Raw genomic sequence first — 144,179 nt, 5'->3', positions numbered from 1 at the left:
GACGCCACAGTTCATGCACATCCTTGTCATCTGCCAGGCATTCGAAAACAGTTAAATAACTACTAAAAAGTTTTTCACTTTTACTAGAATAATCACCTCGATCAAAGAAGTACACTCTTCTATTCTCGCGGCCCTTCAGGGGACGAATTTTTTTAATATATATAGTTGCGACTACAGCCTGGTGGTCCCTTAAACCCGGTATGATCGTGACTGAATTCACGAAGATTTGGCGAGCTGCAAAACAAGTCCAAAATACTATTTTTGCGGGTTAGCTCGTTGACGTACTGTAGTAGACCATAAGTATCTACAGTATTCTTCATTTGCATGTTAGCGTGACTACATGTTTTCACTACACAAATATTAATGCTCCAGTGAAGATCTGGTAACTTTAAGTCACCAACGAGCAACATGATCTGAATCTTCCTGACAGCTTCGCTTAATGCCTGCAATGGCGCCATATCCAAGCTTGGTGGACAATAAACCACACCTGTGGTAAACGAAAAATTATCAAGTTAACTAACTTTACGTCACACTGCTTCCATCGCATCATGGCTGATATCAAGGGTGGAAGAACGCAAGCCCGACCGAACAAGCTCAAAAACGCCGCCACCAAGGCTCAGCCTATTTTTGCCATAGGCAATAAAGTTCTCTGGAAAAACTTCACTATCGCTGATGGAAGGATTCAGCCAAGATTCCGTGCCAAATACTATATACGCCTTTACAGACTCTATTATATAAAGGCCGCAAGTTTAGCCACTTTATTGCACACGCTTCGGCAATTCCCAGCTAAAGCAACTAGGTCGAGATAGGGGAGTATCTTATTTTGAGCACTACGTCAAGGCTTCGTGACAGGAACCACTTCTTCCTTTTCTTTGTCCCACCCAAAAGCGCTGCCGTTTATAATAAGCTTGTCAAAGCTTAGCTTTGGTTTGTTTTTGTCTTCCTTTTTAGCTTTCGCGTATTTCCACAGGTGTTTGCGTATGCTACACGTCTCAGGCGAGTAATCCTGAGAAACACTCTAATCGGTCCGTTTAAATTTTTTGGCATTTAGTAGAACGTCTTGTTTTTATTTGTAAGAAGAAAAATGTACAACAATCGGCCGCTTAGTTTTCCCAGTGGATCGACCAATGCGATGCGCCCTTTGCACTGACTTCAGCTGAATTCTCAAGTTGTCCTTACAAATATTATGAAATACTTTTTCCAACTGGTTCCACTTTTCGAGCTTTTCGAGAACCATAGAAAACTGTATTTTGTCTCCCAATTCCACACATAAAATATCTCTAATCGAAACGCCCGAAAACAATGAACCTAACGAAAATTCTATCTTGCATAACACGGCGTATAGTGGCAGGAAGTGTTTAATGAATCTTCACAAGAACCCCATTGGATCGCCACTAGATTATAATGCTGTGGTGTATCACCCTGTCACCCCGAGCGCACTAAAAATGCTAGATCCCGTTCACCATCAAGGTATCCGCCTGGCCACCGGCGCTTTCAGAACAAGCCCTATTGAAAGCTTATACGTAGAATCGAATCACTTCATCTGCAGACATCATACATCAGCTTCTCATATTTCCTCAAAGTGCACTGTAATCATGAACATCCGTGTTCTAAAACAGTTAACGATTTGACGTTTACTACACTTTTCCATAAGCGACCCTCTGTGAGACAGTCCTTTTCAATGCGTGTGAGGGAGCTCACGCGTTGAAATGGTTGTCCCACTCCTCGATCATCGCTTAAGGCTTCCAGCTAAGCTTCTACCAGCCCCCGGAAGGCGAATGTTAGTTTTGGTTTCAAGAAACATGCGCGCTTCAATCGATTGCCAGATATCCTAATTAATTTTTTTATTTCTCTTTTTGTGAATTTTAAATCGACCGAAACGCGGGAAGTGGTTGTCTTCGTGCGTCCGTCGAGCTTACCTCCGCTCACCCTTGCCACTCGCTCAGCGACACCAAAAGTCGGTTCCCGCTTAGTCATTTGCTTCGGTTGTCGTCCCAAGAATGAAGATGGGAAAGTTAAGACAGAGAAGCTGGATCAGGCGTGCAACGAACGGAAGACGCAAGGAACCAGGTCAAGCAAGCATCAGACGAAGACGGCTAAATCGGGGCATCACGTGTGTTTCGCGGCTCTGTGGTGTTCTAACACCGCGAATTTCAGTTCTGCGAAGCTTTTCAGGATTCCTAATGACAACTCGTAAGCTCAAGTATATCACTTTATTTTCTGCGCAGGCATTCATTTTACATGAGTAAACCAGTTCTATGCAAGCCTCAGTGGACTAACATAGGAGCAATGTCGCTCGGCCCATTCGTCATGACGGCAACCCATCTGCGTGCTGTCAGTGAAATACTTGTAATGAAGGCCTTGAGTGCGTGTTTGTTGGGCTATGCATTTTGTGCACTTTTTACTTTGTCGACACATTTGGCCAAGGCTAAAGTAAAGGGAAAGAAGCAGTGATGTTCTATCAAATTTCGAGAACAATGACGGCAAAAGGATGCACGCACGTAATTTCTTGTTGCGTTTTGATGCACCATTACTAACATACCGTACTGCAGAAGGTTGAAGCTCTCTATTTTATCTAAATTTTGGAGCATAGACGGTACCATGCGCTCCGTTACATTGATTTAGGCACATCTTCGGTGTGTGCAAGTTTTTGAGCACCTGTATTATAGACGAGGCGCAATGTTATTTGTTTCACCGCCAAAATGTATTTAATAATACCAGTAGTACGAGTATAGAGTATTTAATGCTAATTAAGTGCGAGCTGGTAGTCCTCCTTTCGATGACGAGTGGAATTAAGTTTTATTTTGTGTGTGTGTGTGTGTGTGTGTGTGTGTGTGTGTGTGTGTGTGTGTGTGTGTGTGTGTGTGTGTGTGTGTGTGTGTGTGTGTGTGTGTGTGTGTGTGTGTGTGTGTGTGTGTGTGTGTGTGTGTGTGTGTGTGTGTGTGTGTGTGTCGGTTCCTTGCGTTGCTGTCGTGTCCAAACAGTGTCCTAATACTCACCTTGCTTTTCTGCATATATGAATATGACGCAAAGTATGACGACAGGCAGATTATATGCGCTTGTAAGGGTTATAGAAATATGCTAGCGCCCTCGATCGGCATGCAGTTCAAATAATGAGAGCAATTATAGGCCACTTCCTGTTCGTGCATACGCATGTAGCCAGCATAAAATTCTGTGGCTCCTTACTTCTTATACTGTCAATGAAATACATGCATTGTGCTCTACCTTCTTTCTGTTAACCACAAAATACGTAGCCGTCAAATATAAGTGATAGTAAAGTTCCGTGTAACCAACCTGTGATGCTTAATTTTACCATGGGTTTGGACCTACTGGAGTCTATGTTCGCGCATTATGTACTAATTTCAGTTGTGAATGAAGATTGTTTGTGTAGATTGATACTTTCGCACTGTGTGAAAATCCGTCTTTTTTCAGTACGGAATGCATCAATAAAAAACAAAAACGTTCAACTTTTACTTGTGTTGAGTTTTAGCTGACTGAGAAATCGACCAGCTTTAGTTGATCCACTTTACAACACGCGAAGAAAATTAACGATTGATGGTGCCAGGAAGGTATTTTCTTTATACTGGCCCCCACTATATTGGTGAACTAGTTAAACTGCAGCCCTAAACTTAACCACAAGTTCGGAATTTCAAAGCGACTACTTTCACGAAATGACTAAATGTCATATATTACCTGGGAATATTGCTAGTGAAGGACGGTTCGCTACATAAACATGTTTCATTATAATTGCTTGTCACTGGCGTGTAGGAGCACTGTCCCAGTGCTTTAAAAAATGAATAGAAGCTTCCAATGTGAACGGGGCAGGAGAAAAGCGCTTCGTGAACACGGCAAGCGGGTTCTGCTCCATGATCTTGCCAACGGACCTGCAAGAGAGCACGAACGCAGCCCGCTTGCATGCGAAGTGGGAAAGGAGGGCGTCGCGGCAAGCTTCCTCCTCCCGGCGGCTCGCTCTCTCTTTCTACTCTCTCACCTCATCAGTGATGTCATGGAGTCATTGTTTTTCAATTATTTCCAGTGCACATCCGGCAACCGCCAGTGTAGGACGCGGCGCTGCCGCCGTGTATCGACATGGGACCAAGTTTCCCAAGGGAAGTGTAGGGAATTTCCGCCCCCTGCTTCTACCACCCTGGGTGTGGCAGCTGATAGAATGTGATACACCTTTCGTAAAAGTTACAAAGTGCGCACGAGAGCTCGAAATTCGAATGCATTTCCATGAACATTTTAAGTACTCTTGCTCTGAATTCAACACCATTGAATTAAAATCGCACGCTGGCATAAATATTACTCGGCTGTTGGTCCCTCTTTCTCTGAATCGGACGTATTGAACCCTCATACAAGTATTTTTACTGCAGAAGCCTAAGCACTACTGTCTGTGGTTATACACATAAAAAATTAAACCCAGAGAAGGCAATAATATGCACACATTCCTGAAGTGTCAGAAAAGCACTGATGTCCTTAAGGAAACACAAACATCCTATTATTATTGAGCTTTACTCATACTTGTGCGATATTTATTCAGCTGGTAGACGTGTGACAATATGCTGGGTTCCTGGCCATAGATGCAGTCAGGGTAATGTGCTAGCATGCAGACTAAATGGCCACATGAATTACATCGCAATCCTACCGCGCTGCAGTTCTTGCCACAGATCTCAATACTTTTTTGGGAAAGAAACCGCGAAGCCACTGGCGACGCTTGTGGGATGCCGAAACGAATAATAAGCTCCACTTGATTAAGTCACAGTTAGGTATTTGGCCCTCCGCTACCAAAACACGACGAAGTGTCAAATTCTGTCGTTTGAGAATAGGACACTCATGGGGTACTCACGGATTCCCTATTCAGTGGTAATGAACCTCCAACTTGTGGTAGATCTAGTGAGAGGCTCACCGTCCTCCACGTCCTCGTGGAGTGTCGGGAAGCCGAAAGAAATAGAAAGAAACAAGTTTCCTATAGCATACCACTATTGTGCCCCTCTCCATCTCGCTGCGTTCCTTGGTGAAGAACCGCTTTTTAACACTAAGGCTGTCCTACATTTCTTGAACAATGTGGTCTTGCATGTTACTAGCTAGCCCAGTAATTTCGTAGCGCATCCTCTCTCCAGAGGATGCCGCTGTGATAGTAGTTTTCTGTAGCACACGCCTCCACGTCTTTCTGTTTCAAGGGCTCTGTAAAGGCAGTAGTGCTTTTCGAAAATGTTCGCTTTTGATAAATTTTAGTACATCATTGTTCTTTCACAATGTATCTTTCGTGTTCATATATAGCATACTTCATTAGTCATTACCATAATTTTATCACATATCGGTTTCACGCATTTTACAGGGACCGCCCTTTAGGTCCATTTAGAGCCCCATCAAATCCATTGCTCGTAATTCATCGCTTCACTTCTACCTCATTAGCACTGACCTGGCGCTCTTTGGTCACACTTGGCCCTTGCACGAAAAAAAAACCTCCTACAACAGCATCATCAAACTGTATTCGCTCAGAGACTATCAGTATTTATCTTTATTAATAAACCAGGTACATTTTTTATACTCATGATGAATGGTCGCAACTATAGGCCCCCGAGATTTCATTTGTAGAGGCAGAGCCAGCACTGTTTAGTGTGCAAATTCAATGCAATGACTCTATGACTCATTCTAATTCTGGCCTTCAGATCAAATTACGTAGCAGTTTTCGTTAAAATGCTAAACTTATGCAAAATGTTAAACTCATGCCTTTCTTGTATACAACGGTTACCATGGGCCCTTTAACATAAAACTATTCCGCTTTGTTTTGATTCCAATCTCTTGACGTCATTTTTACGTAACCACCGACGCAAGTATCGAGCGGTGACCCGCAGCATTGTTTGAAAAGTCTAATGAAACGCGCTTCTCGTTTGTAGGATGTCACTTTCTTTTGCTTTCAAAGTGAAAAGCATGGCCTACATTAGCAGTTGTTTTTTTTTTTATCTAGCTGGCTGACAAGAGGCGAGGAGCACGCTCAAGTGCAGAGAGTTTCGATGGGGCCGAGAAAGCACAGCGAAAGTAGATAACCGGAAGAGGAGGGTGGTGCTGGCGTCTGTGATTGGTCCGCTTCCGCTTACAAGGCTTGAGCTGGCTAGTCGAAAATCGCGGAGGCGTGCAACGGAAGTTCAAAAATGCCGCTAAAACAGATCCTTAACTAAGAGTAGTCGGCAGACTGATGTCGTATGCGTGTCGAAATGTCTCGAAAACATTATATTGCCAACCAATTTTTTTTATTATTATACGCAAATAAACCATACTCCCCAGCAGCTCCGAGCAGTTAGTGCCACAGCGATCGGCGGACAGCCATCTCCTATTCCTTTCTGAACGGGACAGTCTCCGGCTATTCAGTAAATATTTCAGTTTTCATCGACGTATGCGCCTTTAACGCATACGCGTCACTTTGACGGGGTGAGTTTTCGCGGTTTTTTAACGTCGCGTGGCAGACAAATGAAGTGGGCGTAGCTCGAAAACGTTTTACCAATAGCAACTGGTCAAACTATGCCTTTATCGCTAATGTCGAAAAGGGCGTCGAATCAGGAATTATTTGTCTTTTTTTTGGTTTGATCATGCATAATCAATGTTCACATATCATATAGGATGGGGCGTTTACGCGGTTTTCGTGATGTCGTGTGACAGAGAGGCGCCGGGGGGATTGGTTCGATCGAGCGAAGCAACTTTATTAGGAAATACTGCAGAACGATTAGCCTTCCCCTGTAAGAAAGGCGTCACCGTGACGCGGCCATGACGTCTTTTCGGCGTGTGGCGCCTTTACTCCGGCCGTGGCCGCGCTACTGCCTTTGGTCGACCGCGCCTGCCCCTCTTTTGGAGTGGCAGCCTCCCTCCGGTTTCGCTCGGTCGTTGCCTTTCGAGGGTCGCCGAGATCTGCTGGACGGCCTGGGCTTGGACCTCTTGATCGTAGCACCTCATTGCGTCCTCTAGCCGCGGCGGGATCGTTGTCATCGTTGTATCTTCGTGCGGACTTTGGCACAGTCCCAAAGGATGTGAGCTGCGGTGGCTCTTTCATTTCGGCACACACAACATAGGTCACTCACATAAACACTCGGCCACACGTGCCTCATCAGCACCGGGGTGAGTAACGACCCCGTCTGAAGTTGTCGATATAACACTACTTCCTTACGGGTCGAACTCGGATGAGGTGGCGGCATAGTCCTTCTGTCTAGTCTGTACCACTTCACAATTTCGTTGTAGGATGTCATTTTGTCCTTGGTTTCCCACCACCACGACGGGTCTACCGAAGTAGCAGCGGCACGGTTGGTTAGTCCTCGCGCCGCCGCGTTCGCCGTCTCGTTGTGGTTTGCGATGTCGCGATCCGACACATCACTGCCCGTGTGCGCCGGAAACCACTTGATCACGACACACCGATTTTCACTCGCGAGATCTACCGCACGCAACACACGCGTGGCTTCACCACGCACCCTTGCCCTGGCGTAATTTCTCACTGCCGTCCTAGAAACACACAGCACAGTCGTGCACTCGGTGTCGGCGATGGCCAGGGCAATAGCAACCTTCTCGGCTCGATGCGCCCCTCGCGTCCGCACACTCGCTGCATTTCTCGTTGCACCGGTCGATGCCCCGACGACTGCTGCGGCGAATGTCGTTCTGTCATCTGGACACTCTGCCGCGTCCACAAACATGGCACCCCTGTCTTTGGCATGGGGATCGATGAGCGCCTTGGCCATCGCCGCCCGCCGCTCTTTGTGGAACTCAGGGTTCATGTTTCTTGGCACCGGACATACCCGTAACCGTCTATAATTGCGTCCAGTACAGGCACCTCTGTATTTTCGTGTACCCTTTCCTTTTTCTCACAAGGTCTAGGTCATGCAGCACTTGTCTGCCCGTTCTTGTTTCCGATAGCCGCGCGATCCTCTGCGCCTCGGCGATTTCCTGCAGGGTGTTATGCACTCCCAGAGCCAGGAACTTGTCGGTGCTTGTGCAGTCGAGAAGTCCGAGTGCTGACTTGTGCGCTTTGCGTATGAGCGTATGAGCAAATAACGATCCTGTCAGTCAAGCACGAACGAATGGCGGTGAAGACAGTTGCGATAACCGTGAAGAACAAGTTCGCAGCGCTAAGGAAAGAACGCGCCAATAAAGTCAAGGAATCGATCGCGTACAGGTGCGGTCGAATCAAAACGTCAAAGGAAGATGACGCAGACGCCGAAGAGTAAAAAGCATATCGGCCGAGGGGAAACAACGATCATTTACCAGTGGAATTGCAGGAGCATCCGCACCAAGGAAGCCGAGTCACAACTTCACATAGATGGGCTCGACCAGAAACCGGATATCATCGCGTTGCAAGAGACACACGGCGGACCCAGACTCCCGGGTTACGTGACCTGCACGGATCCGACGGAAGGCGGGACGGCGTTACTGCTGCGCACCAACATAGCAGCCACCCAGCACCTCACGGCGCAAAAGGGCTGCGAACATACGCTGGTCGAGGTTCACACAAGGACGATTGGCAGTGCCGGAAACCTGTTTCTGATGAGCGCATACTGCAGGCCATCACAAAGGCAGTACGACTTTGAAACAACAGGGAGCCAGGCGAAGAGGTTGGCGGGGAACAGGCCGCTCCTGGTGCTAGGCGACTTCAACGCCCCTCACACTACATGGGGTTACAAATACCAATCTAAACGAGACAAGGCTCTAGCAAAGGCAATGGAGGACCAAGAAATGGCGCTCCTTAAAGAACCAGGCGTCGTCACCCGAAAGGGAAACAGCGTCAACAGGGACACCACCCCGGACCTGTCGTGGATGGCGGGCTCCCTAGAAGTGGCCTGGCGGAACGAAGGCGTATACCTGTGCTCCGACCACAGCATCATAAGTGTAACGATCAAGGGACCAAGGTTCCAGGCGGCCCTCGGCAAAGCCCGGATCACCGACTGTGACCGAATGCGCAAACATACGGATGAAGAAAACGAGACCTCCGAAAAAAACGCGGAGGAGGGCAGACATCAAACGTACGCAGAATGGGCGCGAGAACAAAAGATCGCACTCGACAGATTTACTCAAGAAGTTGTGACAACAATGCAGACGCCCTTCGTCGACGCCAAGCTAGCACACATGTGGGCGGCGCGGCACTCGCTCACGCGAAGGTGGAAGCGTCAACATCGAAACAAGAAGCTCGTAAAATGCATCGCGCTCCTCAACAAACAGATCGCTGAATACGCAACCAAGCTGTACCGAGAGAACTAGATGAGTACGTTGGACGGGATGCAGGGAAAGCTGTCGGCGCGCAAGACCTGGTGCCTGCTCAGACACCTGATCGACCCGTTGAGCAGCCAGACCGCAACCAACCGCAACCTCACCAAAGTTCTGAACGCTTACGATGGCAACGGCCAAAGGCTCATTGAAGACCTCAAGGCGATCTACCTCAAGACGGAGAGAGGGCGATTTCTGATACCGGAGGATTACGGAGGACCGGAAAATCCGGCATTGGATGAACCGTTAACCATCACGGAGTTATTAACAGCTATAGACGAAAGTAATAAGACGAGTGCACCAAGAACGGACGCCATTACATACAAGCTGCTCAGCAACATGAGTGATGCGGCGGCACGCAGGCTCCTGGGTCACATCAACAGAACCTGGGAAACCTCGAAGTTCGCCGCAGAATGGAAAAAGTCCGAGGTACGGTTCCTACCTACACCCGGCAAACCTCTGACGGTCGAGAACATGCGCCTTATCTCGCTCACGTCCTGTGTGGGCAAGGTCATGCAACGCATGGTTCTCAGAAGACTTCAAGCACACCTGGACGAGACGAATCAGATGCCGGCGACCATGTATGAATTCCGCCAGCACCTGAGCACCCAAGACGTCCTGATCCAATTACAACAACTAGTGATTAAAAGAGCAGCGAGGCACGCGCCCCGTGGTATACTGGCTTTGAACCTCAAGGGGGCCTTCGACAACGTGTTCCAGTCCAGCGTGCTCGAGAACCTGCGCAAGACGGAGTGTGGCCGCAAGACCTGCGGCTATATTAAATATTTCCTAACCAATAGAACGGCAACTATCCGGATAGGAAAGGAACGGTCAGAGCCTGTGGAGCTCGGAGACAGGGATACCCCACAGGGGTCGATCCTGTCGCCTCTGCTTTTCAACCTAGCACTCCTGCCCCTGCCCGAACTACTCAGTCAGATCGAGGGCGTGGACCACGCCTTCTATGCCGACGATATAACGGTGTGGACAAACCACGCGGGGTCCGATGCCTGGGCGGAGGAAGCCCTGCAGGCCGTCCTACGCAAGATAGGATGGCAAATTGAACAGCAACCGACAACGGAGCCGCTTCCCACAACGTGGAGAGACATTATTAAGACCAAGACCCTCCCCCGGAACATGCAGCCGGGGAGGAACGACGAGAGACGCTCTGCGCGGTCCAAGGCTCGATAGCTGGAAGAGGACCCCGAGGTTCTCTACGCGGACGCCTCGCTTCCCAAGCACAGAACTCGGGCAACGGCAGTCGTCACCACCATCGATAAACTGGTCACAGGCGCGTCGATACGGACGACGAATACAGCCGAAGCAGAAGAAGTGGCCGTGGTCCTCGCACTCGCACAACCGGGAGTGAGGACCGTGGTCACAGACTCCCAGACCGCCTAGGCAAGCTACCGCAAGGGGAACATCTCTCTCGCGGCACTAGCGATCCTCACCAAATGCAAATCACCGGGACGGGCCGTTGAGCTCGTGTGGGTCCCGGCTCACTCGCAAGTGGAAGGCAACACACTCGTCGACCACTATGCCCGAGAACTGTCAATCCGGGTGTTGTGACGGAAACTAGCGCCACCACTCATAGACTAGATGTACTCCCAGAGGACGCACCGAACGCTGCGGCCACTTGGGAGACAACGCACAAGAGCATGCCGCCATGTTGGCTGTCTGTATTTTTAGACAATAAACGCTGTTATTCCCATCATGACAACTGGCGACGAGGAATAATCAAGTTTGGAGCCGGGCGGTGAGAGGCGACCAGTCGCGATGGCAAAGTTGGAGCCATTTACAGGGGAAGGACACGAATGGGAGGAGTACGTGGAAGTGTTGAAGCAGCACTTCATCGCCAACAGCATCGCGGTTGACAAGCAGCGTGCGGTGTTTTTGAGTTCGTGTAGAAGATCGACGTACTCGTTGCTGCGACTTTTACTGGCACCTCGACGACCAAGTGATGTTCCGCTCACGGAAAGTCTGCAGTTGCTTACCAATCATTACGCACCGAAGCCGTCAGCGATAGTACAGCGGTATCATTTTCATTGCCGGACACAAAGGGATGGCGAAGCAGTCAAGGACTTCGTTGCGGAGCTGCGTAAGTTGGCGGACCCTTGTGCGATCGGCGAGGAATTAGAAAACAACCTGAGGGACCGAATCGTACATGGTATTCGGGACGAGGCAATGAGAAGGCGCCTGCTAGATGAGTCTGAGCTAACACTGGACCGCGCTGTCAAGATCATTACCAGCATGGAAGCCGCCGTTTCTGGCGCCAAAATAATGACCGGATAGGCGGATGGGGTGGCCATTAACCGAGTGTCGAGGACTGGCGAGGTTGTTGGTGATTGTTATCGCTGCGGCGGACGGCACCACGAGCGGTCGTGCAGGTTCAGGAATCTGCGGTGTTTTTGTTGTCAGAAGAGGGGCCATGCAGCAAAGAAATGCACAAGTAGACAAGAACCGGGAACAAGTCTGCAGGGCACGGAACATAAATATGGACGGCAGGGAGTCGGACTGGCCAGATCTCAACCTAGGCGTGCGGTGATGGTCGTGGACCCCGTAGACGCAGCATCCGACGGCGGAACCGGAGAGACAGACGTTGGCAATTTGTGGTCGCTAGAGGGTGGTTCGACGAATGCCGCTGTTCCACACTCTGACGTTGTGAATGTTCTGGAGCCAAAGGTGCCCCCTATTTGCGCCACGGTACTTGTGGAAGGTCAGTCGCTACGCATGGAAGTTGATACGGGGGCCGTCTACTCGGTGATTGGTGAAGCGGAGTTCACGAGGCTGTTTCCGGGGATGGCGCTGGAAAATTCCGACCTCAAGCTGAGAGGCTACTTCGGCCACCAATCAGCGGTCGTGGGGAAGGCGACAGTGATTGCCAAATTTGGAGGAAAGCACGCTCTACTGCCGTTGTTCGTCGTCAAGGGCGGCTTGCGGGCCTTGCTGGGGAGGAACTGGGCCAAAGCGTTTGGTATGCCGCTCGACAGTCTGCTGAATGTGCACTCAGTCAGTGACGTGAAGGACCTGGTAAACTGATTCCCTGAGGTGTTTTCAGAAGGTCTCGGTAACTTTGCCAGAGTGAAGGCCAAGATAAGAGTGCCAGAGGACGCAACACCACGTTTTTTCAGGCCAAGACCAGTACCATTTGCTCTGCAGGACATGGTGGCGCAGGAACTACAACGGTTGCAGCGAGAAGGTATCCTCAGGCCAGTGCGGACTGCGGAATGGGCAGCACCGTTGGTTCCAGTTCTGAAGAAGGATGGGAAAATCAGATTGTGCGGAGACTTCAAAGTCATGGTAAACCGGGCAGCAGATATCGAGACGTACCCGGTGCCACTGGTCGAAGAAATCTGGGCACAGCTGGCGGGAGGCGTGACGTTCTCGAAGTTGGACCTTCGGACCAGCAAGTGGAGTTGGATGAGGAGTCTAAGAAATTGGTGACTATCAACACACAGCAGGGACTATTTCAGTACAACCGATTGCCATTCGGAGTGGCATCGGTACCTGCAATTTTCCAGCTCGAAATGGAGAGTCTGCTTCGCGGTTGCCGCCAGACTGTCGTGTATTTCGACGATATACTTGTGTCTGGGTTCTCCGAAGAGGACCATCGTAACAATCTGGAGGAAGTGCTGCGACGACTGAGTGGCGCAGGGTTAAGGTTGAAGCTCCAAAAATGCATGTTCGAGGCAACAAGCGTGGAGTACCTGGGATATGTCATTGACAAGCATGGTCTGCACCGAGCACCTGAGAAGGTAGAGACCATCGTACGAGCACCGGTCCCATCGTACACACGGGAGTTGCAGAGTTACCTCGGGCTCCTCAATTTTTACCGAAGATTTCTGCCGAACTTGTCAGCGGTGCTCCACCCATTGCACGTCTTGCTCAAGAAAGGCACGTCATGGCACTGGGGGGCCAAACAGGAAGCAGCATTTGCTCAAAGTAAGCACTTACTGACATCTGCAGAGGTGCTAGTTTATTATGACCCTAAGTTACCCCTATTACTGTGTTGTGATGCATCGCCTTATGGCATTGGAGTTGTGCTGGCACATCGGCTGCAGACCGGAGGGGAGAAGCCTGTAGCGTTTGCATCAAGACGACTAACATCAGCTGAAAAGAACTGCAGTCAGTTAGATAAGTAGGCGCTGGCAGTGGTGGTCGGTGTGCTAAAGTTCCACCAGTTTGTGTGGGGAAGGTCATTTGAAATTTTCACCGACCACAAACCGTTACTGGGACTTTTCGGCCATGAGAGCCGCATACCCCTTCAGAGTTCACCAAGGGTGCTGAGGTGGGCTCTGACACTGAGCGGCTACAACTACCGGTTATGCTACAGGCCAGGAGCGAGCTTGGGAAATGCAGACGCTTTGAGTAGGCTGCCGCTTGCTAGGGCACCGCCGGAGGATTCCAGGATTCAGGATGTGTTCATGTTGGAAGGTGTATACCCAAGTGTCCTCTCAGCAGCTGTGGTGGAGTCGGCAACCGATCAGGACCCAGTGTTAGCTTCCTTGCGTGTGGCGTTGTGGTCTGGAGAACACTTGCCACCAGGCCAAGCGTGGCGGCTTTTGCAAATCGTATGGAGGAATTCTCGGTGATGGAGGGCTGTGAGCTGCAAGGGAGCCGGGTGGTTGTTCCAGTATCACTAAGGGTGGCAGTGTTGGACCTTTTGCATGAGAGCCATCCTGGAGTTGAAAAAATGAAGTTGGTGGCCCGTAGTCATGTGTGGTGGCCAGGCATTGATGAGGACATAGCTACGAAGGTGGGCAGGTGCACGGTCTGGCAGATACATCGGAAAGCTCCCAGGGCAATGCAGCAGGCGCCATGGCCATTCCCAGAGCGAGCGTGGTCTCGTCTACATGTTGATTTTGGTGGGCCGTTTCAAGGTGTGTACTTCTTAGTACTCGTGGATGCATACTCTAAATGGGTGGAAGTGGTCATTGGCATCACCGTCGGCAGAGGCAACCATTGCATGCCTCCGCACCATCTTTGCTAGCCATGGATTACCGGACGTCGTCGTGAGCGACAATGGATCGGCCTTCACAAGTGCAACCTACAAGTCGTTCTTGGCTCGCAATGGGGTGCGTCGTATTTTGATCCCACCATACCATCTCTCATCCAATGGGGCCGCTGAAAGGGTCGTACAAACTGTAAAGGACAAGCTCAAGAAGACACAGCCTGGGGATTTTGAATGTCGAATTGCTAGAATTCTGTTAGCATACAGAAGCACACCCCATGCCCTCACCGGTCGTTCCCGGCTGAACTATTTATGGGTCGACGCCTGAAGACAGCGCTAGATTTGCTGAAACCAGACTTGCGCAGCAAGGTGCAATTCCGACAATTGCAGCAGAAGGTGCACAGTGATTTTGCTGCTAGAAGGGAACCAGTTTCCCAGGTTGGTGACACTGTCTGGGCGAGGAACTTCAGGTCCGGACCCAGGTGGGTGCCTGCAGTCGTCGGAGCAGCCACCAGTTCATCATCAACTGAGGTGCAGCTGGCAGATGGCACAGTGTGGAACCGACATGCAGACCACCTGCGGCGCCGCATCGGAGGCACAGAGGACTGGCCTATATCTGGAAGGGGCGGCGGCGATGAGCAGCAGACCTAAGCGCTCATGCAGCCATTATTGGACGACAAAGAAGCAACTACGCCAGTGCGTTCCGCCACTCTGGGATGTGATGCGCAAACAAGTGTGCTACCTTGGCCGGCAGAACCGAGTGACCAAGCAAGTGCCAGTCCTTCGGGCGCTCCAATTATTCCCCAGACACCGGTGGTTCGGCGGTCGATCAGAGCGCGCCAACCCTTGCAACGGTACTCACCGTAGCTCGAACTTGGAACGGAAGGGGTGTTGTGACGGAAACTAGCGCCACCACTCATAGACCAGATGTACTCCCAGGGGGCGCACCGAACGCAGCGGCCACTTGGAAGCCAACGCACAAGAGCATGCCGTCATGTTGGCTGTCTGTATTTTTAGACAATAAACGCTGTTATTCTCATCATGACACTGGGCCGAGGACGAGCCAGAGCTACCGCACCTCGCGACAAGTTACAAAGAAATCACGCAAATGTACAGAAGCGGCAGATGTAGGCTTCCCCGCCTGCATCCACAACTCAGCTGAATGCAGCAAACGATCGTGCGACGCACGCAAGCGGGGTCGCTAGCGCATCCCGTGCTCTTGCACAAGATGTTCCCAACAGAGCATGACACTTCATGCCCGTCTTGCAGACGTTCAAAAGGCACTCTAGCGCACATCCTTGCAGAGTGCACTAAGCTCAAGAAACCCCCACCATCCCTGCTCCCCCCCTCACCATCCCTAACCCCCCGAGCGATGGGAGACCTTGTTGTCCAGCCCCGACCTACCGACCCAGCTCGCGCTGGCGGCTAGGGGCCAGGAACTGCTGGACGCATATGGGACCTGAGAAGAAGGTTCCACCCCATCTGGTGCCAGCGCGCACCAACCGTTACTAAGGGCTCAGTATAAAATTTGATTCTCTCTCTCTTATTTAGCTCGCACTGCATCCAGTTGGGGATAGCAGCAACGTATGCAATGTGGCTTACAGCGAAGGATTTCACTAGCCGGGTGAGGCTTTCTTCCTTCCTGCCTGCTGTTCTGTGTGACACCCTCTTGATGAGGCGAATGGCCGTGGTGACTTTGGTCGCGAGACGGTTGACCGTCTTGCCGTTGACTTGTTTGCGCTCAATCAGCATCCCCCACTCGGATCTTCCCGACCTCCGGGATCGTGTGGCCGCTCCTCGTCTTGATCTTTATCGTCTCTTGCTCTCTCGCAGGTTCGTTGCCTTTCGTCTTCCTAGCTTCTTTCGGTGGAATCACCAACAGCTCAGACTTGCTTGGGGAGTAGACAAGCCCCGACCCGACCAGCTGCTCCTCGACAACGTCGACCGGCCGCCCCTTGCAATGTACTCTCGACGTGTCCGTCGCTCCATCTTGGGATCCAGGCTGTTATGTCGTCGGCATAGATGGCGTGTCGGACCCGCGCGACTCGCGAGAGCCATTCGGCCACACCTATCATTACAAGGTTGAAAAGTAATGGCGAGGTGACCGAGACATGAGAAAAGCTAGGCAGTGTAGGGGACGGGTCTAAAATGTTTGACCAATCATGGAGGCAGGCACGTACCCAGGATGTTTTTTTTTGGGGGGGGGGGGGCAACCCAAGGTAACTTTTCTATGTAAATGAGGGGGGGGGGGGACCTTTACTAGTACAAATATGAATAACGCCCACCATTCGCCAAAAAAACGCGTAAACGCACAAAAGAGAAATGAAATAAGGTGTATTTTACAGGTACGCCTGTACGATACAACTCTCCTTTACTTGGCAAACAAAGAACCACGTCAAATGGACTCGCGCAGGAAAAAGGCGTAGGAAGAACACTGCCAAGAACAAGTAAAGAAGCCCCCCGAAATTGTAAAATAATGATTACTTTAGTAGAATAGAACTTAAAAACAGCAGTTGGCAACAAAGGCACATGGACCGCGCGGAGTTGTGTTACTCCGCCAGCCAATCACAAACGCAAACAAAATCGTCGTCATGCGGCCTTTTTAACATGGCATCGTACTTGATACCTCCGGAGCGTCTGCTGTTCTTGAAGAGTCTTTTCATCGGCGGTAGCAATGAGGTGTGCAACAGACATGGACAAAATGCATGGAGTCTGCGCATTTCGCATGAAACTTCACTGCCAACTGAAGTGAAATTTCACAACAAATAGTTGTAGCGAAGCAAGCACGTTATTTCAGTTCAATAAAGAATTAGGCATTCGCCATTCCACTATAATAGGCGAGGGAAAATTACGCGCTAATAATTTTATTTTTGTAGTTACCGCCTTATTTGGGTTACAGAAAAAAGTTTGAAGTACGAATTATTTCCAGCCTCCCGGAGGAACAGTGGCTGGCGGTTATAAGGGCGTGGACGGGGCTTCACTGCAGACTTAAGTTGTATCCGACTATACTAGCGTTTTTTTTTTCAATTAGCTATGGAAGAATTATAAGGAAATATATGTTTGTGGAATAATCGGAGTTCTTTTAGGCCCCTCGTTTATGCTCTAACAAGTTAAGTGCCACAACCGACTCGTATTGCTCTTTGGGGAGTTACGTAACGATGCGTGGCCGCCAGTCGCGTACAACCGCGTATGGCGCAGGGATCTGCGATTCTACACGTACTGCGCCCACCGCGGAAGGTTAGAAAAACACCTACATAAGCGCAGCAGAGAAGTGGCTATACGTTAGGCGGCTCGAATGATAACTGTAGCAGCGTCACTCAGAACATACGGAATTGTCCTCCACTTCTGGCGGCGTTTTCTCTACTTCATTTTAAAATAAAAAGATGTTGATGTATGAACATTTTTATTAAAAAAGACGGTTAAATTTGTTCATTTTCGCTTTGCCTTCCTGTTTGGCTGTTGCCTTGGCACTCTTCCTTAGTAGACCGCTTAATTTCTCGAATCCTGGCGGCTCTTGTTTTCATGCAGCTGGAAATTTTGGACGAAAACAGCTGTACAATTAGGGAAAAGCCAGACGAGTTAACGGGTGACAGTCATATTGCCTATGAGTGTAAAATTTATTGCATGGTTTGATGATGGACGCTGTCTCGCATTATCTTATTTTCTACCTTATCTAACCCATATCACGGGTATAAGGTTCCGAGGATCTGTCAGCGTCGCGGCGAGTCGTCACTCGAGGAAATAATGAAACAAAAAGAAAAGTTAAACGCCATTGGCATTTTTTCTGGCCCCAACTAGTTCCATGTGCATACAGACCAGCTGACCACGAACCGAATCCCTTTCCTGGTCACTGGATCAGTCTAAATGAAGAAGGTTGAACTAACGAAGCAACAACAATGCGTGTGACCGTTGAATAAATGGTGACAACTGAATGCATCTCAAGTTATCCGCGCGGGCACCGAATTAATGAGGAAACTGGCCTTCACGTCCCAGGAGTCGCCGATAAGTACCGCCATCCATAAGACGTGAAAAAGGCAGCAAAATGTTGATCGCCGAATAGTTGTCAAGTCTCAACATTGATTTGTCGGAGCTTTAGGAATGTGTGTGAGAAGCAGTGGCGTGGGCGTGGAGGGGGAGGGGGGGACCGGGCCCACCCTTGGGTACATGGCTGCGTGGAGGGCTGATTGCAGAATTGGAATAGAAAAGTTTGGAATAGCTTTACGTTATAGCGCCCCAGAAATCCGTTTACTACGGGTGCCAGAAAAACTACGGCTAAATCGAAATGGCTGATTTGTTATCCAGAGCGTCTAGAGTTCGCTCGTCAATTTTTTTAAATATTATATTTGCACTTAGATGGCTGCTTCATTAAAATCGCTTTCATAGTTTTGTTCGTTCAGCTCCCTGCTCACACGCGTACTATTCTTGTGTTTCGGCGTCTTTTCTTTCCACATGTTTTTTTTTTGTTTTTGCTCTTAAATAATTATACTTCTTAGGCCTGTCCCCGATTCTTTCAGTGGGCACTTGTCATGACTGAGGATCATTATTATTATAAGTTTGTGTCTTCGCATCACATGCCTGAAAAGAAGCTGCCGGGAATCGAGTGAAAGAATGCTCTTCGTAAACGTCACGAAGATGGTGCAGCAGTATGAAAAGCAGGGAACCTGGATAAGAAAAGAGCCAAGAGAAAATGCCATATAGACGCTGTTCTCAGTTAAGCGAATCAAACATTCACTGCAGCGCCTGCCATATTGTTTAGTTTGAATTCTCCAAGTAAACTTATACGTAATGGCTATAACTGAGATAACCTCAATACAGTTATTCGATGAAATAGGAAATGAAAATGAAAGAAAAGATAGCTTTGCCACCTTTGAGAGCCGAACTCGCTTTCACATGGCGCGTTCGGGAGTTTAAAGAAAATAATACCGCCCAGGTAGCACACAAAGTCTTGAAAACGTCGTATTAAGGGATTCAACGTCTGAAACGGAATTTTGACCTAAGTCGACGCATCAAAGACGTTCCAAACAAGATAGCTTAAAAACGAGGGGTGAATACGTTTTGATGACGTTGGAAGCCAGGCAGCTTAAAAACGAGGGGTGAATACGTTTTGAAAACGACTCAAGGCGCCACCGCCACGCCACGGCGCGTCAGCCTCTTTAGTGGCTTCTACAATATTCAACAACCCATCAACGCGATCCAACTTTGCGCAAGGTGGCGATACCGTCGCCAAATCATGTGACCGAGGTGGCCACGTGATTCGTGATGCCGGGCAGCCGGGCGAGCCGGGCATAGTCGCGTCGTCATGGCGTCGTCGCGTCACCGCACTCGCATCGCGCTGTGGTCTGTTTGCGGCTGTTCTGAATGTGCTGCCGCTGCCCTTTGCTATGTAAGTGTTGCAGTGTTTTGCTGTCAAGAAAACGACATTCTGTGATCAGTTTGGGTTGTGCGATATGTTTGTGTGGTTTTAATTTGGAAATCAGTAGTGTTTTCAATTCCTATGTGACCAAGGCGGCCAAGTTATTCGTGAAGCCGGGCATAGTTTCGTTATCGCACTCGCATGGCACTATGGTCTGTTTGCGACTGTTCTGAATGTGCTGCCGCTGCCCTTTGTCATGTAAGTGTTGCAGTGCTTTGCCGTCAAGAAAACGACATTCTGTGATTAGTTTGGGTTGTGCGATCTGTTTGTGTAGTTTAATTTGGAAATCAGTAGTGTTTCCAATTGGAGGGCGCGGAGTGGAGGGCACTAATCAGCTCTTCAAGTTCATTGCCATGTTATGGGAGGCGCCTTTTCACTGACGCTGTAATTAAGGCGTTAAGGGCAGTATAAGGACGAAAGTTAGAGGGACGAAATCGTGCCTGTGTGTCCCTAGCGTCGGGATCGGCCGCTATGCGTGATCCTAACAAGAAAGCATTTTGCAGAATGCGAAGAAAGGCGGCAAAATTTCTGTCTGTGCGCACCTTGCCGATCTCCGCAATAGAGCCGTCATCGTGGTATTTTAGTCTCCCGTTTAGCAAGAGTGTTGCAGACAAGGGAACTGGTTCAAACAGGCTTTCTTTTAATGATTCAGTACTATAGAGTGCGGTATCCCAAAAGGTGAGGTCAAGTGCTCGCCCTATTTTCTTACCTCGCGCTACAGCGCACTGACAGAATTTTGCGTGCACCATACCGTGCTTTTATCGTTTGCGCTTCAGGTTCTCGATTGTGTTTTCGCCCCCTTCACCCACGTGATAGGTATTTCATGGTCTTACCGGGTACCACATGTGTCCATATATTGTGTCCAATATATGAAACGGCCAAATTCGATTTTATATGACGCCTCAAATGGTAGTAATGTGTTGAGTTCCTTGTAGCTTTGTGCTTGTTATCAATTTTACTATTTGGCGAATGGATAAAGCGTGTACGCTGCATAACTCGCTTGTGGATACTGCATACGTGAGTCGAGTATGCCCTTGGTATAAAATAACTTGTATGCTTTAGGTAGTACGATTGTTTGCAGTTTGGGACAAGTGTCGGAATGTACGCTGTGCGCCCTTCGCGCTTTACGGCGGCCTGCCAAGTTCGTGCGGGTGCCATCTGTGCGCATGGAGTACGCGAAGCGCTCTGGCAGTTTATATATATATATATATATATATATATATATATATATATATATATATATATATATATATATATATATATATATATATATATATATATATATGTGTGTGTGTGTGTGTGTGTGTGTGTGTGTGTGTGTGTGTGTGTGTGTGTGTGTGTGTGTGTGTGTGTGTGTGTGTGTGTGTGTTCTGTTCACGCGCTTCGCACAACAGGGCATGTCGCAGTTCTTTGTCCTTGTGCAACACATTTTCCTAGCGTACGTCTGTGCATTATTTGATACCGGTTTCACACGGGGCTCTTTTACCTGCTATCTAGTCCGTTACAAATCGAATTTCTCGGTCGTGATTGGCTCCTCTGCGCAAGCTACGAGAGTGAGCCAGTCGCATCGATAATTTCGATCCGGATCGGGCTTGATCGCGATCGAGAGTGGTCGTGTGACACCGGTTTTACACATGGCTCCCACATAGGGAACACTTTAAGTTCAATGCTACTGAGTGAAGAGCAAGTGCATATATATGCCAGTGGTGGTATGTGGGCAAGTCTTTCTGGTGAAGCCAATACTTGTGCATTCAAAACATTTCAATTACCAGCGTAGTGCATCAATGTGTCTACTTCGACAAAATGGAGCACCAGTGCAGATATCTGAGCATACCTGTCCAGGGCAGCAAGTGTGTCTACATTGAAACCACTACCAGCATGTGCGGCAGTTCTATTTCCAGCAGCGGGACTGCACAGTTATCAGTAGGGTGCTCTCAAGCTGTTTATCTATGAAGCTCTGCCTGGACTGTGTGCCAAATATTTTTGGACGTGAAAGTGGAGGTGAATTGGTAAACATCAGTGGAACTGTGCCTGGACTTTGTGGCAAATGTTTTTGGATGCGAAAGTGTGAGTGAACTAGCAAAGAATTTGCTCTGGGCTACATGTGTTGAACGTTTTTCTCATTCAGAGTGCTTTTTTTTTTACTTTAAGAGAATGGAGATGTGCGCAAATTGTGACATGTCAATGTGCTAATTAATGTGTTTGCTGGTTTGCAAATTATTCGTTGCAACTTTGTTTTTGCCAGAGAGGTACAACTTTGCCTCTTGTAAAGGGCTTTTTAGATAAAACACTTACTATTTATTATGACCATTGCTTCCTTTGTTACACAACCAGTTTATTTCCATGTTTATGTAAGTTTCTAATATGAGGCTTGCATATTCATTTCTCACGTTCTGGAGTGGCAAGATGTAGCAATACTGTCTCATCGTTCGCTGTACTACAGTAGTGTTCACTTGTTACACTTATTACACGTTTAAGTATTCTGCACTAATTTCACTTTATTGCTTTTTTGTTGTATGGTTATTTTTTCTCGCCATTACCTTCTTTGATATCTCCTAAAGGCAATATTTCCAATTTCGCATTGTTCCCATTTTTTTTATTTGTGCCACAGGATTGTTTTATGATGGTATGCGGTGTTATTTCTTTTTGTGCTCTTTTCAAGCTTCTAGCTGATTGGTAACATTCCTTGGAGGCAGTTACCATCCGATTCATACTCTTGCATTTTTCAGTCTAATTCTTCCATTCGCTCCGATGTCACTTCTGCATAACTCTAGTCCATCTAATAGCACGTGCACTTTACTATGATAAATTAGACAATTTAGTACACTCCAGGTTTTTCTGTTCATTTTTGTATGTGTACTTGGAATTTTGTTTATGTGCTAGTGAATGTTCACTTTCGAGTTCATTACGAATCCTTTCTGCGACTTTTGTGATTGTTGATGTACTTTTACTTCTATTTGCATTTCTCACACAGTTTGTTCGAACCTTGCATAAGCATTACATTTGAATAAAGTGTTTTTGCTTTGTCACAATGTTCTCATTTCATGCACTCTTGGCATGAAGGGCTTGGTCTGGCCACCTGCCAAGACGTGGCCATTTGTTCTTTGCAGGGTGTCATTCTCATTGTGGTTGTAAGCATCGTAGCCTACTAAAGGCAGTATTAAGGATTCATTATTCCTAACAGGCTCATTTTCGTGCGACTTGGTAGAGGATGCGCCGGCCATGTGGGCAACAGTGCTTGGCACTGCGCCATGGCTCTTACAGTCAACACCGACGCTTCTACTTATCTGGGGCGCGATTGGAGATCGTTGTTCGAAACGCCCGATCAGTTTCACCTCACGCGATTGGCCTATAGGCCGTGCCAACGGCCTAGGCCAATGAGGTTTGTTTCGCGTGAGGCGAAACTAAACGCGTGTTTTGAACAACGATGTCTGATCGCGCCCGTCACCCGCGAAAATTAGCTTCAGATGATCGTAAACCTTTCAAGACCGCTTCTAGACCAGCTTTTTGATAACGTCGTAAAAACGTTTAGAAATTGGTCACGAATAGTTTTGGCAAAGGGATTACTTGTGTCTTTCCCAATCCTATTTCTAGACCAGCTTTTCGAATACGTCTTGCAGACCTGTTCTAGATCGTCTCAAGAAAGTAATTAAGCCGGACATTAGCAGAGATATACGACGTTTTCCCGCCGAAGTTCTCTCATTCGTGTCTTCTTTAACCCGTTTTTATTGTCTTGGATAAACGCTACGAAAACGTTACGTATCTCTTTTGTGCTACCTGGGCGGTGTCATACCAGTGTCACACGTGCGTACATTTCTGATCGCGATCAGGGCCGATCCGGATCGAGCTTGTTCCGAATCGGGTGTGGCTATACGGTCATTTGCGATCGCGATCCTGCGGGATCCGGATGTGGGCGATCGCGATCCAAGAATCGCGATCAGGCTCCTTGATCGCGATCGCAGCACGCCGCAGGTTGACGTCTGCACAGTATTCTGAAAACGCTAAAAACAAGAACTGAAGCCAGCTCAATAAAAAAAAAGGTTACAAATATTGTACCAGCAATAATAAGCTGTAAAATTGAAATATTGTTCAATTTTAACCATATTTTGCGAATCTAAATTGGTAGCCAATAGATTATGCAGTTTTGAGAGTTGCAGACGATCAGCAGACGATAATAACTTAATCCAGATCGTTGGATCGTGTAGCCGCGACCAGTGTTGATCGCCATCAAGAAATACGATTCGGATCGGCCCCAATCGCTATCAGAAGTGTACGTGACAGCATTATCACACTACCACTTTCGATCGCGATGAAGCCCGATCCGGATCGAAATTCTGGACCTCGATTGGCTCCCTCGCGCAGATAGCGCAAAGGAACCAATCGCGACCGAGAAATTCGATCCGGATTGGTCTTTATCGCGATCAAACGTGCGCTGTGTGACACGCGTATGCACTGTTGGTCAACGTTTTCATGCAGGCATGGGTTTCTATTGTCTCTCACTTGAAATAGCTTACTAAATATATCGAGTCCTCAGACGTTGTAAGTTAAAAGCACACATGAATGGGGGCGAAATGCAAGAACACCCGTGTACTTAGATTTATGTGCACGTTGAAGAACCACAGGTTGTCCATATTTCCGGAGTTACCCACTTTACGGCGTGCCTCATAATCAGATTGTGGTGTTGGCAAGTAAACCGCATAAATTAATTAATTTTTTTAAAGGCACACATGTGCTATATCTATGTATAATCTTTGATAAGATACCCCAAGCGAATATATTGAACTGGTATGCTGAGACGTCTGGCTGGTCTTTGTTTATAGTCTAGGTATTTTACCGCATTCGTGGCCCAGTTACAAATGATGTCGTTCAAAGTGAATTTTGTATTGAGGTAGTACTGGTTGACGTGCAACCACTCAACAAACACAAGTACGTTTTTTTTTTTTTCGCTGGTGGAAACTGAAAGCCAGTTCCACGCAATCTCCAACCAATGCCATTTCGCCAACCTATAGTGTAGTAGACTCTACTCCAACCCTAACATTTAGCTTAGGAACAGCAGCGAAACTAAAACCGAAAGCAAAATAATCCGAAGAATGGCCGTACCGGCAGCCACGCCGCCATACATTCCGGTTCCGGTTTGCCGGTGCGTGCGCCGGGTGTGGTGTGATCGCGTGTGTGCCGCTGTTCTGCGTTTGCCTGTGTGTGTTTTTCTCACGATCGGCACGAAGAGTCCGGCACAACCGATTCCCTGTCTAGACGCGCGGCGGCCCACCGTGCACCGATTGTCATCTGTCAGCACACCAGAGATACAGTGTAGTCACTGATAAATGATCCTGCTTCTACGTTCGTTCTCTTTAGCTTGTTCCAAGTCGAACTCACACATCGTCCTCTCGTCGGTCGTGTCTGCACATCGAAGAAGTCTGGTCATGGCCGCTAAGGTGGGAATTCCGCAAATTCTTGCAAAAGCTCGTTGATCGTCTTCCCGGCGCTTCGCGAGCGAAGCCATGCCGGCACGCGGGTAGGAAAGTCGGCAACCGCGGAACGTAGCGCTGTCGCCTTCCGTGCATTGCGCGAGACACGCATTCGCTTTACTAAAAAGGAAAAAAAAAAAAAAAGAAAAACATGCAAGCAGGTGTTGTGAGCCACGCGACATAGGGCAATCCTTCGACCCGCGGTGATACCGCATGCTAGAGGTCAACCGCTGGCCGTTCGTCAGATTGTGCTTATTCACGCTTACTATGGGTGTCGAGTTACGCCGCAGACCATCGCGCAAAGGTAGTAAAATAAACTTAGCGCAGCATTAAGTTTAATTTCGAGTCGTCTCTGATTGTTGGCGGTTGCTGTATTTTGCTCGTAGAGGTTACACATTCCCGGCTAGGAAGTTGCCTTGCGTAGTCGGGGACGTAGACCGCCCGGAAGCGCGGAGAGGATGACGCCTTTCTTAACGATTCTCACTTAACCGAACGCTGCAGATTCTCTTTTGTCCTTGCAGTGCACTCGTTACCCAGCAAGATGCACATATTGTCGTGCTCACGTAGCCCTTCCAGAATAACGACAAAAAAGGGCCATTTTTATTCTGACGTTTACAGCCGAATGTTGCGGGGTCACGCATCCGGGAGGAGGCGAAAAATACAATAAGGAATGGAAATTCGTAGCGCGTGTCCTTACGGGTCATCGAAGCGTGGAGGAGTGCGGTGCAAAGCGATGCAAGTGGGCCGTATATCCGCGGGTCACGTGTGCACACGGAACTATACTACATTCCTGCGTGTGGCTGTTCGGTAAGCACAGGGTTGAGGTGTTCATCTCGTGCGGTTGAGTAAGCCTTCGCAGTTTAAGGAAAGTTGCGCAGGCGGAATACTCGGGCTATACAAAGCATTATCGGACGTAGCACTCACATAACAGGCAAGCTTATAAGCGTTTTCGTCGCTTCGATGGGTAAAATCCAAGGCTCATGTCCAGTGTTGGGCACTGGCTGGTTGCAAAGCTCAAGTTTTTGTGGGCATTACTTCGTCTTATAGGTGGGGAAAGCCACTTAAATCCACAGCACTGTGCCAGTTCAAGTAGATGCCTTCCTTGCCCATATTGAAAGCAGATGCATGCACGAATTGTTGGCATCTGTGCAGCCTTGCAGAAAACAAGGGAATGGGCTCACAGAGGCATCGGTCAATATGTCCAGAGAGCATCTTCCTTTGGCAAGCATGCTCTGGGTGTAACTGGAATGGGGCTAAGAGTGCGCACCACCTTGAAAGCAGCTGGTCCCTTTATCTCGTGCCAAAAATCTCTGCTGCTCTGGGAGGGCCAGTCATAAAAAGGGCATTGCCCATTGATACGTTCGAGATAAGGCCAGCTTGGGTGACTCCGCAGTAAACTTAGAAGCCGCATAAAATACTGGTAGCTTGACTGGAAAATCTTCAAGCTTTCATCCCTTGCGCTAATATGATAAAAAAGAAAGTACCAAGGTTACATCACTGCTCCTCATGTCAATATGCTACAATATAACATTCTGCCATGGCCATAGCCCTAGTTTTTTACAGCTTGATGCCAGACAACTATACTTACACACTTACTTTGTAAGTGAGGTGCTGATGTGGCCATGTATTGGCACTGGGCACCATGTGGCTGCTGATGTGAGCCATGGGTTTCTTCAAGCTTGTTAAACTTTGTTTGTGTATTCAGCAGAGCAAATCCCTGCTCCCACAATAGATTTCAAGAGCCTCCTTCACCAATAACGATGTAGGAGAAACTAGGTGTGGCTCAGGCATTTTCTGATTCTATTGCATGACGCTTTGAAGTCAATTGGTTATATCATGGTTGCCAGCAAGACGCTGCCAAAACTTGGATAACAGCTTCGTATCGTGATTTACATAACACAAGGTTGAGTATCATGCAGCTTTGTTCAATGTTTGTTTTGCCTGTTCTGACTGTATTTCAGTTTGCTTAGTATTGTACAAAACAGTAATTCTTGTCAAGACATATGAGAATGTTGTGTAGAATTAAAAAAAAACTTCTGTTGCAGGAAGAGATGTAAGAAAATTTGTTTAGTGACTGCTTTCCTATCTGTGTTAATAAGTAAATAATGTTAGATTTATGTTGGGGCCTAAGTCACAGGGTAGCTAGCACCCAGGAGCGTGCTAGCAATCTTGAGCTCATGTTATGTATGACAATTTTGCTAAGTGCCAGTTTAAATATTGCATGTGTATATCTCATGGCTGAAGCGTGGCACATTTCTAGCCTAGGGGTGTTGAAATAGGGAAATTTCCTAATCGAATATGAAAAGCACCTTTAAGAAGTCATACTGAATACTTTTGCATTCCTAACCACAGTCAGAGATAAAGGATGTGTGGAGTCTATTTGGTGAGATAAAGGCCTACTTATATTATTTGACGCTTGCCTATAATGCCATAACGAACTGGTCGTCTTGCCAAGTGAAAAGCCTGCATATTATAAACCGCAGCTTCAGTAATCAGGTGGGCCAGTGACGGTAATGAAACAGTGAAAGAGCACATCAGCAAATGCACATCAAGTTCTGTGTTTGCTGAAGGAGCTAACCATAATTCTACAGCACCGCGCATTGTTTTAATAGGATGCAAACATGGCAAGTCTGTGAAATAATAAAATGTTTTGCCTAAATAGAGACAACAGATACGCAGACTGCTTAAAAAGTGGAGCATTTTTAGCAAATGGCAAGAAATTATTTGCCCCGTCAGATCGATCAGGAACTCGTGCTTGTTCGCAACAAGTGCAAGAATTTCCTGCAACAGAATAATTTGCAACAGCCAGCACTTGCATTGGTCTTTCTCCCCTGAGATTCCCTTCGTAACTGAACAGAAATGAATATATTGGATCATTTTGAATGGGGAACTCTTCACCCGAATACAAAACAAATATTAAAATTACTCATTTGGAGGAATGCTAAATGATGGGGCAAGAAAAGACAACACAAGGGTGGAGGCCTTGTTAGTCCGTGCTCTTTTGTTGTCTTACCTGTACCGTCACTTAGCACTCCTCCAAATAAGTTTTAAAATGTACCAAGCTCAATTTGCAACCCTTCCGCAAACTATTAAAGTGCATTCTGAAAAAAAAATACAGCATGCAACAGGACCATTGAAAAAGAAAACAATAAAGGTGTGGACTATCAACTGCTGGTTTATTCATAGGCAGGACCTTTCTGCCATGTATGTATATAAATCAGTTCTATGAATAAACCTGCAGTTGGGAGCCAGCGCCTGTGCGTTATTATTATTTTTTTTTTCTTGTCTTTCATTGGTCCTGTTGCTGCGCAGTTTTTCTCAGAATTTTGCTCAGCCAATCAGCCCAGCTTCACATTTTTGTATGGCAAAGGCCATTCAATTCGAACTGAGAATTTTCAATATCTGCCAACCTTTATGAATTTCTTATGCAGTTTCAGTACGAGAGCAGTTATTAGCTGTGGGTTAATGGGATTAGGGATCACCATCAGTCCTTGATTTGTTTTCACAAGAATGCAGTACCTCTAGTTCACGGTAATAAGGGAATTAGAATACGCATTAGTATCACATGTGGCAATACGTAGTTTGGAATGATGGTCACTGCAAAATGTAATTTAGCACCACCTATTTTTCATTCAAGGTCAGTGATCACAATACCAAGTGATTATGAACACGTGTTATGTACGTGAGAAATTTTGGGCACGTTTTTACTTACTCTAACCCTGTAGTGATAGCTGTGGTGGCCCAAAGGATCATTCAAACATTAGAGGAACAGTTGCACGTGGTGAAAGTCTGAACTATGTTGAAACATGTGGTAAGAAAATTGCCAGAATGCACTGAAAATAACCGTGCCCTTCCTGTATAGCTGCTACAGCATAGTTGTATTGGTGGCAGAAAGTCCTAAAGGATGGTATGCATGCTTAGCAAGCTGACATTACATTCTTAAAGCAAGCAGTGCAAACTGCTACACAACAGAAAGAAAGGGCGAACACTGTGTCTCTCTGTGTTTTTTCTGTTGTGTAGATTTTTGTACTGATTGCCTCAAGAAAGTGCTAAGCCTGTTAAAGTTGTAGGTGAAGGTTTACTAAGTGTTTTAATGTGACAGCGTTAAAGGCCCCGTGTTGCAGCAAATCCGGCGTCGGTGTTGACGGCAGCAACATTGCCCTTATGAGAAAAAATGATCCCAAACCACTCTTCCCAATCCACGCAGGCCCTCTGCGTGGCTCGTAGGCATTACTGAAGTAATTATATTCTTCAAAGTAAAATACATCAAAAATTCGTAAAGTACGACTTACACACAACCTCTTCACATGAAAGCATTGGATTGTAATATGAATATATGAGAAAATGTTGTTTTCATGTACTACATGTTGTTTACTCATACAGTGGATGCTTCTAATTCAGTTGAATGATTACATTAAAATGAGTGCACTTGGTTTCACACTGAGCCCACCTCTCTTCAAGGGCTCTTAACTTCTTGATTGTGCTAGCAGTCCTCCAATTCCTCGAAATCTTCGTGTGAAAGTAATTTGGATCATTAAAGCCGGCACATTTCATGATAAGGAGAAAAATCAGGAAGTCCTGCTCTGAGTAACCCACGTAATGCCACATTTGTGCGAACTGTTGAATTTGAATGCTTACTTGAGTGTTTCATTTCAAGAGCAAGAAATAGGTGACATTTAAACTGTTCAATATCTAGCACTGAATTAAATTGAATTCTGGTGTCTTACATGCCAAAACCATAATTTCATTATGAGGCACATCGTTGTAAGGGACTCCTGATTAATTTAGACCACCTGGGGTTCTTTAATGTGCACCCAATGCATGGTACACAGGCATTTTTTGCATTTCACCCCCATTGAAATGCGGCCGCTGTGTCCGGGATTTCATCATGCGACCTCGTACTTAGCAGCGCAATACCATAGCAACTAAGCCACCGTGGTGGATATCTAGCGTTAATTAAGGCCCATATTGTTACTTTGATGTATATATACTTTCATACTGTTTGTTTATGTATTTAATGGATCACATAAGAGTTCTGCATGCTATGTCCCTTTTTGCAGTTCATTATCACCTCATGTGGTACACAATTTACCACTAGTTCGAGAGGGTTTGGCCGTATTGCGATCACTTCAGGCACTTCAAAATGTGCATGTATCAATAGCACGTCTGCTGCAGCTGCTAAATGCAAAGCATGCATCTTCATACAGTCACTTTGGGAACAAAATTTGGCTAAAAATATCGTTCTGAGAATTCAAGCATGTAAGTTAATGCTGTCTTCACCCTTTGAATTTCACTTTCAGTAGTGTTAAGACCTTGAAGTAGTACAGTGGGATGTACTGCATAGACTCAGCTGTTTACATCGTGGTGTGTGACAAGGCGCCATTCCCAGTCTACATTGCTGAGAGGTTCATGTTACATGGCTGTTGAGGTACAGCACACTTTGCACAATGACATATAATGCCTCATTTCTCCTTCACAATCCATCACTGTGGCTCTGTAAGTGTGGTGTTTTACTGCTTAACAGTAAGTTGTAGGTTTGACTCCCAGTTGTTGCAGCTGCATTTTGATAGGCACAGAATGCAAAACTGTTGACGCAATGATTTTCATGCTTGCTGACACCAACCTGTTCAAATTTATCCTGAGCCCATCACTACCATATGTCTTGTAGATTTGGGTCACATCAAAGTGGGAAACCACACCAGTTAGGCAATCCCTTTTCTCTAGCAATAAGCTTTCTGTTAGGCTGTCCTAAATTATCTTAGCTAAGTAACATTCTTTTTGCTTTAGGCTTCTTTGTTCAAATGGAAATGTATCCTTTAATCGGTGAGGTATTTATTCGTTAAACTCGGTTTTTTGTAGTGGCATTCCTTATTGTGTCTACACGTGTACCTATGTTACAAATCAACTTGAACGGCCCTGGGAGGCCTTAGCAGTGCAACATTTCGTTATTACCCATATTTCTCTGTGAGAGCTGCCTTTCATTTTTAGCCGAGAAAGCTCTTTGTTTCTTCCCACGCAGCCATTGTTCAGGCCAAAGGAAATATGTGTACGGGCATTCTTTTTGCTTCCTGAATGAATGTGTTTGACACTGACCGCTGGCTCCTGATAGCCTTGCGTTCGTTCAAGGACTGCAGAGACGGTCCACAATGAAGCCATGAATTTGAATGAAGAGCCTAATTCAGGCAGGTTAACACTAGCATAACCTACATAAGAGAAAAACAAAAGCACCTGTGTAGTGTTAGTCAGCTTAGTCGTGCGTGCATAGTTTGATGGGGCTGCAGCCACCTGTGGTTTGGGGGCATAGCATCTCTCAAGCACAGAATTAGAGGGGAAAGGAGGTGAACACGGTTGCAGCTGCTAGTCTGATCGAGGTCGCTAGTCTCCTCTCCCATTTCCTGTCAGGTTGCATGGCTTGTGCACTTTCTTTTGCTTTGTGCGGGTAAAACGGCTGCAGCGGGGGCCCGTGCATCCCATTTTCGAAGCTATCACGATGGAGGTAAGCTGGGGACTGGCTCTGCGAAGCTCTGCTGTGTGCTTTGAGTTTGTTTATTCTTCCCTTTGGCGTCACTAATTTGTGGGTTTTATGCTGGCATCAAGTTCGACACGGTTGCCTCGTTCACGCTGAACCAGTGTTGTGAAATTTCTGTGTACTAGTCTAAGTCTAGTGTAAAACATCGTGTGAAATTTTAAAAGAGTGTTAGGGAGAAGCGTAGAGAAATCGGAATGTGTCAGTATATATGGCAGAGCAAATGCACATAGGCAAGATTTTATTTGAGCTAGAGAAAGAAGTTAGTTGGGCAGGCTCAGCATCACATGAAGCAGATAGCTAGGGTCCGTCGAGAGTTACAGAATGAGTGCCAAGAAAAGGAAAATGGAGTCGAGTGTGGATGGATTAGGTGGTGTGATGAGATTTGGATATGTGCAGGCATAGAATGAAAGTGGCTGGTGCATTAAAGTGGTAAATAAAGATTCCCTACTATTCCTTTGTCCAGCAGTGGACTTGAACTAAGCTGATCATGACGATAATGTCAGAAACATGACTTGCCTTGATTTCACATAGTTACTTTATTTACACAGACTGGGTAGTTACGGTTTAATGACTGAATGCTGCGTTGTTGTATCATCATCATCATCATCAGCCTATTTATGTGCACTGCAGGACAAAGGCCTCTCCTTACGATCTCCAATTGCCCCTATCCTGCACCAAGCGATTCCAACTTGCGCTTGCAAATTTCCTGATTTCATCACGCCACCTAGTTTTCTGCCATCCTCGACTGCGCTTCCCTTCTCTTGGTGCCCATTCTGTTACTCTAATGGCTCACCGGTTGTCCATTCTATGCATTACATTACATTGAATTGAATTGAATTTTTGTTCTCCTTGAACAAATACACAAGGAAGGAGTAGCCACAAAAAGCCACTGAGATTAGTAGCTTGACAAGGTGGCTGCCCCTTTACACAGCAGCAGCAGCAGCAGTAGTTATGAAACAATTTTCATACAAATGACTGCTTTCATACAGATGTACGGACAATGATTGCACAACGGAACATAAGCATTTTGCAAAATACAAAAGAAAGCTTCACATTTATGAGCAAAATATATGAAAATAGATAAATAAATGCATCATAATTCACAGGAACTGATCTCGCATTGTTTTTTTAGACAACTGTGACACATCTACAGATTTGTTGGCAAGATTATTGAGCAGAGCTGAATATTGGCTATCCCCGTTTGCTCTCTGATCCACACTGCTCTCTTCCTGTCACTTAAAGTAATGCCTAACATTTTTCATTCCATCTCTCTTTGCACAGCTCTTAACTTGTTCTCGAGCTTCTTTGTCGTCCTCCAAGTTTCTGCCCCATATCTTAGCACCGGTAGAATGCAGTGATTGTGCACTTCTTTTTTTTTTTCAATGATGGTGGTAAAGATTTTTGTATAGCCACTCAGGAAGGCAAAATGTTTCTGTAACCTGCACTTCTTGTCTATACCCACTGTTTTAAAGGGATATGTCTAAGGATGTGCATGGAAATATGTTAAGGAAGAATCTGCTAAGCTGTTGTCTCTGCTTCAGCAGGGCTCATAAGGATGCATGTTTCCATGTCCCCATATTTAACACTTCCATCATTGCTTTATCCTTGCAGAGGCAAGCGATCCTTCTGGGTGTGTACCAGGACAAGGAGAAGGACAAGGAGGGGGACTTTGTGCTCACTCCTAGCACCAAGCAGTTTGCTGCCAGCACCAAGTTGACCGACCTTCTGGAACTGTGAGTTTCGCACGTGTGCACAAGCTTCACATTGACTGGTTTTAAACTGGTGGATGGGAACTAAACAGGAACGCTACATCTGTTTAGTCTGATCAAGTGTGCTTTAAAACTCCCTTTTCTGTCAGTTGCAGGATAAAAGTTGATTTCTAAATGAGAAAATGAAGGCCAAACTTCTCTTTTTAATATTCTGTGCCAAATTCTCAGTGCTAGTACATCTGTGTGACATCTGTGCTTTCAAAGTATTTTCTCGTATTTGGGCCGTTTTTCTGCAGCAAGTGTTACAATACCCTCTTACTTCAGTGTTTGGCTGCTTTAGAATACACTGTAGTCCATCTTTACCGATAAAAAATAGCTAGGCCTATGCAATCAATCCATGACATCACGGTGAGTTTGAAGGAAGTGTCGCCTCTCACATTTTTTTCATGCGTCTCTTTTGGTTTTCTAAGCCACTTGTCTCAATAAGAGTGGCTTTTTTGTATTGTGAATCCATAATTTACAGATACAGCTCCAGTCACTTTTCCCTTTAGTGCACCTTTAAAGGGACTGGCCACCATCTGGAATGTGTTTTGGGGCTGTGCTGCCAATATAGAGGTCATGTCTCACACTGACCTCTATGCAAGCATCTATCTATCTCTATCTTTTAAATGGGCACCACTGAAGAGAAATCTCAGGTTAGGCATGGTTGGTGAACTGCACTTCTAGAATACTAAAAATGTCAGCATTGCTGCCTGTGGAGTCTAGATAAGCCAGAAAAGAGCACAGAGGTGATAACATGGGCTAGGTTTATTTTTACTTATTTAGCAATACTGCCGACCTCACGAGAGATTGTAGCAGGGATTGCATACATGTAAATTCAAAAGAAATACAATCAAATCAGTTTTGCAATGCAAAACACTGAAGTAATCAATACATAAAGATCAGTAGTAGCAATGCGACAAATCAGGACAAGACTACAAATTACGACAATTGCAATGGTAAGGTGTGCAATGATGCCATCAGGTTATGGAAACGCAAAATCCGGATACAGGTTAAAAAAAAAAGAAAGGCACTTTGCATAAACTGCTCAGCCTGTAGATCCATTTCCACCATAGTTAAGAACATATCTAAAGATGAAGCATTAGTAACACAAGGACTTACTTGGTCCCATTTTCGTATGGTTTGAGGGAAATATGAATATCTGAAACAATTTGAGTTGACAGTGTATTCATTAAATGTTTGAGAGTGCCTCTAGCGTGTTGATCTAGAATGATTGTATGAAATTAGTCGAGACATGTCACTTATTGTCACCATGAAATAATTGAATCAAACACTTTAGTCTTGCTAGTTTTGCCCGACTTTGCAGTGTTAATAACCCAGCTTTCTTTAGTAATTCAGTCAGAGAATTCATTAGCTTGTGTCTGTTACTATAAATGAACCTTATTGCTTTCCTCTGCACCCCTTCCATTCTTGCAATATGTTCCAAACAATACTGGTGTACTCTAGCACTGGTCTAACAAGCATTTTGTAGGCCAGCAGCTTTGCTAAAATACACTAGTGAGAGGTGTGTTGTTAATAATCTGAGTAAAATCAGGTTATTTGTTTCTTTCTAGTTGTGGTAAGCGTTACAGATTTTTGACCATTTACAGTCATCTGCCACTCCTGACACCAAGAAAAGACAGGCTCTGCGGCCATGTTTAGTACAGGGTGATCATCATCAGAATTGATTTCATGGTACAAAATGTCGTCAGCGAACAGATAGATGTTAACATGTAATCTGGAAGGCAAATCGTTTATGCATGTTATAAATAAAACAGGGCCCAGTATACTGCCCTGGGGCACTCCCGATGTAACAGGGGCTAAAGTGGTATCTTCGTTATGAATATGCACGAATTGCGAGTGGTCAGTCAGATAGTTTTCTGTCCATTTAACAATGAGCCTTCTTCTAGCGTACACTGAAGCTTCCTAATTAGCTTTTGTGTGGTACATAATCAAAAGCCTTGGACTTGTCCAATAAAATTACTTCTGTTTGTTTCCTATTATCTTAACCTTGTGCAATGTCGTGTGTTTGTTGTTAGTTTGCTTGGATTTGGGTTCCTATTTTCTTTTTAATCTTACGATGTGTCACTTCAGCCACAGCTTTAGTCACTTCCCTGGTGTAGCCAAAGTGGGCAGTTTATTTAGAAGCAGAAGCTATCTTGCATCAAGTGTGTACACAATTTCTTTACTGCGTATCCGAGCCACAACCCGAAAATTGCTCTTTTTACTGCTTTGGCATGCATGGAAAGAGAGGCCTGTTCCCTTTAGGTTTATACATCCAACACACGTTTGGAAAAACTCACGGCCATGTCCAAGAACCTACTGGCATGTTCCTTCAGAAGCTTATAAGTAATTACTAGGGGGTTCAAACACTTTGCAAAACAGCATGAGAAAAAAGAGATACATACCTTCATGTATCGGTTGTTGTGTTGCCCAGATTCTTGGTGACCTGTTTATAAGTGTGTATTTATCGAGATTTTCCCTAGACTAAATGGGTCGCTTGTGTTATGAACATCTAGGTTTGTTGATGTACCTAAATGGTATGGGCAGAACTTCATACTGTGTAGAACTGATGGCAACGATTTTGATGATGCTGTCTCAAGCACCTTGTCCATTTTTAAATTTTGTTTTCGAGGGCTGGGGATAAGGGGAGTGTGGAAGTAGCAACGAAATCTTCACTTCAAATATGCAAAGTGTCTTGGCTCAGACAATGTTCATGCCACAAGCCATACAATGAGTTGTACATGTCATTAGTAACGCCTTTCCTCTGTGCTTGTCACATTTGTGGTGTCATTTTTGTTGCACTTTTTCTTAGTTCCACCTCTGTCATCCAGCCAAAAATCATGCGCATAAGTGGAAGTTGTGTTTATGTTTTGCATTTTCAAGGACGTTGTGCAGCTTCTCAACTGTTTTCTTTGCAGGACCAAGGGTTCTTTCAAGAAAGGTGAAACAAGGACATTCTATGGCCTTGATGAGGTAAGGAATAATATATTTATTCATTGAAGTCTTCTATCGCTTCAATTCTGGCTGATTGGACTCATGTGGTACATCAAAGCTGACATTCGGACAGATTTCTCATTGTCATGATTTCTCGCTTTCTTTATTGGAAATTACCCATTGTCTTATCCACAGAGAGGTAGAACCTTACTGTTACTAAAACAAGGCATAAAATGCACCACTCAGTGCTAAATTTATTTAATGTTTTTGATTTGCTCTTCTGCATTTTCTGTAGCAGTTAGTAAGTTATTCTGATTCATTATCTCAGAGAGCACTGTAAAACTGTTGCCACACTACCTGGTACAATAACACATCTACAGGTGTTCCGCCTTTGTCACTTTCCCTTCATTGCCTCAGAGAGCTGGGTGCAAGTACAGTGGAGCCTCGATATATCGAACAGCGCAGCGATTGCAAAATATTTTGATATAGCCAGAATTCTATATATAATATTGCGTAAGAAACACATCAAAATCTTGCACAAATCGATCATTGAACGAAGAGCACAATCGGGGACCGTTATTCGGAGTGCGCGTTCAGTTGCGCCGCGCGCCATTGGCCTAGGCTGGGCCGCGTGAAGTTGGCATGGCCTAAGCCAATTGTGTGCGGCTCAACCGAATGTGCACTCAGAACAACGATCCCCGATCGCACCCCATTCGTGGCGCAGTAAGTACTCACTTGAAGCTTCACACAATCTATTTATGTGTTTGGCTGAAAGTACTGCAGCAGTGTAGCCTGCTTTTTATTGGTAGCCGTGTGCTTAACCATGGCATCCTCAGCATAGTTAAACGATCCGCAAGCAATAGGTCGGTGCCTTCTATTGCACCGCAGTAGCGGTGAAGAAAGACCACAGCAGCTACAGTATCAGTTGAAATCGGGAGCGGGGCATCAGCAACGCTTGCGGGATCAACCTTGGCAACGTCTTCAAGTTTTAATGCTACTTCTGCTGCGATCTCCACATTCCATCAAACAAAGCATTTTGAAACACTGTCAATAACAAAGTATGAAGTGGCCTCTATGAGGCATCTATGAGTGAGCCCAGTGAGTGTGCGCTGTCGTGCGTCTTTGCGGTTGCAAGCAGCCATACCTCGCGAGGTACAGCAGGCGCAGAGCGCAGCACTGAAGAGGAGTAAGTGTGGTAAATGCAATGCATCCATACCTGACCTCAACCTCAACCTTGACCTCAACGAGCTGCGGTGCCCTCACCCAGCGGTATCACACAGCCGTTGCAGTATCTACACTACGTAGCGGACCGCAGCTACCTGTAGCTGTACTGCATTTGCACTGCATTTGCTTTGTGCACGACAGGGCTGGAGTGCATGCTCATGCTCACATGCTCCATTCTGGCCGTGCTATATGGTGGTGTGGACTGGCTTTGTCCTTTACCAGCTTTACCAACGGAAAGTAGCCACATACAAATTGTAAATTTCGAAGTGCTATTAAGAGCTCAACGCAAAGCGAAGTCTGCCAAGGCATCTAACCAGGAGCGGCCAGAAATGAGTGCACGCTGGCAAGTGTGCGTGTGTCTTTGTGTGGTTCCAGACTAGCCGAATGTTAAAACTAATTGAAATTAGCAAGACCCAATGGCCACAACACTGATAACATGATGGCCAGTTCAATTCCTACATGGGCGGCTGCGCCTGAATGTGAACAGACGATGGTCAGCTTTTTCTCCAAGTATGTAATTATTGTCAAAATTCGAAAGCAGACTTTCTTTTACTGCAGCCTGTTTAATAAACTGCGTCAATAAATATAGAGAATAACAGTCGTAAAAAGTGCACCGATCCAAACACCCTTCTTGATTGATGTAGCTATTGGCCAATAGCAGCCACGTATGGGAATCTCCTATCTGACGAAATAAAGCACCCAGGAAATAGTGAGGAGCAGGCTCCACTGGAAAAAGAGCATTTGAAAAAAAAAGGTGACTTCGTGCTCCGCTTGCAGCCCCATGCGCCGCGGACAACTGCAAAATTTGGCTGAGATGTTCACAACAGCAAATGTTATCTGCGAACTGTACTTTTTCACCAAGCCCAAGGGGTGATTCAGGACCTCTTTAAATGTTTCAATCACCATTGAAACAAATATTGAATGCTTTACTCTTGTACGCCTACATCAAACAAAATATTGTATATTCATCTATATCAATTAATATATCAGCACCACGTGCATCCTGACAAAACAACACCAAAGCTTATCCCCTTCACCTACTGAAGTCGTATATATGTTACACACATGAATAGTAAAAGCACCTCCACACGAAGCATATTTGGCGCTAAAATAAAAAAATTTTGCCATCAGGAGGCATGGGGGCCTGTATAAAGTTTCATTTCAATATTTGATGTAAGTCATTGTTTTAAAAAAGGTCCAAGGTGTTTACCAACCGGGGAAACAGGAAAGACTGGGAATTCTCAGGAAATTCGAATAGTATGGAAATACTCAGGAAAAACTCAGGGAATTTGTTCTTTTATCAGGGAAAATTAGCTGCAACTTTATTGAAAGTGAACGAAAGTCGCGCTAATGCTGGCTCCAGTAAAGGAAGAATTGCAACAAATCGTATTTGACGCTGTGTCGTCGCCTTGTGGAGTTTCAATAGTACAGTCAATGACTGATTTTCCAGACGCCCGTTTTTCCTGGCATACCCAATAATTTGCACGGTTTCGCAGCACCACCACGTACCCCCATAGAGTCAGTGTATAAGAACATCTGAAACTAAGGATGCCAGAACACTTCGCCGAGCGATATTTCGCACATTTTGCCGTGCGTGCAGACCTGAAACGGCATTAACCAAAGCCACCACTGCCGCCATTTTGATTATCTCGCTACCTCGAACCGGCGCTCTAGTACACAGATCCACTGGCATCCGTAGCCACCACCGTGGTAACGTTACACCCAGCAGCTTCTATGTTCGCTTTAAGCTTCTTGCTCTGCGGTGCCATGTTTTTCATTGAAATAATTCGCCGCTGTCAGGAATGACACCGACTCTGCCTTTCTAATCCTCCAGATTGGCTTCGAAGCTTGGAAAACACAACGCATTGCATAATGTCAGTTTTCGAAAGTCAGCTTCGCCTCAATACAGCAATGTTAGGCGGTGAAGAATACGCAAACTATTGCGGTGAAGCTTAGGAAGCGTGTGAAGGGGCAATTGTCACGGGACACAGTATGTATTGCTTAATTATACGTACATGCATTCCTGTCTCCTGTCGCACTATGAGCACTGATATGCCTAATAAGTTGACTGGCAGGCCTCTGGAGCTTTTTTGGATGTGCCTGTGGCGATTAATATATATTAATGATATTGTACAAGTAATCGCTCACCCCATTCAATCACGATTGTTTGCTGATGATTGTGTTTTATTTAATGAAATTAAATGCCACGAAGATCAAGTCCACTTACATTCTACCCTTCAGAGCATTGATTCCTGATGCCAGCAATGGAACATGGAGCTCAACATTAATAAAACAAGTTCTATGAGAATTACTAAAAAAAAAGAAAAAGCACCCTTTACCGTTTACTTATGATCTTGCATCTCAACCCTTATCCGAAGTCTAGGAATGTAGGTACCTGGGGGTTATCATAACGCATAATCTTTCCTGGAATAAACATATCTTTGCTACATGTGCTTCAGGTTTAAGAAAACTTGGTCTGCTCAAGCATAAATTAAAAATGGCACCTCCGGAAACCAAGCTCTTGGCTTACAACTCTATTATAAGGCCTACACTAGAATATGCGGCAATTGTTTGGGACCTGTACACGAAACGCAACATCGATGCATTAGAAAAAATTCAGCGAAAAGCTGTGTGCTTTATATTTTCTAAATACCGTCCAACTGACTCTCCCTCAAACTTAATGAAAATGACTAATATACAAACACTAAAATTGCAAAGGAAAATTCAAAGGATTAAGTTCCTCTATCACCTTCAGAATAATCAGCTATCTCTTATTAATCCGCAGCAATACATACAACCACTAACAGGGCGACTAACAAGGAACTGGCGTGCCAAGTCATTTACTCCGTATTTTGCCAGGACCAACACCTTTAAATATTCCTTGTCTCCTTGCACAATAACTGAATGGAATAACTTGCCCATATCGCTTCTTATTAACACTGAAAGCATTGAATGCGTTGACAGCTGAATATGCGACAGTTGAAAAATGTTGTTTGCTTCTTTTTAATCTTGTTTTGTTGCAGTGTTTCTGAAATTTTTATTTTTATTTTCCTGCAATCATTGCCATGTAATTAATTCTTGTTATTTCTGTTTTGCTACTCACATACTCTTGTATTTCCTTGCTGTTTTTTTTCCTGTACTTCTGCCCATCCTGCAAGGGCTGTTACAAGGCCTGCAGTATTTTCTAAATAAAATAAATAAATTTGAGCCCTTAAGGGCAGTCAAATGCTATTCACAGCGTGTTTACAGGAGGTATTCAGAGACCTGGATTGGGAAGAATTGGGGATAAAAGTTAATGGAGAATACCTTAGTAACTTGCGATTCGCTGATGATATTGCCTTGCTTAGTAACTCAGGGGACCAATTACAATGCATGCTCACTGATCTGGAGAGGCAAAGCAGAAGAGTAGGTCTAAAAATTAATCTGCAGAAAACTAAAGTAATGTTTAACAGTCTCGGAAGAGAACAGCAATTTACAATAGGCAGCGAGGCACTGGAAGTCGTAAGGGAATACACCTACTTGGGGCAGGTAGTGACGGCGGATCCGGATCATGAGACGGAAATAATCAGAAGAATAAGAATGGGCTGGGGTGCGTTTGGCAGGCATTCTCAGATCATGAACAGCAGGTTGCCATTATCCCTCAAGAGAAAAGTATATAATAGCTGTGTCTTACCAGTACTCACCTACGGAGCAGAAACCTGGAGGCTTACGAAAAGAGTTCTGCTCAAATTGAGGACGACGCAACGAGCTATGGAAAGAAGAATGATAGGTGTAACGTTAAGGGATAAGAAAAGAGCAGATTGGGTGAGGGAACAAACGCCAGGTAATGACATCTTAGTTGAAATCAAGAAAAAGAAATGGGCATGGGCAGGACATGTAATGAGGAGGGAAGATAACCGATGGTCATTAAGGGTTACGGACTGGATCCCAAGGGAAGGGAAGCGTAGCAGGGGACGGCAGAAAGTTAGGTGGGCGGATGAAATTAAGACGTTTGCAGGGACAACATGGCCACAATTAGTACATGACCGGGGTTGTTGGAGAAGTATGGGAGAGGCCTTTGCCCTGCAGTGGGCGTAACCAGGCTGATGATGATGATGATGATGATGATGAAGGGCAGTTGACATGCATTCCTCTTTTTGGACTGCCAGGTTTTTTGGACATTTTCACAGCCCTTAGGGAGTCCAAAATATATGACATCTGTACAATTGACCAAGAGAGTGCTTCAAATGGTCCGTGGGGCGAATGGGTGGTGGAAGGAGGACGAGAACAGAAAGGATCCATGCATTGAGGAATTAACGGGAAAGGAACGCAAAAAACAAAGTGTTGACTGACGCCGAGATGCAGGTGTCCCTCGTCCTAACCAAAATAAACTCTTCAAAGTAGTGCAACCCCACACTGAGGTGTTGTGTACAGGTTGAGAGTATGTCACGACAGTTGAGGTTGACTTTCCAGCTGCTGAGAGAGAATCTTAGTTGTGACGAAGTTCAGGTCTCATACCAATGAGCTTGCTATCAGTTGATAGAAGTAGCTCATATTCGAAAATATTTGCTTCTGTGTGCATCTCCTTTTCATTGGTATTTGAAAATGTTCAACTCAATTTGGAATGGAGTTTGCCATTTTTTTCAAATATACTTTATTCGTTGTGCATTTTACTAACGTCTTGCTTCTGTTTTCTTTTGAATAAAATAAACGTTACACGTTACTATTGAAACTGGATTAAGTAATTTTTTGTTTCAACATGCTTACTAGAGAGTGACAGCATCGCAGTGGCAGTGTCAGTCATCTTGACATATAACAAAGTTCTGTCTCATTCAGAAAATTTTGCAATGGCACTCGGGGGAAACCTGAAAAACTCAGGGAATTTGGAAATGTCAACTTGGTAGACACCCTGGTTCCAAAATATAGCATACCTTTCAGAAGCTACATTATGTTTTGCTTCCATAAATGCGCAGCATACTTTATAAAGTACATCATCATAGCTTTTCAAATAATAAAGCGCAATTTGTAAACCTTTCTGAATCGAGTTGCAGTGTGAAAAGACCACTTCGTGCAAAAAATCAGATCTGGCTGGTAGTTTTCTATTGAGCCTTAATGGTTTGACATGAGTATCCTTGGCTGTAGTCGGACACTACAAGTGACCCGAAGAGCTTGAATCATTTATCCAACTCAGCAGCATAGCTCACGGAGATTTCATTATTTTTCAGTGTATTTCGACGAATAAGGTTTGGTTCCCCCTCCTTGAATTGTCCTTGTATTTTGAGTCAAATATTCTCTACAAACCTTACACTAAGAACATTGCATGTGAACTTGGTAAACATGCTGCTGAACTCGCTGCAATGTGCAATTGACCTTGCAGAAGTACCCGATCGCCTCTGTTGTGCACCTGGGTCCTCGACAAGTTGAGGTTCGGGAGCTCGAGGAGTGCGACGAAGCTGCGGAGAGCGTTCGTAATGCTGTTGCTGGTGAGTGTGCAAGCACACCGGTTCCTGTATTGGTGAAACACTAATGCCACATACCGTATGTACTGCACCGTGCCAGCTGTTGTCTGCATTTCATAAAACATTAGGCATCAGCGAACACTAAAACTACGTGTCAGTGTTAAAGTGTAAATTTCTTTAATTTGAGGTTTTAAAATTTCAACTCTAAAAACAACTTCACAATTTCCCAGAGCATTCCGGGTGGATAATATCTTCTTAGTAAGCACTTATAAACAAATTGCACTTAGGTCGGGCCATAATAGCATGGTTGTGAGTGCCAGTGTGTACGCCGCAGATCGTACAGAGAGCAATGCATTGACGTGGCTCACAGCGTCCGAGATTTGCTTGTGTTGTGTTTTGGATGCCATAGCTGACCATGCTTAGTGCCTGCAGCCGGCGCCCACAAATTAAAAACAAAAGTGTTAAAAAATACAGATATCGGACCTGAGCCAAAAAAATAAAAGAGTCAGTTCCACCAGAAAGGGGGAGCACTTATGGCGATAGCAAAGAGACTACATGAATTAAGGTTCATAGCTTTATTTGTATCACCAGCTCTTAGGCAAACATTAACAGATCTCACTCGTTGACCACAAACTCGCAGTCACAATGCAAGCGAGCACTTTGTTGCGTGTCTCGGAAATTTGACATTATGTGACCACCAACACTAGACGCATGGGAACAAGAAGATGTGCGTGAAAGCACCATCTGTTTCGGCTTGCCACGGAGACATTACTTCCAAGATATATACGGTGTGTGACCCGCACATGGACATGTGCAGAGGAGAAGGCAGATAGGCCCACGTTCCTATAGCCTACGCAAACCAGGAGTTATTTGTTTTTCCATGTGTGTTGAGAGGTTTGGAAACTTTTGGGGGCACTAGCAGCACTCCATGTTGAAGGAGGATTGGACGAGAAGGGGAACAAGAAAGGGAGAATATAGTGCTACCTTGAAACTTAACTAGGGGCCCTAGTTTTGGTCGGATGTCGGCACTACTGGAGTGTTGCACAATTTTGTGCCATAATAAATTACGGGCACTTGCAGAGGCAGTGTTCAAAATGTAAGAGATTAGAGCGCTAGTCAAACTTCGGTTAAAGGTGTGTCTGAATCTGACAGCATGCTTTTGTGGCAGTAAAAATGCCACTCATTGGGAAGGATTGCTCGTAATAATTAGTGCATATGCTGCAGTTGTGTAAATGCAAACCACAGTGGGGAAAAAAAAGTTACACTTGATATTAGTGCAACACAATTTTTAATATAACATGCACCTATGAGCATCTACCATTGTTTGAGACATTGTTAAAACAACCTAGACTTTGGATCGGAAAATTACACAGCCCGAGAAAAGCTCCTGTTACTTCACTGCTAATGCCACTTCAAAATTATGTTGCCAAGTTGACCAAAGCAGAAATTTTGCATCATTTTGTGGAGGAAGTCGTAGGAGCTTGGAGGCTAGCTTCAACGATACCTCAAGTAGAACTCTTATTTTTCCAGGCTTCCCAATCTGCCAAACAGTCAAAGTTAAGTAGTCATTTCAGACGGTGCCTGACGTTGGTAGCGGAAGAATTCCAACGTAAATGTGTAACAGCATGTAAAAAAGCCTTAGATCAAATTGATAGATTTCTATTTCTATAGGCACATTAACGAAAGTGTTAAGCACACTGAATTTTGTCTGACACTTTAGGAAAGTAATATTGTTTGACAGTCTCAATTTAAGTCTGAAGTCCCAATTTAATCAGGTGCATGAAGCCATTGTCAAAGGTAAAAAAAAATTAAACCATTTGTATGCAGCAAATTCATATTTTGCATGCTTGCATTTGTTTGAAAATTTTGCGAGTAAGCCATACAAAACATGGAATATTGTGCGAAGGATGCAACACAATGCTTTGCTGGATGCCTACCAACCAGGAAAAACAGAAATTCTCAGGAATTTTGCATAGTCTGGAAATACTCGGGGTAAACACGGGAATTTGTCCTTACATCTGGGAAAATTAGCTGTAATTTTGTTGGAAGGGAATGCAAGTTGCGCGAATGCTGACTCGAGTAACAGAGGAATCGTAACAAGACGTCTTTGACGCCGTGTCGTCAGTTTGAGGAGTCGCCAGTGTACAGTCAACAACAGATTTTCTGGACACCCGATTTTTGGTACATGCCCGATAATTAGGACGGCTTCGCGGCACCACCACATACTCCATAGAGTCAATGTATAAGAATGCCTGAAATTTCGGATGCAAGAAACCTTCGCCGTCCAATTTTCTGGACTTTTTGCTGTGACTGCAGGTCCGAAACTGCATTAATCAAAACCACCACCACCGCCACCATTTTGATTGTCTCGCCACCTCAAACCGGCGCTCTCGCACACAGATACGCTGGCAGCCGTAGCCGCCATCGTGGCAACACTAGGCCTAGCTGCTTCAGCGTTCACTATTAAGCTTCTTGTCATTTGGTGCCGTATTTTCATTGAAAGAGTTTGCTGCTGCCAGCAATGGCATAGACTCCAACGTGTTGCATAATGCTGGTTCCCGAAAGGTAGCTCCGCCTCAACACAGGAATGTTAAGCGGTGAAGCATACGCGAAGTATTGCTGTGAAGCGTAACCCTTTACTGCACAATTTTTTCTTTTGCTATAAAATTATTCATGTTGTTGCAGGGACCCATAACAATAGCCGTACTAACAAAAAAAAACTTCAGTGGACTTTTACAGTTTGTATTAGCAAAAAAAGGGTATGTTGTTGCATATTTGTAACAACGTGCACATAAAGAAAAAGTTGAGGAAATCCCGATTTGTTGCGTTTCAAACTGTAAGATTTATTTACATGACAATCAGCAAGGAGGAACACATGGTACAATAGAAAGCTATTTCACTTGCTTGCTGAAAAAGGTTGGTTCTATACCTTGAGCAGCAATCAGTAAGTAATGAGAAACGGTGCACTCATTTTGTGGTGTGGTACACAAAAAAGCAATTGCTCTTGTTTGTGGAACAGAGATGCGCTCCACACTTAACACAGTAGATCATGCAGATTCCCGTGCAGCCAAGAAGCTTGCAGCGCTGCCACTTCTTGCTCCAAAGAACCCAGTGACCTACCTGAGGAAAGAAATGAAAATAATGAGCACTGAGACAAAGCTGTATGGATGAGAAATACTATGTGATCTACCCTGACATCCTGAATTGGAGTTGGAGCTGATGGTCCCCTTTTTTCTTCTCCTCAGAGGCTTGTTCTACTAACTCATTGCTAGGCCTTCCTTGCTTTTTCAGTGCCGTCTTCCCAGCTTTGCAGCCAACGGAAGCAGCCTTTCTCTCTACTGATCACATTTGTTCATGACGTTCCTCTTGTAAAGCAACCAAGCATTTATAGCCATCAAGTCAAGGATGTGCAGAAAAACACTAAAATAATATCTCTTTGACCTCAGGTAGGGACGGTAAATGAAGATGAGGGAGTCCAAAAGGTTGATGCCTCCCATGTGCTTGTTGTAGATGTAGTGCAGGGCATGGTATCTCACTCTGCTCTTTTTTTTAACGAGTATACCTTGATGCACTTGTAGCAGACTGTGCCGATGAAGGAGGAGAGCAAGGTCGGTTATCTTGCCACCTTGCACATGACAGTTCAATTCCATCCACAACTGCAACCCTCTCTTCAAAATGTCCTTATCCTTCTTTTTTTCATTTCCTGCTCACTAGGCAGGCTCACTCCAGGGAACCAGTTTATCAGCACAGTATCAATGCAGTGTACAGAGTGTTTTTCTAGGTATGCCTGCAAACTTGGGCAGTTGAGTTGAAATAGTTGTCGAAGTACACTCTGTGGTGTACGCCTCTCAGAACCATTCTACTCAAGCGAGCAACATTTCCACTTGCTCCACAGTCAGGCTCTCCTGAAAGTCGTTGTGCTGAGTTCTCCTGTCCGGTATACACCTCCAATTTTCAGGAGAAGCTGCTTACACCTGAGAGCATGAAAACTTTGTAACCACATTTTTTGGACTTCTTGAGACACTACTGCTTGAAGGAGCTTCTACCTTTAAAGGGTGTGATCTGTTCATCAATAGATAGACGCTCTTCAAGAGGCACAAGCGACAACTGTTCATTGATGGTATCAATGAGAGGCCGCACCTTCGCAAGCCGATCTCTTCCTGGAACGTCCTTTGGGCCGAGAGTACTATTGTCAGTGAAGTGGACATTATGCTTCAGTTTTTCAAAGCGACCCACAGGAAAGCTGTCTGCCACTTGGCTAACCCTGGTCTCTGCACTCCAGTACCACCTCGTGTTCCTCATTTGAGTGATTGACATCCACATGCACGTCCAAATAAACACTTCCATCTCTTCTGCGGTGGTACAAAGGGGCTGACTCACGTCTTTCTGGAGCACGTACAAATTGCTCTGATCTGCAATTAGTAAAATCAGCGAGCCGGGGAAGAGAAACTTCAAGTATTGGAATGGTGTCTCTAGTTGTGAAATGTACTCTGGGCAAAGTGTGTTCTCCGGGCAAAGTTAACTGTCTGCGGATCTCCCATTAGATTTGCCTCATTCCAAATGATCCTTCTCTTAGCTTGTGTAGGGGGCTGGTCAGGTGTTGTGCCATTTGCTGTACCTTCATCCTTATCAGAGCATGCACTCGACTTGCTTGTGCTGTCATTTAGCTTTTCGAGGTCAGGTTGAACATCTGCAGCACAAACGGACAGCGATATACAGGGAATAAAATTAGTGGTAAAACAAAGCGAAATGCAGATGTAGAAAACAGGGTGCCTCTGTATTTTGAAAGCAGGCGTAAACGCTATGTACGGTGTCTTCGCGTTATAGCCAAAAATTCAGAATACCGAAGCACAGACATAAGAGTGGAGCCGTAATGATGCGAGACAGCAGCGTGTGTGTGCACACACCGTGATGAAGAAATTCGGGCATTCCACTATACAATACACTGCCCAGACGATGAATCGAAACAGACTTACACTCGGGGTCATCGTTTATCCCGGAAAGTTCACGGTCTTCGCTATCTGACGGAATTGCTTGGCCATAAAAGCATTTAGGATCCATTTCTAGTTCCATAACAAAAAACAAACCCAGTGAGCACGTTGTTGCAAATACACACCGTAGCAACTTTCTATCGCAAGAAACAAACTATTGCGAGAAAATAATGTTTTTTGGCATCTACATGATTAGGCAGATGTGTTTCACAGCTCAACATTTTTTTCTATGGTTTATACCATTCAGAAAGGCATTTATAACTGGCAAAAGTTACCTGTATAGCTGTGTGCTGGCACGAGCAGCGTCCACCATGTTTGTTTGTTTCGTTGAGCAGAATGAGCACAGAGGGCAGCAAAAGAAGGCGCATTTTTCAAACTATTGTTGCAGAAATGCAACAGTGTGTACGGGAAGAGCCAACTGAACTTAGCTTTTGTTTTTATGGCCGTTTATTGGCACGTCCAGCACGTATCAGTGTGTTGCATATATGCAATGCACTGATAAGCGTGGGAAGGGCCAATTGTCATGGCATACAGTATGTATTCCTTCATTATACACGTGTGCACCTGCCGTCTCCTGTCACCTTCAGAGCTTTTTCAGACGTGCCCGTGGCGATTTAAGCCCTTAAGGGCAGTAAAAGATACGCATTCATTTCTTTCGGACTGCCCGATTTTTCGGACATTCACTGTACAATTGACCAAGAGGATGCTTCAAATATTCCATGGAGCGAACGTGCAGTGGAAGGAGGACGAGAACAGAAAGGACCGACGCATTGAGGAATGAGCGGGGAAAGGAAGTGTGCCGCCACTTCTTTGAAGGAGCTTGAGCTCAAAAAACAAAGTCTTGGACCATGCCGAGACGCAGGTTGCCCTCATCCCAACCAAAATAAACAATTTAAAGCAGTGAAATGCAACTCTGAGGCATTGTGAACGGGCTGAGAGTATGTCAGGACAGTTGAGGTGGACTTTACAGCAGCTGATGAAGAATCTCACTTGCGACAAAGTTTGTGCCTCATACCAATGAGCTTCCTGTCAGGTGATAGAAATGGCTCATATTCAAAAATATTTGCTTCTGTATGTATCTCTTTGTATTTGAGTATGTTCAACTTGGTTTGCAATGGTCTTTGGCACTTCTTCAAAGTTATTTTATTCACTCTGAATTTTACTAACGCCTCCCTTCTGTTTCCTTTTTGAATAAATTAAACACTACTCCTCACTATTGAAAGTGGATTAAGTATTTATTTTTATTTTTAACATGCTTACTAGAAAATGATAGTATCGGGCGACATGGTGTCAGCCCGTTTTGACACAAAACAGAGTTATTTATTTATTTAGTATATATGTATTTCAACATACTGTCAACCCTTTGACAGGGTTATTACAGGAGTGGAATGCAGAAAGAAACAGTAATAATAGTAATTGTCAAGGTAGATATGCTAAACAAGTACAAATAAGAAGGAAAAATATACATACAAAGGAAGTATGAATACGAGTATTGACAAGCATGCCCAATAGAAAAAAAAAACAAATAATTATATGGAGAATACAAATAGATGACATCAGGTTGATGAGTACGTATTAAGTGAGTCATGTAACATCTCAAGGAAATCATAAATTCTTTGCTGTTCGACTACAAGTCGGTCAAGGGTATTCCATTCCCAAATGGATCTAGGGAGGAAAGAATAATAGAATGTATTGTTGTTGCACGCATATTCTTGGAGTGTGAGATCATGTGTATGACGTAGTTGCCTTGTTTGTTTAGTTTCAACGTATCTTGTGTGGTCTATCTTAAAATAGTTGTGCAGTAGCATATATGAGAACTTCAGGCGGTGAATTTTAGCTCAACTTTGGAGGGAGGGCAAACGTGCACTGCGTAGCAATTCTGTCAGGGAATCAAGGCGTCGATAGCGGTTAAAAATAAATCTAATCGCTTTGCGCTGCACATTTTCAAGCATGCTGATACCGCTACTTGTGAAGGGGAACCAGATTATATTGGCGTATTCTAGAATCGGTCGGACAAGTGTGGTGTACGCTAAAAGTTTAGTGTCACGGTCAGCATGCCGGAGCGTCCGCTTAAGAAAAACAATTTTTTCATTGCTTTTGCGGTTATAGCTTCCATGTGAACTACCCAACTGAGATTAGAAGTTATTATTACACCAAGATATTTGTACTGGCTTACATTTCGGAGCGTGACATTATTAAAACCATAAGGAAATGCTAAGCTTGTTTTCTTTTTTGTTATTGATATTGCAACTGTTTTATCTGTATTAATCACCATTTGCCAGTTAGAGCACCAACTTACTACTTCATTCAGGGCAATGTTCAGCTCAATTTGGTCACTGTAGCTTTTGACCTCTTTATACAGTACGTAGTCGTCTGCGAATAGCCTAATATTTACGTTAATGTTGTCTGCCAGGTCATTTATAAACAAAAAAAATAATATCGGTGCCAAGAGAGATCCCTGGGGCACACCGGATGTGACATTTAATGTGTCAGAAACGTGCTCATTGTATTGCACAAATTGTTGACGGCTGGACCAATAGCTTGATATTCATCGAGTTATTGGCCCATCCCCAAGTTTGCGGACCAGCTGGATAACTAGCTTTTCATGGAAAACCCGATCAAACGCCTTTGAGAAGTCCATAAAAATTATGTCAATTTGGGAGTGTTCATTAATGCCTTGGGCCAAGTCATGCATTATCTCGACGAGTTGAGTTACGGTCGATAGGCCTCTCCAAAATTCGTGCTGGTTGGGGTGTAGCAGGTCATTGTCTTCGACAAACTTTGTGATGAATTTGAGGACAATATGCTCGAGTATTTTACAGCTGGTACACGTCAAGGAAATGGGCCTGTAGTTTGATGGGATCGTCTTGTCGCCGGATTTATGCACTGAGATTATTTTTGCGACTTTCCATTCAGGAGGAATCTGTGAATCCTGAATAGATTTTGTGAATATTAAGCGTAGATACTTACTAACTGGTTCTGCATACCGTTTGAGAAAAGCGTTCGGTATCCCGTCTGGGCCACAGCTCTTTTTGTCATCAAGGCTTAATAGCAGACATAGTATACCACTGTCGGTTATTTCTGGGGTTTCTAGTAATTTATTTCTGGTAGATGGGATAGTCTGGGAATGTTGCACTAGTCCATTATCGATTGTAAAAATTGACTGGAAGTAGCGATTGAATTGATCCGCCTTACCTTTTGTTTCTATTGAAGGAGAAGCCTTTCTATCGTTATGTTTACCATTTACGTAACGCCAAAATTTTGCTGGTGACATTTTCATGAACTTGGATAGAGTGGTACCATAGTAGTGCATTTTGGAAACGCGTGTCTTGCTTTTCAATGTTTTAGATAATGCGGAAATCTGAGTGGTGATATTAGCGGCTAAACCAGACCTTTGAGCTTTTCTCTGCCTACTAATTTTACATTTAACGTGAATTATTTCGCGGGTGATCCATGGATTATACTTTCTTGTAAGTTTGCGCTCTAGTGGGACAGAATTTTCAATACAATGCATGACGTGTGCTTTGAATTGCAAACATATATGATCTATCGACAAGTTTTTATCCGAGCAAAGATCTGAAAAGTCGAGAAATTCGTGAGTGAGATATGTGATTATTGCATCGTTGTCTGCTCTGTTGAATGCAAGAACATGTTTTACAGGGCCGTGGTGTCGTACAAGACCAGGTAGACGTAATGTGCATAGGACTAATTTATGATCGGATATGCCGTCTAAGATTTCGGTGCATGTCTGGTCGTTCAGGAAATGGTCACTAACAGGAACAATGTCTAGAATAGAATTTTATTTGCCCTGGATACGTGTGGGAACGTGTACGAGTTGCTTGAGGTTAAAGTTGAACAATATATCCAGTATGACGTCATTCGCAGCACCTCGCACTTTTTTTGACGACCATTCCATTTCAGTCAGGTTAAGATCACCAGCCATGATAACTTTGCCATTCGTCATGTGATCATGCATATAATCCAGAAGATGTTCTAGATAGCTTGTCTCAGCATTAGGCGGTCTGTAGATAGCGCCTACAAATATGCAGCCTTTCTGCAGCTGTACTTTGCACCACACGGCCTCAATTTCTAGCTTATCTGGTAAAATGGTGCATCGTAGTTCTTTCTTAGAGAAAAGCGCGACACCCCCACCTCTAGTGCCCCTATCTCTGCGCACAATCACATATCCCGGCGGGAAGACTTCATGGTCTAAGATATCCGAGTGAAGCCATGTTTCTGTGACAACAATAATGTCTGGTTTAATTTCTAAAACAAGAGCTTCGAATTGGTCTATTTTATTTGCAAGACTTTGTGCGTTCACATTCAACAGGGTTACTTCTGTCGACTTTGAGTGACTCTCTTTTGTAAGGTGTCCTTTTCTTCGTTTTTTTGAACTGCAACTAAATCTTCATGCTCACTATCCCAAGCAAAAGCTTGACCCTTTATACGCACTTTATCGTACACTAGCAACACCCTTTCCTGCCTATCCGTATATTCTTTCGTTCGATCCCACAGCTTCTTTCGTATTTCTCGAATACTACGAGAAAAATCTTCACTGATATAGAAACCTGAGCCCTTCAGCATCGTGCAGTGCTTAAGGATAGAAACTTTGTCTCTGCAGACGAGTAGTTTAAGGATTACGGGTCTTGGTCTAGAAGCATCAGTTTGCTTCTTTTTACCTAGGTGGTAAATTCTTTCGATTCCCTTGGTTTTTATCTTTAGTATACCGTCTAAAATCTTCTTTTCGACCAATTGAAGAAGCATGTCTGTTGGTTCCTTTTGCTGTTCTTCAACACCGTATATGACAAGGTTGGACCGACGGCTCCGGTTTTCCAGATCCTCGACTTTCTTTTCCATAGCCATTAGGTTTTTTTCTAAGCTAGATATTCGTTTATTGTTCTCTGAGATCTGTTTTTCAATGCCAGCTATCTTTTCAGTTTCTTGTCAATTGCATTAAGTTTGTTATAGATTTTTCTTTCTTAATTTCTTGAATATCCCCTGCAATTAGCTTTAACTGTTCTGCTATGCCATCTAGTGTAGGGCCTGGGTTCAACTCAACATCTCCACCCAGAAGTAACATGCGCAAGAAAACAAACAATTTGCAAAAGGGTTCGTGAAGCGACCGTGGGCACGGCAGCAGAATTAGGCAGACATCGTTACTGCGAAATGACTTGTCATAGCGTCTTCTCACCTGTAGAATAAACAGGAACAGATTTGAAGGCTGCATCTTTGCAATGCTGCTGTGCCCACTGCCAGCTGTGCCGTATGCATCCTGCTTTATAGGGTCACTCCATGCTGTCGTCATCGGTGATCCCAGCATATCTGTCGATGTGACACCAGCGCCATCATGGAAGCGCCGGTAGCTTTCGTCGACTGAGGCTGGGTGCATCAGCAGGTCCTTGTCGCCTATAGAAACAGCTCGAGACGATGTTTGTAGCTCGTAGCAGGCCGGTAGAGGGCCCATGGGGAACAGCAGGAAGCTTATCTGTAGAATAAACAGGAACGGATTTGAAGGCTGCATCTTTGCGATGCTGCCGTGCCCACTCAGTTTTGCGTCACTCAGTGAATTTTGCAAGGGCACTCGGTGAAAAGCTGGAAAACTCGGGGAATTCGGACATGTCAGCTTGGCAGACATCCTGGCTTGGCATCTGTTGTGCTGGTATGGAAACTGCGCTGAGCACACTCCATTCGGGATTATGTGTATGCACACATATGCATGCGCAGCTAGTTGCAACAGGAAAACTTCAACCAGAGTGAGCTTATGATGAAAGGAACATATTAACAACAAGCAGCAAAAAGGAGCTTGGGAGCTCTGAACGTTTTAGTTTCTTCACAGATTGTATGTGAAGAATAGACAAAAATACAAGATTTTCTGACTAAATAAAGGCTTGCCAAGACAGTGAAGACTTTTTTCTTGTTCTCTCGGTACATTTGAAAGCTCACCATTTGTGTAACATGTACTTTTTTTTCTGGTGCTGCGAAATCTGAGACGCTAATGATGTCAGGCTGTTCCTGTTCGACAAGCATGCATTTTATCCCCGTGCATCAGTGTGTACAACGGCCACCTGTCTGGTTCTTGCAGCTGGTGTGCGGAGCCTGCGCGGCATCGGCGCCACGGCCATTGACGTGGACCCCTGTGCCAATGCTGAAGGTAAGAAACGAAGAGACAACTGGTTTTGAACAGTCTTTAGCAATGGAGCATTTCACACTTAGAATGCTCGAGAAAAATCTCGCACTGCTGTGTCGATGCGGCACCAGTACAGCGGTTAAATTTGCGCGAGTATGACGGGCCAAGGTTCGAGCAGACCTTCAAACCTTTGAAAGCCGTGAATGTTAAGCCACCATTTTTGAGACTTTGAAAGGTTTTAGTTTCCACCGAGTGTTTAAAAATTCTAAGAGTTCTGCTTTTGGCTGGGCTTAAGGGACTTTATTTTATGTATCTGACCATGAGGTTTATGCAAGCCACGAGTTAAAGCAATCCTGTTTGATTGGAATGCTTGTTTTTAGGGAGCCATCTTGTTTGGGGTAGCTAGTGATTATCTTAGTGACACAGAAGATTGATGATCGTCCTTTATGCATTCTTTCGGTGTGCCATCCTCAAACGCACCGTTATAGCCATGTTCCTTCCAGCCAGCAACCAACTAGCCCATCTAAGTCTTCTAATACTAGCTAATGATGGTTTATGCAGAAAAGGCCTAGTGAGCATCTGTTTCCAGCAAAAAAAATATATATATAATTGATCATTTTTTGAATTGTATATTGTTTTCAAGCTGTCAGGCATCATGGTACAATAGTCCTTGAAAATTCTTTGTAAGGGCCTCGAAAGTGTTTGACAACCCTCTAATTCTTCCGACACAAAATGAATTGCTTAAATGGATTGCACAAATGGATTGCCTAACGAGCTTAAATCCCACACCCCCTTCTTTGCTCGATGCTTCCTCACCTCAACTTAGTAACGAGGAGATGGCAGAACCCATTACGCAAGGGGAGCTGGAGAGACCCTTGAAACGCATGGCTGGAAAATCAGCCACCGGACTGGATGGCATACTTCCCGTGCTGCTGAAGAAATGTGGCAAACAGGCACGGAAGGCAATTGGGGGTGAGCTCCACCACTGGAAAAGCTGGCGCCACCATCGGCGTGACGTGGCATGAGAGATCACGAGGACACAGCAGCCGTGTCAGCTGCTTCGGAAGTGGCAAAGTGAGCTGAAAACGAAAGTTTTAAGTCCCACCTGCGCTGTGGTTCTGATTAAGTGGTGAGGCTTTCCCGCCTTGGATGTCTGCTTAACAACATTTCAAAGCACTATAACAGGTAGTGGCTGCCTTTGGAGGCGTGCAGCATGGTAGGCTACCGCTCGGTGCCGCAGTGCCAGACGTAAGCAACAGAGCCCAGTGTCAGCCTTATTCACACGTAGCCGCAGCTTGTGAAACGTAACCGTTTCACAAGCTTGGCTTGTGAAAATTAGAACCAGCAGACAGCCACCGGTTACAACTCGAGTGTGCAGCAAGCACAGACGCGAGGAAGATTTCTAATACGGCGGTCGGGCTGCAATGTTTGGTAAGTAGCACAAAGTGCACACTGAGACGCTTGCCCACGCGCTGCCTGGCTAATGGCATGAAGTTTTGGTCTATGGACTTGTTGATGCTAGATACCGGCAAGTTCACAGTAATGGAAAGCAAACCATAAAAAGCGCATAAAAAGAGGCATGACATATGCTAGCATTTGTGCAGCACCAGGGAATGAAATGTACTGGATTAAATAAACGAAGCAGTGGGTAATTGCTCTGAGAGGACCGATAAACATACAGTGCGAGCCAACTTGAGAAATAATGGTATTTAAACATTCAAGACCTTAGAAAAAAAAAGATTCAATCATCGCAATGGGACAACCCAAATCGTCCTGGTAGGTGTCGAAGTCCGCAGTTATAACTAAATTATTTTTGAACAGCTCTGACAGTTTCCGTGCAACGATCGTTGCTTGTGTGCTGTCAAAGTCTCATATGCTGCTGCCTAAAGCTCATGGCACGATACATAAACTCGCTAAGCAAAAGGGAAACATTGTGCGCGTACATGGATGCAGGCGTGCAGTCGATCACCATGAACCCATGCGATCACTGCATTGAGGCCTCATTCTGTTATACTCTATTTAGTTTTACAGACAAACCACTATAAGGACATATTTCACATGGTTTGCTCATAGTGTTTGGCTACCTTTCACGCAAGATACCAGTTTGGGAGACTCCATCGCAGCGACCGCACGCAGTGGCGTTCACTATACGTATTCGGTAAAGAGATAGCATCTGTAAACGATTCTCCGCTTTTGTTTGCCCAAGATTATTATTTTGACAGTAAAAAACTTCCCTCGTTTTGCGAGTACTTACTGAAATGTCCAGGAGGGATACCACATGGGGTTTTTATTGAGCACCGTAAGCGAAACCTGTGAGGAGCGTGCCGCGTGATTTCTCATACTGTGCAAGGGAGGCGCTTTCGACAGATGACGACTCCGTAAGTCCCTGCCTCCAATACAGGATACCTTTAATGCAATACTTCACAGTGGATCAATACCACAAAGCTGGAGGATATCCAGGATCAGACTTGTACTGAAGAAGGGCGCAGATAAAAACATACTCGAGCGTTACAGGCCAATAACAGTGACGTCAACTCTGTACAGGCTATTTGGTCACGTACTCCAAGCTCAGCTGCAACACTTGGCTGAGGAGACTAATGTTTTGGGAGAACTCCAGAATGGATTGAGGCCTGGCCGATGTCTGGAGGAAAACATCTTCGTTGTTTGTCAGTTAATAGAGATTGCTAGATTTGAGAGATAGTAATGGTCTTCCTGGATATTGCTCAGGCATACGACTCCATAGAGCACAAAGTACCATGGATGAAGCTACAGGACCGAGCAATACCTGGGAGCATACTCCACATCCTGCAAGCTGTGTATACAGGCAACCATTCAGTAATAAACTGGGATGGGGTCGACACTCGAGCAATAGAGGTCCAGAGGGGGCTGAGACAGGGCTGCCCTATGTCTCCCATGCTTTTCATGCGGTTCATCTCTGAAATAGAGTCGGCTGGCAGAATGTAGCCGAGGATTCGACCTGTCTTACACGGAGGAAGGGACCTACTTCAAACCTATTCTGCCAGCTCTGCTATACGCAGATGACATTGTAATACAGTCGAACCCGACTATATCGAACCCGTTTACATCGAATTATTCCATATATCGAACAATTTCTGGACACGGTATGGTTACAATGAGTATATATAGCAAAAATTACGCATACATCGAACAAAACTAGTAGCGACTCCCGATATATCGAACGTCAAGCGGCGGAAAGTGCCCCCGGAAGTTGGCTTTCCCTCGCGGTGACGGGAAAACTCGGCGGCGCGGCTCCATCCAACCGCTCTCCCTACGTGACCGCGCTACCTTGGAGCCGCCGACACCCCCCTACAAAAAATGATCCTGGCCCGCCCGCCCGCAGCGCTTGCTCAGACAGCCAATCAGAAGCTCTTGTGCCCTCGTCGTGCAAGATGGCGGAAGTGCGAGTTGTCTCGCTGCTTATTTGATTCATTGTGTGCGCCTTCTCTCGCAGTGTTGCCGTGATGAAGCGGCAGAATTCGCCTTTCGTCGTGAAGCTTGAAATCATAAACCGGGTCGAACGCGGTGACAAGTCGGATGTCCCCGCAACGTACAAGATTCCGAGGTGCACTCTCGGCACGATCTTGATGGGGGAAATTAGGGCTAAAGCGGCCTAACTCGCGACCCGGTGCCCGTAGTGCCCGTGGCGCCCGACGCGTACGCACGGCCGTGTACGAGTGGTTCATCCAAAATAACTTCAGCCGTACCGACTTCCGCGTGCTCGGTGATGACTGTAAATTCTGATTAATGCGACGAAGCCGTTGTCGTTGTTGCCGAAGTTTGGAACGAGCTGTCAGAATTTCCGGAAGCTGTTGACGAATCGACGGTGGACGAGTTTGTGAGCGCCAATGATGGTGTCGCGACCACGGGAGAGCCCGGAAACGAAGACTACATTGCCGACATCGTCCCGAGCACAAGTGAAAATGGGCACTACGAGGAAAGCAACGACCTTCTTTGGCCCACATCCTCCGCAGTGATTGGTGCGCTCGCACTAGTCCGGTGCTTCTGCGCGAATGCGGAATGTTGCGGCCTCAGCTGCTCCGACTCCTTAGACAACGTGGGGAAGTGCGTGCCTCGCACGCAGCGAAATTGCCCAAGCAGAAGAAAATGCAGGACTGTTTCGTGCGAAACTAAGCTAGTTTCATCAATAAAGTGATTTTATAAATGGTATGTGCTTTTATGACATCCAATTATTTAGCAGGCTTATATCGAATTATGCTCTATATCGAACTGATAGGCGTTTTTTTGCGAGTTCGATATAGCCGGGTTCGACTGTACTAGCAGGTAGTGTCTCTCACCTCCAAGCCATATTGGATGTCTGCTCGGAAGGGGGCACATCTCTCGGGCTACATTTTAATGCACAGGAGTCAGGTGCAATGCGCTTTGGTGCAGATGAGAATCACGCCGGACCACTCCATCTGCAGGGAGACCCATTGAATGTGTCGACAGCTACAAGTACCTTGGGGTAAAGATAGCAGCCACCCAGAATTACCTGTTTAGATATGAAGAACTCCGAGCAAAAGCTGTCACCCACAGGGCATTCTTGGGAAGTCAGGCTTTATGGTCTTTCAACAAATTTGAGACCGTACATGCTCTCTGGAAGGCAGTGGCGGTGCCTGGGCTCACCTTCAGTAACTCTTGTCACCTGCCTATCATCGTCGACAAGACAAGTGCTTGAAACCAGGCAGCATGAAGTTGGCCATGCAACTATAGGCGCTCACAAGTTCACACCTGACGAAGCCGTACAAGGTGACCTTGGTTCGTCCTCCTTTGAGGCCTGAGAGGCAGCGACAAAATTAGCCTACGAGCATTGACTTGCTGCTTTGCCGGAAGGCAGATGGGCTCGAGAAGCCTTCAAATGTGTTCATCTGCGATGCCTCAACACCAAGTGGGTGGTGCGCATCAAAAGGCTCACTGAACGATACCGAATAGATCCGGTGAGGCTTTCAGCTTTGCTCCAACCGACCCAGTGGCAGAAACTAAGGAAGCAGGTAGCCAAAGTCGAGCAAAGTCTCTGGCAAGATGCAGCACTACAGAAAACGGCAATGTCCATCTACTGTGCCCGAAAAATGACCATAGAGAAGGAGTCCATATTTGACAATTCCAGTGACCTGTCGACCGAAGCCTGAAGTGTAGTTCTCGAAACACGGTCACTGCGGTCCAAATTCACAGTGGGCCTTGATTCAACCTGCCCCCTGTGTGACAACTCCGAAGAAACAATAAGACATTGTTGTGGGGTGTCCTAGGGGTCTGCCCCCAGTAGCAACGAACCTTGCTAGCCCCGGAGTTGCCTGCCTCAGCGAGATCACAGACGACAGCGAAGCGCTGGCAACGGCAATGGGCTTTCGCCCGTAGGGACAGGAGCTGCAGTAGGAAGTGTTAGAAGTGACTAAGAGGAGATTGGAATTTTGGTGGTGCGCCAGAGGCAGTAAGCCTGTTGAGTGAAGTGAACCGATGCATATATGAACATAAGACCAGCCGTTTGCGCACCCCCCCCCCCCATTTCTTATCCATGTTATTGTTTTTTCTTCACTATGCGATTGTGTCTTTTTTTTTGCCTGTTAGTTTTGTTTTTATGCACTATTCTTTTTAACCAGATTCTTTTAATGAGTGCCAGATCCGAACTCTTGTTGATCACCCGATACAAAGGAAAAGGCCGCATAAATCATCATCATCATCAAATCTGCTACAAACCCTCGATAGTTAGTAAATGGGAATTTGCCTAAACCTTCATCATTGTTGGTTTCAAACAGTGTTTGCATATTCTTTTTTGTGGCATTGATTAGGTTCATCTAACTTCTGATTTCTATTCAACTATTCTCAAAACATTACGGTATAAGGAAATATTGTTCAGTAGATCAAAAATTATTATCCAAGTTGTGCACCGCTGCCCAAATACCATTTAAGACCAGTTTTTTGGGGTACTGAATGCTCACTTATCCATACGCTTGATTGCCCGGTTGCTCACAATGTGGGCTTAGTGCAGAACAACAAAATAAAAATTTTGGATGCCTCACAGTGTGCTGTTTCAATTTCCGGACTCGCCATGCACAGTGACATCCTATCTCGGCCATTGTAATGTGCGGAAAGAAGGTTGCTTTTCCCTTGATGTATTGCCGGTCTTATCCTTACCACTGGGAGACTGACCACATTCAAAACACTTGTTGTAAGTGTATGTACAGTTCTATTCTTTCAGTCACTTGTGTTTTATACACTATTTTAACTCTCTAGAGTTGCAAGAACCCATTGTACTATAAAAACCGCTTCTTACGACTCCTCGCTCTGTGTTCTCTCTCTCTACCAGCTGCTGCGGAGGGCTGCACGCTGGCACTGCATGTGTTCGAGGAGCTCAAGAAGAAAGAATCGCGCAAGCCCCCGGTGACGGTGTCGCTCCTCGGCAACCAGGAGCTGGACAAGTAAGCAGTCCTCAGTTTCTCGCCATTCATACCTACTATGGATGGCTCGGTGGTTATGGCACTCTGCTCTTCAGCCCGCGCGAAGTTGTGGATATTGGTTCCCAACTTTGACGGCTGCATTCCAATGGGAGCTAAATACATGCAGAAGCAGTCTTGGGGTCTGGGGGCAGGTTGAAGGTAACCAAAGTGAATTCAGAACCCTTCACTACTGTGCGTCTCATAATCCCTGCACTGTTACAGGGAATGGCATCCTGCTGCTGTGAAGGATGCTGCAGATTCAATTCCTGACCGTGGCATTGGGGTCTTATTTTGAGATGCAGATATGATCATAAGGCCACTGTTTCTTTGTGACATTAAAGAAGAACAAAACTTTATTGGTAGAAAGAACTTCGTTGCCCCTAAAACGGGGTAATGCCATGTGGTCGGGCCCCTATTCCAAGGCACCGCTGGCCCTCGCCATCCTTTCTGCCCTCCGGACGAGCCTGAGCTGATCCCCGAGGGCGGAGCTGGATAGCAATGCCTCCCACTTCGCTCTCGTGTTATTATCTTCTTGTTCTTCTGAGTGAGCTGTGCACTCCCATGTGATGTGGTAGAGCGTTGGTGTGCTCCCACACCACGGGCATATGTACTTGTATGCTGTTGGGTAGTATATGTGCAATTTATGTAGGTTTATGTATGTGTCCGTTTGGAGCATGCGTAACGTCGCTGAGTCCGCGGCTGAAAGGTTCCTATGCGGGGCTGGGTAGAGCCTTCTGAATTCCCTGTAGTGTCCCAAGATCGCTTTATAACTTGGATCGATGGGTGTCGGGTCCTCCACCATGTTGCCATGGGCTGCTCGGCAATTAGTGAAACCTCGAGCCACCTCATCTGCATGGAGGTTCCCAGTAACACTCTCGTGTCCCGGGGCCCATGTTATCGTTTGGGTGTACCTGATATCAAGGTCTCTGTTGATTTTGGTAATTATCTGGTGTGCCCTCGCAGCGATTTGTGCCCTCTGATAGTTCCTACATGCGGCCTGAGAATCTGTGATTATTGTTAGTGGAGCATTGCGCTCTATGCCTTCTCTTATAGCTGAGGCGATGGCTATCTCTTCGGCTTCTAAAATAGTTGCTCAGGAAACCGAAGCACAGGCCGTGATTTTCCCTTTACAGTTTACGACAACTGCCACCATGTTCTTTGCGTTGGCCTGATATGGTGAAGCATCCGTGAATCGTGCACTGTCCAAGTATTTTGTTGTTTTGTCTATGTATTCTGCTCTACCTTTTCTCCTTCCTGCGTGTAATGTCGGATAGATGTTTTGTGGTATTGGTGATACCCCATACAAAGCTCTAATCTGGCTGGGTAGACTTTTGGCGTTTTGGTATATTTGTATGCATTCTCCAAGGCCGATTTTTTGAAGAAGAGCTCTGCCGACTGTCGTTTGCGCCAATCGAGTCCTCTGCGCTATGAGTTGGGCTTCAGCCAGCTCATGAAATGTATTGTGGAGGCCGAGGGCTAGAAGCTTCTCATTTGAAGTGTTGCGTGGCAACCTCAGGGCTGTCTTATATGCCATCCTTATTATTTTATCAGCCTTTTCTTCTTCCTCCCTGTTCATGGTATGGTAAGGTAGGGAGTACATTAGTCTGCTAATGACCAGGCTTTTCACCAGTCTGAGGGTGTCTTGTTCCCCCATTCCTGTCCGATTAAGAGCCACACGGGCTATCATCAGGTTAATTTGTTGCGTTGTTTTTCTGATCGTGTTTAAAGTGTGTAAACATCTGACATTAGATTGCAGCCACATCCCCAACACTCTTACTGTTGACCTCTCAGGAATAATTTTCCCTTCTAGCCTGATCTTCAGTTTGAGTCTCGGGTCAGTTCTTTGTTTTTTGGTTTTTGTGAGGCGAATGAGTTCTGACTTCTCCGCAGAGCACTGCAGTCCTCTTTGTTGCGTATAGTTTTCTATTATATTGGCTGCCCATTGGAGCTTTTCCTCCTTCTCTCCCAAGTTGCCCTTGGTTATCCATATCATTATATCATCCGCGTATAGGGAATGACGAACGTCGGGGATTTCTTGGAGTTTTTTAGCTAGTCCAATCATGGCTATGTTGAAGAGTGTAGGCGAAATCACCGCACCCCGTGGCGTTCCTTTGTTAGGAGGATGGATGACTTCAGATTCATCGTTTCCTAAACTTCAGGAATCAGTCAGCCATGTGTGTGGCTTTCGTATGTTAAACCCAATCGATTAACTACAGTAAAACCTTATTGATACTATCCCATTATGTAAGATTTCCCAGTGCCAATGTTAGCAATTGGGAGCACAAGAAATGACCCAATAGTACAAACATTCCTTATTACCATTCACATGTTCTTGAGAAACAGGATTTTTTGGCACCAACGTTAAATAAGGTGCCAAACTACGATCCTGTTATGCATTTTCTGCCCACTAGATCCGACGTAAACAAGAAAAGGCTCAAGGTGCTTGCTGTCGAAATCGGTAGCTGCCCATTGTAGCAGCTTCCCCGCAATACTCCCTCGCCCTTCACATGTGAAAAGCCAGCACACATTCTTTTCTATTCTGGTACCAGCAAATCTCCTCCCAGATTCTCACTTGCTGCATCCACAGCTATCATCACCAACCTTATAGCGATAAGCATCTTCGCCTATCTGTTTCACAGCGCATGGGGCATAGTGCCATTGGAAGTGTACTGCATGCTTTTAATAGACGATAACCCAAATGCATCATCGTTTTTTGCTGCAGGTGGCGGGAAGTAAGTGTGATGCTTCGCTCTAGCGGCATTGTAGGCATCATTTTGCTGCATTGCCCATCAGCTAGATTTCGTTTTGATTTCCTGCCACCTGCCTAAAACACTGCGCAATAGGAAAACGACAATGTGTGTCTCGGGTTGCTCGGGCCCCACCTGCTCAGCGTGTGCAGGTGTCTCATGCTGCAACGATTTTTTTCAAGTGGACATGTCAAAACTTCCTGCTAAATTGCCCGACTCATATAAGCTGTTGATCCAGGACAAATTTAAGCTTGCTGACGCTGCTTGCCGAAGCTTGCCAAAGCCGCAAAAACGATAATGCGCATCTCCGACTGCTTGGGCCCCACCAGCTCAGCGCATGTCGGCGTCTCTTGCTGCAACATTTCGCGCAGTGCTCCGTATTACTGTATTTACTTGAATCTAGGCTGACCTCAATTCTAAGCTAACCTCCGAAAATCCAAAGTGAGAAAAGAAGAAAAAGAAACTTGCCTCAAATGTAGGCCAAACGAGAATGCAAGGACAGCATTCACAAAATGAAAACAGTATTTACTGAACATGAACATGCCGAGCTCATTCTGCGTCGTCGTCTTCCTTATCGCTGTCATCTCTGCGTTGCAGCCAGCACATGCAAAAAGCGTCTCCCGTTGCCCCCTCCGACGTTCATTTTTCTCATTGATGCCGAAGTCCTGCCTGGCTTGAACGTTTGGCAATGCCTCTGCAGCTAGCACAACTTTTCGTTTGAAAGTGACAGCATTGCAGCATCACCTGTTTGGTACCATTACAATAACGCCACATCGCACGCCGATAAAACACAGGTTGAAATGGCGACGTCGCTTGTGTACTTGATTTGGCTACTGGTGCTGCTAGCAGCGGCTGTGATGCTGACTTTCCTAAATGGCGCTAGCTATGCACCATATTTATCAATTTCAATTAAAAACTGGCACATTTTTTAAAATCCTTAAATCTAAGCCGACTCTAGAGTTTGGTATATGATTATTTCAAAAAACCATCGGCCTAAATTCGGATAAATACGGTATGTAGATATATCTACTACAGTTGAGTCTGCCAAATTTCTGTAGTGACTTTGGATTGTACATTTTCCCGGTATGCTTTTTCTTGTTTTTCCCCAAACATATCAACGAGATTCTACTGTAGTCTGTTGATCACCTTTTGGTGCTGTATTTGTTTTGGTAGTGTGGTGACTCATTAGTGCAAAATTATTATAGACAGGAAAGGTCTCTTGTGTATGCATTAGCCTACTTAGTGTTGTGGAACATTTCATTTTATTTTCCATTCGTCTTTTCTCGCCATCGATCATGCTAAGTGGCTAGTCCTGTGGTAACAGCAGTGCAGTGACTGTAAAATGAAATGGGAGCAGTGCCATATTACGTTGAGGCAGGCAGATCGAGAGAAGACTCGGTCGTGGCAAACTTGGAAGGTCTAGGCATGATTAGCGAAGTTGCTTTGGCTATGTGTCCAACCAGCTGATCACCCACCAAGCACCCCGACTTTGTTACACATCATATTGATTCTTCACTGAGAGAGCCAAGCAATCAAAAAAGAAAAATTACTTGTCGCTGTTGCATTGCATACAACTGTGTACGCAATGCGACAGCAACAACGCGAGACATATTGAGTAACTAGAATGCATTCTTTTGTTTTCACTTCAGCCACATCATGTGATATGCCAGGCTGATGTCAGCTTGTATGTTATACTCCTGTTTCATACATAGCTGGCAAGGCCACAAAGGCTAAGAAGACTTTTTCTTACTGCTCACAATTTGGATAGAAAAATGGTGCATTAAACATTAAGGGAAAATGTAGCTTAGCATCATATGATTCTGTATGGCATTAAGTCTGATAGTTTATGTCAGTACACCACACGAGGGGAGTGGCATGTTTCTCCGACGAGTGGCCACAGTGCACAAATACAGAGGTGCATAAATATTGTGTGATTTGATAAAACCTTGCATGCACAAGTCATAGTTGCAGTGTATGGGGAGGGAAGGTGTGAGGCAAACTTTGTCCTACGTATTTATTCTGCCACTGCTTGAATGAAACAGACGACCAGCGCTGCTGGCACTGCTGCCGATTGGCCCATATGTTCTCTCACATGCTACATAGCTCGAGCACAGGAAGCATGAGCAAGCTCAAGTTCGTTGTCGCTATCTTGGTGACGACGCCTCGCCTTTTGTGTAGTTATTTTGTAGAAACCATTGCAGATCAAAAAGTGCACTGCAAAACACATAGTGTGAGACTTCTATGATGGCACTACTTTTGCAGCTTTCGCATCACTGCCTACTAATTGTGCAGCAGAGTGCAGTTTGGCGCTACACAGTGTTTGGCTATTGGAAATTGACGCACTGTAGTCGGAATGTCTAGCAACCTGGGAAGGCTGGAAAGTCATGGAAGTTCTGAGCATCTGGAAAAGTTGGGGAATTGTCGGGGTGATTAAACAGTCCGAGTTGCAAATTCCAGTTCGTTAAGTGTTCCCCACAAGGTTGCTGGGCTCTTTGCAGCACTGCAGGTCAGTTATTTTGCACATTAGTTCTCTTTTTTAATCACCGTAATGAAGGATTGACTCGTAAATTAAGGGGGGACGTGGCTTTGAAAATCAACTTCCTTATTTCTTCATGGATTTTGACGAAAATTGGCACAAATGTTTAGAATGTCTCCCTGATGCTTCCATAAAAGTTTCAGAGTGATACCTTGTGAAGATTTTATTAAATTTGATTCAGCAGAATGTTTCAACCTCGAACTTTGTCAAGAGCCTGGGGAACTTAAAAAACGTGATAGAAGGCTTGTTAAGTAATGAATGCATAGCTAAATGCACGCTGAAGGTCGTGACATTCTTGGTTTTTTTTCTTTTTTTCAAACACAAATATTTTGGAGTTTCATTTTTGATGTTACCTTCGTATCAAGCACACTTTCGGGGTGAACGAATAGCCACATCATAAATTTATAAAATGTCCAGGCCTAAAAGCAAGAATGTCACGACCTGCACTGTAGCCCAAGGAACAAGAAGAAAAAAACAGAGTCAGAATAGGCCCAACGGTAACAAAGGAATCAGCTCCGCAAACTGAGCAAAAAGGCAAAAGCACAGTTTTGAGAAAAAGGCCTTCAAAGTTTTGCCTTGCCTCCACTCTTCTAAAATGCACCAGGATTGTATTAGTTGGTGTCCTTAGCACAGCGGGGCTTCTTGGGCATGTGGCCTTTCATCTGGTGTTTTTTAGATGCCTTTTTTTTTTTTGTAGGGCATCCTTTTCTGCAGCTCTTTGAAGGGAATGCTTTCCTGGCTTCAAGCCAAGTGGGGCACAAAACTGTCTGTATGCACAAAGCGTTCCGGCGTTGTACTTGCAGACTGCCTCATTGACAGCTGTCTCGGCTGCGATCAATGAAGCATTTTGCTCTTTTGGTAGAATTGACCAAATGACAGAGGGGAGACTCTCGGCTGCATTCTGAGTCTTCTTGCCTTGGCAACGGCTGAGTAGCTGAGGATTCGAGAGGCGTTGATACACAGGCAGCAACGCAGCTGAAACATGTGTTGCCAATTTGTACTTCAGCACAATTGTCTATGCACAGAGCCTGCCGTACGTGAAGCACCTTGTATGTTCTGTTGAAGGATATTGATAGTGGCCAGGGTGAGCCTGGCACGTAGGGTACATGCCCACAATGAACCAAAGGCTTTAGTCTGCCGTGGAGTATAATTTTTTCCCGGATGATTTGATGCTGCATAGTGGCTGCATTGTAGCCTGTAGAAACACAGTTATAACAAGCTGTTTTCATCATAGTGTAACAAATTCAGTGGGTTGTGCTGTCACGTGAGGCAACAACATAGACACTGTATATGGAAGAATGGGCGGCACATAGCATGGACATAAAGTGCAAAGCTGCTGTGACTGCTGCGCTAATGCGTTTTCTAACACTATTAAAACCTCTCGATTATAACGTTTTCTGGTATAGGCCAGCTATGGGGCATAAACCAAATCTGCCACGATAAAGTAAGCTACTGCTGCACCATTGGAAAAGGTCCATTCTCCCGATGAAATGCCTGTATGTACAGCATAGATTTCTCTGCCAAATGTGCAGCGCTTAGCCTGAAAATGCAGTAAGAAGAACTCTATGGCAGTGATGTGAAATTCACCTGTCCAGCACTCCTAGAGTGCTTTCGTAGAGGAAATCATAATGCGGTCAACGTATCAACGGCATTACATACTAAGGCATGCATTGTAGTTAAGATGTACTGTAGATCAATGACTAGCAGGTGAAGCAGCAAGCCAACTTTCTTTCCTACGTAAATTTTTTTTTCCTGATTGATTGAGGACCTTAACAGGGAGAGTGTAAGAGTGGGGTTGAAGATTAATATGCAGAAGAGAAAGATAATGATGTATAACCGGGCAAGGGAACAAAAGTTCAGGATTGCAAGTCAGCTTCTAGAGTCTGTTAAGGAGTACGTTTACCTAGGTCAACTAATCACAGGGGACCCTGACCATGAGTAGGAAATTCACAGAAGAGTAAAAATGAGTAGGATCACATACGGCAGACATTGCGAGCTCCTGACTGGAAGCTTGCTGTTATCATTGATAAGGAAGGTACACAATCAGTGCATTTTACCCGTGCTCACATACAGGACAGAGACTTGGAGACTGACAAAGAAGCTTGAGAACAAGTTAAGGACCACGCAAGGAGCGATGGAACGAAGAATGCTAGGCATAATTTTAAGAGACAGAAAGAGAGCGGTTTGGATCAGAGAGCAAACGGATATAGACTACCAAACTACCAAATACTACCAAACTTTCTTGGCTGTGGCGGCACCGTACTTCTGCAGCCATTCCGCATAGCTCACACTCAAGAAACAGTTTCAATTACGTGCCCGGTGATGGGCTCGAACCTTGGTCCCCCAGCGCAGCAGCTCAATGCTCTAACCATTAGGCCACGATTGCAGTTATACACTTGAACCCACTTATAACGATACCGGTTTTAAGAATATATCGGTTATAACAATGAAAAGCAGCTGCACCGTCAACTTTTTTATGTTCTTTATGGAGAAATAACCTGCTTACTACAATGTCCCCATGCCACATTATTGGTTATAATGATAAAGTCTGGCGGCTGGGTGTTTGTGCCAAAAGGTAACGGAATGCGAAATCCTTGAAAAGAAAAAAGAAAACATGAAATGTGAGCCGCTGCGTGATCACCTGTCACCCTAGCTGCCTCTGCACACTTCTCTCCATGAGAGATCCCTGCCAGCCTCGCACTTTATCTCTCTCGTCACCAACTGCACTGTCGGCGCTAACAGCACTGCTCCCAGGTTGCTCACTAGGCCCTCACAGATGGTTCTTTATTCTAAAGCCCTCATTCTGCACAGTTCTGCTAACGGATTACATCGCTTGTGCTTCTCTTTGTTCGTTACGTGGAAGTCGTTCCTGGCCATGTTGTTTCTCAGCTTCGTTGACTCGCCGCCGAAATGGAAGACTACTGATCCACCCGCTGATACCAGCAATGCACGACATTGCCAGTGAAAGAAAAACACACTGCCATAGATTTGAAAACGAAGTGCTTCTAACTGATGAGGCGATCGTAGTGAACTTACTTGGATCGAATAGTGACAGTGACGGCCACAACGGCAGCACTGACGCGGTAGGGCAGGCTGCCTCAACGTTGTCCTCACGGGAGATTCTATATGTCCCTCCAAGGCTTCATTTATGCGAGGGACCTTCCGCTTCACTACGTGGAGCACCTGGATGCCTTGGAGAAGGATGTCGGCAAGCTTTGCATAAAGCAAGCAAGGCTGACGGACATGCAGTTTTCTCGTGCAAGCCAGCGGAAAGTATGTGGAGAGATGCTTGTGGCAATCATGCCCCAGCATTTCTTCTGGATTTCTCAAGCTGAAATGCTGCCATGGCAACCTTCCTGCATTTTTTAAAAGATGCATTTTGGGGCCACCAAAGTGATGCCTCGGCAGAGCTCGTATATCACTTGCTGCTTGTGACCCCTCATTGCAGTTAAAGCAGTGCCATTCTTAAACACCGACAGCTACAGCTTAACAACAGGCGAACGGAGTGCACAGCAAGCAGAGTTAAACAGTTAAACGAGTCAACACAATCAGAAGCTGGATTCAAGAAGGTTGTGGAGAGGAGAACTGGCCTCGCTGCCATTATAGTTTTCTCGGCAGCTACGCCATCTCCTATTTTGATTTTTTTTTCATGCAACCTAGTTATAACATTTATTAATTATAACAATGGAATTTTCATGGCACTTGAATGTTGCTATAAGTGGGTTTGACTGTACTTCTGTCATGCCAGCGCCAGCTACAGTTGATCCTCGCAATAACAAAATCGGTGAGGAATGCGACAAAAATTCGCTTTCGCAAGAATTTCGTTATTGCAAGATGAGAACAGCACAGGTAGGTAATGCGTTGCAGAACGAAACTTTACTGTCAAAATTTCGTTAGCCTACTTTGCCAAGCTTTTCTGTATTGCGGACAGTACACAGTGCGCCGCGCACGTCAATCAACAGTGGTAGCAACACTGTGCAGCAGTATTGTCGGTCAATTGCTTTCGGAGATACAATCACTTGTGCAAGATTTTGCATGACTTGGCACCGGACACAGAGCAACAGCACTCCACGCATGGAACAGCATTTCTCCAGCGCATGCTGTCGCCCCAAGAGGCCGACGCGTCCGGTGCTGAACATGAAAGTGATCATATCTCGTATACCCGAAGGCAGTCGATCAAGATTATGGCCCCTTCACGCAAATCTTTGTCCGACGCCGCATCTGCACGTGATGCCTGTTGGGTGGCATAAAAACCAGCGTTCTTGAATCAAGGAATGCATATTCCCGGATGATTGCTCAATCACGGCCTGATCCTTGGTACTCCATGCTGTGACTGCCATCTCAAGTGCCATATTTCACATTGGCGGGACGCGGATTTCCTTGTTTTTGCTGCATTTTTCTTGCGAAGTGCGCATTACGCACTGTACTAGGGGACCAAAACTGTCGTCACATGTCGGTAGCAGCATGCATGCCGCTTCGAACGTGTGATAGTCAAACAAGATTGCAGTCATGATGTGTTTCTGGCACACACAATTGCTCTCGGCACTTGATTGTTTTTGTAAACAAAAATGGCGGTGCCCATGCTTTTGTAATGTAGTGGTATTTTATGCAATTTAATGCAAAGCTATCGCATTTGAGTACATTTCGCAATTTGCTAGCCTGCGTGAGCAGGTAATTTATGAGGTTACATTCCGGGAAATTTCATTGATGCGGGATTGTAGTACAGTGACATTTCCTTGTTGAGAGGTACAAAATCCATGGAATCCTATGGGCATTTGCCGGGATACGAAAATATTTCGTTGTCATGGGGTTTTGTTATCGCGGGTTTCGACTGTAGCTCTTTGAGATGATCGCCGCGCATGTAACGTTTCGTAGCACGGGTGCATGAAAGTACATGCGCGCAAGCCTGTTTCCTTTACACCCATGAGGCAGCAAAGGGAAAATTTATAGAATTTGCTACCCACCTCACGAAAGGTTCGCTCACACTTATTCCAACATGTCCATTGGATCAGCATAACTTTTATTCAAATATTTATCTTTAAGACTGCCAATATCAGATGATGGATTGACAGCAAACATGTAAACTTCAGACCTGCCCCAAGTCGGTCTTCTTGATTCAATAGTAAAGAAAAAAATAAAATGATTGTCAATATTAGGGGTGCCCATCAAAGCACAATTTCTCTATGTTACCCCCAAAATGCTTCTCTACTCATGAAATTAGGCATAATTGAAGAATATTATTGCACACCATGTCTCACCGTGTATTGTGATATTTTAATGGAACTGAGGCACACAAATATTTTTTTGTGGGAGATTGCACTTCAGAAATATTTTGGGAATGCACTTCACTAAATGTTGTAGTTGGCCACACCTTTTATGGAAATTGGAGGCAATCGACTTCATGGCTGGCGCATTTGGCTTGAAATAACACTTTCGCACTGATATTCAAAAATATCAAGGCATACATACCTATTTCATCTGGGATTGACAATTGGATTCTAGAAGAGTTGATTGTTTGGCTAGTTGGTTGTCCATAATTGCAGTAGTAACTTAGCGCAATAAAAACATGAAAGCAGGAAAGGTGGACAAGGACAAGCACTTGTCCTTGTCCACCTTTCTTGTTTCTGTGTTTTTATTGTGCTAAGTTACTACTTCAATTATTGACAATTGGGTTCTTAACTGTAAAGCTATGCTCACTCATTGCTGACTTTCTTGAAGAGGCCATTTTGCACAAGTTCAATTCATATTTTTGCATGATGAGTGGTTCTTGTCTATAGTCATCATACTATATTAGAATATTATCATGGCATGATTATGCACACCTAGAGCTCGACCGTGGCGCTGGTCAAAATTTCCGACACCCTGCACGGTTTCACTAATCTCATTAGATGACATCTGCTTGTAGCGCGTTGCAAGTGGTAATCTATCCACATAATCCTAAACGCATTTGCCTGCAGAAGTTTCAGAATATAGAAACGAAAACTTGGCACTTAGGGCCTTGGTGCCCGCCAAAGTTACGTAGGCCAAAAGCAGACATTTTCGACAGGAGGTGACGTGCGATGCCTTCACTGTAGCCTAAGTGCTACCAAGACGGATACTGCTGGTATTGGAGTAACCACTAGAGTCGCTGATTGTGTTTACTCGCTTAGTGAGTAACCCCACTGAGTAGCCATTGGGGATAGGCATGTGTGTGCTGACCATTCAAGTTGGCATCATCCGACAAAGGCCAATTTCAGGATTGAAATAATGAATGCTTGGGTGAATAGAAATGTATAGGCGCCAGCCAGGTCTTTTGGTCGGAATCGAATTAACCGAAAAGTGGAGTTAACCTGAGTTGAATTAACTTAGATTTTGCTTGTTGCCAGTGTAAGCTGAAAATTTTCTCCCACGTTTTGTTTCTCTGGATTTCCAAATTTTTGGGTGATGTTGTGAGGAAAATTATGTTAAAATAGTGGAGTCTGTCTTCTGATACATTTTTTGTAGTCATGGAATTTTTATTGCACATGTCATTGAAACGTCAAAACATCAGGGAAATTAAAAAGTAGAATTTACTAGACACTCTGGTAGTGCAAAATTGCACTGATAATATTATTTCTATGAATGGTCGCACTTTATGCTTTCTCGTTCAGTATTTGTCTACGGTAATCCAGTATAGTGCATACGTGGCATGTAAGAGGTCTTTGTGTAAAATGTCACATCTCATGCCCTGTTAGGGTCACATTATACACAAAGCAATGGTGGGCAATGACGGTGCACAAAGTATAGTGGTCCCAAGTTAAGCAAGAAAGTGATTCTCATCTTTGGTGAACAATGAAGCACTAGGTCGAGTGAATTGTGCAAATGGATGAATTGTGGGAGTAACGACAAACTAACCTAGCTTTGCAAGGTCGTGGCTTGATGTAAACTGTGCGTGGTTTTCTGTGTGTGCCAGGTGGACCCGAGGTGTGGAAAAGTCGTCTGCGCAGAACCTGGCAAGGCGCCTGTCTGAGATGCCCGCGAACTTGATGACACCCACACGCTTTGCCAAGGAAGCCGCCGAGGCTCTAGAAAAGAAGGGAGTCAAGGTCATCGCCAGGTTCGTATCTTAGCTTGTGCATCTGTTCCTGCCATGTGACGATCGCTGCTGATGAAAAAAACTGAATTTTGGGCCAGTTGGTGTTGCAGTGCAAACTAAACTGTTATGTAATGCGGCAGTGCAAATGAAGAGGATTAATCACAAGATGAGCATGCCAAGGACTTGTCTATCGGGCTGTACTTTTAGGCACCAAAAGCTATACTTGTAATTCACTTGCAGCTTAAAGGATGTACCACATTTACTCAACTATAGATCAACACAAATCTTGGTCTACCCCTATGCAGTCGAATTTTGTTAATTCAACCCTGACGGGACTGACAAAATTGGACGATTAATCCGGCGGGTGGAAATAAATAAGAGGCAGAAAAGAATGCTAAAACACACCACTGATTCATATTGGGAGTATTTGGCCCCGATTCTAACACATCCTCAAATTGAATGTGCACCCGTTTTTTGTGGGTTCAAAGTACAGTGGACCCTTGTTACTACTAACCCTATATTAACAAACTTTTTGGATTAACAAACTTTTCAGGACTCCCCTGCTGACTTCTTAGTGTAAAACTATTTCAGTACTCGAGTGGAATGTCAATATAACGAACTTCAGGAGACCGTGGTAAATTGTTCATTATTCTGAAAGATTGTCGTAGTCAAAGCCACAAAATTCACCATCCCGCCCATCAACCCATCAGTTCATAAGTTGTCACCATATGCGCTATCCACGATAACGTCGCTGTTGGCTCTCGGCACCTGCTGCTGCTATTTTCCATAGATTCCGTCCCCACGCATCACCAAGGTACTGTATAATAAGAGTGACGTGCACAAAAAAGACGCGGATGCTGAGGAACCTGCAGACAAAAGGTAGCTCCATGTCACCTCCAAAGTGCAATGTTTCTAGCTTTTTGTTTGTTTTTCACATTTCTTACCATGGATGCCGTAACTGTCTCGCTAGAAGCAGACACCTGAACTAGGTACGTCAAAGTGCAACCGTGCGTAAACGACACACTCTAGAAAGTGCAAAGTGCAACCGTGTGGCATCCCTGCGAGTACGGAGCTTACATTTCACCGCGCCACTAGCTATAGTACAGCCACGGAAGAAAGTGCGAAAAGAAGAGACACACGCGGAAAGAAAAAGAGACGCACCTCTGTTGTTAGGTGAAACTTTTCTGGGCAGAGCGTGCACTTGCAAATCCCCATGCGTCGTTGCCTCCGCTAGCCCGCACTTTTTTGTCAGGTGCCATCTCAGGCATGTGCTCTTGCCCCGCGACGTCCGTTCTTTGCGCCCTGTAGTCTGCTAGCCTACTGTTCCGGCTGCCATGAAAGATACACGGAAATCTAAGAATCCCCAGATTTCAGAATATTAGCTTGTAGTACTGAGGCGTTATTAATGTTATTCTGAAAAGTTTGGTATTCTAAAGTTCATAGTACTGAAATATATTTACATTAACACTATAAGGAGTCAGCAGAGGATTTCTGAAAAGTTCATTAACGTGGTGCATGTAGTAACGAGGTTTTACTGTACGAACTACAGAATACCAAATTTTTCAGAATAACTGTTGTTATTCAGTTTCTGTGTCATGTTAACAATGCTCCATCACTCTTTATAAAGTATCACTACATGGCGTCCTTCACACGGTCAATAATGCATTTGATATGCTGCATTTATCAAACTACTCTCCAGCAATCGCAAACTGGATGATGGCCCAGGTCTAGATTAAAGGGACACTAAAGGTTACCAGAAAGTCAAGTTAAAGTGCTAAAGCAATGCTCTAGAACGTCTAAGGTGTCAATATAATCGCGAACAGAGCCTTAGTAACCGAGAAATTGAGGTAAATGCATGACACGATTTGAGACCACCCAGTGACATTCCGGTACTAGCCCGATGACGACAGCACTCATAATAATTTATGTCACTAGTACTCAACTACTCATACTAAAAAGATAATTTCATTAGATTATAAGACGCAAGAAAATGCTACTTGTCTACTTCTATTTGATTCTAAGAAAAAAATCACATTTTGACGTTACCCTTGAGTAGTATGGGTAATCGAAAGGTTTCGTTTTCGCTCGACTTTGCGAGCTCGACTTTGCGCCGCGCGCGCTTTGGAGTTTCAGTTGTTTTTTTATCTCGTCGTGCTGTGGTGGTCCTGCTGGTTCGCGAAACTTCCATTTGGAACAAGCAGCGAGGATGCCACGTCCATGTGATGTCGTGGGATGCGCGAACGGTCCGCGGAACTTGGCCAAGGGCAGTTGCAGCGGCGAATCCAACATTACTTACCAGTGTGTGTCAACGAGTGAACCTCTCCGTTCAAAGTGGTTAAGTGCCATACCTCTGCCACAGCGCGCTGGCAAAGAGCCGAAAAATCACGTAGTGTGTTCGCTGCACTTTCGTCCAGAGGATTATGAGTTCAACGCCGCCTTACTGAAGTCGCGTGAAGTGCCTTTCAAAGCAGGCCATCGTCATAGTAGTACGCAACGACGCCGGCAGCGCGACCCCTCAACAGCAGGTCATGTTCATCAGTGCTTAAATGGCTGAACTCGAGCCAAGCATCGCGAGCTAATGTGTCGTTGTCAGAGTCATCCATTGCAACAAGCGTCAAAGTTGGTGTCATAAAATAAAAAACCAGCTTATCGTCGTGCACTTTCCCTTCCGCTAGCCGCCATAGTTCCACTTTCGCGCTGCTGCCGGCTCTGTCTTGGCTCTGTTTCTGGCCGCATGTTTGCGTTTTGTGCAGAAAAGCCATAGCGCCATCTGCGGGAGCCGTTTTACTCACCGACGGCGCAACGTCACTATGAGACCATGACGTCAATACTCCTCAATCGGAGGGCGGGTGATTTGAACTGCGCTAGAGGTACGCGGACGCTTCAGAATGCATTTTCTCTTAAAATAAGTTTCTTCTTCGCACGAAACAAGCGTTTCAAGGTTTCTGGGATGCTATTTCAACAGTCCATGTTGACTTAATATTAACCTTTAGTGTCCCTTTAACTCACTCGCTAGTTCCTCCTGCAACGCATGTGATTCACTGGGGCGCTAAAAACAAATGATGTGATTTGTTCCCGCTGGCTTGAAATGTAAGATAACTTAAGGTTTGAATGTGCTTTCGTAATCAGATTGAAAGTGGCGTGTCGTCGTCATCATACTTTGTCTGGACTAGTTCTGTAACCATTCATGGTCACCAACTTGTGATAGCAATGACACAATGACGCTTGCAATGCTGGCTATGATAGTAGGCTGGTGCAAATGCATTTCTGGTTCTGGTTTTGGTACTGTATTGAATTACACTGCCGAAGCAGTTTTCAGGAGAATTAAAAAAAAAAGGTTCAGTTTCATCAATTTTTATGGGTTTTGAAGGGCGAGTGTGCATATAACGAACTACTGATACAACGATCATTTTTCGCTGAGCTGTGCAATTTGCTATAAACAGGTTTGTCTTTACTGTAATATTTATGATGCGCTGCCATTTTTGCTTTAAAATCTTTCTTGGGTAGGATGAAAATATGTGTTTTTGACGATAGATCCTCAGCTGATTGGCTGGCATGTTTTGTGTTCGTGTACATTAATGACTCAAGAGTTAAGCTTGAGTTTAGGCAGAAAGCTCTGAACCAAACTCGAGCAATGCAGCCTAAGCTGGCAACGTCATGTGTTCAAAGTCACAGCATCTGCGCTTCACCCCATTGGGACGACATGTGAAGCAGACCAGGCCGCAGAATGGGTAAACAAGTGCCCCTGTGGCCTTGACCATCGTGAAATTTCAAGTTGGTGTATTACTTCACTGATCCGTAATACTGAGGGAAATTTTGCAAATGAAGTTTCTGTACTGCTGGCGTTATTAAAACAAAGAAAAAGATTTGTTCCGTGAGGTTAGTTTTCTTCTTACTACCCAATTAATATGGACATTTCTTGCGGTGCCCCCTATGTCTAAAAAAACTGTAGGTTGTTCTTGCAGTTTTAGGACGGCGGGATGCTCTGCAGTGCAGCTTCTGCCAATTTTCAAAACCCTGTTCCCTGCACCTTTGAACCGAGCCTTTAGAATAGCTTTCTTTATTTATGGTGCCTGTGCCCACCTACACGTTTGCAGGGATCGCAAGTGGATTGAGGACCAGAAAATGGGCTCCTTCCTGAGTGTCACTAGGGGATCGGACGAGCCACCCGTGTTTCTGGAGATGCACTACGAGGGACCGGGACACCTGGCTGGAGGACCCCTGGTGTTTGTTGGCAAGGGGGTCACTTTTGACAGGTGATTCTATTCTGCGGATCTCTGAAACCCTTAAGTCGCTTCCTGTGGCGCACACGAAATGCTCCTGCGCAATTCGCCAGTGATGGGCCGAAGGAGTGAATGAAATATAGAAAGCGAAATTATAGGTTTTAATGTTTAAAAGCTGCACAGGCAACTACAGTCAAACCTCCATATAACGAAATTCACTATGTTAAGGACTATGTTTATTTCAAAGTCCGAGATCCATTGAAAACTGTATTCTTTTTCTATCTTTAATGAAGTCATTTCAGGACACAGTTTTGATTTAACGAAATTTTTGGCCATTTCAAGCATGTACTTGGAGTCTGTATGGCTGGTAAATCTAGCAAAAAACTATAAAAATATTGGCCGAAGAAAAAGTTATTTGCAAGCGTCCTTCCACATGAAAAATTCAAGCGATAAAAATGCCACTGAAGCGTGCATACCAGGACGCAGTGTGCAGGAAACAATGCCGCACCATTTGTCACATAACTACTTGTGGAGGCCACGGGTCGTGCAGCAGCTCAGACCGCTCAGAGCACTCAGAAAAACACGAGAGCTGACAATTCCTTCAGCACAGGGGGAATGGGGGAAGGGGCAATCGCGCGTTTATGTGATCAAGCATGCGTCAGAGGAAGGAGGGAGGGGGCGCAGGGGATGCCGTCTATCCGCCCTCTCCCCCTAGCATGCGTGTCTCCTCTCCTTTACTATGGCTGCACATGGTTGTCCATATGTTGTACACATGCCGTATCTTGGAGGTAATCTTTGGCAAGTGCAAATGACAAGCCAAGATGGTGTCTTCACGCACATTTTGTTTCGTTGCATCCAGTGTTGGCAGTTGCATAATCTCGAAGTTTCGAGGCACGGTGCAAAGCGTTCGCCTGCGTTGCTACAGCGAGTGTTGTTGGTTGTCGAGTTACCTTTGCATGAGCACGTGTGACAGCGAAAAACTACGAACATTACTTTGTCTAGTTGTATATTTGCTATCCCCATCAATGTTTCCTCCCTCTACCTTTCTGGCGATACTGCAACATATTTTCGGGGGGGGGGGGGGGGGGGAGGTAGTGCAGCTTTTAGGTGCCCGTTCCTGCGGCGAGTGTCGGCATTGTCCCTTGTAACCGAGTGAACAAACACAGCGAAGGCTGAAAGTGAACGCAAAGCGTAACGGGAGACGAAAGACAGCGATAGTGAATCAGCACAAGGGGCAAAGCGAAAGAGCAGGGTTCATCGGAACCATGAGGTGGAAAGGGGAGGTGGTGGTTGCAGCCACCACCTCCCCTTTGAGAAGAAATGCATAGTGCCGCGCAAGGTGGGCTTCGCGGAAACAATGGCTACGACATGGTGCCAGAGTGGTGCGTTTTCTGTATGGAAACAAAGTGCTGCATGAGCGGAGGTCTGCCTGCGGCGGCTGCTGTGAATCACACCTAAGCGTCACCCACGTGCTGCCTCTCGCAATCTCCCAATTAGCGAGGCAGTCATGCCACACATCGTTCCATTTGCAACGTGCCACACAAGACAGATTCTCTGCACAAGCCAACATATGGCGAAACAAAAGCTTCTTTAAAGCTGTGCTCAAACTTCGCATTAGGGAATATCGTAATCATTGGTGAATTTTTTCCTGAGAATGAATATCCGTATCTCTTTGCACTTTTGTTTTTAATTTGAGGGCACCATCTAATGATGGCTGGAGGCACTAAGCACAGGTCAGCCATGTAAATGTGCTGTGCAGCACATTTACAGTGCTGCACAGCATAAGACTAATCTCTGGCATCGTGAGCCATGATGAGGCATTGCTCTCGGTGCAATTTGTACTGCGAGCACTGGCGCTCATAACCATGCGATTATGGTCCGACCTTGCGATTTGTTTCTAAGCGATTACTGGCATGAGACTATCCACCAGAAATTGATGCAACCTTATTTTACCTCAGTGAGTTGGTTGCTTTTATCCATCAATGCTTCGACAGCATATGCAAAAAGTACAGTATTTACTCGCATAATGGACACACTCTTTATCCAAAATATTTGCGCAAAGTTGGGGGTGTGCATTCATTATGCGGGGTAAAACAATGAGTGATTTTTTTTTCCGCAGCCACCTCTAAAGATGTCAATTTCACCCGAAATGCAAATCATTGATTGCAATAGCAAATGCTTAGACAACTACACGATCTAAGGATGGTAGTTTTATTGGCTGTATAAGCTTGCAGACATTCACTTTAATGCAAACTGAGCGGCAAGAACACAGTACACACAAAGGCATGAGCTGCCATCAATTCAGCCCTCAATGCAGGTCACTTTGAAGATAAGGGTCGCTGCGGCCGCGCAATGCACGAAGTTGCTGCCGGAGCAAAATGCCGCGCACCCACCTGGCGCCATGTGTGCGACGAAAGATGGCTGGTTTCCTTCCTGCTTTCCTCCCTTGTATGCTGGAGATTGAGCCGTCCTCATCGGCACCCCTTGGGCACGGTTGTGCAATATGCAATTGCTGCCAGAGTACAACGCTGCCGAAAAAATCAAAATTTTTCTTTGGACAGGTGTTCCACTACAAGAAGTTACGTGCAAGCACTACAGCTTGGCACGCCGCGATGCAGCCGCCGATGTTCTGGGCTGGCCTGCATCATTGCTGCTCTCAGATTCAAAGTCCGACTCGTCTCGCTGTCCGACTCAGACTCGCTGCTGCTCTATCCATCTATAAAATCGGCTGCAGATGCAACGGAATCTTGAGATCTGCTATCTTTCGATGCTTGTGTGCTGCTCCCGGAGGCGGCCATTTTTGCCTTGTACTTTGACAATTACAAAACTTTGGAGTGCGTTAAAAAATTAACGCCTAGCGGTTAAAAAAAGCGAACTGCTTAGAAAACAAAAAGATAGCTCTCCTCCTTCGCGTCCTATGGTGCATAGTGTCCGTTAGCGGCGCAGAAGGTCTCGAACGCGGCAAAAACTTTGGGGCACGTTCAGAAATCACTGCATGGGGGAGAAAAGGGAACTGTTTAGCAAACAAAGATATAGTTCTTCTCCTTCACGTCCAATAGCGCGGTGAATCTGTGAACAGCATGTAAGGTCTCGAAAGTGGCGTTTGAAACCATCATTAGCGGGCTAACGATGCCGAATAGGTGTGGTAGAGAAGGAGTTAATGTTGGGAACTAGGAGCCAGGTGCATATTTTGTATATTTCAGATTTTTTTTGCTCTCAGTACTTATACTAAGAATAGGAAATTATTACTTTTATTCATGTTCCTTTAGGCGCTCTTTTTAATTTTCACATAAGAATTCTCAAAAATTGTCTGGTCAATTATTACGGCTTTACATCCATTCATAACCCCTGTGAACTATAATTTTATCTATCACAATGTACATTGCGACTATTACGTCTTCACATAAGATGTGAAAACGTAAATGCACCGAAAATGAGCACATTTCTCGCGGTAACAAAAGAACTAAGGAAGCCCACATGGTTGAAATTAACTCAGAGGCCTCTTTCACAGTGCCTTTCATAGCCCCTGTGTTGCTTTGGAATGCCACAAATCAATCAATCAATCAATCAATCACATCTGAGCCACCGCCACCTGACCCAGCTCTCTCTAGATCTGCCATAAAGGGTATGAGTGAATTACTCTTTAAATAACACCTTTAAATGTGTATATGTGCCATAATATTCTCAGCAAGCACCCCCCCTTATGGTGAAAGATAATCCAAGAAATTTTGCTGGTGGGCCCTTGCTCGGTCACGAACCGAAATTCAAGGGCTGTCGGCCCTGGATTCGGTTGCCAGTGACCTCGGCCTGTACCATCTCCCAGCAATCTCAGGGTCGCGTGGCTTGCTCGTTTGCTTCCGTTGGTGTCGATAAAATCAAACAGACTGCAATTTAAAGGCAACATAATTGAGTGCACGTTGTACTGACCAACATAGGTGCTTCATTATGAGCTGCATGCAATCGTGGCGTAAGCGACACCAGTCTTCCATTGACGGCCCAGCGAGCTATGCCTGCTGGCTCCTAATCATCAGCGGCTGTCAATGGAACCGACACTGCGAACATGATCTTGCAGACACATGTCTACGCTGCTTGCATAGTCGTGTTTATCTTGGCATTTTTCGTTTAAGATGAGAGATCTGTGCAAACATGTTTGTTTTCACTTTATTTGCGGCATCATTCTGAGTGTCCATGCAGGGGCGCCAGTTCTGGATGGAGATTCGTGCCTCTCACTCATTCGTACCATGTGTCATGAATTGTCATATGCGGCAAGTTAGACTCTGACTTTACATGTTTGACCAAAATGGCGACTGACGAAAGCTATGGCGTGGCTATGGCTATGCAGATACCTGGCTACTGTGAAATATCAGGCCTCAGCGGAAGTGCAGCTAAACACTAAATATCTTTCTCACTAAAGTGTGTCATTTTGTGTAATTTAAATGCAATTTCGTAAAAAGTTGACAAAAACCTGTAGCCAGGTGGCCCTGCGAAAACGCATCTATTGGTGAACAGGGTGAAGAAAGGGAGGGGGCACTTGCTCGGTACCTGGCACCAATTTCCAATCACTCCAAAGTGGAGGGGGCGCTTGCACAGGTAGGGGCGCTTGCTTGAAATTTTACGGTATATTACCTTCTCAACATTTAGTTTTAGCATATTTCTTGTACCCTTAGCTGATATACAAGGAAACGTAAGTACTAGTTCAGTGAAATTTGGTGCTAGGCAAGTAGGTTGAATATTATTACTGCTTGAAGGAAAGAAAGACTTAGGACGAAGGGAGTAGAAAAAGAATTGACACAGAAACTCCTCTGGGAGTTGTCCAAGTATGCGTAAGCATTGTGTCACTTGCTCATCTCCACGCAGCCTGGTGTCATTGTCAGTGTTATGAAACTGTTATGTTATGTTATGTCAGTGTTATCCGACAGCGTTGCGGTGATGCAGACCACTGCGGATGGCAGTGCAAGGTGCATTGATGATGCAAGCGAACGACTGCAGGTGGTGGCTCCACATGCACTGATGACGTCTCGACCGTTATAAGCCATTATTGCACTTCAGCACACTATCCATCTGCGTCGAACCATTGTAAACTGTTGGCACCATTGGCACCAGTGGTTACTCTCGAACCTTTGATGACTCGCGTATAAAAGCTGATGTGCTTGACCCGCTGATCATATTTTCGATGATCGCCAACTGCGTTCGCTGCTATCATTGTTCTTTCAGTGTAGCCTGCTTGTGAGGGTGCAGGTTTGCCCAACAAAGAGTTAGTTTCACGCATTCCTGTAAATGAAGTTGACTGTAACGCCTGAAAAATTGAGCAGTCTAAAAACATGAATGCATGCCTTTAACTGCCCTCAAGCACTCAAATCATTGCAGCCGCATCTGAAATAAGTTTAAATGCCTGCCAGAACAATTATTAGGCATCTAATTGCTCATGCTGTGACAGGAGATGGTGGGTGCGCACGTGTGTAATTAAGGAACACTTTTTATATCCGCTGACAGTGGCCCCTTTGCACTCTTGGGATGCTTCTTCACAATACATTGTATATATGCTTGATCACAAAACATAGTTCTAATGCCACGAAGCTGACTTTTGGGAACTGACATTATGCAATGCTTCAGGCACCTTGTTGTTCATAATGTGACATAAGACAGCTGGTTCGCACGTGTGTAATTAAGGAATACATTTTATGTCCAGTGACAGTGGCCTCTTTGCACTCTTGGATGCTGTCCTGCAATAGATTTCGTGCTAGATCACATAACATTGTATTGCAGTGAAGCCGACTTTTGGGACAGGCATTGTGCGACGGATTGGGCCCTTGCATGCTTTCCACACTTCGGCGCCATCGGGTATGGCGACAGTGGCGGAGTACGCGACTTAGCCAACTGTGGCGAATCCTTTAAAGGGCCCCTCACCAGGCCCCATAGCAAATTTCGGTTATATGTTGAAAGTTGTTACGTGTCCTATAGGCCGCATTCTGCCGAAAAAAATTTTCATATCGGCTCATTAATAGCCGAGATAGAAATATTTCAGTGCCGCGAACCCATGATTTCAGGAGGCGAGCTTCACTGCAAACATAGATGCTCTCTCCACTTGTCCTGTCTAGCCTCTGCAAGCGAAATTCCTTCCCTGCATTCTCCCATACCGAACCTCGAGGATCGCGTGACGCATATATCACGGGCCTCGCCTTTATTTTTTCTCTCCTCACTTTCTTTTTTTTTTTTTTTTTCTTGCGCCACTGCACACAAGCTATTGTGATTGTTTGGTTTCGTGAAGTGTACGATTTTGCGCGCTGTGCACAAGGACACATGACTAGTGGCATAACTCAGTGCTACATAAATACTGAGGCAGAACAAGTGGATCGCAGAGCATGATCACGTGCTCGAGCGCGGTAGAATATGTCATAGTTCCAGTACCTGCGCACGTGACTACATGACCGTGCGAACAAGCAGACGAAGTGGAAGTTCACTTCTCTTGCTTCAGTGCGAAGTGAAACAAAAAACATCCAGACATTCCGCTTGTGTGTTTTGTTATTTCTCTAAACTTCAATTCATCAATTCAAGCAACAGATCACACAAATAACAGATGGTGCCTTGAATAATTCTCGAAGTCGCGTGTCACCACGAGCGACGTCACACTGCGAACCGGAGTACATAGGCGCAGGGATGTGAGTACATCACCGTCTGGCTTGGAAGAGCAGCGGCCGCGAGGAGAAGGGAAGACGGTATTCGGATTGAAATTTCAGATCTTTCCGCGGGACCTGGTGATGTAATTTTTTGCAAACACGATTGTCGGCAAGCATTTTACGCTCTGCGCTTGTCAGATCAAAATGGCCAGACCTGGTGAAGGGCCCTTTAAGTGAAAAATACGCCACTGAACAGCACAAAGCTTGATAGTGAATGTCAAAGCAGCTAGGCCCAACGACAGCACAAAGCGACTACAGATGCTAGCAGATCAGCGTGCGATAGTGCCGGTTCAGTGCTGTGAGATAACAAATATGGTGGCAGTGATGGGTTCATATAATGCTGTTCCGGACTTGTGCTCGCGGCAAAAAAGACGGAAAAATTGTATGCTGAAGGGCTTCCGCGTTCGAAATTTCAGAGGACCTCATACATTAATTTGTGGGGTACAGGGCAGTGCCACGAAGGCATCGGAATTATCAGGCATGCCTGAAAAATTGGGCATCCCAAAAATAGCTTGTCGATTGTATCTGCAAATACAAAATTGACAGTTTCATTTGAACTGCACTTGGAAAACGCCCCACTTTGTCACTAGTTTGAATGAGGTAAGTCATTAGTGTCATAAGCAAGAAAATCAGGGAACCCATGGCATGACCACATACTAGAGCTGCCAACTTCTATCCGGACATCTTCTGGCACTCTTGCAGCGTATGTCCAACCAGGAATGTCTGAAAAGGTGTTCAATACATGTTAAACATTGTGTTCCTGAGCCCTTGTGATTTTAAAGTGCTATCTCAGCACGTATAGTTATATGCACACCACCTAAAGGGTATAAATTAAATGCTACCCCTTTCTCTGTTTTTGTGGTGGGATGACAGCGGTGGCATCTCCCTGAAGCCATCGGCCAACATGGACCGGATGAAGGCCGACATGACCGGTGCTGCCTGCGTTGTTGCCACCTTTGCAGCTGTGGCGGCTCTCAAGCTGCCCATTAAGATGGTTGGTGAGTACCTCCTTCCGTGCTTGATCTGGAGGAAAGCACAAGGAAATGTCGCTTGAAAGCAGGCCAAACCAGCTTTGGACCACTTCGTCACACTGTGAAATTCTGCCGTACTGAAGAGTGTCATCTTGTCAGTTCTGGAGAGATCTCAAGGAAGCTGTGCACTCTCTGATTGGCTGGAAATGCTGGCATGGCGTAGCATAGCACTCAAATTTAAGTGCTCACTGTGATGGGAGCTTTACTCCGTTGAGTGTAATTCCAGAATATCCCACAGACCATGTATGTCTAACTGCAATTATGAAGTAATTTTCACATGCTCAGAAGTGCACTTTCAATTTAATTAAATCATGTCAGATGCTTGCACTGCAACTTTATACATAGAATCTTGTTGATACGATCAAACCAATACAAACTTCGAGATGATACTGCCTTACATGTTGTGGTGGATGATATGAGCAATCGAGCAGCTACGCAATCCCCGGTGTGCGGGTAATGTCATGTAAGGGCTGTTGTCAGGTCGGCAGAGCAGCCATGCCAATGCGCCAGTTGCATTCTTGTTGTCCAGGCGACCTACATCACTCCACCTTGACTCGCAACCCCCTTACCAAAGAAAAAGAAATAGCGTAACTTGTTGGCCTTTTCCAAACACCTTGTTACTTTATCAGGAGCCGGCAATCACATGCAACACAGTCTTGCTGCATCAGAAAGATTGGCGCCATTCACTTTCTTGGGTTGCTCTGTATCCATGCCTTCCATTGTCTTCGCCACCCGATGACAACCTTTCTACCTTTCCACCCATCAGATTGCACGATACGAAGTAGCTTCATTTCAGTCAAGAAAAGTAAACGGAATCTCATATCTGGAGCAAATCATGTCCTTAGCACAATCAGGCTAGGATGCAGCGACCAAATAAACTCGAGATAACCAAGCACATTGGCATCAGGAAATGCAAATTGCACGGCAGGCTGCTGCCATAAAGTGGGCGAAACAAGTGTGCTAATAATTCAAGCATGTGCTCAGCAACATAAAGATGTATCGGTAGTTTTTCAAGTTGGTCTACAATTTTTTCATTGACACTTTTCATGACCTAGACCGCTCCGTGGCCTAGGCCAGTTGTGCGCGGTGTAACCGAACATGCACTCCCAACAACTATCCCTGATCGTGCCCCAATCGTGGCGCAGTTAATACTCACTTGAAGCTTCGCACAAAGTATTTATTTTGCGGAAAGTACTGCAGCAGTGTAGCCTGCTTCTTATTCACAGCTGTATGCTTAAACACGGACTCCTCAACATTAGTTTAAATGATCCACAAGCAATAGGCCGGTGTCCTCTATTGCGCCGCAATAGCGGCGTAGAAGGGCCAAAGCAGCTATAGCCCCCAGTTGAAGTTGGGAGCAGAGCATCATCTACGCTTGCGGTATCAACTTCAGCAGCGTATTCAAGTTTTAACCCCACTTCCGCTGTGATCTCCGTGTCCGTCAGTCGAAGCATTTTGAAACCCTGTCAATGAAGTATGAAGTAGCATCTGCTAAGGCATCTATGAGTGAGGCCAGTCAGCGCACGCTGTTGCGCGTCTTTGTAGATGGAAACTGCCAGTCCTCGCGAGGTGCAGCAGGTGCAGAGCGTGGCACTGACAGAAGACGGAAGGCATAGACTCCGGCAAAAGCAATGCGTCGTTGACGTTGTCGAACTAGCCAAGCCATTATGTGCGTATGCCGCGACGTTCAAATGGCACCCTCGGTGCGAGCGCTGTGTGCAGCAGTGGTCGGGAACGCCTGTCACACCACCGCTATCTTCAAGGGTGTTGTGGGAAAGCTTACCACCTGTGAACAGAGTGCATGTGGTCTGGGGTGGCGGAGTTCGATATATCCATTTTTACGTCCGACCCTGTTCTAAATGAAAAATTTAAAATGCATGCAATTTTCCAGGTGATATAGAAAGTGTTCAATATACACAGTAATTCAGTACATCCGTGTTCAATATATCGAGGTTTGACTGTACTTTTATCCATATTGGTAGATTTATTAGTCAGGCAACTATACTGCACATTTCTTGTTGTGAAAGGTGACGCTGTAGGATTTTAAAAATGGGTTCAAGGCTGTTCCCGGGCAACTGGCCACTTGAGGCGCTTTGCATGTGTTCGCGGGCTTCTTTCATGCTCAGAAAAGCATTTTTATGTAGCACGTATTCAGCAACAGAAAGATGTATCGGCAGCTTTTCATGTTGGAGTACAATTTTCTCACTGGCACTTTTCATCTAATTCTAATATTTGAGATGTTGATTAATTAATTAAGACTAATTGTGTGATTAGGCAGAATTCAAAACATAGTCTGAACATCTCCAAGCGACGGCAAACATTACCTTGGTACTGTCCAGCTGCATGACATTTGCATATTTTTAAATCTTGGTGCATGATAGTTGGGACACCCTATATATATATATATATATATATATATATATATGTAGTCATATCATAAGAAGCCAACAAACACTGACACCAAGGAAAACATAGGGGAAATTCCTTGTGCTTAATAAATAAAATAAAGAAACAATAAATTAACGGAAATTAAAGTGGATGAAAAAACAACTTGCCGCAGGTGGGAACCGAAGCCGCAACCTTCGCATTTCGCGTGCGATGCTCTACCAATTGAGCTACAGCAGCGCCGTTTCCTCATCCACTTTCTTGGGTATTTATGTGCCCTAGTATTTATGTGCCCCGGTTAACCCCCTTTCTTCTCGTTTATTACATAACGAGGATCTCGAATCCGGCAACATTGATGCCTTCAGGTAGCATGTGTGGGTTTATTGACCAGCTGCCTTCACGCAAGAAGATCACATTCTCGTGACGCCTGCGGCAAAAAGGACATTCCACATCCGCCGCCAAGGTTTGTGAGTGGTGGCGCTGGCTAACACTCCCAAGGTTCTACTAGGGCACATAAGTACCCAAGAAAGTAGATGGGGAAACGGCGCCGTGGTTGCTCAATTGGTAGAGCATCGCACGTGAAATGCAAAGGTTGTGGGTTCGGTTCCCACCTGCAGCAAGTTCTTTTTTCATCCACTTTAATTTCCATTAATTTATCGTTTCTTTATTTGATTTATTAGGCACAAGGAATTCCCCCTAGGTTTTCCTTGGTGTCAGTGTTTGTTGGCTTCTTATATGACTAATAAAAATCGGGCCCCTCAGTTAACCCCCTCTCTTCTCGTTTATATATACATACTATATATACTGGTACGTCGAAGTAAGTTAGCGCTTCTTTAAATACACCTATATATATATATAATGTGATCATGGATGGCGACTACGCAGTCATGCAGGCATGCAGCCAATGCGGTGCTATACACGGCGGTAATCGCAAGAATAAAGGCTTTACAGGCACAACGAGGCACAAGGCATTCTGGCATTGCTGTCAGTCACGTATGATTTCCACTGATGACTAAGGCGATGCGAACTCTGCTGCTTTATTTGAGTGGACGCTAACGCCAGTTATGCTCTTTTGTGTCGCATATTTGCAGCGCTCACCGAGCTCCGAGAGTTGTCTGAATTAACCGATGTCCGGCCAAATATGTCCGAATTAACGAGAGTTTCATTGCATCAAATAATGCATGCACTTGCCGGGACCAAAGGACTAGTTCGAATTATCCAATTTCTCGGACAATACCTGTCCACGTATGAAGTACGTGGTTCAGTTTGAAAGGTTCTTAGACTGACTGTTCTCAGTCAAAGCTGCCAACCCTTTTTTTCCCCTAAGAGAAACGCAAGAATTTGATATTATGGCTAGTCCATTGCATTGTATGGAGTGGTTCTGTTGTGCAGTGCTCTGATGGCCACTGCTTCATAGCTGCATTGACTAAGTTGTGGCACAGCACACAAGTGATGGCGGAAGCTTGGTCCTTTGTGCAGGTCTTACCCCGTTGTGCGAAAACCTTCCCAGTGGCAAGGCAACTAAGCCGGGTGACGTCTTCACTGCCATGAACGGAACCACCATCCAGGTGACGTGCACACTTTTGTTGGCCTGTTGTCTTCTTGCACACACTTTCAAGGTTCATAAGCTCTGTGGAAAGGAACACTAATACGGTAACCGAAAGCACTGATCAATGACACTTCCATAGTAAGGATCCTGTGGAATATGAAAGGTCATTAATACTTAACCGGGATCCCTAGATCTTGAGTTGAAATTCCTAAATCTGTTGGAATTTTGATCATACCAGCATTTTATGAAGTGTGGGTTTGGAAGAAACAGGCACAGTGAAAAATTATCTTTAGTGAAAGTGGCAGCTTGCGCTGACCTACTGCTCATGCCACTAATCATAAAAGAAATTGCGAGTGAGAAAGGTTCCTCAGCACCAAAATTTTTTTCATACATATTTTTCTTCTGGGGAAAAATTTCATTTGCACCATTTTTTTGTTTTTGCTGAAGCTTTTGCTGTTTGGAAAGTGACTGCACCATTAATTTTTCATTGGGGAACTTTATTTTTTACCTACTGCCATCTTTTCTCTTCATATTGTTCAGTCTTTATCAGTATATTTCCACTTTGCTGGATTCTTAACCTTGTGATTCATAATTAAAAAGAAATGCGGAGGTGTATAGAAGCTTTCTTGCAGGAAGAATGGTGTACTTAGAGCTCATGAACTGCAGTGGTCTTAAGGCATGAGTTCAATGCCTGAATTACAACAAGCCTTTGCAAAATGTGATTCTGATTCTGCTTTAATGTTCATTTAAGGCATGCTAAAGGCCTAAAAGTGAATTATAAGGGGGGAGGGGCCAGCATTATGAAACTCATAGCTTACAGTGCAAAAAAGACTGGAGATAGAAAATGTAGGAACAACACGAGTGCTGTGTTATACTAAAGGTTTACTCAATCCATGTGATGTGTGTGACCTTATCTTTTTTGTGCTGTAAATCATGAATTTGCTCTTAACTCACCCAGTACTTTATTCTTCTTCAGTATAGTACAAACATTGTGTGCATATATATCAAAGGATATTGAGTTCTCATGCGCAGCTTTTGTTCATGTGATCATACATGGTAGCATCCCTGTTATCTTGGATGAGTACGACACCTCTTGGCTTTTGATTTGCCAAGCTCAGCACAGACCACTTATAAAGTAACCACTTATAGTGCAGGACCGGATATAATGCAGTCTTTTATAACTCCTGTTTACCCTCCCACGCAACTCCATGTTATATGCATGACTCCATGCATGCTGCTTATAGCGCAGATGCGCAAGACAAAATACTGGTAATACATTCGAACATCGTTATATACATTGTTGCCATTTACTGCAATATATGCCCAATAGGGTACACAATTGTAAACATGGAAATAAGATGACCTTGTGGCTCGTAAAATGCTGCACGGCTATGCATGCAACAAAATTTAAATAAAACAACAGAAGAATCTTCGGCATGTGCAACACGTGACTCATTAGCGCCTGACGCGACAGCCTTAGATAGTTGCGTTCTGTTCCATTGTGATCGTCTTTTACGTCCACTTTCCACTTGGCTCGTCATGGTCAAGCAGCAGCACAGCACTCTGCTGTGTGATCGAGGAGGCAGGCGAAGTTAGTTGTGCGGGTTTAGCTCGGCCGAGATTGTACCGATGTCAATGCGCCCAGCTGCTAGCCCTTGCGGCATGCTGCAGGGAGAGGGAGAAGTGAACGGGACACCCTTTAGGGGGATAGCTGCCTGGGTATGACCCCCGAGATTATGCCGAGTAGGTCTCTTGGGTAAGGTCCCACTGCGGCTGCTTGCACAGCGTGCCATGGAGAAAGCAAGAACTTAATGCACTAATCTCGCACCATTGTACCTAGCCGTGCAGCATGGCACAACTTGCATAGGCTTGCGCGTGACCCCCGAGATTGCATCGGGGCGATCTCGGAGACCATGCCCAGCTGCACCTGCCTGAGCGGCATGCTGCAACAAAGTGACTGCACTAATCTTCCACACAACCATGCCTAGCTGCACAGCGGGGTGCGGCTCGCGCAGCCAGGCATGTGCAAGAGAAAGAGGTCAGCAGAGAAGTGCAATAATGAGCTGCTGCCTGTGCACAGTTTACTATCAGTGTACACAGTGCGCAACGGTGGGGTATTTTTTGGCTTCGGAGATGAATCTATGTTTTTTATATCCATTGGCAGAGTAATTTGAGGTTTTAGATACATAGATCTCTATGGGAAGAGAGGGGGTTAACCGAGGGTCCCGATTTTTATTAGTCATATCATAAGAAGCCAACAAACACTGACACCAAGGACGACATAGGGGAAATTACTTGCGCTTAATGAATGAAATAAAGAAACGATAAATTAATGGAAATTAAAGTGGATGAAAAAACAACTTGCTGCAAGTGGGAACCGAACCCACAACCTTCGCATTTCGCGTGCGATGCTCTACCAAGAATCGCACGCGAAATGCGAAGGTTGTGGGTTCGGTTCCCACCTGCGGCAAGTTGTTTTTTCATCCACTTTAATTTCCATTAATTTATTGTTTCTTTATTTCATTCATTAAGCGCAAGTAATTTCCCCTATGTCGTCCTTGGTGTCAGTGTTTGTTGGCTTCTTATGATAGATCTCTATGGGGATTTTAAGGGGAATCTTATCTACTTCATTATAACCATTATTTAGTTATATCCCGTTTCATTATAGTGAGGTTCGAGTGTGATGTGGTCGAAAGAAAATCTGCAGCTAAGTGAAGCAGCCAGTGTACCTCTCAACAAGGTGCACCTGCCGAGGGGAGAAAAATGAGGGCAATGCAGAGGAGGAGGAGGACACGCAGAGCAAAAAACAAAGAGCGAAAAAAAAAAGAGAGAGAGCAACGGCGGCAGTGCCCTGTATGTATGTGCTCTGCAGGCATGCGGGAGTTGCCTCGGCAATAGGAAGCCTTTGCTCCGGCCACTCGCCAGAGGCGTGCACTCTGCCCTGAACATGTGCCTAATGTCACTCTTTGGCTCCTCAGTTTGTTTGCAGAAAGTGAACAGAGTCGTCGACTGACATTTTTGGATATGGAAGGGGTCGCAAAACTATGTGAGCAGTCGGGCAGGCTGAAAACAAACAAATTTTGAAAGTTTTGTGACGGTCAAGGTTGCGGGTGTGTTTCCGGTTCGTCTGTCATGATGCGCAGCGTCGTGAAATGCCGATACAGTGCGTACGGACCTTGATTTTGCAATGCTGTCAGTTTAAGCTGTGTTGCACAAAATCAGTTTGGAGTGTTCGTTAATGTCCACATGCGACCTTCCGCCATTCCTACCAGCACATACAAAGTTATTTATGCGTTGGCGATAGTTGGTGGCCCATCGCCCGTGAACCCAAACTTTATATCATGCATGCTGTTGTTGGTTCAGCCTGTGCGCATGATCACGTGCCATTTTCAAGGACAAGCTTGCTGCGATGGCATGCCACCCAACAATACCACCGGCTAGGCCTAACTAACGTGCCTCGTCAAGAGCTATCAATGACCAATGTTGTAATTTGGTGCCAAGTCAACGAAACACGTGGTGCGGGCACATAGAAAGCGGACGAACCACCTCAACAATGAAAGTAAGGGTACAGGCAACACTTGAATGGTGGCAAATTGGTCCACAATTGTCATGTTTTTGAGAAAGCGCACACAAATTACTCCAAGAAAGTGAATGAGACACCATACAACATCCGAAATTTTGATTATCATTGTACATTGGTTCTATGGTGCCCCGGGGAAGTCTAAATAATTGAGCAGGCCTGAAAAAATTTCTGTGACTCTATAGCATTTTCTTTTTCTCTATTACTTTGCCTGCTTCACACGAAAACCATGCATGCTCGGACGTTGACCTTTCATCCTTTGTAAATTTCAATAAATGCAAACATCCCAGTTGTATGCTTTGTTTCTCGGATACACACAGCTGTTTTGTCTGCCTGTGTTAAACGTGTTTAGCCATTTAATATGTTTTTCTGGTCATAGTGCAGATATTTGCAACTCCGACAACCTACGTTATAAGTGGTCTACAATGTATTGGTACATAGATATATGTGTGCTATGCTTTCTGGTAGTACTGCTTACAATATTGGATTAATGTACTGTCTTAATACTTGCTATAGTTTGCGTTTGATGTGTAGTTTCACGCACATTGGAGAGCAGGTGTCACCGGCGGTTTAGGTAGCACTGTAGGAATTCCATTTGCTGTGTTCCAACTACACGTCAGTTTTCTCCGATCCTCTCAGTAAGTGCACAAACAAACTTCGTGAATAGCAAACTTGCAGAGGAGTGCTGGTCAGACCGGGGGAGCATAGGGTCTCCTACAATATACTAGAGGTAACTGTGGCACTGCAGTCATTGAGCCACCATGGGAATGATGGGAAGTACATGGATTTGTCTGATCTTCGTGCTTGTGGATTCACACATTCTTGTGGATTTGTCTATTACGCTTTGTATTCCTTTATTGTCGTAAATTTGAGAGTCATCTGTACTTTTCTAAGTGCAGAAGATGCTGCGAACAGGCACAATCGCTACTAATTGAAACGATTGAGCTTGTCGAGGCGACCAAATCGAAATGCGCCTGGCATCTCAAGGCACTGGCTTGCCCGTGATAAATTCATAAGGGTGTTATATGTCGCCTGTCGATGCAGGAGTCCGTGGCATGATGGTTTCAACATTGGTCGTCTGTGCTAAAGTTCCTGTGTTCGAATCCTGCCATCAGACAACTTTAATAATGTTCATTTAATTATGTATTACGCAATACACTGTTGAAAATGACGAGTTTACAAAGTCACAAAGCCATTTGAAGCCAGAAGAACAAAGTTTAGGCAAATCCATGTACTACCCATAATTCCCAAGCTGTTTCAACCACTCCCATTCCAGCTGCCATAGGCACTAGTGCCAGAGTTCCCTCTAGTAATTATTGTATGAAGCTCTATGACTGGGAGGAAGCAGAAGCACAATTGACCCTTTTAGATGAGCCTACTCGAGCATACTCATCTCACTGCTGATGCTGGCCGTGCCCAAGATGATTCGGGAACATTTAACCACAGTATACAGATTGGGCCATCTACTCAGAAGTTGGCTAAACTAAAACTTTATGCTAGGTTTTGTTTTTATGTGACAAAAAAAAATTTTGTTATGGGGTTTTACGTGCCAAAGCCACTTTCTTATTATGAGGCACATGGTAGTGGAGGACTCTGGGAATTTCGACCACCTGGGGTTGTTTAATGTGCACCTAAATCTAAGTACATGGGTGTTTTCGCATTTCGCCCCCATCGAAATGCGGCCGCTGTGGCCGGGACTCGATCCTGCGACCTCGTGCTCAGCAGCCTAACACCATAGCCACTGAGCAACCACGGCGGGTATTATGTGACAAAGGGTGCAACAAAACTTAGCAACTCTTGGTGTTGCTAGCATTTCTTGTTTTCCAATATGGCTGACTGGCACAAAAAGCCTGCATGTTCTTTGAGTGATGCAGTGATTCAATTTCTTATGAACTCGGATTCAGAGCAGTTCTATGTTCATGACAAGTTGTCTCCAAAGGAACAATGACAGTGAAATGAAGATGCCATATCTGAAATATAGTAATAAAATTTGTTTCTGAAAAACCAAGTTGCCATAGGAAGTGTAATTATTCTAATCAATGAAATTAATTAGCACTATCTCTGAATTTCTTTTTTAATATCAGTTTAAAAATAGAAATTGGATTTGTTGCACCTTGAAAAGAAATTCGGTACTGAAAGGGTTAAGGTAAACTTTGTTTATGCTATAGAGCAGCCCATCATTGCAATCTGCTGCCACATACATGTGCTACAGCTTGCAAGGGGAATCCTGGACTTTTGAGCGTCGTTATGCCAACAAACACCTTGACCAGTGATTCCACGCCGGAGGACGTTGCTAGTGTATGGGACTGTGTATATCCTACTGTACAAAACATCGGCTTTTTATTACACTGTGGGCTTTAACGTCCCAAAGCTGCACAGTGAGTTGCAAAGGATGCCATAAGGGGGAGGGGGGGAGTAGTGGATTAAATTTGACCACCTGCAGTTCTTTAATGTGCATTCAAAGAATGGTACATAAACATTTTTTCATTCCGATCCCATCAGAATGGGGCCGCCGCTGCTATGATCGAACCCGCAGCCTTGTGCTCTCGGCAGCAGCGTAGTGCCATAGCCACCAGTCCATAACAGCAGGTGCAGTTATTCATCAGCAGTGAAAGGCTCAAGTTGTAATGCCCTGTTCTGAAAAAAAAAAAAAGAAAGCTTTGCATCATTAGATGTGCCTCTTGCATTAAAGGGACACTGAATAAGTTGAGCTGTATCAGTTAATTACCTTTCTTTGGTACTAAATTGCAGACTCAACTGAAGTTGACATCTATGTAATGTGAAGCGTTGTGTAAATCGCTGCAGCCCGAGATGTGCTTTGTCATTTTTCTATTGCCTAGTTTCTTAAAGGGACACTAAAGCGAAACAATAAATCAGTTTAAACTAATGGAACATTGTTTGAGAACCCTGCAGTCAGTGATTTAAAAAAGATAGTTTGATTATTAAATGAGAAAACGGAAGTCCAAGCATCAGTATTTGAATTCGCGCCGAAACCCCAGCGCTGGTACGTCAGCGTGACGTCAGGGATTCCAAAGTATGTTTTCGCATTTGGGCCGTGCTGGCTGAATAAAGGTTCCTGAAACTTGCCATGTTTAATATTTGATTCCTTTAGAACACAATGTAGTCAATCTGTACCGCTATATATAATTAGTAGGCCCTAGAAGATGCCATCAAAATCCATGACCTCACAGCCACCAAGTGCGGGAACTTTAGTAGGCGTTGCCATCCGTATTTCGTTCTTGCGCTTTTTCTGGCTTACCAAGCGTCTTATCGTGGTAAGTGTGGTGTTTTTAGGGTTGTAGAAAGGTAATTTACTGATGCAGAAGAAATCGTTTTTCACTTTAGTGTCCCTTGAAGTCTTCAAATTACTTTTTTTTTTTTTTTGGTCGAGCGCTCAACTACGACAGTTAAACATTCAGGCACATGAAGCTCGCACAGAATTGTATATTACCAGTGCCAGAATGTGATGCTGGCGCAGCGAAACTTGACGCTCGCTTTGGGTTGAGCATCGAAGTTATGCGTCAGCACCGTTACCACTCTACACACTTGGCTTGTTCTCCCCCATTGTCCTATGAGCGGCCACTAACCAAAGCATTAGTTACTTCCCATCCTTGACTGCAGATGGTGGTAGTTGTCTGCTCCATTGATCCACGAAAACAGTAAGGTGAGGTACAAAAAAATAGCTTGACTCTGAGAAGAATGCTGTACATTAAAAGTCACTCGCGCTGTGATAAAATGTATGACACTGGGCTGAAATTCCTGCTCACTTTGACGTCACAAAATTTGACGGCATAGTTAATTTTATTTATTGTTAAACATGAATTACATTGTATACTAAGGAGTAACAAAGTGATGTTAGTAAGCTTGAAAAACTTTTGCTAGTGCAAGAAGATGCTTGGAAATCCTTGACATCAGTGAGAAAAATAAGAGGATTTGAGGGACTCAGTTTCAATTATTTACGAGCATATCAACAGTGTAGACATTGAAGCCAGAGAAAGCATAGGGCACATTCATTGTTATGTTTAATCGTAATTTAGAATCAATAAGGAAAAAGAAAATGTCAGTGCGACGATTTACCTCAAGTGAGAGCCAAACCCACCACATTGCACGCGCGATGCTTTACCTCAAGAGAGCTAGCTGTTGGGTCACTTGGTATGTGGTATGTAGAATGGAAACAGTGCAAAGAACAAGTCTGTTCTTTGCAACGAGGTACACATTAGCGTGAGGTGGAAACAAAGACTTGGTAGGAGAAACTAGGAAAGAACAGAGCTTAGCGCTCTTTGCTACTCCTTTCTTTGTTTACATGTCATGCTCACATGTACCCCCAATACTTCAAGTAACTTGCCCAACAACACGTTCTACTGTGTTCTTTGCACTGTTTCCATTCTAAAGGTGCATTGCCAATCCGCCTCTTTCGTAGCGTGACGGCTCATGCGCCCTGCCATAGCAGATTAGTCGCGAAACATTTTGGAAGGGTTGCACATGTTGCTGTACGCCGGAAAGTCTCCCGAAAAAAAAAAAAAAATGAAGTGCTCAGACGCGCTGCTGCAAACACTCGTGCCACGTACCGTGTTGAAACTCCACTGGCAGCTTGACGTCGTAGCAGTGCCGAAAACATGCGGTGCGTGAGACTACAACTCCACTTTAAAACAGGAAGTAGCCAGGGCTTTGTCTGAATGGTTCGAACTGCACCCTGAGCCAGGTAGTTGCCACCTTTCATTGATGGCTAGCAAATTTAACGAAAAGCCTGTGCATTACAGTAGGGCGACACTTAAAAACATTACGTTGCTGATGATGTCTCCTTGCAGCGTCGGTCCTGACTTGCTGGTGGTGGCAGCGCATGCCTGACTTCACGTACTCGTTTAAGACGTGGTAACACTAAGTCGATACGAGACTGACAAGATGCTCACGTCACCGATTGACTGACTATTCAGTACAGTGTGTCACTGAAAGCATTTTATCGTACCAGGCCGACAATGACGCAACCGACAAGCGCGAGTTGTCGCACTCTGGCGGGCGTTCTTGTCGACGGCACCGACAAAATCAATGTGCCGACCATCGTTCGGCTGAACCCTGCGTGATTGGCCATCGAAGTAACAACACGATAGTGACACGCTTGTATATATAATTAATCGCGCCCAGGGCGAGTCAGAACATGCCTACGAAGTTGAAATGCACAAGCTTCAACCCTCTGAAGCCGTGCACAAGAAGTTCAAGCCAGTGTTGATCCTGTTAAGCGAAGGTTAAGCCTGGCGTCGTTGTGTTCGTGCACCCACTAGTGGCGGACATGAACTGAAATGTAAGAAGTTAGGACGAAGGAAACTGCTTTTACAGTTCAGTTCTGTCTTTTACGATTTGAAATCAACTACACTTCAGTTCGCATGACGCATACACAATAAGCGGCAAGCAGCGACACAGAGCTGTGCCAACATCTGTATGTCACCATACCGGTAGGCTGGTGGTTGCATTCGCTACATAGTGGGTGGGTCTGTATATGTTGTTATGCTGGCACATTTATCAATTCCAGCGATGTACTGTTCACCTCTGCGTCAAACAGGAAACAAGAGACGGTGCATTTGGTACACAGCAGCATGAAAAACTGTGTCACTCAGGTATACCAACGGTATCAGTGATGGCATCCGCGTTTTCGCGAAAGAACAACACGGCCTACATATGAGCACTTCATTTATGTGAGCATAGTTTTCTCTAATGATGTTTTATGGTATGCACAAACTGTAAGTATGATGGAGCTACAGAAAAGTGACAATCAGAAATAAATTAACAGCCCGTAATATGTTATCTGGATCACAGTTGCCGTTGTTTAAGTGTTCGGTAGCTCATATTGACTCGTCTCAGGGTGGAACATGGTACATATGAGGATATGTCTGTTCTGCTACGTTTTGACATTATTTCACATCAGCGATGCACCTTTTCCACAATGTTTGACCCTAACAACGATGTGTGTCTATAGATGTAGATGTAAACTAGTGCACCGCTCCGATAAATCCGCCGCAGAATGCTGCACTCGAAGACTTCTTGAATATGCCAAATGTCTAAACAATGTTTAAGAAGAATACAAAAGCAAGCTCCAAGTGCAGAAATTGTCGACAACAAACTTCAAGGCAGCCGTGTTGGCAAAGGAACTCAGTGTGCCTCTAACGGCCGCACTGTTTACACAACAGTGCACTCTAGCCTGCTCGCCTAATAGTCATTGAGGGCTTCATGGCTTCCAGGACCGCCAATCAGCCCCGGAGAAGCCATTAATAATGCAGGGTGTCTACCAACCGGGAAAACCGGGAAAACCGGGAATTCTCAGGGATTTTGAGTAGTTTAGAAAAACTCAGGGAAAACTCAGGAAATTTGTCCCTCTATCAGGGAAAATTAGCTGTAATTTCATTGAAAGGGTCGAAAGTCGCGGTAAAGCTGGCTCGAGCAAGACAGAAATCGTAATGAATCGTCTTTGACGGCCTGTCGTCGGCTGGAGGAGTTGTCAGTGTACAGTCAACGACCGACTTTCCGGATTCCCGATAATTTGGACGGCTTCGCGGCACCACCACCACGTACACCATAGAGTCAGTGTATCAGAACGTCTGAAATTTCGTACGCAAGAACTCTTCGCTGTCCGATTTTCCGGACGTTTTGCCATGACCGCAGGTCCGAAACGGCATTAATAAAAGCCACCACTGCTGGCATTTTGATTACCTCGCCGCCTCAAACCGGTGCTCTCGCACGCAGATCCGCTGGCAGCCGTAGCCATCGCTGCGGCAACGCTAGGCCTAGCTGCTTCAACGTTCGCTATGAAGCTTCTTGTCATTGGGTGCAGTGTTCTTTATTGAGAGAATTCGCTGTTTTCAGCAATGGCACTGAATCCGCCTTTGCGGTCCTCGCGATTGGCTTAGAAGCTTGGAAAGCACGGTGCGATGCATAATGCCGGTTTCCGAAAGTCAGCTTCGCCTCTGTACAGGAATGTTACTTGGTAAAGCGTACGCAAAAGTATTGCAGTGAAGCGTAACAAGCATGGGAAGGGGCTATTGCCACAGGACACAGTATGTATTCCTTAATTATACACACGTACACCCCGTATTTCCCGTCACAACACGAGCACCGATATGCCTGATACGTGTACCGACAGGCCTTCAGAGCGTTTTCGAATGTGCCTGTGTCGGCTTGAGCCCTTAAGGGCAGTAAATGACATGCATTTATTTTTTTTCCAATTGGCCGATTTTTCGGATGTTTTCGCGGCCCATAAGGAGTTCGAAAAGTAGGACGTGGACTGTGCAACTGACCAAGAAGATTCTTCAAATGGTCCGTGGGGCGAACGAGTGACGGAACGAGTGCAAGAACAGAAAGGTCCTACGCATTGAGGAATGAACGGGAAAGGAAGCGTGCTGCCGCCATTTTGAAGGAGCTTGAGCTCAAAAAACAAAGTGTTGGCTGATGCCGAGATGCAAGTGTCCCTCATCCAAACCAAAATAAACTCTTTGAAGCAGTGAAACAACAATGAGGCGTCGTGCGCGGGCTGAGGAGAGTATGTCAGGACAGTTGCGGTAGACTTACGAGCTGTTGAGAATGAATCTCAATTATGACAAAGTTCAGACCTCATACCACTGAGCTTACTATCAGTTGATAGAAATAGCTCATATTCGAAAATATTTGCTTTTGTATGGATCTCCTTTTTTTATTCGTATCTTAAAATGTCCGACTCGATTTGCAATTTTTTTCAAAGACATTTTATTTGCTGTGCATTTTACTAACCCCTTCCTTCTATTCTGTTCTTAAATAACATGAACACTTCTCCTTAGTATTCAAATTGGATTAAGTCGTTTTTTATATGCTTACTAGAGAGTGAGCGCATCGGGCAATATGGTTTCAGCTCGTCTTCACATAAAACAGTTCTGCATCACTCAGGGAATTTCGCAAAGGCATTCAGGGAAAACCTGGAAAACTCGGGGAATTTGGAAATGTCAACTTGGTAGACACCCTGTAATGATTCGTGATCCACGGAATGCACAACTGAAACGCAATCAATGTGGCCACATGAACACAAATCAAGCAGCAAAAACCCCGGCACCCTTCCAAAACATTTAGAATGCTGTGCGGCAGAGGGCAGCACAGGAAAATGAAAAAGGCAGATTAAGCTACCATGGCAGCTGCCCTCCCATCCATTTTCCTGGGTGTGTATGTATGCATGCATCACTAGCCCTGGGAGTGTTAGCCAGTACCACCTGTGGCCATGGCAATGGTTGTTGGACTTCCTTTTAACTGCTGGCATCACACTGGCACTTACCGGCACTGGCTTCGGTGCGAAATATAAAGAAATATACATTCGTAATTTTTATTTCTAGTAACCAACTTCATGTCTTGAGATACAGTTTTAAAGGATTCTTGATCAGTCTAAACAGGTTTGACAATTCTCTTCAACATTCCTTTAAATTTAGCCAGTGTAATGCAACCAACGTATACAATTATAGGTTGACTGCCATCCAGTAGTCATACAGCTGTGGTAATCCTTGCTGTTGTCGCTGTCTAGTAGTACGTGCATTAGTTTGCCGCTGCCCTTGTTCAGGTAATGAGAGTGGTGCTGGGGTCATTAAGAGCTGCCTAATGATTTGGAGTGAAAAAATTTATAGTTGGAGCAATGTCTGATGACTACTGAAGGCCCTACTTCTGTTTAACGCATCAAGTAACAAACAATGGATGCACATGACACACATGAGCAAAAGCAGGCTTGGTGGCTTGGCCTGGTTTGTCACGCGGTTTGGCTGCAGCCTAGGATTGGTGACTGACTGCTGGATTGACTAGTCTATGACGTGTGGTTATCTAACAGCCAATTCTTTCAGTACTTTTGTTGTGGAGGAGACGCAGGCCAAGCTAAGGCACATTGTGGAGTCCAAAAAATTTAATAGTGTGTGTTGTGAAAATCGTTATGCACCATTTCATTGGAATGAATGGTGGTGTTGAGAAAATGTATAAATAATCAAGCTTGTCTAAATTTGTCATGCCCTAAAGATCATCCGGCAACAGTATAAGCTTTCTGTGAACCACTCTGTTATTTTCAGCTTTGTTCTACGTGTATTTTGCTTTATTAATTAGCTCTTGTAATTTTGTTTCCACAGGTGGACAACACAGATGCTGAAGGACGCCTTATCTTGGCTGACGCTCTCTGCTATGCGGACACCTTCAACCCCAAGGCAGTGGTGGACATTGCCACCCTCACAGGTGGGGTGTCTTTAACTAGCTGGAAACCTGACATGATGACCGGTTCTTGGGAGGGTTGCGTTGCCAGTGGGGAACTGCCTGGCTGCCTGCGCAGGGAGAGAGTAGGAGAAAAGATGAGGAGAGGGTGGAAAGGAGGAGGGCGTCTGCCTTCCGTCCTTGTGCGGCATGCGCAGGAGCACACAAGTGCAGAAAAACTGCATCGATTGCGATAGCAAATTATTAGACAGCTATACGAACTAAAGTTAGTCATTTTATCAGCTGATAAACTGCTGTAACTAACTAAATTAACAAGCACATTATCACATGTACACAGGGAAACGCGAACACATCTCACTCAATGATTCCGGACAGTCGATGTCATAATGCTGGCGTAACGAAGAGCGGCAGCAGCATCAACAGAATTGCCCTTTGTGCTCCGACTCACTTCGTCACGAACTTAGTGGGGAGAACACGGCGCACACGAAGCCACCAGTCCTCAACGCAGTTAGGCTTGTGCCCACCGCAGATCGCTGTCAATATAGGGCCTGCGCAGTAGAGCCTCCTCCACCCACTGCCTTTTTTGTAATGGAAGACGGTGATATTCCTCCCCACGTTCTTCCCTTATGTGCACGAGATTATGCCGCATCTGCTTACCCTCGCAAGCTTTCACTTGCACCTATGGCATACCGTGCATGGCCACATCGTGGTGGCGGCAGAAATTTACCCGGAGTGTCCATATGCAGTTAAACTTTGATTTAACGAAGTCGTTAAAATCGGCAATTTGCTTCGTTATATTGGAATTTCGTTCTATTGCAATTCGGCCTTTTATGCAAATAAGTACAATCACTGATCGATTTTTCTTACACGGAAGGGGGCCGCAGAATTTTCCGTATTGTCGTGCAATCGGTCAAAAGAAAATTTGAGTGAGAAAACAATTAATTTGGATAAATTTGGGAGTTGGCGAATGATACAGTTTCATGCCACGTAGGTCAACGATATCTTCTCAGCGGTACGAATTAAGAGAAGCCAGCCGTGCTTTCTCATGCATTCCGCCCTCGCGGCTGATAGCGTCACCCGACGAGGTATTCGCTCCTTGCTGCCGGCGCCTTTCCGGATAGCGCTGCCCGCACTGGGACAATGCTGTCAGGAGAGGTGCCGGCAGTGGGGAGCGAATACTTTGTCTGCCTCTCGCTCCAACGGGTTATCAAAACTCGAGATTACACAACCTCCCATACTAAACACGCGGTAAGACAGCTTACGTGGTGCCACGCCATCTTGGCATGGCCAGTCTTTGCATACGCGCAAAATTACCTCTAAAGCAGGGAGTGCGGCTGCATATGCACTCAGCCGCACTTAGAGCCATGCGCAGCCACAGCCGAGACGCACACCGACTTGACCCCCAATCCACGCCCACCCCGCCCGCATGCGTGTGCTTGATCGCGTTGCCGCGAGCTCGCTCCCCTCCCCCTCTTTCCCTTTGCTCGCGCGGGAATGCAACACTCGTGAAGCCACCATCTCTCTTGTCTCGCCCTCGTACATCTACACTCGCACCTAAAGCACGCAGTGCATGGGGCGCAATAAGATCTTATCACACTTGGACTTTATACGGAACATGATGCGGCTCCACTTCGGTGGTCACTCTTGTAGCGCGGCGCGTGATGTGAGAGGTGCATTTGCAAACAGCCGCTTGTAATTCCATCATTTGACCATCTGCGTCTGCGGAAGTTTTCATTTATTGTCTTGTCATTCCTTTGTGGTGGCAGTGAAATTTCGTTAAATTGAAATTGCATACAAACACACTTCGCTAATTGAGGTTCTAAACACATGGTGTTCTAAGGACAAGAGGGTATGAAAAGCTAAATACTCCGTTATATCGAGAATTTCGTTATATTGGAAGTTTGTCATAATAAGGTTTAACTGTAACTGCAATCGCAATAAAATATGAGATTTTGTATTTCCCGCAAGAACACAAACCTTCCCCCCAGCTTTGCAGCAGATTACTTGTGCTTGGCGCTGCTGCTGGCACCATCCTGCACATCCGTGCAGTTCAGCGTGAACTTTCAGCTGACATCTGTCTGGTTGGGAATAACTAACTATTAGGGCTGAATTTGACATCTACTGAAAGATGCTGGATGTTAATTTCCAATGTTTCGAAGCTGGACTGCCTTCCGCAGGGGTGAGGTCGGTAGAGCCAGAAGTGATGCTTGCAAACTTTCACTTTCGCTTTTGTCCTCGCTCCAGCTGGGCTGAGATGCTGTCCCCTGCCCGGCTGCTCTGCCAGCCCAGTGAGATGAATTATCTTCCAGAGTGCTTCCGTAGAAACCATGGAACTTTAATCGTATATGCAGCACAGTTGTCGAGTGCTTGGAAACTTATGACCACAGAATTGACCCTGACCTTGCAATCATCCTAGAAGTTGAAAGAAATCCTGCAAGACACCTCCTTTTGGAGTCGTGGCATATACAACAGACAAGAAATAATTTCAACTTGTCATTAGGGGCTCTTCTACACTAAAGTACTTCGCGATGCCACTGCCCAGCTGAAGTACGGACAAAAGAAAAAGAAAAGTTTACAAGCAACGCTACTGGCTCTACCAATCTGACTCTTGAAGGAGGAGCCAGTTCAACTTCGAAATGTGGAGAACTTAAAAAATTAAAATCTTTTGAATCACGGCCAGCAAAGTCAGAGCCACACATTAAAAGTGCTCCCCTTTGGCATTGGGCAGCGCTGTACTTCTTCCTTACAAAATGCTTCACTAGAAGTCTACAATGTACAATACGTAAATAAAATAAATGAGCATTAAACGATGCTAATTTGTTCAGTTACATTTTGAAAGCTCTACTGCATTACAACAAATGATTAACAGAGTGAACGTAAGAGTGGGGTTGAAGATTAATATGCAGAAGACAAAGATAATGATCAATAGCTGGACAAGGTAACGAGAATTCAGGATCGCCAGTCAGCCTTTAGTCTGTAAAGGCGTGTATTTACCTAAGTCAATTACCGCATTTACTCGATTCTAACGTGCCCTCGATTGTAACGTGCACCCATTTTTCATGACCCCCCAAAAAATGGAAGAAAAGAAATGCCCTCGACTGTAACGCGCACCTGTTTGCCGTCAAGAACGAAAAGTCCTTCACAGTACCGCACACCTCATTCTTTCTTACAGAAATACAACTTTCTCTCATTTGGAAAAAACAAAGATTTACTTCCAATGCATGAAAGTTGCGATAAATAAAAAAAAAAACTTACGGTTTCGCGCGAAAGGCAAAGCCTCGATTACGAGAGCAAATTAGTAGACAGCTATGCGGAAAGTAAGGATAGTAATTTTATCAGCCATATGAACTTTTAAGCATTCGCTTACTAACTAAATTAACGAGCATGGCGTCACGAGCACACAAGCATGAACACGTCTCACTCGTTGACCGCAGAAACTAGACGCTGGAGTTAGGAAGTGTAGTAGCAAGAGTGAGGGAATTGACCTGCGACTAGAACACAGCATAGTGCACCTAGATACGTAGAATCCTGTCTCCGCTGCAGCTGACTTTCAAGATAAGGGCTGCGCCATACGTAGCAGCTACCGGTGTAGAACGCCTCTCCTGTTTGCGCCACTCCCGCATGCGAGTTTCCGGAAGTCCGAACAGCCATGATGAGGCCCAATTTCCATCCATCTCCGCACACGTGATCGCTTCCCTTTTAATTCCGGCATCATGATGAACTATGTATGTCTTTGCAGTCAGCACTTCCATGCTGATAGAGCAAACACAGAAAACGGGAAGACGGATGGTGCACTAACCTAAGCCAAAGGAAGCATTGCCTAAGCACACCTACTACAGCACATGGAGGAAGCTACGGCAGCTAGGCTTGAAGCGCGTATGAGGCGGCCATTTTGAAATGCCAATGGCGATATGGTAACGCAGACTTAGCGCTGTACTCGATTCTAATGCGCACGAAATTTTTGGACCCGTTTCATTGAAAAAAAAAAGTGCGCATTTGATTCGAGTAAATACGGTACTCATAGGGGACCCCGATCATAAGAAGGAAATTCACAGAAGTATAAAAATGGGTTTGAGTGCATACGGCAGACATTGTAAAAGCCTGACTGGACACTTACCATTATCTATCTAAAGAAAGGTGTACAATCAGTGCATTCTACTGGTGCTAACATATGGGGCAGAAACTTGGAGACTGATGAAGCTCGAAAACAAGTTAAGGACCGCGCAAAGAGCGATGGAACGAAGAATGTTAGGCGTGACATTGAGAGACAGGAAGAGAGCGGTGTGGAACAGAGAGCAAACAGGGTTAGCTGATATCCTAATTGACATTAAGAGTGGAACGAAGAAGAAGCGCCGGTTAGCCCAGCGCATCTCCAGCGTATAAAATGTCACAAAGAAGTGCCGGTCAGTCAGGTGCATCACCAGTGCTCTACACGCGGGGCCGGTTCTGACTGCTCACAGGGTTTTGACTACCGCACCGAGTTTGACCTCTCACTCCTTGCGTACCCTGTCAATAAACACCTTGACAAGAGAAAGAAATGGAGCTGGGCAGATCATGTAATGCATAGGTTACATAACCAGTGGACCGTTAGGGTTACAGAATGGGTGCCAAGAGAAGGGAAGTGCAGTCGGGAACGGCAGAAGACTAGGTGGGGTGATTAAATTAAGAAAGTCATAGGCACTAGTTGGAATCAGTTGGCACAGGACAGGGGTAATTGGAGATCACAGGGAGAGGCTTTTGTCCTGCAGTGGACATAAAATAGGCTGATGATGATGATGATTACTACAATAAAAGTGCAAATTTGCTTTGCTTTCTGCACTTTGCAGGTGCTATGGTAGTTGCACTGGGTGCAGGTGCAACTGGCGCCTTCTGCACTTCCAATGCCCTCTGGAACCTGCTGCATGAGGTGAGATAAAAGAATAGTGTGGCACTCAGTTTGTCTGGTGACCCAATGTAAGTAACTACTAGATGTGTTGCCAAGCACGTTTGGTGATTTATATTTAGTTAAGTAAGGATGTGGCCATCCTTTTTATTGAAAGTTGGAAACATTTAGAATTTGTGGCTGTTTTTAACAGCAAGCAACAAAATTAACTTGAAGGATGGGAAAACTTAACATATCTTCTAAATCTTTCATGTTGTGTAATGTTTTCGAGCAAGACTTGCAGGAAGATGAAATCTGTTAATCTTTTAAAGCTTTGTCGCTAGGCTTGATCATTTAAGTCTAAGATTAATGCATTGATTACACAGTCATGCAAGTTATGACACTACTGAAAGCCATAATTGAAAGAGAAATTTAAATTGAGAGTCTTCTCATATTTTTTAATCCTTTCACTTCCGCCTCGATGCTCTACCGTGCCTGGTGTTTCGGGGCGCATATTTTCACTTCTTTCAGTGTGTTGAGTGTTGTTGGAAAATCGCTCTAAAATCTGCTACAGATATTGCATTTACAGAATGCCTGGTTTATTTCGTTCACAAAAGGCTTGTGCTTTAAGTGCAGTAAAAGAAAGTAGAGAGTAAGTGTAATAAAGTTTATAACATTCTGGAATGCGGAGTGCACCTTTGTGTGTTTTGCACTCAGAGCACCTCTTAGACTTTTGGATGTGACCCTTTCAGGCTAAGCACAGCCTTGAATGGTAATGCTATACCGTTTTCGGTGGTATGTGCTAAAAGAAAGTGCCCACTTGGAAGCCTGTTCGTTTTTCTTGAAGCTAGTACTCTGTTTGCAATGGCTACAAACAGAGCGGGGTCTTGCAAGTGGGAAGCTTTGCATTGTTTTACAAAGAACTGCTGCTGAAAGTGCAGACAAATGTGTCCATCTAGTGTGCGAAACCTAAGACAACTGGATGATACCCGCAGTGTGCTGCCATCTATTAAATACTTGTCAAAACATCTGCATTAAAGGCAGCCAGCACAGCACCGGCTATCTGCACTTTGTTCTTTTGTGGTGTGGTCAGCTCATCATTATCTGCAAGAGCGAATAGCGAATAAAGTCATTGCGAATTGGTTGTGCTGCATGGTAGATGCCAAAGTGCTAAAAATGTGCAAAGGTGTTAATGCCTTCTGGCTCTGTGACCTGCTATCACAGTGATCATTCTGTTTATATTTTCTTGAAACAATGCAGGCAAAACAGTACTTTCCTCTTCCACTGTAAAGATGCCTGCATGCAGGGCATTAAAAGGCATTGCACTGCACCTAATTTCTGCCTGAACTCCATCCTGTTTCATTACTGAGAAGACGTGTTTCCTGCAGTAGGCGAGAGGGGAGGAGCAATGTGGCTCCTATCATGTGTTTGGATAGTGAGAGAAAATTGTTTTGGTAGGTTGAACAAGCTTGGCCATGAGTATGTATGCTGTTTTCCTGCAGAATTTACAGCATATATAATTTATATTTGCTTTCTTTCCTTTATGCATTCTCTCTTTTCTTTTTCATTTTAACTGTATTGTTATGTGATGTTCTAGGACAATAGGATATGCTGTTCTAGAACACTGGAGAAAAATTGTTAGGTGTACTTTCTTTTGGATGCATTATTTTTAGAACACTGGAACGTGTTCCTCTAGAACTAAAATGGGGAATGTATTTTTGTCAGACTGGGAGGTATTCTTGAGAACTGCACATTTGACAAGATTAAAAACAACCAAAGACTGAAAAAGACAAGCACAGACTCGCCTTACTGACGTTTTATTTCACTTATAGTTGTGAGTCTGCGCTAGTCCTTGTTGTCAGTGTCTTGAAGTGTGTAGTTTTCAAGAATGTAAGTATGCCAATTTAGGCAGCTGTCTATACTTTTGATGACAGGTACTGCTTCAGAATGCTCAAAGTACAATGCTCTAGAAGAATGCCACAGCTGTGTCTTGTGCTCAACTGGGCATTCATGACTACTTGGCGGGAGAGCAAGAGCAGGTTCACCCATAGTGTGGTGCCGTTACCCGGGTGTTGCGCAGGCTGGCCGTGTGACAGGTGACCGGATGTGGCGAATGCCCCTGTTTGAGCTGTACCACAAGCAGATGACCAAGACCACCGTTGCGGACATCAACAACATCTCGAAGCAGGCCGGGGCAGGAGGTTGCTGTGTAGCCGCAGCCTTCCTCAAGGTCTGTCCCTGTTGGAACGTTCCTTTTCGTATTTGTCTATTTTCTGCACAGGTCAGCATACTCACTTAGGGGTAGGCTGACTCATACTTCCTACATATTTCACGGGCGTAAGATAGAGCGTTAGTAAGGGGTGAAGGGCACGAGGAGACATGAGTACGAATAGGAGTGAGTGCCAGTCAATGCCAGTAACAGCGAAATTCTGTGATGGTGTGCGAGTGGACATGAGTATGAACATGGGTGACTGTCCGCAATTGTGAGTTGACCCAAGTATGTGTATGAGTGGATGCTGGTAAGTGTGAATGTAAGATACTATAAACACGAGTGGGTGTTGGCGAGCATCACTAGAAACATAAGCGATGGCTGAAGAGTATATGAGTGCACCTGAGAATGAGTGAGCACATAGCCTACAGAAATATTAGTAGTAAGTGAGTGACTATCGTCAACTCTAGAGCAGGTTGTGTATTTACATCGTGCTTAACACATGAAAGTGTGCAAACTTCTTTATAAACAGTGAACATTTATAAAAATTGAACACCTGAGAAATATATAAATTTTAGCACTTCTTATTAGAGTTAAACCTCCATATAATGAAGTCGGTAAACTCGGCAATTTGCTTCGTTATATCGAAATTTCGTTCTATTGAAATTCCATCTTTTATGCAAATACCCTAAGTGCAGTCACCGATCGATTTTTCTTAAACGGAAGGGGCCGCAGAATTTTCTGAATTATCGGGCAATCAAAAAAAGCAAATTTGAATGAGAAAACAATTCATTTTGATAAATTTAGGAGTTGGCAACGAATGATTCGGTTTCATGCAACGTACGTCGATATCTTCATACAGGCGGCATGAATTAAGTGAAGACAACGATGCTTTCACGGCTCATAGCGTCGCCCGCGCCGGAACGACATTATCAGGAAAAGCGCCGGCAGCAGGGAGGGAATGCTTCTTCTGCCTCTGGCTCCAATGGGTCACCGAAACGCAGGATTACCTAACCTCCTATACTAAACGCTCGGGAAAACAGCTTACATGGTGCCACGCCATCTTGGCACGGCCATTCTTTGCACACATGCCAGATTACCTTTAAAGCAGGGTGTGCGGCTGCATGTGCACTCAGCCGCACTTACAGCCATATGCAGCCACGGCCGAGACGCGCGCCAGCATACCCCCCACCCACTCGCGCGCGCTTGATTGCATTACCGTGAGCTCACTTCACTCCCCCTTTCCTTTTGCTCGCACGGGTAGGCGTGAAGCCACTATCTTTCTTCTCTAATCCTGACATACTTTCATTTACACCTAAAGTGGACAGTGCTTGGGGCACGAAAGGATCTTATCGCACTTGAATTTTATACGGAACATGATGCGGCTCCACTAGGGCAGTCACTCTTGTCGCATATCGTGTGATTTGAGAGGTGCGTTTGCAAGCAGCCGCTTTTAATTCCATTATTTGACCATCCGCATCCACGGAAGTTTCCATTTATTGTCTCGGCATTCCTTTGCGGAAAAAGTACAGATTCGTTGAATTGAACTCGCATATAAACACGTTTCCTTATATTAAGGTTCTAAATACATGGCGTTATATAGACAAGAGGTTATAAAGAGTTAAATACTTCATTACATTGAGATTCATTATATCAACACTTAACTGTATACAGTTAACCCTTCATATAGTGGAGTCGGTAAAATTGGCAATTTGCTTCATTTTATCGAAATTCTGTTATATTGAAATTTGACCATTTATGAAAATAAATATGGTTGCCGACAGATATTTCTTCCACGGAAGGAGCCGCAAAATCTCCCACATTATCAGGCAATTGGAAAAAAACAAATTTGGATGAGAACAAGATATTCATTTTGTCGAATTTGAAAGCCAGCTACCCAACATACAGTTTCGTGCTGTGTTGACGATATCTTTACATTGGCGGTACAAAGTGAAGCCAGCCATGCTTTCATGTCCACTCCACCCCCGTGGCTGTTAGTGTTGCCTGCAGTGGGACGACGTTATCATGAAAAGTGCCGGCAGCGCGGCAGCGAATGCTTTGTCTGCCTCTTACTTCAGCCTGTCTTCAAAACTCAAGATTACGCAACTTCCAGCGCAAAACACACAGGAAGACATGATGGTGCACCGTCTCGGTGCGGGCTCCTTAAGTCAGCAACGCCAACAGCCACGAGCAGCCACAGCTGGGCTAGAAAAGAAGATGTGCGCCAACCTGCGCCCCACTCTCCTCCCCGCTCGCTATGCCTCGCCCCTTTCCCCTTGCTCGTGCATGAAGGCTGCGCTCATCAGACCACCATCCTTGTTGGCTCACCCTTGCACGTTTTCACTTGCACCCAAAGCACACACCGCACGGGGTGCAATAGAATCTTATCCTCTTTATGTGGAACATGCCACTGCTCTGCTTCGGTGGTCGCTCTCGGTCACAGGGTGCACGGTTTGAGAGGCGCATTCGCAAGCAGCTACATCTAATTCAACCATTCAACCATCTGCACCCGCGGAAGTTTACCATATTTACTCGCATAATGAACGCAGCCCGTACTTTGCTACTGTGCAGTCCCACGATTGAACGGCTGTGCTGTAGTCTTTCGGAGAGACTACAATCTTTGTCTCTCGCTTGTGTGTTTAAAACAAGCGCACTTAATGCTTAACTCATCCTTTCTGCCAACGCCAGCTTAAAGGCACCTCGCAGATTCGAGAGAAAAAAAATGCAACTGGCTCTCTGCAACGTATGCAGTTTGCATACTTTACGCTGACGTAATAGGAGAGCGAGCGCGTAGGATGCGCGGCCAGGCACGGTGCACGGGAGAGTCAAAGTGAAGAAGGGGCAGCCGGCACTTAATCGGCATAGTGGCCATAGTCGGGCATAGTGTTGAATTCGTGTGTGTGTGGCTCGCTTTTCTGCCTGCCTTGGGTTTTCAGGTGTGTCATGGGCTTAAGTCGAGTTATATGCCTGCTGCGGGACGTAGAGTTTATCTGCTTTTGAAACAGAAACACTGATCGAACGCTGATAAACTTTGACATGCCAATGAGCAGGACGCTTGAGGCACCCAGCGTGCTTGTTAAAACATATGCGCAACATGATGCTTGTGATAACGGCAGATGGCCAGAAGCGGCTGCGAGGACGAGCTGGGGCGGGATTGGAGATTGCTGTTCAGAGCGCACATTCAGTTTCACCACGTGTGATTGGCCTGGGGCACGTCGATTTCACACAGCTGATGCGTTGATTCTTTATTCTATGGTGGAACCACAATGTGGATGAAGCGGCCAGCGACCTGAACGGCAGGTCTGGTGGTTTCGATGTGGAGTGAATTTATGGTTTGCAAATGGTATAGTACATGTCTTTTTACTCCAAAGATAAGTTATCTTATGAATGTTACAAATCATTACCACCTTACTTTTCAATTTTTGCTGTTTTGAAAATGTCTGCATGAAATTTACCCCACATAATGAACTTTGCTTTAGTATATTGGAAAAAAAAGAACGTCCATTATGCGGGTATATACAGCATTGCCTCGGTATGCCTTCACACGGCAGCAGTGAAATTTCGATATATTGAAATTCTGTGTGAACACTTTGTTGTATTGAGGGTTAAATATGCAGTGGTCTGTGGAATTATTGAAGTTCATTATATCGAGGTATAATAGTATCTATTGGCTTTAGCTGTAATATTTATCTAATTGCAAGGTTTGCAGACCTGGCTATCAAATAAGAAAAATTATAGGGGCCCGTATTTCATTTAAGGGATATATAAATTTGAGCTTGTGTTCACTTTGGAAACATATTCATGGGCAATCTGATGCTTTGTTAGGCTCTATTATTTTATTCTCCACTGTGTGCCTTAACTGCACACAGGAGAATCTTGCCTTAACTGCAAGCATGCTTCATTTGGTTTAATTTTGGTGCAGCTGAGCAAAATTGATGCACACTCCTAGAGATCAACGATTTTACTTCTTGTTTTTTTTTTTATCCAAGTAAGTTTTCTGTACGGTAGCTGAATAGCAGTGGATACAACAGTGGATGCTTGTAAAGAAATACATAGTATGAAATATTTCCCCATGGTTGGAGGACACTAATTCAAGCCCTTCGCACTTAGTCTCATAGACATGTAGTCAAGATTTACCATGAGTAGCAGTGAGGATTCAACAGTTCTTGCCATGCCATCTCGAAGTAGCAGATATTTTCGAAACCTATTGAAACAAGACTGATTTGGAAAACAGAAGTGACATTATTTCATAGAACGTATGTTATTGCTGGCTGTGACAATTTGCTACATTTTGCTGCTCTCCTGCTGTAAGGTGCTGTTTGCAACACACTATTGTGGTGTCTAATCGCTCTATTCATTATAGTTATAATGCAACCATAAATATAAGGGGAGGCAGGAATTTCGGTCTCGCAGAAAGAAAAAAAAAAGAAATACAGTGAAACCTTGTTAAACCATAGTTGGCCGGAGCTCGGAAAAAGTATCGGAAACAGTAGTACTGCTTGATCAAAATAGTGCGAGATTGCCCACTTACCTATAAAAAATGGAACTCATAGAAAGTGCGATGAAAGGGCAAAAAACGTGCACTATTTATTCATTTCGCTCTACACAAGTCTTATTTTTGTTTGATGCTGCGGCAGCCTAGCAGCGATGACAGTGACATAACTCGCAGCTTCTGCCATTGTCGGGCCTGAATTGCCTGTGCTCATCCTCCTCAGTGTCGTTATTCAACACTTCGGCAATAATAGAGACTATGTTGGCGAGAAGTCAAACCTCGAAAATTTGAACCTCATAGCCGACATCTTTTCACAGTCCCAGCAGCACTGCCGAGCATCTGCTCTTTCGCATACCAAATACCACACACTGTAGTCAACAGTAGATCCCTCTCGCATGCCAGCGCCAACTTTGTGCCTCATTCGATAGCACGAACGATGTCCAATTTTTCTTTTATGCTGAGCACTCGGCTTTTGTCAGAGCTTTGGCATGATGCGAGCTCTAGCTTGCACGATGCTGCAACACAGGCCACCACTAGCCAGCCACAACGCTCTGTGGCTCGGCACCAAAATGATGTCGATGTTATGTGGCTTCATCCTTCCAAGCGCCCTCTGCGTTTGCGCTTGGAGGCTGTTTTGATCTCTGAGGCTCGTTCTTCTGCCTGGCCAACCTACTGCCATGATTGTGCTACAATAAGTACAAACACTAAGTGTTAACCTATGCGTATGCAATAAGCCGGTACAGTTTATGCAGATACGAAACGCATTATGTTCAATGGCTGCTGGGTCGGGGATTTAACTTTACTACTTTTAAGACGAAACCACTCTTTAAGCAGGTACGGCATAATGAGGTTTTACGGTATTATGATTAAAATGCAAGGGGATGCTAAAAAAAACAAAAAATACTGGTAATTGCGCGTAAGATATGGTACTCACGTGGTGTCATTTGTCATTATTTTGATTGCCCCGTCAATGAGATCACTGTCATCCTTCGTGTCATCAAGGACAGGCAGTACTACTTCGGAAAAACCTGTGACACATTCGAACAGGACAAAGCCTTTCATGCATCGGTGATCCACTGTGTAATTTTGTAGGCTGACACTCACTTGACGGCGCCTGCACAACAGCCCCGATTGTCTTGCTTGAGATCACGATTGATATGCCGTAACCACATTAATGTGGCACTGCCGTGTCCTAAATAGGGAGAAGAAAGAAAGACTCTGTCCAGCTCACCGCTCCATAGGGAGGCAAAATAGCAGTGACCAGGAGAACAAGTGCGCGAGAGATTAGAAGCGGAGAGGTATGAAAAATTGTGCAGAAACCATCGATGCAAGCAGCAGCTTTCCCTCCTGCTACCTCTGACCCCTCCCAGCAACTCGTTTGCCTCAGGGAATGTTCCCTTTCTCTTCCCTTCTTGCGACAGACGAGCTAGCGAGCTAATGATCTACAGTACCCCCTTTTCTTCCCACAACTTGGTGGCACAAGACGTGACAGTCTCCCCTTACTTGTCTTCGCATCTGAGTTGCCCGAGAGCATGTGCCCTTTCTCTTAACATGTTTTCTAGCCTCCACTTGTCCAAGTTCGACCACCAGCATACCTACCACGAAAATGGCCTAAAAAGCAAAGAAAGCTATCAGCTTTGATAAATAGGGGAACTTGGCGTCTGGCTCAGCTAAGTAATCACTTGCTGCTGGGTGAAAGTGACAGGAAGAAGTGCTATCGTGTTCCCGAGGCAACCTGCATGCATATTTAAAAAAAATTATAATTTTCCAGAGTGGTGCCCAATCGCATGTGATGGTGTCATACTATAACGAGTGGTGGCGCAATTCGCAGTGCATGCCTATCAGCTACAATGCACGCAGGCTGACATGCACAAGGGGACTCCCTACATGGTAGCAGTCATGGTGGTGCCTAGCGTTGAACTCACTGCAGTTTGAAGTGAAATAGAAAAGAAAAATACATTATATCCTTGCCATGAAAGGGAATATATAACACATGATGCTTTCTGAAGCTGTAAATTTTGAAGACTCATATTCATGCAAATACACCATTGTATTTGCTTCACTTGTGTCGTGCTCTCCTTGGAAGTTCTTCTGAAAAGAGGTGTTTACGACATAGTGCCTACTTTCTGTTTATTCCTGCTTTAACCATATTTAGTGCATTTTCCCCAAATGTGTCATGTATACCCCTTGTCATGCTCCTGTGTCGTGCATGTATCATTGTGTGCTGATAAATACTAGCGCTATCACTGAGGCACAAAAGTAGGATGGGAAGACCAGGCACGTGTCTTTTCGACTATGTTGGTATTGTGAAGGCCATGGAGGTGGTGTTTCGGTATCACTTACGTCTTTGTAGAGCATAAGCAATTCATGATAATGCTGCTCTCACGAGTCGTGCTCTTTGATAGCTGTACCAGTTGAGGCTTTCATCCTGGGATTAATGCCATTACCTACAAAAGGCATGACTCATGTCATTGTAAAGGTGCGAGGAGCCAGGCGCTCAGCCTCATAATGCATGCTCGCATGCTCATAAATACTAGTAGTGCCATTGTTTATCATCCGACTGCTTAACTTGTATTTAACTACTACTTGGTGAAAATATTAACAGATCTGATATCAGTACTTCATCTGCGTGTCTATCTATGCTCAGTGTCAGTAGGGCTCGGAACCAAGTACAGTTGTTCTATATTCAAAAGTAGTAGTGTAGCATATCTTTCCATGGTATTGCAGGTATAAATTACTGTTAAATTATTATTGAGGTTGATGCATTTTCTGCACAGTAGCCCACTACGTACATCGCAGCGTTGCATCAAAGGATTGTTTCATTGCTTCAAACTCTGCCTCATTTGAACAATTTTTGGTTTTTTTGTAAGTCTAGATTGAATGAGGGTCCTACTACGATCATTGACTTTTGGACCTCCTACAGTATATTATTAGATGACAACGTACCTTTGCATTATAAGCTTTATGTTGATGTTGTGATTGATGTATGGATGTAGGCTTTTACAACACATATAGAGTCAAAAATTGTTTACAGGAATCAGGCGTAGAACATTTGTGTTGTTTGCTTTCCATAGGGTGTGCCAGTGTTTCTCACACCAGCACTCATTGTCTCTCGTTCCAGGAGTTTGTCAAGTGCCCACAATGGGCGCACCTTGACATTGCAGGCGTCATGGAAAACAAGGATGAGGTGTCGTACCTGGGATCAGGCATGGCCGGTATGTGCACAATAATCATCAGCCTAGCTTGTGCAATTGCAGCAAGGGGTGTAGGGTGGGTGCATTCCAACAAAGTGTGTAATATTATCGCTTTGATTTTTCTGCCACCCAAACTGTATTTCCCGCCTGTTTTATTGGTAAAAATTTACAACGACATTCTTGAGACGGTAGCGGAATAAAATGTGTATGACAAGCAAACAGCACCTTGCTTGTTGTATTTGTTCCTTCCGCTGCTGTCCTGTCATAAATGCATACTAAAGAGAAAAATGAATTTAACTGTATTAGTAGGCTGTGCTCCTACAATACCAAGAGGTCACTCTTTCCTTGAGAGTAAGCTTAGTTAGCCAGAAAAGATGCAGAAATAAGACAGGTGGCCCCGGCAACGTTGTTACGACACATGATGACTTCAGAGTTTTGAAGGCGCACAGCCGAAGCACTCACTGAGTCACAACGAAACTACTGTTTCCTACACTGCCGCAGGCCAAAGCGTAATCGCTATCAACTCAATCACAAATGTTGACTATGCGGTTTTGAAGGCACATGGCACATTGGTAAGAGGCCCGAACTTTGTCACAAGTGAGATTCTCTATCAGCTGCTGGAAAGTCCACCTCAACTGTCCTGACATATTCTCAGCCCGCGCATAACTCGTCAGTGTTGCATTTCACTGTATAAAGAGTTTATTTTGGTTTGGACATTTCAACGTCAGCTAGCACTGTTGTTTGAGCTCGAGCTCCTTCCAAGTAGTGGCACACTTCCTTTCCCATTAATTCCTCAATACATAGGTCCTTCCGCCACGTGTTCACCTCACATACCATTTGAAGCGTCCTCTTGGTTAGTTGTACAGTCAATGTTCGATTCTTCGGACCCCCTAGGGGCCGTGAAAACCTTCGAAGAATTGGGCAGTCCGAAAAAAGTGAATGCATGTCTTTTACTGCTCTTAAGGGCTCAAATTGCCACAGGCACGTCCGAAAAAACTCTGAAGGCCTGCCAGTATACTTATGAGGTACAGTGAAACCTTGCTAAACCATAGTTGGCTGTAGCTCAGAAAAAGCAGGTACTAAATGGTTGTACTGCTTAACCGAAATAGCATGAGATCACCCACTTACCTGTCAAAAATGGAACTCAGAGAAAGTGCGATGAAAGGGATAGAAAAAACATGCAGTATTTATTCAGTTCGCACGACAAAAGTGTTATTTTCTATTGATGCCGCTGCAGCCTAACAGCGACGACCACGGCCTCAAACTTACTGAAGCTGCGAGCCAGCTTTTCAACTAGCCCCCTCTTCTTGGCAAACACTCACATGGCAGCTTCCTCGTTGGTGTTGCATATTCTCCGTGCACGCGGGCGGTAATGTTGCGGAAGTTGTCGGGCACCTTTTTCATGGCGGGGTGCTGTTCTCGTCGCGACGATTGCATTCATGAGGCTGACGTAACGTGCAGGTTCTGCCACTGTCAGGCCTGAATCGCCCGTGCTGTTGCTTTCCGTGTCGTCCTCATCACTATCGCTAGTTGATACTTCGGCAACAACAGAGGCAACAATGGCGACAAGTCGAACTTCGTAGTCGAGCAACTTCGCATTCCAAGTGGCACACATTGTAGTCAACAGTAGAACCTTGTCACGTGCCAGCACCGACTTCTTCGTGTCACGTTCGATAGCATGAACGATGTTCTTCTATGCTCAGCACCCAGCGTCTTTTTTATCCGAGCTTTGGCATGACATGAATCGTTTGCACGACACCACAATGCTCTCTGGCACGGCACCGAAATGATGTTGAGGTGGCTTCATGCGAAAATGCACAGGGCGCTTGAATGCTGTTCTGATCCCTGAGGCTTGTTGTTCTGCCGGGCGGCCCGATGGTGACGAAGCAACACCATGTTTGCACGAGAAAAAGTGGAAACACTGCGTGTTAACCAATACGTACGCAATAACCTAGTACGGTTTATGCGGATACAAACATATTATGTTCAATGGCCGCTGAGTCAGGGATTTGACTTTACTAATTTTAAAACGAAACTACTGTTTAAGCGGGCACGGTTTAACAAGGTTGTACTTTATATAGATACTCATACTGTGACAGGAGAGAGCAGGTGCATGTGTGTATATTTAACGAATACATACTGTGTCCTGTGACAGTTGCCCCTTCCCTCACTTGTTATGCTTCACAGCGTAACATTGCTGCATTGAGGCGAACAGGCCTTATGTAACAAGCCAGGCTTCGAAGCCAAGCGTGAGGATTACAAAGGTGGAGTTGATGCCATTGCTGACAGCGGCAAATTCTTTCAATGAAAAACACGGCACCGAACAGCAAAACCTTAATAGCGAACATCGAAGCAGCTAGGCCTAATGTTGCCGCGGTTGTGGCTACGGCTGCCACCGGATCTGCGTGCGAGAGCGCCGATTGAAGGCGGCAAGATAATCAACATGGCAGCAGTGGTGGCTTTGATTAATGCCGCTTCGGACCTGCGGTCATTGCGAGAAGTTTGGAAAATTATTCTTGCATCTTAAATTTCAGACATTATACATTGGCCCTATGCGTTACGTGGTGATGCTGCAAAGCCGTCTGGAAAATTGGTTGTTGGCTTTACACTGACAACTCCTCCAGCCGACGAAATGGCGTCAAAGACAATTCGTTACGATTCCTCTGTTACTCGAGCCAGCATTAGCATAACTATTGTTCCCTTTCAATAAAATTACAGTTGATTTTCCCTGACAGAAGCACAAATTCCCTGAGTTTTCCCTCAGTATTTCCAGACTATCTAGAATCCCTGAAGATTCCCTGTTTTCCTGGTTGGTAAACACCCTGCAAGTCCATGTAGAACAAAAAAAACTGTTAATAGCATTGAAGAAATCTGGTCCTTTCGCAGTCGTTTCGAGTTATTTGCACAAAAGCACCTCTTGGGCGATGACCATGTTATCCTTGAAATGCACAGACACATCGCAGCTCTGACCCACGGCAAGAGAGAACTTTCCTGCACATTTCACTTTTTCAGTTATCTGGCTTTGCACATCAGACGTCATTTCTCTTATTCTTCTTGCAACCTTGTCATTTGAACATGCTATGCTTTCCAATTTTTTTCACGGGCTCATTCCCAAGGACGGTGCCGACAACTTGTTTCATGCCAGATATTATCAGCGTCTCACAGTTATGAGGCTTCATCTGAAGGGGTATTCTGTAAGTGTCCACCTAGTGGACTTGTCCTTTTCATCTGCCCTGATTGACTGGGGTCGCTTGTCTCCTTCTGACCCCTTCTGACCCCTTCTGACTTATACCCCAGCCTAGCCAATCAGAACTTCAGCAGCAGATTAAATGGACATGTCCACTGGGTGAACACTTTATGCTTCTTTTAACATGATGGTTGTCGCAATCACAGCAATTGGGAAACTAATAGTATTAATAGTTGGGAAACTATTGATAGCATTCTCGAAGGCTAATTTTGCAGAGCAGGTAGAGAACCAGCCATGTATTTTGGGCTGGAAGAACTCAAAGATTGTGCAGATCCAACACACTGTGGGAACCGATGTTATGCGAAGCATTTTGCAGGCCCCTGGCTACCACAAAGCGTTACCAAAGCGTTCCGCAAAGCTTTACCAGTGTGTGTGTAAATTGAGTAGTTATGTGCATGACGCGAGTGTATATGTGTGTGGCAACTGCAGCTTGATGATGACCTGTTTGGAAGTGATCGTATGGCTGAAGTGACATGATTTCCACTGCGGTCATTCGACACAAACTTATACAGTCGCCGACTGATTTTCCGGACTCCAAAAATTCGGACATGCTCGATTATTCGGTCTGCTTCGCGGCACCGCCATTCTCCCCATAGACCATAATGTATAACAACTGCCGATAGTTGGGACACCTTGCAACCTCTCGTTTGATTTTTCGGACACTCCTTGAGCCAACTCGATCGAGAGCACCATGCACCGACTCTGACCGGTGGATGGTTCGACTTGCTGAACGCCATTTTTGTTTTGAACGGAGCCTCCTTGCTGCCCCACGAAGTGGCGCTACTGCAAATCCCCGCTCATCATCATCGTTTCTGCCTGGTTCGATAGACTGGCTCTACAGCAGTTCCGGTTTAAGCTTAGTAAGCCATGTCAAGACAATCCAGCAGCTGGTTTATTTCGCGCACGATGCTGTGAGTACGCCTATGAGTACGCCACGTTTTTCGTTTGTGTGACTGGTGTCGGCATGGTGGTGTTTGCTTTGGGTACTGTGTTGAGATTCCGGTGATCCAACGCGGCATATGGAAACATCGCGTCAAGTGTCTAATGGCGCCGACAGTGCCCGCGCAGACTGCACTGGGGAATGCCGGCAAGCGGGTGCCGAGAAGCCTAAGATTTCGTGCCTTTCGATGTGCTCCCTACTGACGCGGAAAATGTTCTGCCGAGACCTGCACAGTGGTTGCATTGCAATTCCGGAAACTGTCTCATTTGACACTTTCACAGGTGCTGACACTGCTATACTGACATGCGCAGAACTCGACGACAGCGAGATCATTCGTCGGGTTTCTGCTGCACTGCCGGACGATGACTCTGAGTCGGAAGATGACGCATCATGTGCTACGCTGCCGTTGCATGCAGAGCGTGTACAAACAGTGACTGTGCTTTCAGCCGCCTATAGTGACCATACGACCCTCTCCGAGATTCATGCTTATCTGATTGCGCGTAAACGGAACAGCGTGCAACGACGCAGTCACGATTTCTTCAAGCCTACTGCCGAGCCAGATTAAGTGCGTGGAAATTTTATTATTTTTTTTTTCTTAATCTGCTTTTTCGGACACCTGTGTATTCGCACATTTCTGCAGTCCCCGTGAGGTCCGAAGAAACGGTCGGCGACTGTACATGCCAATTGTTGGGCTCCAAATAGGTACTCGACGGGCATTAATGAGAAAGACACGGAGTGTGATATGATCTCCAACAAAGTGTAGTACTATCGTATGTATACCAATGCTTTTGAAGGTAGTGTATATGTTAGAAGACGATTAACTTTGGCCAATTATAAAGTCGGTACGTCACAGAGTTTCTACACAGCATTAGCTGCTACGAGAAGAGTACTGGGCAATGTGGTGTGATCCTGGAGATAACACAGTCTAACACAGTGTTCAAAGCAAGCATGATCTGTCATGAGAAAAGAAGACAAGAAAGTGGCACAAGGTACATGTGTTTCAAAGACCTGTCTGCCTTTAGAATTGAAGGAGCATGCACCTGGTCAGAACTCCAGGTTTCTGTACTCCACGACAGAGGTTCGATTCCACCATTGGTCACAAATTAATTATTTTGTATCCAAGTGTGGTGAGGCAATAACCTACCTACCTCAAGGTGCCTAGAATGAGACAAAGAATGCTGCTCATTGAAAATGGTATGCGCAGCATGTGGTTTTGCTGCGCTGCATGATCTTGTGCTAATGTTTTCTCCAAGCTACTGCAAGGTTGCAGATTATAACAGACTTCAGTAGTGCGCTATGGATGGTACAATGTATTGAAGGTTTTGCATTGCTAGGGCTGTCACAAGACGGGTGTACTTATTAGAGTTCTCTGGGAGCGCCCATAATCCTGCAGTTGACATTACAAATGCTGATGCATATTATTACTACTCACTTGCTTTTATAACGTCCATTTGTGTTGCGGCTTTTATTTTGCTTTCCTGTCTGTGTGTGTGTACGTGTGCATCATGTAGCCACTGCCTTTTCTTGCAGGCCGACCGGTGCGCACTCTGGTGGAGTTTGTGGAACGTGTGGCTAAACTGGAGAAGCTTTGACGGGGGCCAATCGGCTAGGACGCACGCCTTTCTTTCAATCTGCAGGCCACTTGTTGACGTTCTTTATTGCCATAAATGAACTTACAAATAAATGACGTCCTTTTTCACAGTCTTTTGCACTTTACTTTGAACATGCCGAATTTAGTTACAGGATTAGGTTTCCCTAATACTGTATTTACTCGAATCTAACACGCACTTCTTTTCGAATAAAACAGGTCCAAAAATTGCGTGCGTGTTAGAATCAAGTACGACCCTAAATCTAAATTACCATATCGCTATCGGCATTTCAAAATGGCCGCCTCATACGCGCTTCAAGCCTAGCTGCCATGGCTTCCTCCATGTGCTGTGGTACGTGTGCTTAGGCAATGCTTCCTTTGGCCTAGGTTAATGCACCGTCCGTCTTCCCGTTTTCTGTGTTTGCTCTGTCAGTGTGGAAGTGCAACTGCAAAGACATGCCGAGTTCATCACGATGCCTTAATTAAAAGGAAAGCGATCACATGTGCGGAGACAGACGGAAATCGGGCCGCATCACAAGCATTCGGAGTTCTCAAAAGTTGCGTACAGGACTGGCGCAAACAGAGAGACATTCTACACCGATGGCTGCTATGAACAGCTCAGCCGTTTCGCCCCCTATCTTGAAAGTGATCTGCAATGGAGACAGTGTCTACGCATCTAGGCGCACCGCACTGTCTTCTCATCGCTTAAATCATGTTGAAGCGAGAGGCCGCACAAAGGTCAATTTCTTCGCTTGTGCTATCGCACTTCCTCACTCCAGCATTTTGATAGAGTTTCCGCAGTCGTTGAGTGAGATGCATTCATGTTTGCTCATGCGTGCGTGACACCATGCTTGTTAATTTAGTTAGTAAACAAATGCTTAAAAGTTTATGTGACTGATAAAGCTACCATCCTTACTTTTCATATAGCTGTCTACTAATTTGCTATCGTAATCGATGCTTCGCCTTTCAGGCAAAACTGCGACTTCTTTATTTATCGCAACTTTAGTGCATTGGGAGTAAATCGTTGTTTTTCCAAAATGAGAGAAAGTTGTATTCCTGTATGAAAGAATGATGTGTGCGAAGGTACTGTGAAGGACTTTTCTTTGTTTTTGGTCACGACAAATGGGCGCCTGTTGCAGTCGAGGGCGCATTAGAATTGAGTAAGTAGGGTACAGTACTTGTCTAAAAGACAGCACAAGCATGCTCTGATCTAGAGGAAGGTCAGCAATGAATAATATGATACTTTAACAACCTGCATTTAAATATAAGCTCAATTATAAAAAATGGGGTAATATTAGGCCCCTGACAAAAAAATCATAATTGTAGCCTAGTGCAGTGCAAACAAGAGCACTTGCTCGCAGAACTTCTATCTGTATCTTCCTTTCTCCGCTACATGCCAAAAATCTAGTGGCCCTAGAACATCACCCTTTTCATTGTCTCCTTGCACTAGTAGACATTTATGCCATCAAGGCTGTTGAAGATTTTGCACTTCCTGAAGTACTCTTTTTTCTCTTGCAGTGTACAGGCTGCCACACAGCATAATAATGACTTTATATATATGTAGAAGGATCAACATTTGGGCGAGTTGGTGCTGGTTTAACATCTTGAAGGGGCAGCACAATATGACGAAGTCCTGTGTGTCCCTGCCTTCTGTCTTTGTCATATTGTGCTGCCCCTTCAAGATGTATATATGTGCACAAGCCTTCATTGTACAGGAACAGTGAAGGTGTGTTGTGGAATGCAACTATAGTTGGGTACAACTTTAGAAGGCAGTGGCATTTGCCCCTCAAAGGTGGATACACATGAGCCTCCAGCAATGGGCACGCGCTCTAGACTGATGTCATGAGCCAGACGGCCGGTGACCCCACCGACGGAGATCATAGCTATAGTTTACTAGATTGGGGATAGTGGTTCGTGGGAAGGCTCCGCGGTGAACCAGTTTTCCCAGAAACGCACAGGTGGCGCTGCTGCACCTTTCACCTGGGCCCTTCATGCATGCATATGCGTCGAATGTTTCCTCGCTCGGCTGGGAAAATGCGTTTCCATACGCTCCATCACATTCTCTAATTTACAGAAGTGGGATAAAGAGGGAAAGGAAACCAAGTTGCTTCGTTTTCTTTCTTTTTTTCTTGCGAGGACACAAGTTAAAAAAGTCTCATTGGTACATGCGAGGCTGCGCGTGGCTTTACCGACCGCGCTGCCCTCGGATCGGGCGACTCTCTCCCCGGACACAGAGACGCTCCTCTCACACACAACGAAATCACGAAATTCTTTTACTTAGAGAGAAGGGTTTTCCCCCCGCCTCACTCCAAGCTAAGCAGGCCGCAGGCAGTCACACTAAGACTTCTTCAAACGAACTCGTACCCAAATCCGGCGTCCCTTAATAGCATATATCCAGAGATTTATCCAAATTGTTCTTGCGTGGCCTGTGGTGAGGTAGCTACGTTGCCTCATATGCTCTGGGAGTGCGGGTCGCTGGGCCCGAAGTTCGCCAAGGAAGAGTGGGACGCGCTCCTGCGAAGTCCTGTCTTTGAGGATCAAATCCTGGCCGTCCAGCGCGCCCGCGATCGGGCCGGCAGACTAGATCTGTCGGTCCCGTTGTGGGATTAGCCGGGTGCGCGTTTTATCGCGCTTTGCTGGACCAAATAAAAGTTTATTCACTCACTCACTCATGCGAGTCCAAGCATGTGCCAGTGGCACGACTGGCTTGTCAGAACCTGCACTGACTAGAATACATTCAGCGTACACATAGGTTTAGTTCTGCAGAGAGCGTTTCATTTACACATAAAAAAATATGCCCCAATCCATGCTGTAAAGGTGGTTGGACAGCGAAGCTGTAAACGACAACTAGAACGATTACCCATTGTGGCATAGGTTGAAATTATTCATGTGGCGACATTACATGGACTTTACCTAGTTATTACGTTTCGACGGCCTGCGACTTGGCCGCTACTTCGTGCACCTACAAAGAGTGAGCCTGAGAGAAGAGAAATTCGCCGCACCTCGTATGCTCGTTGCTCTTCAGGAGTCCTCATTATATGTGCGTGTCACAACACAAGTCAGTTGCTAGGCAGGTTCTTGCATGTACGAAAGTGTAGTTACGTCACTCCCTGCTTCGTATGCAACAGTCAAGCTGATGTCGCCGCGGCAGCTCGTGCAACACTAATCTTTACTGGGAAACGTATGTGGCAAGCGCTATGTGTGTCACATAGCGTGTAGGCGTAGGAGTGTCTTATCAGTTATGCATGTGGTTTGGATGCTTTTAAACTTGTTCTTTACGGACACGTGTGCTGCTCTGTATATTTTACGCATTATTCCAGAGAATGTATGAACTGTTCGCTTCACTTTGGTAAGTGCTTGTAGCCTCTGCCTTACGGAGGTATTAGCCATAGATGATGATCGTTTTCTGTCGACTTTACACCACGAATAAATCCCGGAATCGTAGCCGTAGACAGCTTCGCTGCAAAACAGGAGTCACGCAGCACCTGTCTCGCTTCCATGGGGTGCGAGAGTGGTTCTGATATTAACATACAGCAAACCTACGTCGGGCAGACAATGTCGCTTTGTGTACTTTCGCAATTCATGAAGAATCCTTTTCGATCATGACAGCGTGAGAATGACTGTTAAAAGAGGTGTGAACATAAGCAGCACCACCATAGTTGAGAAATATGTGAGCAGCCCACTGCTCTGTTGACTGAGATACATTCCATAAGTGTATGTACTGCACGTCGATTGCCGGCCCATCCGTTTGAAGCTCATCAACTTGCAAGCAAGGTTTCTTAGACGAGCCACACACAGCAGGTTCTGTGCACACCTTTTTTCTTGGAGGCCTTGCGTGCTGGCACCTTCGACAGGTACTTAGTAACATTGAATGGTCGGTACTGCTTCCGGTGAAAGCGAGGTGAAAACGTGGTACCCTCACTGCCTATCCATCAATGACGCGAACACAGTCTCGAAACACGTACTTTTCTTTGTACTGTAGCTCGCACACAGCATCAGTCAGCTCCAGGGGCTTCTCAGCACGGTGGATGTTCCCATTCCAAACAATGTTCCCGTTCCAAACACAGCGCATTTCGTCGTCCTCAGAGACACCAAACAACTTCGGCGCGTTCTTCACGCCGCTATACCCACTTCTGCAACCAGGAGCGAAGCAGTAGTTCTTCCAACGAGGCTTCGTCATGTCACCTTATCGGTCAGAGAAAAAACTGCACACGAGATAAGAAATGTGCGCACAAAACATGGAACAACACAAATATGTGGACGAATGCAAGTGACAGTCCAACGCGCAAGCGCGGCGGCGAGTCCCAGGTGACATAGGGTGCCTCGATGTAGCGCACCACCGTACAGGGGGGTGACACCTTTTGGCCTGCGCCGCGCCGCCGTTTTGCTCCGCAGTCGCCATGTTGGGGCGAGTAGCTTGCTGTGCCCGTTCCTTGCAGCGCTGGTAAAGCAGCGCTGTTGGGGAGTTTGTGAAGCTGCTGTGTTGTGCGCCAGGCCCAGGGGTGAATCTCCGCATGGCTTCCATTGGCTGTTTTTAAGCAAACGCTGTTTTGAAGCTAGCGCCAAGGTCCCCTTTAGTTATGGCCCTAGCAGGAGGGCGATACTTTAGTAAAATGCTTCCATGTTTGTTTACGTTGTCATGGCAAGAGGAACAGCAGCCGCAGGGCGCCTGCTTACCCTAGCGCTTTTTGTTTTTCCTTTATTTTTTTTATTATTACGAGCCGCTTCGCTCCCTTTCCATCCTTCCCTATGCCGTGCGCACCTTTTGTTTTCTTTTTGCCTGTCAGCGGCACATATCTTTTTAAATCGCGCGCGCACGTTACGCCAGACATTGGCATTCTGAAATGGTGCGTGGTGCCGCGTGGTTTCTTGATGTGCGTGCGCGCATGCAGTCTTGTCCATGCCTTGAGTATGCCAGCATATGCCAGAACATATATAAATTCCACTTTCAACACAACAGATGTTTGTCCTCGTTTGTTTGATTGACTTCCGTTCTCAAAAACAAAGATTTCCGAATGACTTGATATGATACATGCTCAGAAAATGAACAACAGTGAAAAATACATGATATGTACATGACTACTATAAACAACACAAAAGTTCACAGTGAAATAAAAAAAAGCTCAAGAAACCGCAAAGGCCGTTTCATGTGTACGCATTTAAAGAAAGAACTTTATATAATGCCCTAAAGCCCAAAGTGCAGAAGAATTTCTGATATGCACACTGAGAGCTGATATACTCAGTGAGAGTTTACTGAGAGACTGTCTGGCAAACTTATAGAAAATTACTTGAGTGGAAGAAAAGAGTACACACGACTTCACGAAACTCGGTCTGAGACCGGCAATATAAAATATAGTGTTCCTCAGGGATAAATACTTGGTCCTTTGCTCTTTATTATCTACATAAATGATATTGTAAATATACATTTAACCCCAGATATAGGTATTTATGCAGACGATACAAATGTTTTCTTTTCCGGACATGATCTTGCCTTGCTGGAATCACAAGCTAATGCCTAGCTTAGCGAGTCATATGTGTGGCTGAATAATAATGAAATAGCACTTAATGCAAACAAAAGAAAATATATGATTTTTGCTCCGAAAAATAAACCCATACACCACAATTGCAAATTGCGCATCAACAATTCTGAAATCATAGCTGTCGATTCCTTGGGGTTTGCTTCAAATCAGATTTAAGCTGGTCCGACCACGTCAACCATGTATGTTTGAAGGTGTCTAGGTCCATAGGCTTGATGTACCGGCTGAAACATCTTATACCGATGCGTTTGAAGAAACAATTATATTTTTCACTAATTCATTCACATCTTGGGTACTGTCATTTAGTTTGGGGATTAGGCAACAAGACTGACTCGGACCGGCTCATCGCACTCCAAAAAGGAGCTTTGCGTTTATATGTTTTTAAATATCTGTACCAGACAGCTGTATATTCCAGATTCTAAAATATTACCTTACGCCGAGCTTATCAGTTTCTTCCTAGGAATTTTTGTTTATTGTCAACCAAGAATAACTACACACTTTTCTTCGAAAAATATTTAAACGGGATGTATTATATAATTTACGTACGAATATTTTAGTTGGACATAGACCCCGGACCAACTATGGTACCCAAACAATACATAATCAAATAATATCCCTTTGTAACAAGCATCCTTATATAATTGATCATGCTCTGAACAGTAAAAATGTTTGGCATTACAAAAGGAAAATAAAACTACAGTTGTTACAATACCCGATTCTATCTGATTTTATTTGCTGCTTGACGTGTGTGCAATAGTTAATGAAATTCATTGTTGTATGTAGTGCATTCATCCCTTTATATTCATATTTATATAGTGACAATCGTACTGCACTATCTTGTAGGGCTTGTTACTCTTTGTGTATTATTCAGTTCATTATATTCTATGTAAAGTGTACGTTTGCTTGGGTTCCCTATGTAATATAATATCTCTGTTTTGTTCTACTTATTTGGTATTATACAATTGCACACTGTATTTGATTTAGTGCAAATGCTGTCTGATGTGTACTCCCGAGGCGAGGGCCCTGTCAGGAAACATACGTGTTTCCTTTTGCCATGCCTCGTGGACATACCTACAACATTGTATTTATGTCCGAAATAAAGATTGATTGATAGATGTTGCAGAAAACAGGACGACGTGTATGACATGGTCATGACAACTAAAGAAAAGGAAAATTCACTGGCAATGGCAAAAACAGACACGCAAAATACCCACAAAAAAACTTACTTATTATAAAAAAAGAACTTACACACGCAGACACACACACACACATATATAGATATATATATATAGTAACTTACTTATATACCTGCACAATAGTGTATGAAATGCGTGATATGTTTATTACTACTGAGCAAAATTAAAAAGACATGGCAGAACGAAACATTGTACGAAAAACGGAAATACACATTATCACATTATTTTGCACTTGGCCGCAACTTCAGTAAGGGTGGCAAGGGGGAGCAGAAGGTAGTAAGCTTTTGCAGCAGCACATAGAAACCATTCGCAGAAAGGCCTGTTTCTCAATCTAAGACCAGGTGAAATAAGCCAACACGACTTTTCTTTCACTACGAATGTAATGCTTAGCAGTAAAATTGCGTCACTTAAGGAGAGTGAACTGCTGGGCTAGTTGTTTATCTGAAATAATAAACGAGTTCTGCGTCAAAACAACACACACGCACAAGAAAGCGCCAGTGTTGTCTCCTTTCTTGGGTATGTGGTTTTGGCGAAAAATTAGTTTAATATGTCGCTTAAGGCACTACGTCATACCTTCTGGGCACTCCTTTGTGTAATAAACACGAAGTGCAAGAATCTACATATAAGATGCTTGCTCTCAAGAAAAAAAGCGCATCATGCTGACACATGAAGGTTGTTCGCGTTGTTTTCCCATTGGCGATTACTGAGATAATACACAAATATGAACAGTAATTTTTCAGCTGTTAGTACGTTTGTAGAACTTGACAGGGCGAAATGGAAAGCTGGGCAAGTTACTGAAGTTGCAGAATGAGACTTGGCTCAGAAAAACACAATTTATAGACCAGGTGGCAATGACGAGGAAAATCTATTTGTCAGCTTTCTCTACCGGTAAGAGCGAAGTGTAGCACAATCGAGGCGCAACGACGTCCGGAAACTTATGGAGCACACACGTGGATATAGGGCCATGCACATGCGCCTTCTGATGTCCTTGGGTCCGCGCGCTCACCTGTTGTGTTTAGGCACCCGGAACTACCTGGCAAGGCCTGTTTTTGAGGTATTCGTGCACCACTGCACTATGCACGAGCCATGCGAGTCGTGAAACGGGTGAAACATCGCGGAGCACAAACACATCGCTATCGAGGACCACGAAAGTAACGAAACTGTCCACGCGGGTGCAGACACAGCAGCGCACGCTTCCCGATAACAGCAGATATATCAAAGCATCAAACTTCATGCAGCGGGCTAAGCTGGTGCCAAGCCGGCAGGCGCGCGCGGAGACAACCGAAGGTGAGGGAGTTGTGAGGGGAGAGGAGTTGAGAAAAGGGGCGATAGGGCATGGCCTCCTGGATAGGCGCGCGCGAGTGCGCGCCAATCTATGAGGTCGCGCAAGGGAAGCGGATTTACTTTGCCGCCTTCCTGATGGATGGCGCCAATTTCCTCCGCCACCTAAAGCCCCTCAATCTTCCAAAGTAGCGCCATTTGCTTCCCTCCTCCTCCGCTCGGCGCGGCCTCGACGGTGGCGCCGCCGGTGGTGGGCCTGCCGTAGCAGACGACGGCTAACACGCTACGGGAGGAAATCCACAGAAAAGTTCGCTCGAGCCCTGCGGAGCAGTTTTTTCAATCGAGATCTTTGTTCGTCAGTCGGTAAGTGGCCTTTAGAATTTCGTCTTGGAATTGCGGAAGAAATAGAGAAAATTACCATTATTCAAGGCGTATTTAAGGCGTAAAGCGCGCGACGTTGAGAGCTCGTGTTGCTGAAACACGACGCAAGCACGCGGTGTACTCAAACACGCGCGTAATTACCAAAGTTTCAGGTGTTGAGAGCGTTAAAGTATGTGTACGTGGTTTCGTAGGTTCATTCATGTACCTGCAGGACACTTTTGTTCGGTCGGCGCATGAGAGATTCCGGCTGTGTGCGGTCAGCAATGCCTGGCAACAGGGCCGTTTTTTTCATTCCGGGTTGCTTTGGTAATCGTGACGATATAGTGTTTTTTTTTACAAGTACTGCTCCAGGAAGGCACATGTAATGGCTAACGGAGGCCTCTGAAGAGCACGTAACATTACACTAATGCAGGCGTCGCAGGGAGTGTTCGCATACAAAATTGGCTATCCGCGATCTTATACCCCCTTGGCATGCACAGGCTTCGGCGAGCCCCATCCAGCCCTGGTTCTAGCTTTGGTGTTCCCGTTGCCGCTTTGGTGCCCTGGAGGCGCCGTCAATAATACGAAATAATGACAAGTTGTAACAACTAGTAAATAAAATTTATTGAAGAAATACAATCGCGCCGAGGCGCCAACCTCTAAAGCAGCGCTAGCGCGCGAGTATTATGAAAGGCCAACGGGGAATTTACCGGCCCACGTACGACTCTACGATCAAAGTGCACGTTAAACATCCCCAGGCGAGCTAGATAAAGTTATCCGGAGCCATCCACTACAACCTTTTAGCTTTAGTCGCTTCGGAACGTTAAAAAAGTTGATCACCACAAACCAAATCAATACATCCGGGCGTACATTCGAAGCTAAGACTGCATCGTAAGTCATAGTGAGCCTTGCAAAAGCGTCGAGAATGTGCGAACTTCTGGTGGAGCTCAAAACACACCCTGAATAAAGTCGCTTTTATGTCACAGGCCAGCTGCAGATGCGTGCATTTCACCGCAAGACGAAACTACATGAAACAAAGAGAGCACATTCGAAAAAAAAGAAAGTCAGACAACGCGCTAAAAACCACGCAGAGCATGAACACACACTTTTTCGAAGCGGAAGGCGTGAACTAGGCTCAAAATCAGAGGTTGTGAGTAGCCGTGGCCCTTACTTCATTAAGCCGTGCGTTCTTTGCCACTTCCTCGAAGTCAGCCCGCCCGATCCTGCGACTCCACACTTCTTTTTGCGCTGCGTTCGCCGGACGGCAAAACAAAAAACTTTTTGCCCTCGCTGTGTCTGTTGCGGCAACCGAAGGCGCAGCAGCATGGCATCGCAATTATGTTCTCGGCCCTGCACATTGTATTACGCTAACGCACTCCGTCAGTTCGCCTGCCGTACTTTCGTCGCGCAGGCCCAACAATGGAGGTCGGCGCGCGCTGGAAAGAAAAAATATACAAAAGCGCGGCGCCTGCTCCGCGCTGGAAAGAAAAAAATATACAGAAGCGCGGCGCCTGCTTCCACGTGACACAGATTGGCCAATGGGAGAGCGGAGGAGGCTGGGGAAACAGGAGGCGTGGAGGAGGAGGCACCAGGGTGAGCGGGGTGTCGGAAAGATCTAAGAATGGCGCTACTTTTGAAAAATTGAGGGGCTTTACCGCCACCGAAGCGGCGGAGTTTCCAAGGTCGGCGCCAGGTACTGGGCGATTGAAATGTTCAGTCGCAAAAACCAGCATGGCAGGGTGTTGCGTACCGTTGTGTGTCGGCTCGACAACGAAAGGCATGCGCTGTTTTCGCTTTCCACGGAATAAGGAACGGAGAAAAGTATATGTACCTGTCCGCTTTTAGGTACCAGCATGGTGTGATTAGAATAACGCCGCTAATCTTGCTTTTCTTTGTTTGGTCATTCTTATAGCGGCCGGCACGCCGCATTATCAGGTTTTCTGTGACGTGAGATGCGACCAGATTTATCTCGAGTGATCCGAGCCACGCGCGACTATGTCGGGTTCCAGAATTTTGTCGTTGTCTTCAGCATGTTATCTCGTTGTTTCCTTACCGGCTTCAAATTGAGCTCGGCCGAGTGCGACGGGCATCCTGTTCATCGATGACCGCCGAGCACGTTTGCTGCTATCACCGCCGCGAAGTTGCGCAGTTCTTAGCAGGTGCAAGGTGCGGAAGACGCGCGCTTCTTCCCCGTGTGCGCGAGATCGAGTCGCGATCGCCAGCTCACCCTTGGAAGCTTTCACTCGCACATACAGCATACGACGCGCGGACGGTGTTGTCGTTCTTCGCTTTATACGGAACACCGCGGCGACGGCGAAGGCAGGAAATGCGCCTGCAATGCCCATATAATTGCTACCACAATAGAAGAACGATGGTTTAGTAATTGCAACGCTTGTTTTAACTGAGCCATTAAAGTAAAAATTTGTCACATATGGCACTTACCATGACTACCCCTTCAATTTGCACGAAGTATTAACCTGTTGTAGCACAGATAAGTCGGGACAATGGGAACCGTAGCTGATAGCGGACGTATCACGTCATGTTCTAAAACTTGATAAAGACGTTTTTTTTTTTTTTTAGTAAAACCGTGTTTCATACAACTCATTTAACTTCGCACATATATTTTTCATAAAGATTTACTATTTTTCCTAGATTTTATCTCTGTGGTATTTATAGTTCTGCCACGGCAACGTGCTAAATTCTGCTCAGTTTGCACACTCATAATGCTCTAGCGCGCTTGCTTAGGTAACTTATTACACCAGCCTCAATTGCCCACCCGTTTCAAACGTTGCCTACACATCACCCATTACATCGTCCTTACTCTCACCAAATTTACAGAAGCTGTCTCGTTTAGTTCACTGACGACACCAGGCGAAACTGACATACGTAGCACGCATAAAAAGGACCCCCCGAAACGAGGGTTCAATAATTATTCGTAACGTTTCTAAACAAGGCATAAACGTTAAAATTTCGTGACACGTGGCACTTAAGCTGCGCCCATTTCTTCTAAGTACAAAGTTAATAATGACACGTGTACTTTATCGGGCGACCACGTTTCGCCGCCTAACAAATGTAATCGTACAGCCCGGGACGCGGCTGCATGTATCCGAAGTTTCTGGAAAGTTATCGATGCTTCTACCCGGCTGTCTGTTGTCGCCGAACCTTGTGTTATCTGATTTCATCGCGTGACGCGAATGGTGCAGAACTTTGTGGAAGGCACGCGGGTCCGAACGATTAGTCTGGAACATTCGATGACTGCTGTATATAAGCCGACGCACTTGACCCGCTGATCGGATTTTTGACGATCGCCGACTGTGTTCGCCGCTCTCATCGCGCTTTAAAGGGACACTAAAGCGAAACAATAAATCAGTTTCGACTAATGAAGCATTGTTTGAGAACCCTGCAGGCAGTCATTTCAAAAAACTATTTTGATTATTAGATGAGAAAATGAAGGTTCAAGTATCAGTATTTGAATTCCGCGCCGAAACCCCAGCGCCTGTACGTCAGCGTGACGTCAGGGATTCCAAAGTGTGTTTTCGTATTTGGGCCGCGTTGGCTGAATAAAGGTTCCCGAAACTTGCCATGTATAATATTTGGTTCCTTTAGAACACAATGTAGTCAATCTGTACCGCTATATATAGTTAGTAGGCCCTAGAAGATGCCATCAAAATCCAAGACGTCACAGCCCCCAGGTGCGAGAACTTAAAGGGATACTAAAGGTTACTATTAAGTCAACGTAAACTGTTGAAATACCATCACAGAAACCTCGAAACGCTTGTTTCGTGCCAAGGAGAAACTTATTTTAAGAGAAAATGCGTTCTGAAGCGTCCGCGTATGGGAGAAGTTACCATGAATGCCCCTCCCAACCTCAACGAGAAGGCCCACCGAGTCGCGCGAAAACTAACCCACCGCGGCACGGACAGTGACGGCCCAACACCCCGCAACCCCCGGGGAAGGGAGAAGGATTGCGGCGGAGGCGATGGAGAAGACGGAGGAGGCGACGACGACGAAGAAGCGATAAAAGACGACAGGGACAGACTGGTCACGTACCACGACATACTGACACACTACACGAAACAAAGAGAAGCATACCCACAACCCCACAAACAACTCGACAGGTCTCAAGAAACAGATTGGAGAAGATTGCAAACCAGAACGTTCCAAAACCCAGTACACTTAAACAGAATAAATTCAACACAATATCCAGACGCAAGCTGCAAGCTCTGCAAACATGAACACGCAGACATGGCACACATCTTGTGGAAGTGCACACAGATCAGTTCAGTATACGTAGAGGACAAGATAGAACCGGACCTTCTCGAGGAGCGATGGCTAAGCGCTCTGACTAGCTCAGAACTACACGACCAATTATGGGCTATCCAGCGGGCCCGGGCAGCGGTGGAAAGGCTATGCCTCACCGCACACAATGTCCGGGTGGCCTGAGCCCGGGCTGGCAACCTCGCAGGTCCTTTTTCCATTAAAGTTTTTTCCGTCCGTCCGTCCGCGTACCTCTAGCGCAGTTCAAATCGCCCGCCCTCCGATCGAGGAGTACTGACGTCATGGTCTCATAGTGACGTTGCGCCATCGGTGAGTAGAACGGCGTCCGCAGACGGCGCTACGGCTTTTCTGCGCAAAACGCGAACGCGCGGCCAGAAACAGAGCCAAGACAGAGCCGACAGCAGAGCGAAAGCGGGAGTATGGTGGCTAGCGGAAGGAGAAACGAATTACGTCCCACATTACGTCCCACGGCACACGGAGAGTCCGTTTTCGTTAAACTATAGGCTGCGGCGAGCTCGCAGTGTGGTCGGCGTGGTCTATGGGAAGCGACGAGCCTTTTCGCACTCGCAACAGGGCATAAAAATGTGCGAATCGACGCAAAACTCGGCCTAGAAACGTGCTTCGCCACAGCCAGGGCTCAATACGACCCAAGCTGGCACGACCCAGATGTCGTTTCCCGCACCGCCACCAGGCGCCGCTACTATACCTCAAACTCCAGCGCAAGACGCCCATAAGCTGGTACTTCATTATATGACGCTAACTTCGACGCTCGTCGCAATGGACCCTGACACCTACAGATTGGCTCGCGATGGTGGGCTCAACTTCAGCGATTTGAGCACCTGCTGCTGAGGGCTCGCACTGCCGGCGTCGTTGCGTACTACGACGGCGGCCTCGACACCGGCTCTCCGGAGCGGGAAAGCAACGAGGGCTTCCCGCGACATCACATGGACGTGGCATTTTCGCTGCTTGTTCCAAATGAAAGTTTCGCGAGCCAGCAGAACCCTCACAGCATGACGCGATAACGAAACTACTGAAACTCCAAAGCGTGCGCGGCGCAGAGTCGAGCGCGCAGAGTCGAGCGAAAACGAAACCTTTCGAACACTCATATTACTGAAGGGTAACGTCAAAATGTTATTTTTTCTTAGAATCGAATAGACGTAGACAAGTAGCATTTTTTTCGGTCTTATAATCGAATGAAATGATATTTTTAATACGAGTAGTTGAGTATTAGTAACACAAATTATGAGGAGTCCTTTCGTCATCGGGCTAGTACCGGAATGTCGCTGGGGGGTCTCCAATCGTGTCATGCATTTACCTCAATTTCTCGGTTACTAAAGCTCTGTTCGCGATTATATTGACGCCTTAGACGTTCTAGAACATTGCTCTACCACTTTAACTTGAGTTTCTGGTAACCTTTAGTGTCCCTTTAAGTAGGCGTCGCCACCAGTATTTCGTTCTTGCGCTTTTTCTGGCTTACCAGACGTCTTATCGTTGTAAGAGTGGTGTTTTTGCTGTTGTAGAACAATAATTTACTGATGCAGAAGAAATCATTTTTCCCTTTAGTGTCCCTTTAAGTGTAGCCTATTTTGTGGGCACAGGTTCGCCCAATAAAAGCTAGTTTTGCCTTTCACAGTATTGCTACTGTGTTCTTTGAAGTCACGACCACGTGACATCTGGTGGAGGTGCTTTGCGTTCATGTACCGGACGCCCCCACAAAGCCGCGACCCAAGCCCTCACGCGGAAGACATCAACGTCGCCAAGAACCAGCGAGGTAGCCGCAGGCTGCAAGGACTGCCCCCGGAGCACGGACTTTTGCCTGAGACGACTAGGAAGATGGCCACCAAGTCCAACCCAATGGCAGCCCCAGCGTCCCCCGTCGTGCTGCAGCAGCCCAGGGAGCCTCCGACGTTCCGCGGTTCAACTTTCGAGGACCCGGAAAGCTGGCTTGAGACGTATGAGAGAGTCGCTACGTTTAACAACTGGAACAGCGACGACAAACTGCGATATGTCTTCTTCGCATTGGAAGACGCGGCCAGGACGTGGTTCGAGAACCGAGAAGCCACCTTAACGACCTGGGAACTTTTCCGCAGCCGCTTCCTGCAAACATTTACAAGCGTCGTGCGAAAAGAGCGAGCCCAAGATCTACTGGAGACCAGAGCGCAGCTGCCGAATGAGACGATTGCGATCTTCACTGAAGAAATGAGCCGTCTGTTCCGCCATGCCGACCCAGAAATGTCCGAGGAGAAGAAAGTCCGCCTGCTGATGCGTGGTGTGAAGGAGGAACTTTTTGCCGGAATGGTAAGAAGCCCACCGAAGACCGTTGAAGAGTTTCTTCGCGTGGCCACCAGCATCGAGAAGACACTAGAGACGCGAAACCGGCAATTCGACCGCCGCACGAACTCGACAAACTACGCCTGAGTTCAGTCACTGGCCACCGACGAGCTACGCGAGACTATCCGAGCTGTCGTGCGGGAACAACTACAAAAGCTGTTGCCTTCATCACAGCCTCAAGTGGCTTCGATTGCCGACGCCGTGCGTGAGGAGCTCCAACAACAACTTGGAGTAGGCCCTGAATCGCCGCAGCCTGAGCCGCAAGCGATGACCTACGCCGCCGTCGCACGCCGTAAGGTCCCCTTCCGCGACCGCGCCAGGGCCCTGACACGCCGCAGTTCCGTCATCCGCCGCCGCCGCCGCCAGCACGACCACCCGTCGCCCAGCGCACCTACGCGAGGAAGACGGACATTTGGCGCGCTCCTGACCACCGCCCGCTCTGCTACCACTGCGGAGAAGCGGGTCACGTCTACCGACGATGTCCATACCGGGAGATGGGACTGCGAGGTTTCGCCGTGAACGCTCCGCGCCCGCAGCAAAGTGAACGCCCCCGCGATATCGCCGACTACCTCGCCGCTACTCAGTGGAGCTCTCGACGACCGTCGCGTTCGCCATCACCAGGCCGGTACCTATCGCCGCAGCGCCGACCATACACTGGCCCAGCCCGGGGCCGGTCAGCGAGCCCATATCCGGAAAACTAAAAGCAGCAACCGATGGAGGTTCGGTTGCTGTTCTTCGAACTGACGAAGATCCTCCGCCAGTGACGAAGACACCGAAGAAACTACCTCGACGACATAACGACACGCCGCCGTTCCGACGAAATCAGGAAGCCAAGACTACACCGACGAAAGACGACTTGACGACGCGACGTTCCAACTTCAGTTCAACACGACGCAGCCGTGATCCGACGCCAAGACCTAACTGTAACGCAAGACAAAGAACCACCGACCTCGACGTGCTTCTCGACGGCCACGCAGACACCGCCTTAGTAGACACAGGAGCCGATTACTCCGTCATGAATGGACCCATCGCCGCCCAGTTGAGGAAAGACTGCATGGGTAGGCCCTCAAATTCGGACCACTGGAGGACACCTGATTACGCCGACTGGGATCTGCACGGCAAGAATTACCGTTCATGACAGGACTTACCCTGCCACCTTCGCTCTCCTCCAACAGTGTTCACGAGACGTCATTCTCGGCATGGACTTCCTGAATCGACATGGCGCAGTCATCGACCTGAAGTCGAAATCGATAACGCTGTCGCAAGCGATACCGCCGGAGAGCTGTCGCAGTCACCAAGCCTTGAGTGTGCTCGAAGATCAAGTGAGCATCCCGCCGCGCTCCAGCATTATTATTTCCGTCGGCACCGAAACATCCGCTGACGTAGAAGGCGTCATCGAGGGCGACCAACATCTACTGCTCGACCGTGAAATTTGCGTCGCAAGAGGGATCGCTCGACTGCATGGAGGGAAAACTGAAGTGTTGCTGACAAACTTCAGCCAGGAGTTCAAGCACATCAACAAGGGCACGACAATCGCATACATCGAGGAAATTGTGGAAACCAGCAATGCCTTTGTCCTCTCGGATTCAGCCGCATCTACCTCGATGAGCATAGTCCCCGAACCAGACTTCGACGTGAATCCAAGTCTTCCTATGAGTAAGCAGCAACAGATCACAAGTCTTCTCCGACGATACAAAGACTGCTTTTCGACGTCATCGAGGATTCGGCAAACACCAGCTGCAAATTTAAGCACCGCATAATAATGGAAGAGTGTGTTCGACCACTCCGCCAGAGCCCTTACCGAGTTTCGGCGCGAGAACGTAACGCTATTAGGCAACAAGTCGACGAAATGCTGCGCGACGACATCATCCAGCTGTCGAAAAGCCCGTAGGCCTCTCCTGTAGTCCTGGTGAAGAAAAAGGACGGAACCCTACGTTTCTGCGTCGATTATCGTCGACTGAACAAGATCACGAAGAAGGATGTGTACCCCCTTCCACGGATAGACGGCGCATTGGATCGGCTCTGCAACGCTAAATACTTCTCGTCGATGGACCTCAAGTCTGGCTATTGGCAAATAGAAGTTGACGAAAGAGATCGCGAAAGGACGGCCTTCATCGCCCCAGACAGCCTCTACGAGTTCAAGGTCATGCCATTCGGACTGTGCTCGGCGTCTGCAACGTTTCAGCGCGTCATGGACACGGTGTTAGCCGGACTGAAGTGGCAGACGTGCCTTGTTTACTTGGATGACGTCGTTGTCTTCGCCGGAAATTTCGACGATCACCTTAGGCGGCTTGCGACAGTGTTAGAGGACATTAAGTCATCAGGGCTCACATTGAAGCCGGAAAAGTGCCGCTTCGCTTACGATGAGCTTTTGTTCCTAGGCCACGTCATCAGCAAATCAGGAGTACGCCCCGACCCACAGAAGGCAGCCAGGGGGGGGACACTCCCCGGTTCCGGTGGCACAGGAAATTGGCGCCATCTCTGTAATGGGCGACGCAAAAATCCGTTTCCCTTGCACGGCCTCGTAGATCGTCGCGCGCACGCGCGCCGATCCAGGTGGCCAAGCCCTTCCCCCCGCTCAACTTCTCTCTCTACGCCCTCTCTCTTAATACCCTCACAACTCCCTCTCCTTCGACTGTCTACGCGTCCGCGCCGCCGTGCCATCCCCGCCGGCCCGGCTGCTGCTTAGTCCGCTACGTAACGCTTTATTTTTGTTATCTACTGTCATCGAGATGCGTGCGCTGCTGTGCGTTGACCGACGTGGCTAGTTTCGTCAGTTCTGTGGTCCTCGGTAGCTGTGTGCTTGTGCTCCGCGATGTTTCACCCGTTTCACGACTCGTACCGCTCGTGCATCGTGCAGTGGTGCACAAATACCTCAAAAACAAGTCCTGCAAGGTTGTTCCGGGTGCCTAAAGACAACAGGTGAGCGCTCAGACCCAAGGACATCAGAAGGCGCATGTACACGAATACAACCCTGTCCATTTGTGTACTCCATGAGGCTCCGGACGTCGTTGCGCCTTGATTGTGCTACACTTGCCTCTTCCCGGTTGAGAAAGCTGACAAATAGATGTTCCTCCTCATTGTCACCTGGTCTGTGACTTGTGTTTTTCTGTGCCAAGTCTCATTCTGCAACTTCAGTAACTTGCCCAGCTTTCCATACCGCCCTCAGTGCTTTTTCTGTGTATCACGTTCTACAAACCGACTAACAGCTGAAAAATTACTGTTAGTGTTTGTGTACTATCTCAGTAACCCCCGATGGGAAAACCGCGCGAACAACCTTCATGTGTAGGCATGATACGCTTTTTTTTTCCTCTGGAAAGCATGAGCATTGCAAGTGTCCTACGTGCAGATTTTTGCAGTGCGTCTTTATTATACAAGGGAGAGCCCAGTAGGTACGACTTAGTGCCTTAAGCGACGTAATTTTATTGCTAAGCATTGCATTCGGGTAGAAAGAAAAGTCGTGTTGGCCTGTTTTACCTGTTCTTTGATTGAGGAATAAGCCTTTCTGCGAATGTTTTCTATGTGCTGCTGCAAAAGCCGACTATCTTCTGTTACCTTGCCACCGTTACTCAAGTTGTGGCCAAGTGCAAAATAATGTGATAATGTGTGTTTCAGTTTTTAGTACAATGTTATTTTTTTCTGCCATGTTTTTTTCAATTTGTTCAGCAGTAATGAACATGTCAAGCATTTCATATACTTTCGTGCAGATTTATAAGTAAGCTTTCTTTTGGTATGGCTCTCAATCAAACAATGTTAGCATTTTATTCTATCTTTCAGGTATTTTGCGTGTCATTGTTTTTGCCATTACTAGTGAGTTTTCCCTTTTTATAGTTGTCATGACTATGTCATACACGTCGTCCAATTTTCTGCAATATCTTAGTGCACATATCAGGAGCTCGTCTACATTTAGGTCTTGAGGACGTTATATAAAAATCTTGTTTTATATGTGTGTACATGAAATGGCCTTCGCGTTTTCTAGCACTTTCTTTTGTTATTTCACCATCTGTGAACTTTTGTCTTTAGTACTCTTGTATATGTCATGCACCTCTCACTATTGCTCATTTTTTGAGCGTGTATCACACCACGTTGTAAGAAAAACTCTTTTCGGAAACGAAGTCAATAAAGCGAGACTAAACATCTGTTGCGTTGAAAGTGGAATTTTTTTTATGTCCCGGCACATGCTGGTATAATATAAGTATGGGCAAGACTGCGTGCGTGCCAACGCATAGCCCACGGCGCACCACGCGCCAGCTCGCAAGCAATGCCAATGCGCGGCGTAGCGCGCGCATTGCTTGCGAGCTGGCGCGTGGCGCGCGGTAACAAGCGCGCTATAAAAAAGAAAAAACGCCCCGCTTACGGGTAAAAACAAAAAAAAGTGAGCGGCGCGCGCGGCATGGGGGAATGGGGGAAAGGGAGTGGAGCGGGTCGGCATAATAAAAACAAAAAGGAAAGAAAAACGTTTGGGAGAGGAGGTGCCGCGCGGCTGCTGTTGCTGTTGCCATGACAACGTAAACAATCATGTGCGCCGCCATTTTGCTTAATGCGTCGCCCATTGGTTAGGGCCGTAACTGAAGGGGACCTTGGCGCTAGCGTCGAAAGAGCGTCTGCTCGAAAACGGCCAATGGGATGTATACGGAGTGTCCCCCCCCTGAGGCAGCTGCCATCGCAAAATTCCCGCAGCCAACAGACAAGAAGGCAGTGCGCAGATTCCTTGGCATGTGTGCCTACTATAGGCGCTTTGTCAAGGACTTTTCACGCATCGCGGAGCCGCTAACACATCTAACCAAATGTGATGTCGAGTTCAAGTGGGAAACGCCGCAGGCCAAGGCATTTCAAGAACTCAAACGACGCATGCAGTCGCCGCCGGTACTTGCACACATCGACGAGGACGCCGATACCGAAATCCACACTGACGCCAGTAGCCTAGGCCTCGGTGCCGTCCTAGTCCAGAGGAAAGAAGGACTTAAAAGGGTGATATCGTATGCTAGCCGGTCGCTGTCAAAAGCGGAAAGCAACTATTCTATGACTGAAAAGGAATGCCTCGCCATCATTTGGGTTACAGCTAAATTCCGCCCTTACCTCTATGGCAGGCCATTCAAGGTCGTCAGTGACCATCATGCATTGTGTTGGCTAGCCTAACTTAAAGGACCCTTCAGGACGGCTGGCACGGTGGAGCCTCAGACTACAAGAATATGACGTCACGGTAATATACAAGTCCGGAAGAAAACACTCCGACGCCGACTGCTTATCGCGTGCCCCCATCGATCCCCCACCGCAAGAAGACGAGGACGACGATGCCTTCCTTGGGATAATAAGCGCGGAAGACTTCACTAAACAGCAACGAGCAGACCCGGAGCTAAAAGGCCTCGTCGAGTATTTGGAAGGGAACACTGACGTTGTCCCTAGGGCATTTAAGCGCGGGTTGTCTTCGTTCACGCTACAAAACAACCTGCTCGTGAAGAAGAACTTCTCACCAGTCCGCGCCAGCTACCTTCTTGTTGTACCGTCAGCGCTGCGTCCAGAAATACTGCACGCCCTACACGACGATCCAACCGTTGGGCACCTCGGATTCTCCCGGACGCTGTCGAGAATACAGGAAAGGTATTACTGGCCGCGTCTGACCGCCGACGTCGCCCGTTACGTCAAGACATGCCGAGACTGTCAACGATGCAAGACACCACCGACAAGGCGAGCAGGATTACTACAGCCGATCAAACCTCCTCGCCGACCATTCCAGCAGATTGGGATGGATTTGTTGGGGCCGTTTCCGACGTCAACATCCGGGAATAAGTGGATCGATCGTCGTGGCGACGGACTATCTCACCCGCTTTGCTGAAACTAAAGCTCTACCAAAAGGCAGCGCAGCCGAAGTGGCGAAATTTTTCGTCGAGAACATCCTGCTGCGACATGGTGCCCCAGAAGTCCTCATCACCGACAGAGGAACGGCTTTTACGGCAGAGCTCACCCAAGCCATTCTGCAATACATCCAGACAAGCCACAGGAGGACAACTGCCTACCATCCGCAGACGAATGGTCTCACGGAGCGCCTGAACAAGACCCTCACCGACATGCTAGCAATGTACGTCGACGTCGAGCCGAGCACAAGACGTGGGACGCGGTCCTGCCGTACGTAACCTTCGCTTACAACACGGCGGTGCAAGAAACAACACAGATCACGCCGTTTAAGCTGGTTTACGGCAGGAACCCGACGACGACACTCGACGCCATGCTGCCCTACGTCACTGACGAAGAGATTGTTGACATCGCTACCTATCTCCAGCGCGCCGAAGAAGCCCGACAGCTCGCCCGCCTACGGATCAAGAACCAACAGAGGACCGACAGCCGACACTACAACCTCCGACGTCGCTTCGTCGAGTACCAGCTCGGCGACCGTGTTTGTGTTTGGACGCCGATACGCCGACGAGGACTGAGTGAGAAACTGTTGCGGCGCTATTTCGGACCCTACAAGGTCATTCGACGTATTGGCTCGCTGGACTATGAAGTCGTGCCAGACGGAATTTCGCATTCACAGCGGCGCCGCGCACGATCTGAAGTGGTCCACGGCCTTGCGTCTGAAACCCTTTTACGGACGCTGACGAAGTTCCTTTTTGTTTTCTTTGCTACGGGTGTCTTTCTTTATTACTTTCATTTGTATGCCGCATCGGGTTGATGCTTTTTGACACGTGTACTTATCTTTATCGGGCGACCACGTTTCGCCGCCTAACAAATGTAATCGTACAGCCCGGGACGCGGCTGCATGTATCCGAAGTTTCTGGAAAGTTATCGATGCTTCTACCCGGCTGTCTGTTGTCGCCGAACCTTGTGTTATCTGATTTCATCGCGTGACGCGAATGGTGCAGAACTTTGTCGAAGGCACGCGGGTCCGAACGATTAGTCTGGAACATTCGATGACTGCTGTATAAAAGCCGACGCGCATGACCCGTTGATCGGATTTTCGGCGATCGCCGACTGTGTTCGCCGCTCTCGTTGTGCTTTAAGTGTAGCCTGTTTTGTGGGCACAGGTTCGCCCAATAAAAGCTTGTTTTGCCTTTCACAGTATTGCTACTGTGTTCTTTGAGGTCACGACCACGTGACAATAAAATGCGAGTTCTTTTGGGAAATGGGCAAACATAACTGACAATGGCAGCTCGATTGATACTTGCGAAAGCT

At 45.8% G+C, this 144,179-nt stretch overlaps 1 protein-coding gene and 1 pseudogene across 1 annotated transcript; one reads left to right on the top strand and one right to left on the bottom strand.

Annotated features, from left to right (window-relative positions):
• The first annotated feature begins 24,732 nt into the window (after window positions 1-24,732).
• Window positions 24,733-122,142, top strand: LOC142587406 (cytosol aminopeptidase-like). The gene is made up of 15 exons (XM_075698401.1): window positions 24,733-25,039; window positions 33,213-33,334; window positions 36,271-36,325; window positions 42,867-42,972; window positions 54,022-54,090; window positions 60,389-60,500; window positions 72,733-72,876; window positions 76,953-77,111; window positions 84,629-84,753; window positions 88,651-88,739; window positions 101,417-101,519; window positions 106,322-106,401; window positions 108,437-108,586; window positions 116,179-116,272; window positions 121,969-122,142. Exons 1-15 carry the CDS (start codon window positions 24,929-24,931, stop codon window positions 122,028-122,030), a joined length of 1,581 nt encoding a protein of 526 aa, XP_075554516.1. The 5' UTR covers window positions 24,733-24,928; the 3' UTR covers window positions 122,031-122,142.
• Window positions 45,913-46,445, bottom strand: LOC142589005 (uncharacterized; annotated as a pseudogene).
• Window positions 122,143-144,179: the final 22,037 nt, after the last annotated feature.

The sequence above is a fragment of the Dermacentor variabilis genome, chromosome 7 (assembly GCF_050947875.1).
Source record: "Dermacentor variabilis isolate Ectoservices chromosome 7, ASM5094787v1, whole genome shotgun sequence".
Lineage (NCBI taxonomy): Eukaryota > Metazoa > Arthropoda > Arachnida > Ixodida > Ixodidae > Dermacentor > Dermacentor variabilis.
Note: the sequence above shows the minus strand (reverse complement) of the source record. Positions and strands in the feature narration are given on the sequence as shown.

Coding starts and splice junctions, on each gene's coding strand:
- LOC142587406 (XM_075698401.1), top strand. CDS start 24,929: ATGATCCTGCTTCTACGTTCGTTCTCTTTAGCTTGTTCCAAGTCGAAC. Junction 25,040..33,212: donor GTCTGGTCATGGCCGCTAAG/GTGGGAATTCCG, acceptor TTATCCTTGCAG/AGGCAAGCGATCCTTCTGGG. Junction 36,326..42,866: donor CATTCTATGGCCTTGATGAG/GTAAGGAATAAT, acceptor TTGACCTTGCAG/AAGTACCCGATCGCCTCTGT.